Genomic DNA, 143,824 nt, shown 5'->3' on the forward strand with positions numbered 1-143,824 from the left:
TATCACTAGCACATATATCACTAGCACATGCATCACTAGCACATGTATTACTAGCACATGCATCAATAGTACATGTATCACTAGCACATGCATCACTAGCACATACATCACCAGCACATACATCAGTAGCACATGCATCCTTAGCACATACATCACTAGCACATACATCACTAGCACATACATTACTAGCACATGCATTACTAGCACATGCATCACTACCACATACATCACAACCACATACATTACTAGCACATACATCACTAGCACATACATTACTAGCACATACATCACTGGCACATGCATTAAGAACATAAGAACATAAGAAAGTTTACAAACGAGAGGAGGCCATTCAGCCCATCTTGCTTGTTTGGTTGTTAGTATCTTATTGATCCCAGAATCTCATCAAGCAACTTCTTGAAGGATCCCAGGGTGTCAGCTTCAACAACATTACTGGGGAGTTGGTTCCAGACCCTCACAATTCTCTGTGTTAAAAAGTGCCTCCTATTTTCTGTTCTGAATGCCCCTTCATCTAATCTCCATTTATGACCCCTGGTACTTCTGTCTTTTTTCAAGTCAAAGAAGTCCCCCGGGTTGACATTGTCTATACCTTTTAGGATTTTGAATGTTTGAATCAGATCGCCGCGTAGTCTTCTTTGTTCAAGACTGAATAGATTCAATTCTTTTAGCCTGTCTGCATACGACATGCCTTTTAAACCCGGGATAATTCTGGTTGCTCTTCTTTGCACTCTTTCTAGAGCAGCAATATCCTTTTTGTAACGAGGTGACCAGAACTGAACACAGTATTCTAGGTGAGGTCTTACTAATTCATTGTAACATTACTTCCCTTGATTTAAATTCAACACTTCTCACAATATATCCGAGCATCTTGTTAGCCTTTTTTATAGCTTCCCCACATTGTCTAGATGAAGACATTTCTGAGTCAACATAAACGCCTAGGTCTTTTTCATAGTTCCCTTCTTCAATTTCACTGTCTCCCATATGATATTTATAATGCACATTTTTATTGCCCGCATGCAATACTTTACACTTTTCTCTATCAAATTTCATTTGCCATGTGTCTGCCCAATTTTGAATGCCGTCTAGATCATTTTGAATGACCTTTGCTGCTGCAACAGTGTTTGCCACTCCTCCTATTTTTGTGTCGCCTGCAAATTTAACGAGTTTGTTTACTATACCAGAGTCTAAATCATTAATGTAGATTAGGAATAGCAGAGGACCTAATACTGATCCCTGTGGTACACCACTGGTTACCTCACTGCATTTCGAGGTTTCTCCTCTAATCAGTACTTTCTGTTTTCTACCTGTTAACCACTCCCTAATCCATGTGCATGCATTTCCTTGAATCCCTACTGCGTTCAGTTTGAGAATTAATCTTTTATGCGGGACTTTGTCAAAAGCTTTCTGGAAATCTAAATAGACCATGTCGTATGCTTTGCAGTTATCCATTTTCAATGTTGCATCCTCAAAAAAGTCAAGTAGGTTAGTTAGACATGATCTCCCTTTCCTAAAACCATGCTGGCTGTCTCCCAGGATATTGTTACCATATAGGTAATTTTCCATTTTGGATCTTATTATAGTTTCCATAAGTTTCCATACAATAGAAGTCAGGCTTATTGGTCTGTAGTTACCTGGTTCGGTTTTGTCTCCCTTTTTATGGATCGGTATTACGTTTGCTATTTTCCAGTCTGTCGGTACAACCCCTGTGTCAAGAGACTGTTGCATGATCTTGGTTAGCGGTTTGTAAATAACTTCTTTCATTTCTTTGAGTACTATTGGGAGGATCTCATCCGGCCCAGGGGATTTGTTTATTTTAAGAGCTCCTAGTCCCTTTAACACTTCTGCCTCTGTTATGCTAAAGTTATTTAAAATTGGATAGGAACAGGTCGACATGTGGGGCATGTTGTCTGTGTCCTCCTTTGTAAAAACCTGTGAAAAGTAATCATTTAATATATTTGCTATTTTTTTTCTTCATCTATGATTTTGCCATTTGTGTCTCTTAGACATTTAACCTCCTCTTTGAATGTTCTCTTGCTGTTGGAAAAACATTTTGGAATTGGTTTTAGCCCCCTTAGCAATATTGATTTCTAACTCTCTCTTGGCCTTTCTAACTTCCTTTTTGACTTGTGTTTGCAGTTCCAAGGACTCTTTCTGTGTGCTTTGTTTTTGGTCCCTTTTAAACGCTCTGTAAAGTGTCTTTTTTTGCTGAATATTTTTTTTAATTGATCTATTAAACCATTTTGGCCATTTTGTTTTAGATTTAGATTTAGATTTGTCTACTTTTGGGATGTAATTGTTTTGCGCCTCTAGTTAGGGTTGGACGATAATGACATTTTCAGTTATCAATTATCGGCTGTAAATTATCACGATAATCATGATTATCGGCTGAAAAAATAACATGTAAAATGTCTTGGAATTTATCAAATTTAAAGCTATATATACTTGAGCAATATGACAACTGCCTCTATGAGTTTAGAAGCATTTTTCAAAAAGACCAGCATCTTTAATAAAAGTTATGAAACAATGGTTGGTTACAAAAAAGCACAAATAATATAACCAAATGTTTGTTTGGTAGCTTTTCAACTTTTGAAATATAAGCTACTTAAAATTAAAAAAAGTGTTTAAAAAAAAACAAACAAATTATAAATTGCGATTCAAAAATATCAGTTGCTTACGTTGCGGGGTCACTATCAATCCACATCCACTGAACAGCCTTTCAGACGAAACGCTCGTGGCTGGCAAACAGATACTTGCAAGCTAACATGGAAAGATGTGGAAATGACTGGGCATGCATCTACCACCAGTTTAGTGCATCAACCTCGATAGCACTTTCAGGTAAGCTGAGATAACCGAGAATCTCACGCTGAACAGCTTCTGACACAGACAGGTTTCTTGCAAGTACTTAAGGTTTTCTCGTCTTGATTTTGACTGCCTGTTTCAAAAGTGAGGTTAAGCCTTCCTTGGTTTTCCTTTTTCTTGAGGTAAGCAAAGTGTGCACAGATCACGTGTTGCGCCTCACGCAGACAGTTAAGTCCTGTCTTACTGCTTCAATGCAGAGTTACTGTTACACACAAGCATATCATAGTGGGTAACGGACGATAAAATGATTATCGATAATTATTTTTCAAAGCAATACAATTATCGATGCAAAAACATTATCGATAATATCACGATAATCGATTATTGTTGCAACCCTACCTCTAGTACTACATTTTTAAAGAACAGCCATCCTTTTTCTGTGGATGTTTTCTCTATTTTACTCCAATCTGCTTCAGGTAGTCTCTGTTTCATACCTTCATAGTTTGCTTTTCTAAAATTGTAAACCTTAGCTTTAGTCATTACTTTTGGGGTTTTAAAAATCACTTCAAATGAGACCATGTTGTGGTCTGAGTTTGCCAATGGCTCTCTGGGTCACCGGGTCGTCTCCTGTTAGTTCTAGGAGCCTGTCCACATTCTCAGTGATGTGCTTGACAGAGGCTCTGGAAGGCAGCACACTGTTGTAGTAAGGGGGTCCAAACTGCAAACTGAACTTGCTGTGTTTCTCAATATGGAGTCCCCAACAATCATGACCTCCTTCTTTTTTGCTGCCTGGCCAGCACTGTTTATAGGGTCCTGGATGTTGTTCCCTTCATTCTCTTGATGTTGGTTTTGGTCATCTAAATGTTGAAGTGGCTCAAATTTGTTGGATGTTTGGATTTCTGGTGGTTGTGTTTGACGAAGTTTCTTTTTTTTCCCTGCTTCTGCCTATCTGAACCCAGCTGTTTCGACTCTCTTCCATCTCCCTGGTGGCTTTCAGTCTGCTAGGGGTGCAGACTTCCATGAATTGTGGGTGTGCCAGCTCCTCAAGCTCCTGTTGCTGTCTCATTTCCTGCATCTCCATTTCTAGCACACTTACTCGTCCTGGATCGAGCTGCACTTTACACACACTTGGTTGAGCTAGGTTGGGTTTTCTCGGATTTCCCACATCATGCAGTTTTCACAGTTTACTGGCTTGAAGACCATGTTAATTGTATTTATTTATTTATTTATTTATTGGAAGCTTAGTTAGCTTCTGCAGCTGTCAACCTTTCAAACTGCTTCTAACTGCTCTGTATTTTTCCACGACTGTACTTCTCCCACGCTGTCGCATCCACACGCTGTTGCAGGAAGAACTGCCTTGCTTTGTTGTGTTCTGTTTGCTGCTGGCTCCGCCCCTCTCCCATTGAGGCAGCACCTTTACATTGTACACTGTACACTGCACTGCTTGCTTCTTGTATCTTACTTGGGTTTTATCCCTGCGAGACATGCAAGGCCAGTCTGCCTGTGGAAGACAAGCACAGCAGATGCTCTTCCTGCATGGGGCCGGAGCATGCCAAGGAGGCACTGGTGAACCGCAGTTTCTGGGAGTTTTGTGCACCATTCTCTAAGCGCAGGCTTGAGAAATGTCTCTCCTGCAGTGCTACAGAGCGTTCTGCATCCCTCAGTCCTGCACAACGCTCTTCCTCATCACCCTGTTAGAGAGGTGGCTGCGTTTTCGCCCCATAGCATTGTGCCAAGGGAGACCAGATGACATAACCGGGAAAGTAGCCCACGCAGGAAACCATCTTCAGTCTTTCTCATCCACCTCTGCCTCGCCTTCTCCTCCCCCGAGGAAGAATAAGAAGAAGAGTCACCATTCCAAGCGATCGGCAGACTCGGTGCAGATGGGGAAAATCTGGGCAGCTGTTTCCCAACAAGGTACGGTGCTTGCAGAGTTAGAACATAAGAAAGTTTACAGACGAGAGGAGGCCATTCAGCCCATCTTGCTCGTCTGGTTGTTAGTAGCTTATTGATCCCAGAATCTCATCAAGCAGCTTCTTGAAGGATCCCAGGATGTCAGCTTCAACAATATTACTGGGGAGTTCCATACCCTCACAATTCTCTGTGTAAAAAGTGCCTCCTATTTTCTGTTCTGAATGCCCCTTTATCTAATCTTCATTTGTGACCCCTGGTCTTTGTTTCTTTTTTCAGGTCAAAAAAGTCCCCTGGGTCGACATTGTCTATACCTTTTAGAATTTTGAATGCTTGAATCAGATTACTGCGTAGTCTTCTTTGTTCAGGATTAAATAGATTCAATTCTTTTAGCCTGTCTGCATACGACATGCCTTTTAAACCCGGGATAATTCTGGTTGCTCTTCTTTGCACTCTTTCTAGAGCACTGTGTGAACGTTCTGCGCCGCCTGCCCCCTTTGGGTCCCAGGGGGCTACAAGCACAGATTGGCCACAGAAGAACATACTGTCCATCGCCACCTCTGAGGAGGGGGGCGAACAGTTCCGTTGGATGACGTGGAATCTGACAGTACTTCCCTGACAGTTATGCTTTCCCTATCGGCAGAGCTTCTACCGCTGATCAAGAAGGCCACTGCAATCTTGCAAGTGCGCTGGCAGTCAATTTTTGAGGACGATCCTACCGTATCCCCCCCCCCGTTCACTCAGATTTTCTTTTTGAGATCCAGTCATCCTGGAGTCATCTGGCTACAGCTCCTGCTCTTCCCTGGTTGATGGACATCCTTTATCAGGTGCATGATGCAGAGAAGCTGGGCCTGACCCATTTTCCGCCGATGGAGGCTTCAATTTCCATCTTTTCCACGCACCTAATTTAGCACTCCTGTCCAAGGATGCTGCTTGCCCTAACGAGCAGTGCCGGGTCTCGGAGGTGATACGCAAGCGTGCCTATGCAGCCAATGCGTTCGTCACATGGCTAGGCAATTGTAATAGCATTATGGTTGCCTACCAGTCCCATTTGCGGAGGTCCCTTTCTGAGAGTCAAAGGCCCTCTCCACAACAGCTGGATGAGCTGCGCCTGTTAATAAGAACCTACTTCGGGCAGGCTGTAGGGAGGAACCTGGCTGCGCTGGTAGCTGCATGCAGGCAGCTTGGCTTTCCCTGAATTTACCTGACAAAGCACCGCTGTTGGATGCCCCAATTACACAAAGCACCCGCGGTGGATGAGATGCTGCAGCGCGTAGGTTCGCCTGCTGCCTAAATGACCATCTCCAGTGCGCAAACCAGCGGCAAACCGGAGGTGATGTTCGGAACCGGCCTGCAGCTGCTCGCCCAGAGGCTTTAATAAGTTCCACTGCCCAGCGCAGCGACAGGAGCCTCAGGCCAAGCCACAAGCTGAGCAGCAGCCCTAGAAGTTTTCAGGGGGCCATTTGGAGTACTGGCGTCAGTGCACCGCGGACATCTAGGGTGACTTCCATTCAAACCAGCTACTCACTGCAGTTCAAGAACAGTCCCCCTCCCTTTCGGGGCATGACTCCAACATCAGTCACAGACCCACAGGACGCTACAATGGTGTCTCAGGAGGTAGCAGCTCTGTGTATTCGTATGGTACACTCCCTCCAGTTGGAGGACGGGTTCTATCCAGGTACTTCCTAGTGCCCAAATGGGATGGTGGCCTCAGACCAATCCTCGACCTCAGACAAGTCAACCTTATCTGAGCTGAAGGAGGTTCCAAATGTTGATGATGCAACAGTTGTTGCAGTCAATCAGGCCAGGTGACTGGTTAACCAAGGTGGACCTCAAGAACACCTGTTTCCACATCCCCATAAAACCAGTGCACAGGAAGTACCTACGGGTCGCCTTTCAGGGAACAGCGTCCCTTTCTTGCCATTTTGGCTTCTCCCTAACTCTCCATGACTTCTCTAGAAGTGCTTGGAAGCTATCCTGGCCCATTGAGACTCAAAGGCATCAGTGCTCAGTTATCTGGACAACTGGCTCATTTTTGCCCAGTCTCCAGCTCAGGCAGAGGCCCACACGGAACTTGTCACCGGCCATCTTTGCCGGTTGGGCCTTATGGTGAATCAGGCGAAGAGCCAGCTCACGCCTTCTCAGACAGCCTGCTATCTAGGAGTGTGCTTGGACTCCAGGTCCATGCTGTCCACTCTGTTGGACGGCAGTGCAGAGAATCAGAGAATAGCCACCTGTTTAGAGCTCTTTCAGCTCAACAGAGCGCTCATGGTAGTGACGTTCCAGAGACTTGTGGGCTTGATGGCAGCAGCTTCTCAGACCTTTACATTGGGACTCCTGCACATGCGCCCTTCTGCAGGCCTGGTTCACAGCAGGGTTTTTTAGGTTGTTCGAGGGAGACGCGTGCTTGTCTGTACGGACAACACAACAGTGGTGGCGTACATAAACCACCATGGCGGACTCAGATCTCCCAGGCTCCTTCGCGTGCGCCACAGGCTTTTGCTGTGGAAAAAACCTCCTCTCACTGCGGGTGACAAACTGGGCAGCGGACCTCCTCTCTAGGTCAGTTCCCAGCACCTCAGAGTGAAGGCTCTACCCCTAGGTGGTGAGCCTCATTTGGTAGAGGTTCGGGACAGCAGAGATGGCTTTGGTATACTCACCCATTAGGTAATGGTTACAATTAGTACTTGATAGGGAACGTTAGGTTATTACCATAACTCTGGTTCCGTCAAATAGGAGAGTAACCATTAACCTGCAAGGTCTCTGTGTCCATGATTGCAGTTAAACCATTTTTTTTTGTATTTATTACTAAATAAATATCAAATAATTTGAGGTATTGACTTGATTTCAAATCCTGAGCAAGAAACAAACTTTAGATTTTAAAATAAAAAATGATAGCCTTTTTTTTAACATAAACAATATGTAAATCTACTGTATTTAAGAAAGTAACTACTGAATGTAATTTAATATATTATTACTACTATGAAGATTATGATAAATGTGATTGTGTTATTTATGTAAGCATGATATGACCTTGGTTGGTGTAATGATATATAGAGGGAGAGAGATTTGAAGCCTCTAGCTGCATGCTGCATACAATCTTAATGTGACGCTCTACAAGGGAATCTTCATTTATTCAGAGGTGTAGAAAATTGTTTGGAATGCAAGCTTTTTTATTTGACTTTTTCTTGCTTTCTTTTTTCTTTCTCATGTGTTCCCTCTTTTCTTCCTTTGTTCTTTTTGTCTTTCTCACTCTGTTCTAAAATGTATTAGGTTCATTGGGGTGAAATGTCAATCTTTGAATGTGAATGCACTACCCTCTGTATGTATTGTTTTCAGGCATTTCAACCTTGCAATAAAATGTTTTAAAACTTGAGCACTATGGAAAAGCTGCTCCTGACCGCTTTGTGAAAGCTCTGAATGGCTGTAGCACTCTGTAGCATGTTGTTGGCATGAGTGTTTTATAATTATATAATGTCCTGCTGATAGTCACAGTTTTTAAATAAAGCTTTTTTTCCCTTAAATCTGATTGTTTGACCATGTATTCTTTTATGTATTTGTTTGTTTGTTTTCTCTTCTGAAATATCAGAGTAAATATCCCATATATAATATAAGCATAGCAAAATGTAATAAAGCACAGTGAAACCATAGGGAAGCGTTGTAAACTCCAGGGAGGTATTAGGGTTGCCATCCCGCCGGTTTCTTACCGGACTGTCCGGTATTTTTATGTACTTTGACCCCTGTCCGTTTTTTTTTTGGAAGATGTCCGGTAATTCTAAGCATTCTAATCTACTGGATATGTTATTAAAAAAATGTATTACAATAAACAATTTAATATAACATGTTGTGCTTGTATGAGTGAAATTCAAATACTGTAACACAGCGGTGTGTAAATGCACCAGAAAGAATTGAGATAACAACGTAAGCCACCAAAACGCTGCGCCGTGATGTTTTTCATGTGTGCTCACCGCTGTGTGTTATCTGGTGTGAGCATGCGCGCTGCTGTTAAGTTTGACAGTCCTTTGAATGAAGAAGCGCGAAACTATTAAGTAGCATACTGTAACGCTAAGCACGAAACTATTAAGTAGAAACGTTAGTCACAATGGCAGAGACAAATGAAGTAGACAATAGGAGGGGATGGGGCGTCCAGTATTTTCGTATCTCAAAGGTGCCAACACTAGGAGGTATGGTAAAGCATGTTTAAAATAAAAAAAAAAAAAAAAAAAAAACATGGCACACCATGGCAATAAACTATGGTACATGCATTGTATAACCATGGGAAATCATGTGAATATTTCTGTGCGGACTTCCCATGGTAAACTTTTATAAGGGATAGTTACTAGTACTGTATTATAGTGTATGGTAAATTATAGTCACAATTTGTATTAAATTATTTGCAACGGTATCAAATAGCAAGAATGAACGAACAGTCTGTATTGTTCAGAGTACAGTCTTGTTATTATTATTGTATTATTTGTGTGTGTGTGCGTGTGTCCTGTCCTGTCTTTCCCGCCGTTTGTGTGTCACCCTGCATTGCGTTTTGTGTTTAGGCAGGGGGGGGGGGTGTCACATGCACAGTGCAGCTGTATGTAGATGGCGTCTATGTTTGCAGTTCTGTGGTTTGTGTTCAGTTCTGCCGGTCAGCTGTTTGAGCGGTACCGAGGCTCTGAGCGATTGGTCAGTGTATGTAAATGTGCACCTTGTGTGTGAGTGTGTGTGAGCCAATATAGAGCTCTATTAACAACTGTCTGCGAGCAGCTCGAGGCAGCGCTGTGATGTCCTGACATTGAATGAATAAACAAATGAATGAGATCGTGCTGCGGTCGTCTGGCTCTGGTTTGTTCCCCTGAAACACTACATTATTAGTTTTTACTGTTAAATTTTGTTATCCCTGCACCACGAAAACTAAATAACTTAATACGCAGGACAAAACTAACTAAAACAAATTTTATTATCACATTTAAATTGCATCTTTAAATTATGTTAGTGGAAAAAAAATCCTGTAAAATATCCGTATAGCAAAAAGCAGAAGCAGTCGTTAGATAGTATTCGCTGTATATTCACTTATAGACACTCGATTGAGACCGAGGCCTCATAAGATTTATACGGCGAGGTTGTGAAACTCTTGGATGGAGTCGCCAGCGTGTGATAACCTGATAGACCAGAAAGAAACAATGGCGAATGTATGGCTGTAGTTTCGCATTCTAATTTCACACAGAAGACACTACAGCACCACGTTCTTTTTTAAATGATAGTCTGGCTATATTACTTTGCCAAAACGGGTATGTATTACAATTGTGTGAATTTGTCGCGAATATAGTTTCGATTTTGATGACACACTTTCGTCGGGGAATCTTTGCTTTGTTTTATAAACTCTCCTATTGGTCAATAAAGGAGTCGATCAAGCCTCTGCCCCCCCCCCCCCCCCCCCCCCCCCCCCTATACGTTCCTTGGTTACACACGCAACGACTCAACCTGTGCCTGGACTCTAATTGGTTGATAGTAATGAACACCATAGCGTCACACATTTGCTTAATATTCATGAGGCAAATCCGTGAAACTTTTTATTGTATTTTTAAAGACGATCGCACTTGCCAATCACGCCCATTTTCCACGAAGGCCACTCGCATTGGCGGGGGTTACAGCCTCGTGCGCGGTTCTGTTCTCCCATTGGTCAGCGCTGAGGCTTTTCCTCGCCGCTTCAACTATCCTAGGACATTTCTCGGCCTCCCCTTTTCCGCTTCTGCGCAGTTCTCCTAGACTTGTTCCGCTCGTCTCTCCGCAAGTACAGTCACAATGTCGGAATTTAACGCGGTGCCGACCGGGCCCGGAGTTCCAGCCTCTACCCAGCAACCGCCCGGAGCAGGCGGCCCTGGGATCAGGAAAGACGCTTTCGCCGACGCGGTGCAGAGGGCCCGGCAGGTAAAAACAAACAAACAAACAAACAAGCAAAATATCAAGCGAACGGTGCAGGACAGAGCGTGAATGAAGAGAAGGGGATGAAGCGGCATGTATGCGAGAGTGTGGGCCCGCCTGTTTGTCTCTATGTATGTGCGATTTTAAAAGAAATAATGCGGTTGGTTAAGTATTTGGGGGTAACGATATATGCGATTTCCTTGTGAAGGGCTCCGGTCGTGTTTTCTAATTCAGGGCTCGTGTGCGCGGGTTCCCGCGGTTAGTTTGTGTGTGGCAGCAGGTTGACTGGGGTGCAGGCCGCTAGGTCGGTACATTGCATTGCAAACTGGGTTCGGCAGAGAATGGTACATTAACCAGTACTCAACCCGGAATGGGGTTCCCGACCGTGCTCCTGTACCAGGAGTAACACGTGGCTGTGCAGGGCTAAAATACTGTCTGTTTGATATTGGGTGTATTTTTTAAACAAAATACTTTTAAAATGAATATATAATCAATGTAGGAGTCTTTTGTAAATGTACTGTAGTGAGCATGGCGTCTGTTTTCTATTTATATAGCTGTTTAGTGTTCTTCGATAGTTTACCGATTCAAAACTTGCAGGTACTCTACAATTCCGTATAACACGCTTGGTCTTGAAGGGGCACGGTAGACTCGCACACATATCTCATCCGTTACCTTTTATTATATTAATATAAAGAGAAAAAATGCGGAAAATAATACATATAACTACGTGCACCCAAACAAAAAAACTAAAAAAACAAAAACAAAACTATACTACGGGATATCTTTGGCAAATCACATTTTTAAAAGTTTTTTTTTCCCCTTAAACAGAACTAAACGTCATGTTACTCTGTCATTCTCCTTACAAACAATTTACAATTACTAACACCATTTATTTGTCCATGCACAACTTCAGTCTACGCCAGTCATATGGGACTTACACCTAACGCGTAAACTGAACCTCAAAATCTAACCCCTGAACCTAACTGTCCCTATTAAACTAGCTGACCCTATCAAATTTTGACTTCATTGAGGGTTAATGCGTGTGACACATCAGATTTCATTTTGGCCTGTTCCAACCCTTGTATGTTTTTCAGGGAACACACAAGAGACAACATCAAAAACACATATCTGAAAGGACTTGTGTTTTAAAATAAGCAGGCTTCCATTTAGATATGCAGTAGTTGGTTTTGTTGGTACACAGTCTTTTTCATTTAAAGTAGGAGGATAGAAATCTTAAGTAGAAGGTATGGGGGTGTCCCCAGGTGCTCCCAGCGTGGGTGCAGGAGGGCAGTGAATTTCAGAGTTTTGCAGGGGTCTAAATATGTGCCTTATTAAGGACCCCAAATTCAAAATAAGTATAACTTTGTTAAAATTTTATGATTTTAGGCACCCAGATTTAAAGATTTAATGAGCAAGTAAGTTACTTATGTGTCTTATGAAAAGTAATTACACAATTTATATTATCATTTTTAAACCACAAACATGTCTTTTTATACACAAAAACAAGACCAATTTGAGGTTTCTAAAAATATTCATGGAACCAATTAGTCCTAAATATAAGAACATAAGAAAGTTTACAAACGAGAGGAGGCCATTCAGCCCATCTTGCTTGTTTGGTTGTTAGTAGCTTTTGATCCCAGAATCTCATCGAGCAGCGTCTTGAAGGATCCCGGGGGGTGTCAGCTTCAACAACATTACTGGGGAGTTGGTTCCAGACCCTCACAATTCTCTGTGTAAAAAAAAAAGTGCCTCCTATTTTCTGTTCTGAATGCCCCTTTATCTAATCTTCATTTATGACCCCTGGTACTTTTTTCTTTTTTCAAGTCAAAGAAGTCCCCCGGGTTGACATTGTCTATACCTTTTAGGATTTTGAATGTTTGAATCAGATCGCTGCGTAGTCTTCTTTGTTCAAGACTGAACAGATTCAGTTCTTTTAGCCTGTCTGCATACAACATGCCTTTTAAACCCGGGATAATTCTGATTGCTCTTCTTTGCACTCTTTCTACAGCAGCAATATCCTTTTTGTAACGAGGTGACCAGAACTGAACACAATATTCTAGGTGAAGTCTTACTAATGCATTGTAGAGTTTTAACATTACTTCCCTTGATTTAAATTCAACACTTCTCACAATATATCCGAGCATCTTGTTAGCCTTTTTTATGGCTTCCCCACATTGTCTAGATGAAGACATTTCTGAGTCAACATAAACTCCTAGGTCTTTTTCATAGATTCCTTCTTCAATTTCAGTATCTCTCATATGATATTTATAATGCACATTTTTATTGCCCGCATGCAATACTTTACACTTTTCTCTATTAAATTTCATTTTGTCATGTGTCTGCCCAATTTTGAATGCGGTCTAGATCATTTTGAATGACCTTTGCTGCTTCAACAGTGTTTGCCACTCCTCCTATTTTTGTGTCGTCTGCAAATTTAACAAGTTTGCTTGCTATACCAGAGTCTAAATCATTAATGTAGATTAGGAATAGCAGAGGACCTAATACTGATCCCTGTGGTACACCACTGGTTACCTCACTCCATTTCGAGATTTCTCCTCTAATCAGTACTTTGTTTTCTACCTGTTAACCACTCCCTAATCCATGTGCATGCATTTCCTTGAATCCCTACTGCGTTCAGTTTGAGAATTAATCTTTTATGCGGGACTTTGTCAAAAGCTTTCTGGAAATCTAAATAGACCATGTCGTATGCTTTGCAGTTATCCATTTTCAATGTTGCATCCTCAAAAAAGTCAAGTAGGTTAGTTAGACACGATCTCCCTTTCCTAAAACCATGCTGGCTGTCTCCCAGGATATTGTTACCATATAGGTAATTTTCCATTTTGGATCTTATTATAGTTTCCATAAGTTTACATATAATAGAAGTCAGGCTTACTGGTCTGTAGTTACCTGGTTCGGTTTTGTCTCCCTTTTTGTGGATCGGTATTACGTTTGCTATTTTCCAGTCTGTCAGTACAACCCCTGTGTCAAGAGACTGTTAGATAGATTGATTTATACAAGTGGTATTTCTAGTATTCTAATTTTTTTATGTATATTTCACCCAATAATTAAAAACTTATTGTTTTTTTTTCATTTAAATTATTTAAATTTCTACCTCATAACTGACATTCTAAGTAACATTTTCATAAGTTTTTTTTCCTGAAGAAAAAATAAATCCTAAGCAAACAGTACTTAGACAGATGTGGAGTGTTTTGCAAATAGAAAACAACTATAGCATTTGTTTCATATTTCTTTAAATTCTCCTTTTAATTACAATGTTGGTTATGAGTGTGGGGTGTCACTTATAAAGCTCTGTGTTGGTTTATGAGTTTCTTTCTCAGCATTTAATCTTATAACTAAATCCTTGGGTGCAATTCATTATAACATCAGAAAGAAAGGGTTACAGACTGCACTTCCTTCTATATCCAGTTGACACGGTACCCTTTGAGTCCTTTTATTTAAATACGTTTAAAAACTATATACAGTGCCGTCGCTAGTTCATGCAGCAAGACAATGATCCGAAACACACAAGCAAGTCTACATCAGAATTTGTATTTCTTATCTTTTCCTCAAGGAACTTTGCTTTTTCTGTGGCTTTTTCTGGTCTTTCTTCTTTGGAAGTATTCTCTTCTATCTGTCTTCCCTTCCCAAGACTTTCTAGAGGTGCACAGTGATTCATGCGTTTGGACCTGGCCTGCTCCAGATACAGAGGGCCTTTCTGCACAGTTATTACCCTGATTTACAGGATGTGGTGGTGTTGATTGTGGAGTGACAGTGGTCAGTTCTTTTTTTATTTTTATTAAAAGCCTTTTTCCAATTCTTTCTTCTACCGCTCTGTACTGTATCAGACACTTATTGGTATGTATTTCTTTTTACTTTCCCTTTCCTTTGCTAGGTACTTACTTTGTCTCAAGATCATTTTTTCTTTGCCTGTGTCTTCTAAACTTCTCACAAATACACAGCTCAGCCTTGCTATATACAAATACATCTTATTAATATCTTAACTATCAGCTCTGAGAGAAAATCTGGATCCGGGAGAGAATATAAAACTGATTGTAACCCTGACTATCTATATAATGAGATTTTAGTGTTATTAATGTGCGACACCCCCAAAATGATTTGAAGTATACAAGTAAATATAAAAATCATAACTGACTAACTTCTCATAACCAATGTTTTTTTTGTTTTTGAAGTGTCAGTTATGAGAAATTTCACTTTTGTCAATTTACAACACAGGGCAGCCATTGTTTTCTGATTTCAGTGTAATAACAATGAGGAAAGTAAATTTACAATAAATACATGTACGTTTCATAAATTATTTCCATGTTTTGCTAGAGGTGTTGGTTATGAGCTACACAACTGTGCCAGGCTGCACTAGTGAGTTAAACAGTAATATTTTAAAAATAATGAAGAGCATATTTACCTCTTTCTCCAGTCCTTCCCTTCAGAAACCCTTGACCTTTCACATTGTTTGAAAGACTTTTATTGATACGTTATCATTTCTACACAGTCAGTGGGTGTCGGTTATGATATTTTGTGTGCAAAACTCTGGGACATGCATAGAATGGAGTATAAATACAAAATGACATAGCTTTTCTCATATTTAACATATGTTTTAGAAACAACTTAAATGCTTATTTCAGATTCTTGTATAAAAACATAACATTATAATTACATGTATAACATTTCACTCTGAAACTTAAAAATCAAACTCTTTGACGGGTCGGTTAGGAGATTCAAAATATGAAAGTACAAAAAAAGGCAAAAACATTTTTTAAATATTAAGTTATTGTGCAGAGTAGATTAATTTTACCTTTCTAAAAATATCATTTTCAATAGGAAATTAATTTGTCTTGAGAAATGTCAGCCGGACATCAAGTTACATAGTTATTAGAAAATTCCCCTAATTATTTTATTTATTTATTTCTGTATTCCATTGCTAGCAAGCAGGGAATAGACACTGTACTAAAGGCTTCAGAACACTGCCTGGCCCACTTGCTGCTATGGCTAATTTCACTGACGTTACTAGTTTTTGTATTAACATGCCATGTATTTTTGTCTCCTTTTGAGAAAGCATTTTATTTCATATAAATAGCTATGTTTTTCTTTTTTGTTTGACCTGTTTTAATGTGTTGCTCTCCTTTTAATGTTTCCTTATCATAATCTGGTGTGTGTATATATACACACACAATACTGTGCAAAAGTTTTAGGCAGGTGTGAAAAAATGCTGTAAAGTAAGAATGCTTTCAAAAATAGACATGTTAATAGATTATATTTATCAATTAACAAAGTGAGTGAACAGAAGAAAAATCTAAATCAAATCAATATTTGGTGTGACCACCATTTGCCTTCAAAACAGCATCAATTCTTCTAGGTACACTTGCACACAGTTTTTGAAGGAACTCGGCAGGTAGGATGGCCCAAACATCTTGGAGAACTAACCACAGTTCTTCTGTGGATTTAGGTAGCCTCATTTGCTTCTCTCTCTTCATGTAATCCCAGACAGACTCGATGTTGAGATCAAGGCTCTGTGGGGGCCATACCATCACTTCCAGGACTCCTTGTTCTTTACGCTGAAGATAGTTCTTAATGACTTTCGCTGTATGTTTGGGGTCGTTGTCATGCTGCAGAATAAATTTGGGGCCAATCAGATGCCTTCCTGATGGTATTGCATGATGGATAAGTATCTGCCTGTACTTCTCAGCATTGGAGACCATTCATTCTGACCAAATCCCCAACTCCATTTGCAGAAATGCAGACCCAAACTTGCAAGGAACCTCCACCATGCTTCACTGTTGCCTGCAGACACTCATTCGTGTACCGCTCTCCAGCCCTTCGGCGAACAAACGCCTTCTGCTACAGCCAAATATTTCAAATTTTGACTCATCAGTCTAGAGCACCTGCTGCCATTTTTCTGCACCCCAGTTCCTGTGTTTTCGTGCATAGTTGAGTCGCTTGGCCTTGTTTCCACGTCGGAGGTATGGCTTTTTGGCCGCAAGTCTTCCATGAAGGCCACTTCTGACCAGACTTCTCCGGACAGTAGATGGGTGTACCAGGGTCCCACTGTTTTCTGCCAATTCTGAGCTGATGGCACTGCTGGACATCTTCCGATTGCAAAGGGAAGTAAGCATGATGTGTCTTTTTTGTTTTGAAGGCAAAGGGTGGTCACACCAAATATGGATTTGATTTAGATTTTTCTTCTGTTCACTCACTTTGCATTTTGTTAATTGATAAATATAATCTATTAACATGTCTATCTTTTGAAAGCATTCTTACTTTATAGCATTTTTCACACCTGCCTAAAACTTTTGCACAGTACTGTTACACACACACACAAAGGGAAGTGTCATTTGTGAGGGAGGATGGGCTATAAGAATTTTGAAGTGTATCTCGACTTTATTTTGCGGAAAGCTATTTAGTGTAGATGACAAAACATACTGCGTTTTTACATTTCTTACAAGTTTTATTTTATATTTGCTCACCTTTCAGTGACCCTAATGTTTTTATTTGGTTGAATGATCCTTAAACTTTGATTTGGTTGAATGTTTACTTTCTTTAAATAAATGTTAATCCTGATGAAAATTGCTTCAATACTAATCTTATCATTAATTTTAATATAATTTAAATTATATCTAACCACATTTAAACAGCACTGTATAGAATAGTATACACAATAAAATGATACTCAACCTTAACTTGAAATACAAATCGTGATAAATTATTATAATCTGAGTTAGTGAAGTATCAAACGTACATTTAAAAAAAGAAAAAAACAACACAACTTAATTTGATATTTAGATTTTTCTAAAGAAACACATGAACAAAGTTTGTACTTCAATAGTGATCAAACACATTGCTTAGTATTCTCTTTTCTTTCTCAGAAATGTGGTAAAGAGATTTGGTTAATTAAGTTAAATCTGATATCCCAGAAACTCTAGCTGACATACAGTTTTGACTTTAAACTCAAATAAGTGCTATACTACTTGGTGGTAAATATATAATTGATTTTCAAATTAATCTGTATAGACCTGAAGCAGAGATGAGTTTTTCATGAGCATCGTGATCGTGTAGCGTGATACATGTCGTATTGCGACCTTGGTGTATCGTCTCCCCCCTAGTATATACATTTTGTGTGTAAACAGACAATAATGTTACTGAACCACAGTTTTACAGCAGCTGATTATGCAACAAAAGATCTGACCAGTACATCTTGTAGCTCATATAGGGATATTTTTTGTTTAATAAAGACTGAGAGCATGCAAATAAAATAAAGTCCGATTCATTAATTGCGCAATGCGAATATCATTTCCTGAATTAATTGCATATGCTAGGTTTCAGATCGATGTTTTAAGTCAGTGAATAAAACAATGCTATAACACTTGCTGTATTAGTACACTTTACCATTTTCACACAGAAATGCAGCTACTGTGCCCTCGCTGAAAAGTTAACGAGTGTGTAAAATACCCTTTCACACAGCACTGTGGCACTGCCACTTAAATTGAATGTTTGGTTCTACATGGTACAATAAACGTACCATGTGTTGCGCCTTAATTGGGCAGCACGGAAGCCTGGCCAGGTTCCAAATACATCGCGGTTCTTATTCGCTGGAAGCGGCAGCGTTGTTAATGGAAAGATTGTTTTAGACAAGTATAAATAGTACCTTTGTTACGCCATAGGGGGGAGCTGCTTACCTGCCTTTTGAGTTCCTGCCGTCTCCTTAGTTCCTGTTTAGAGACTCTTCCTTGTTTTTGAAAAGTCCGCTGCGTTCTTTTTCCCGGGGTGGTTTGCCATGGTAGAGCGATCCTGTTTACCTTCGACTGTCGTTCTTGTTGGAAGTTGATTTGTTTTTTTATCAGCAAGTGCTTTGTTCCAGTTTCAGGCTGTTTAGCCGGTGTTGTTCACCTCTGCTGCCCACGATCGCTAAAGCCTGGAGCCGGCTTGTAATGCGCCACGTTGCTGACGGTGTGGGTTTTTTCAAGTGCATGTTCATAGTTTTTGTTGATTTACTGGTCATCATCTTCTGAGAGGATCTTCAAGCAAGCGGGTACCCAGGAGTTTGGTGAGATCGTTGTTTTTTTTTATTTTTGTTGCGGGACTGTTTTGTTTTTTTGTTTTATTTTGTTACTTTGTTCTCGCAGTGGATATTTTGCTGGCTTGTTTGTTTTGTTTTTTTGCTCGGAACTTCTTTTCCATCTTGTTTTGTTGAACAGTTTCAATTATTTTAGCCAATAAATGTTTAAGGTTATCCCGTGTTTCTATAGTGTATTTATTGGGGGATCTTCCCCTTGTTAATAATTTGGGTATATTTGATACAGGGAGGTAATCCCGCCGTTGGGATTAGTTTTGTGCTAAGAGCGAGACGTTGCAGCACGAAATTGCACAATCTATGCTGGTGTAATACCGTCATAACCCTTTCACACAGCCAAAGAGATTGCGCGAGTACAACTTTCAAACCTGTCAATCAACAGATTGTTCACTGACAAGACCTAACACATGCCCGCAGTGCTTACTTTGTAAAGAAAGAGGTGCCCGGACGCAAGCAATGACAATAATACCGACCCTAAGAAGAGCATATTCAAAATTATAACACGTTTATTTGAAAGAGTATTGTACGTACTTGTGTTAAATGTTTACACTCACTTATTCTACATTACAAATAAGTGTCCAGAAGGACGATATTGACAAACGCACCCCAACACGAACATTGGTTTGACCCACTGTTTGCACTATCAGCGATGTGTAAGCAACATCAGCTGCTGGTAGATTACAAAAACAATTCATTAAACTTAGGCTAGGTATTTGTTAGTATGTATAACTTAGTATGTTTTACTCTCTATTAATTAAATTGTATTCATTGAAAAAGGCAAAAGAACCAGATTGTTATTTTTTTGTTTGGGTTTAATATAATATAGCAGGCTAATGTTCCTATTGAAGTATGCAACAATATAGTGTAAGAAGTTGCTTGTATCGTTCGTGACGTTCTTCAAACCAAGTATGCTTATTTGTGTATAAAAAACGAGAATAGAGTTGCAGCCAGTGTCATCTTACTTAAAGACACTCAAGCTGAAATCGTAATTTAAAGTAGGCTACAAACGTGGCAGCGGACTGTCTCTCTAACGTGCACGAAAGAACTTGCAGACTCCATGCAACTGTGTTGAGATTTTAAAAAAGGCATTTTATGAGATTTTTTAACTATAGGTACCGGCACTAGTCAGGCACAAATTAAGTACTACGCTATAGTGACGTGGCATGTTGCCTTTGAAACCACACGCACTATAGCGCTTCCGTGGCGGTACAGCCTTTCACACACGCAGTTATGACGGTTCAGAGCCGTCTCCAACACCTCGAGAGGTGGTTCAGAGACGGCATAAAATAGGACGGTTCTGTGGCGGTATAAGCAATTCACACAGACCTATTTTGATTTTGATAAGTGTTATACAATTTCATAACTGCTGTACATTTACTGACAGGTATACGATTGTACAGTTTGGCCTTCATCATCAACATCGCTTGTGAGCTTGAAACTGATTGGTCCATTGCGATTTACGGTGTTCATTGAAACATGAGCCCGGAAACGAAATGCCCTCAGAGAAGGAATGTTGGAAATTGCTGTTTTACTGGAAGAAATTAAACATTTAGAATACTATTCAATGGCACATACGAGCACTGTAAAAAAAAATTTTAAATAACTATTTTGCGGCTCATCTGGCAAAGTAGATGGCATTAGCTGCCGAATGGAAATGAAAAGGCTGGACACAGTACTATATTTTCAACAGAAGTAGTACTTTAATTCAGAACGATATGATTCTGAAAATATCACTTGCCAAAAAAGACAACTGGACATATAACTCTAATACAGTACATACTTTTAAATCCGGTACGTATTGTAGCAGTATGTAAAATTCCCTGTTAACGACCCAAAAGCAAAATGAAATCAAAATGTTACCCATAAACAGAACTGCGTACAACATAAAAGGTAATGCAATTTAGCAAAGGCTCCAGAATTAAAACCGTGCCCAAAGTCAGCATTCAAAATTGCAGAATGTAGTGCTTGATAGGCCCGAATGTCAGTTCACTTGCAAATGAAAATGCACAAAAACAATTAAAGATCACAGATAAAAATAAATAAATAAGTACATCACAGTATCTAAAACTGTTTAAAGGTTAAGTGTTACATTACCTTAGCTTGTCTTGTTCGCTTTGTTTTGGCTGCATTTTTGTCTGGTGAACCTGGAGATAGCGCTGTGTAACTGCACAATAAAAAATACGTTTTGGTTTGCCGAGAAAAAAAAATGCGGGCTGTGATGGATAAATAAATTGTAACATTGAAGAGATGGGCGTCATCAGAAAACTGGCTAGAGTCAGAAATCGCGTGTGATGTGTAAGTATATATGTGTGTGTGTATATGGGGGTTGATTTTATTAATACAAGGCCAGTAAAACGTGACTGACGTGCATCTGGGTAACGGATATCCAGAGTGCTGACTGTACTATTTCAGCACCATTTGGTTCGCGGCCTATAGTGGCTACTATATCCGACGTTCACCACCGGAACTGAAAGGTAATATGCAGTAATATTTAGAACTACATTTAATAAATACGTTTCTGTGTAACTCACTATTTCTTAATGACATATTAAAGCTCAGTGATAAAATCTGGCAGAATTTTCAATGTTTGTGTGCGAGTTAAGTGTACAGTAACAGTCTTGCAGTTAACGCATGGGCAAGTAATGGTGTTTTTTTTTCTTCTTTGGTGTAAAGTTACTTATGCTATTGTTTATACTAAATTTAGAAACACCCCGGTATCTTTTAAACATTGCGTCTAAGTTATATGCAGCTTGTAGTATTAGTAATGACGTGATAACGCAGTCTTATTCTAACATTAGGTCAGTGTGAAATGATTTTGTTATCTGAATTGTTTTTGTTCCTGTTTTATGGGACGATTTGTTTGTGGAACAGGATGGGGGGGGGGGGGGGGCGGGGGGAGCAAACTAACTGGACTCCTAACAAAGTATGTGTTCTTTGAGCATGCGGAACCCTTATAGTTGGTATGAATGGTAAGAATGTTTAGATCTTATAGAAACTGTTTACTATCATGGTGTGAGCGCCGATGTCTTTTGTGATGTCTTGCAGATAGCAGCCAAGATCGGAGGCGACACCGGGACACCGCCGATTAATAACAGTGCGACGCTGCCGGAGTTCCCTTTTCCGGGGCAGAAACGACAGCTGGAGGACGCAGGTAACAGACCGGGGTTCGATTAGAAACCAGTAACCGAGCTGACGAGACGACTTCTTTAAAAGAGCAATAGAAAAAGAAAGCGAATAGTAGCAAAGCTGTTTGAACCATGCTGAACGAGACGCAGCTTCAGCAGGTCTGTGCTCATTGAACACATTTCGAGTTTAAATGCATGTTTATACCGAGAACCAGCATGGGACAAATCACGCTGGTGGTCATTTGGTCTAGCTTTCAAAACCTGGTGGCCAACATTATCAAACGGGGACAATATGAGGAGACATGTATATGCTGCACACACATTGCTTTTGCATTGTTTTCATGTAATGGGTGTTTTTTTATTATCTTTAAATTGTGGGAGGGGAACTATATACAATCGATGTGCCAGAGAACTAACTCCATAAAAATGGCAGTGAGTGAAGTATATACATAAAATGTAGGGCTGTAAATCTATGTTTAATTGACTACATGTTTAAACCCATTGTTAATCCGTCGTTTAAACGGCCATAAATTTAATGTTTCGCTCATTTCATATTTTTATATTTTACTTCCAATATTTTGTCATTTTAACCTTGGTTTGTTATTCAAAGCGTGTCCCATATAGATCCACTTAGACAAACTGGTAAACATAAAAGCACAAAGGAGGACTGTAAATTAACACTAAAATGTAATCTATTTTAATAGTATAAACAGTCGATTTTACAACGTACCATTTCTCCAGAAGCTCCATAAAAAGTGTGTATTCAACACCGAAAAAATATTAAAAAGCAACTATTTAAATTAAACTTAAAACAGTGACAAGACTACATTTTTAGTTTCATTCACTTGTATATTGTTGGCAGGAAACAAAACATGTCCAGAAACAAAAACCTTTATTTTTTCATTAAAAATCGAAGCTGTTGTCTGATACAATACTAGTTCCCAGCGTCTCCTCCCCTTCCCAACGGCGCTTGCACATTCACGTGGAAAAATAAAGACTTCATTTCACAGCGTTCCTCTTTCCCGGCTTCTTGGTTCAGCTTGCTTAATTAAATAATTAAAATCTGTTCTGTAATTGCAGATGTCCTGTTGAGCACACACAATAAAAATAAGGACAAACAAAAAGGTGTACACACTTTGTAAGACATTTTATTCGCCGTTATTTTTATAAATAAATAAATAGTAGCTACATGTTTCTTTTCCAATGTGTTAGTGTTTTACTGTGGCGTGAATGGAGCCGTGAGGTGCCTTTATCACACAGGCTATTCACTTTACTGAAATAATGTACAGTACTAAGACTAGGGCCCTATGGAATTAGTGTTATTTTGCTCTTATTCCCATTTTTTTCCCTGATTTTTTTCCATTTTTACAGTTTAAAAAAAATGTAATTAGGTTAATTTAAATGAACTTCTGCACACCACAGGCAAGGTGAACAACACAAAACCGTAAACCTACAGGCTTCTACTTTTTCCATTTGGTTTGCGTTCGTCTTCATTGGATTAAGTATTGTTTTATCTAATTGTATTGAAAAATAGTATTAACTTTAAAAACAGGTTGTAATTTTTTTTTTTTTATGCAGTGTGGGGCGCTCCAAAGCAAACAGATAGGCGTGTTTCATAACTTTTGTTTTGAACTTGATCAATTCTATATTACTGCTATGCCCATGGTTTCACTACCATAAATCTTCTGTGTAAACACAGAGGATCGTATTGTTCAAAGTGACTGCTGTAATAGCAGTCTGTGTGAGGAGTACTTTTTGTGTTGTAATACAGACCTTAAAAAATAGTCTGCAACGTTGTTTAATTGTCTAAGTCCTTAAAAAGGTTTCCATTTATTTTCCATGATTGCATTTACTTAATGCACTCGAACGGTGGATTAATTATTTTCACTGATTTCAGCCCTTCTCGTTGTTTATCCCTTACAGAATACCTCGCCTCATATAACCCAGCTACAGAAACCGCCCCCACCCGCCATCCGTTCCCCCACTTTTGAAACCAAAGTTACGCCGCTGCCTGTACTGACCATTAGTTTCACATTTTCCCTTCAAATATGTAAATCTCAAGCTTAATGCTCTACTGCCAAATGCATTTTTTCGTACAGCACTTAATTCTACGATAATATTCTTTTGATTCTGTGATTCCGTCCGTGCTCTCGTTAACACAGACTCCATAGAGCCCTATAAGACCTGAAAAAAGGCAATGCGATGGAGATACACAACAACGCAGGAAGCTGGTTTGCCCATAATTTATGCAAGACTTATTTAGAGTGAACATGTGGAGGAACAGGTCTGGTTTCCTTAAAGGGGAAAACCATAGAAACGGAAACCATATCTTTGCGGAAAATATGCAAAAATAATTTGATAATATATTTTACTGTTAAGTTGCGTTTAAATGTATAATACAAATTTTAAACAAATATTTAATCCACATTAAACGTTTAAACCCTTACAGCGCTAATAAAATCCCAGGAAATAGAACTATATGACTCAAATGCCAGGGAAGATAACTATAACATTTCCAAGGATGTGGACACATTTCTTCATTTTTCAGTTACTGTCATAGACAAGCTGGCTAACATACTAACACCATTAGCTCCTCCTCCTCATCTTTTACATTATTATTATTATTATTATTATTATTATTATTATTATTATTATTATTATTATTATGATTGATTTCTTAGCATTTTCATGGAGTTGGCTAGATAAATGCAAATAGATTTGACTGCTTCAGTTTCTTTGGCATTTTATTTAGGATAAGTAAGAGAGATTTGTTGATCAACCGAGCAAGTCAGGGAAACTAACGCTCCTGCACTCCTGCAAAACAGAGAATTTAAAAGCTGTGTAGTTATTGTAAACCCCCTGTCTGTGGCATAAGGCAGCATAGAGACCTCAACAGTCATTTCATCCCTTGTTGGGGTGAGGGGAATCTACTTGCTTTTAAAGTTTGTTTCTTAGTTTTCAAGTTGGCAATAGCCGTCTCTTCCGAACTGCGGCCAACTCAGAATTCTGAGTGATAATTCCCACTGTTCTATCCTAACTTGACTGGCTGGTGCGTGTTACTATGGAAACAAATAAGGGGGCTGGTTCCATGAAAACTTTGGCTCTGTGAGATCAACAGGGCGGTGCAGATTCTGGTAACTAGGCGACCTGATTTGAACCATCCTGCTGAGAACTATTTGTAGCTGTCGGGTGGGTGCTTGAGTTATCACTACTTCATACAGTGGTGAGGGCATAGAATGGGCTACCAAGGGTTACCTAGCCACATAATTTAAGACCCAACTTAACAAAGATCAATCAGCCGCTCGGATTGTTATGTTTGTTATGAAAATCTGTTATTTGCCTGTTTTGTTCCCTCACCCTTACCAAGCTGGGTGCAAATTCAGATCAGTCTACAAGGCGTTCAGAAGTTGTAGGGGTTGCAAGCTTTCATACAAACAAGAAAACCTATTAACAATGTGTCATGCATGCTGCACACACAAGTATAATTTTCTATTAAATTTGTAGAGATAGTATTTACATTTAATAGTCTCATCATTGTAGATACAAGCTATTCACAAAACACTTTCCAGATTGAAAACAAAGCTTAGTCTGGTTTCACCCTGCCCCCAATTATCACTTGTCTTGGACCAACTACTGTTACACTAGTGCTGATTGAAGGTCTGTGTAACTGTCGTGGCAGGAGGATTGACTCGCACGCCTCAGTCATGTGGACAGACTCCACAATTGAAGCATTTAATCTACCCACTTGAAGTAGTGCAAGTTCCCCACTATCAACCAACAGCTTCCCCTCGGGGCTCCTGTACTGAAAATGTAGTTAGTATGACTTCATCACACTGTCAACTTGCCGTGCCCTGCGCCAGCCAGGCTTCGTCTTGGCTCACTTAATACAAGATCTTTGACAAACAAGTCTGTTATTTAACGATTTTATTCTTGAAACTAATTTAGACATTTTTTACTTTAGTTGATGTTTTTGAAGCAAGACAAATGCATCCCTGGTAGAGGCCTGTTCAGGTTTTTCCTTCGCTTCTTAAGGGACAAGGTGGTGGTATGGCAACCATTTCTGGTAAAGAATTACATTTTTTGTAATGAAAAAGAGGTTTATACATCATTTGAAATCCTGTATTTTATGTTTATGGCCAAACTCCTATTTTGGCTGCTGTTATTTATCGTCCCTTGTAGAGTCAACTCTTCAATCTGAATTCAGTTTTTATCAACAGTTATTGTTGAACATGATGGGATCTTACTTTTTTAGGTGATTAATGTACATGTTGATGTTGCTAGAGATCCTCTTGGTAGAGATTTTCTGGCATTGCTTGAGTACTTGGATTATTCTACATGTTACTGGTCCTACTTATATTCATGGCCATACATTAGACTTGTGTATCCATGGTCTAATTATTCACAATCTGTCCATCATTCTGCAGTTGTCTTTTGAAATGTTATTACCCGACCTATGAAACAGCCAACATGCTGTATTAAAACTAGATCTCTAAATGTGTCAACTTTTAAAAAGCTCCTGGAAGCTTTGTCTATTTTAGATTGTGCTCACTCTGGCACGGTGGGGGAGTTGGTAGATGACTAATGCCACTCTGAACCTTGGATACTATTGCACCCTGTAAAGTGAAGAAACTGTCTAAACTATAACGCAGATGAGAGCTACAGGACTTCAGGAACATTATCTAACTTGGAAAGATACTCTTTGAAAATACAGGGCTGCCTTGTCTCTAGCTAGATCGGTCTATTCTGATCGTATTGACAAAAATAAGAATAACACAATATTTCTCAGTCCATAACAAGCACCACAGGCCCAACTGGGACGGTAACATTTTTTAACTGTGTAATGTATATAGTATAGTGCACATGGCTTCCCTTTCATTTAACTGTGTAATGTATATAGTAGAGTGCGCATGGCTTCCCTTTCATTTAACTGTGTAATGTATATAGTAGAGTGCACATGGCTTCCCTTTCATTTTTTAACTGTGTAATGTATATAGTATAGTGCACATGGCTTCCCTTTCATTTAACTGTGTAATGTATATAGTATAGTGCACATGGCTTCCCTTTCATTTAACTGTGTAATGTATATAGTAGAGTGCACATGGCTTCCCTTTCATTTTTTAACTGTGTAATGTATATAGTAGAGTGCACATGGCTTCCCTTTCATTTTTTAACTGTGTAATGTATATAGTAGAGTGCACATGGCTTCCCTTTCATTTAACTGTGTAATGTATATAGTATAGTGCACATGGCTTCCCTTTCATTTTTTAACTGTGTAATGTATATAGTAGAGTGCACATGGCTTCCCTTTCATTTTTTAACTGTGTAATGTATATAGTATAGTGCACATGGCTTCCCTTTCATTTAACTGTGTAATGTATATAGTATAGTGCACATGGCTTCCCTTTCATTTAACTGTGTAATGTATATAGTATAGTGCACATGGCTTCCCTTTCATTTAACTGTGTAATGTATATAGTATAGTGCACATGGCTTCCCTTTCATTTAACTGTGTAATGTATATAGTAGAGTGCACATGGCTTCCCTTTCATTTTTTAACTGTGTAATGTATATAGTAGAGTGCACATGGCTTCCCTTTCATGAATGCAGAAAAGTGGGTCAGCCAAAAAGCTTTCCCACCACACATCGTATTTGAAGTGCTGTTGGTAATACTTGTTACCTCGACATGACAATGTTTTTGTTTTTTACAACTAAGCAACCAACTGCACCAATAAGCCAAAAGTAAATGTTTAAATCATTAAGAAAGAAATTCTGAAAATAAATTAAGACAAATATAGAGTAGAGTGGAAGAAAGACTTAATCTGGCTTCATGATGACAGTGAAACAAATGTCAGTTACTCAGACTTGCAGATAAAATGGCAACTTTTTTGTTGGGAATTCAGTCTCACAGTAATAGTTTGCAAGATAGCAGGTGTTTGTTGCTGTGACTGCAGTGAAAAAAGATGCACCGATGGATACCCAGATATGCCACGTGGAAGCTGGACGACGGGATCAAATAACATTTTGATTTGGGATACAATGTGTTCAGGTCAGAAATGCCATTCACAATCTTTACAGGACTCGTTCGTATCAGCAGTATGATTGGTGCTGACATGGGAGAGGCTACAAGCGACAACGATCTGAGAACGATGTACACATACATTTTCAAATCTTGAATACGGTATTTTCATTTTCTGACAAGCACACAAATGTGTGCATGTTAAATGGCTGAAATACTACAATACCATATTTAAAGGCTTTGCTTAGCTGCTTTTTTTATTTAAAGACGTGGGCTCTCTGGTTCCCGTACACATTACCAAACATACGGAAATGAAAAACCATCATGAAAGGATATGCATGCGAGCGAAAGTGTTGGATCCCCCCGCCCCCCCCCCCCCCCCCCTCTCAGGACAGAGTGTTTGTTTGTGTTCACAATGCAGTTTGCAAGTGCACTTGGCTCGTTTTATATGGGGTGTGAACCGGATGTTTACAATATCCTGCAAGGCATATTGAAAGATGGCAGATATTGATGTATTGCTCCAGTTTTAGATTCTTACATATTGCTGTGGAAGAAAGCACTGGTGGAGCACTTAACTAATTTTTAATGAAATACATTTCTTGAATGCCTACAGTAGGAGAATGCAGTTTACACAATTCTGCACGGTTCTCCTAATGTCTGCGTTTAAACAAAGTAAAATATTCAGTCTTTTCTCATATTACTATTTTGAGTTTTGCAAGATTTTGGTGTCTGACCAAATTTCTACCAGAGCTTGTTTCTTGCGCTGTCCATGTAGTTTAGTATTACCAGATTTCCACAGTGAAAAACAGCGTTTGTTTTTTCTTTAATTTACTGAAGCTGTAGCAACTCTGAAGCCAAAAATAACATTAAATAAAATAACATAATAGTTTAAAAATTAAACATTGAGTGAATTTATTGGAGATATATTGTCATCTAGTCAAAACATGTTAAACTGTCAGACATCAGAAATCAGATGAGCAACTGTATACCAAATTGACATGCCAGCTGACAAAAACAATGATGCAAAAATTCTTGGTCTGTTTGAATCTAATCAAACCTTGGAGCGTTTTTTATTGACATGTGAACAATAACTGGGTGTCAGTCAAGTACAAAACCCACAACGTGTACATTAGATCCCATTCCTACTACAAAAGTATATCCAAAAATAAATAACAGCGTTTTAAATATTAACAGCTCTCTTTCATCGGGTATTGTTCCTAATTCTTTGAAGACAGCAGTAATAAAACCTTGCTCAAGAAGCCCACACTCGATCCCAGTGTGCTTAACTACAGACCTGTATCAAATCTTCCTTTTTATCCGAGGTGTTAGAGTGGTGGTGGAGCAACGTAACAGATTTATTGCTGCACAGAACATTGCTGAGAAATTTGTCTTGTGTTAGGCCGTATCATAGCACTGAGACAGTGTTGAGGTCCTCTGACGTGGGCATGCCTTCGGTTCCAGTTTTACTGGATTTAAGTGCAGCTTTTGACACCATTGATCACTCTGTTTTAATTGATCATCTTAAATATGGTGGTACTGTCTGGTACTATCTCTAACGTTTGTTTGTTTGTTTGTTTGTTTGTTTGTTTGTTTGTTGATTGAGGAGGGGAGACCTCTATCAAATGTTACATGTGGGGCTCCTCAGGGTTCGATTCTTGGCCCAGTTCTGCCAGGGTGATGTGTGTCTCTTTTTTTTTTTTTTTTTTTACTATTTAGCATTATTTGACTCATTTTAAATACATAACTGTTTTATGGGTATTAAAATTTAATGATTTTTTTTGTGTAAAGTGATTTCTGGCGGCCCTTGTTAAATCGTTTTGAATGACCTTTGCTGCTGCAACAGTTTGCCACTCCTCCTATTTGTGTTGTCTGTAAATGTAACAAGTTTGCTTACTATACCAGAATCTAAATCATTAATGTAGGTTAGGAATAGCAGAGGATCTAATACTGATCCCTATGGTACACCACTGGTTACCTCGCTCCATTTTGAGGTTTCTCCTCTAATCAGTACTTTGTTTTCTACATGTTAACCACTCCCTAATCCATGTGCATGCATTTCCTTGAATCCCAACTGCAGTTCAGTTTGAGAATTAATCTTTTATATGGGACTTTGTCAAAAGCTTTCTGGAAATCTAAATAAACCATGTCATATGCTTTGCAATTATCCATTGTCAATGTTGCATCCTCAAAAAAGTCCAGCAGGTTAGTTAGACACGATCTCCCTTTCCTAAAACCATGCTGACTGTCTCCCAGGATATTGTTACCATATAGGTAATTTTCCATTTTAGATCATATTATAGTTTCCATAAGTATACATATAATAGAAGTCAAGCTTACTGGTCTGTAGTTACCTGGTTCGGTTTTGTCTCCCTTTTTATGGATCGGTATTACGTTTGCAATTCTCCAGTCTGTCGTTACAACCCATGTGTCAAGAGACTGTTACATGATCTTGGTCAGCGGTTTGCAAATAATTACTTTCATTTCTCTGAGTACTATTGGGAGGATCTCATCCGGCCCAGGGGATTTGTTTATTTTAAGAGCTCCTTGTCCTTTTATGCTGTTTTCTTGTTAGTTTCGCACTTTGTAAAAGCAAGTTGCCAATAAAAGGAGGAATATCACTAAGAGGAATATCTTGGTCACACAGGTGGAAAACATCTAATTGAACTAATGTGTTTTCTTTAATATTTTACAGAACAGCCAGACAGTAAGAAACTAGCTTCTCAGAATGACCGTAAGTAATAAGCAAGTCTTTCACTAATCTTCACTCTGGGGGACTGATTTATAACAAAGTAAAATAAGTGGTTAATGAAATTCATTCAAATGTTAAATGAGATCAATATTCTACAAATACAGTGCGCTCTCCTTCCTTCACTATACTAGCATTACTACGGTTAGGGCTTGTTTACAGTAAAATGTAAAATAACTACTTTTATTCAAGAATGCAATTTTAGTATTTCTAAATTCAGCATTAATATTTAAAGATGAAGTACTGTGCTTTACTGTGCATGGGCCCTACACCAATTCACTATTCAGTATTTCATGGTTCTTTTGGATGTTTAAGTTAGACAGCAGAACAGGAAATTGCTGACTAATGGCCATTGCACACTGGATCCGATAACGCATCCAAATTTAATGTGCGTCTAAACAGAAGAAAACGATCCTGTGCATTCCCTACTGTACCTTGCACAATGAGTCCGGAATTGTAAAAAAATGATCCTGTGCATTCCCTACTGTACCTTGCACAATGAGTCCGGAATTGTAAAAAAATGATCCTGTGCATTCCCTACTGTACCTTGCACAATGAGTCCGGAATTGTAAAAAAAAATGATCCTGTGCATTCCCTACTGTACCTTGCACAATGAGTCCGGAATTGTAAAAAAAAATGATCCTGTGCATTCCCTACTGTACCTTGCACAATGAGTCTGGAATTGTGTAAAAATGATCCTGTGCATTCCCTACTGTACCTTGCACAATGAGTCCGGAATTGTGTAAAAATGATCCTGTGCATTCCCTACTGTACCTTGCACAATGAGTCCGGAATTGTGTAAAAACGATCCTGTGCATTCCCTACTGTACCTTGCACAATGAGTCCGGAATTGTCGTATGACAGTGATGCGTCAATGTTGGAATCGAAGCAAGTTTGATTTGACGTGCGTTAAAAATTACATTGACCAATGAAGCGACTGGGAAGACACTTGGGTTCTTGCAGTACCCTGAACAAAATGGAAAATCTAATTACTTTGATAAATGCAACAGATTACAAAGAACACATATAGTAAGACATTGCCGTGGACTTGGGCATGAATCGTATGTACTATATAATATGAAAACGTGGATTTTGTATAGTAAGTCATTGCAAGCATATACTTTTTTTATTTCTATTGTAGTCGAGGAAGTAAAGAAACAATGGTCTAACCTGGAGACGCATCAGAGAAAGAAGCGAGACAGTGTCCAGTGTGCAAAGGCATTTTATACTGTACGAGTGTTTGTATGTGTGCATTCCTCCCGAGATTTGGCGTATTGGACCTTTCTGCATATGCACCCTCTTGTGGATAGCAGCTGCCACTGCACCTACAGATTGGCATACATTTAGAAAAAACACTTCCCCGCTTGACTTCAGATTTTAAACTGACTCATGTAGCTATAATATAATTATTTCAGTTAGCTTCTCTTTACTTTAATAAAGTGTGATTTTCAACCTGCTGATTGCATGACAGCAACCCTTTTTTAAATGCATTTTGGGTCGAGTGCTCATTGTGGTCAGATCTTGAGTTTTGTTTTCTGATTTTCAGCAGTCGGAGCACAGCTTGCTGCTATCCACCAGCAAAGGTAACAGTAGAAATCCTAGTTTATTTGAAATTTAATTCAAATCAGCTGTTTATAGTAAAACAATTTCATGATTAAAAAAAGAGGTGAAACTGGTCCCTCATTTATAGCCACGTTCCAAATGAAAATTTGACTTGCTGTATTAACTCTATGGAATATATATATATATATATATATATATATATATATATATATATATAGTGTGTGTACAGTGTTGAAATACTAAACTCTTAATCAATTCAGTGAGGAACTATTCTACTAGAAATCTCTCGGTGTCTACAGTGTAAATTCAATCACACATTTTGACTTAGTCTTTCTGTGTTTTAAATGGCACTCCAGACATTAGGAATTAAACGAGTTCTAGTCAAAACGATTGTCATAGAAATGTGATAAGTTAGTTTTCATTGTGTGTACTGCACATCCAGCCTCTCTCTCTCTCTCTCTCTCTCTCTCTCTCTCTCAGGACGACTATAACCGAGGAGTACCGGGTGCCTGACGGCATGGTGGGACTCAGTAAGTAGTGTGTCTGATGCACAAGTTCCATTTATAATGTTGAGAAGGGGGGCTGCTGAAATAGTTACATTACAGATTTAAAATGCATATAGAAAGTAGTATTTAAAATAATTGTTTAATATTTATCTTTCAGTAATCGGACGGGGGGGTGAACAGATCAATAAAATACAGCAAGACTCGGGGTGCAAGGTACAAATAGCACCAGGTAAGCTACTGAGCCCCCCCCAAAACAATCCTGATATTACAAAGATTTTCATTGGAGAGTTTTATATTTTAAATGTTAAACGCTTTATTTGTTTAATTCCCCCCCCCCAGACAGCGGTGGTCTACCAGATAGAAGTGTTTCTTTGACAGGGTCTCAAGACTCTATCCAGTAAGTAAAGCTTCTTTCTCTTTATACAAGCTTATAATTGACTGACCTAAACATTTAGCTTCCCTAAACACCTGTCACTCTTAAGTACAACATTTGAAATTGTGCCTCGGATGTATTGGATGAAGCTGACACCCCGGGATCCTTCAAGAAGCTGCTTGATGAGATTCTGGGATCAATAAGCTACTAACAACCAAACGAGAAAGATGGGCTGAATGGCCTCCTCTCGTTTGTAAACTTTCTTATGTTCTTATCCCGTGAAATCCTTTTCATTTTGTTGGCCTTTAACCTACATGTTTGTAGAAGACTCGTTGCTAATTCTCCCCCTCAGAAAAGCGAAGGGGCTCCTGGACGAAATTGTCTCTCGTGGCCGAGGCGGTCCCCCCGGCCCCTTCCATGACTCCACGAACGGGCAGAACGGCTCGGTGCAGGAGCTCATGATCCCTGCGGGCAAGGCGGGGCTCGTCATCGGCAAGGGGGGCGAGACCATCAAGCAGCTGCAGGTGAGACATCACACTGCTCCCCAAAACAAATACAACTAAAGTATACTGTAGCAACCCTCCGACATCCCCAAACGAAACACACTCTGCCTCAAGCAGGTGGGAGACATGGCTACTCCAGAGTCTAAGAAAACAACAAACTACACACCCGAGCAGCTGTTCATCCAAACATAACAAACAGCTGCAGGTGAGAGAGCATGACAGGACTGTGTGCTCCCCCCTCCCCCTGAAAACTAAACTCTGCACTGCAGCAACCCTCTTAATTACCTTGGGTTTATTTAGTTCTTTCTTGTTTCTCCAGGAGCGTGCGGGTGTGAAGATGATTCTGATTCAGGACGGCTCTCAGTCTGCGAACATGGACAAGCCCCTGCGCATCATTGGAGACCCCTACAAAGTGCAGGTCAGCTCAGAGACCCCACTTAAGATGTGTTGTCTATAGAAGTCTTTGACCAGCAAGCTTAAGTTATAAGAAGTGTGTAGTGTGGCTGTGTACTAACCCTGCTGTTTCTTTCACCGTCTCTCTGTCTGTGCTCAGCAAGCTCGTGAAATGGTGATGGAGATTCTGCGGGAGAGAGACCACGGTGGCTTTGGGGAGAGGAGCGAGTACGGCTCCCGAATGGGAGCGGGGTCCGGAGGAGGGGGTTCTGGGTCTGGAGGAGGGGGCATAGAGGTAAGGGTCCCCGTTGATTCCCCCCCCCCCCTTCAATGAGCAAGCTGTGTGTCTGTGCTGAGTTGACTGACCTCAGTTTTATTTCTGCTGGTTTGTGTATCGAGTGGATGGAAATAAGTAATTGCATAGTAGTTTGAACCATTTCTTGTTTTACTAGGAGTCACCTATACACTGTGGCTAATTAAACTTGTAATAAAACATTGAATAGGTCGAACTATTATGCAATAGGAGTCTTGTTTCCATCGTTGCATTGGCTGGAATGTCCCCTGTACTCTCCATTTTTTGTGTATTTGTGTCTTTGTGCTGAGTTGACTGTCCCCAGTCTGTTTCTCTGTGTGTATCGGTGTCTCTGTGCTGAGTTGACTGTCCCCAGTCTGTTTCTCTGTGTGTATCAGTGTCGTTGTGCTGAGTTGACTGTCCCCAGTCTGTTTCTCTGTGTATCAGTGTCGTTGTGCTGAGTTGACTGTCCCCAGTCGTTCTCTCTGCAGATCCCTGTGCCTCGGCACTCTGTGGGAGTGGTGATTGGTCGAAGCGGCGAAATGATCAAAAAGATCCAGAACGATGCCGGAGTTCGAATACAGTTCAAACCGGGTCAGTGAAGGGAGAGGGGGCAAAGTGAGATGAGCATGGGCAGGCTCAAAAGATGGAAAACTAACACTTCATGGAGGGCACTAAGACTCCTCTTGCACAGCAGTTTCGCCCATTTCAGATTTTAGCTTGATTAGCCACAAGCTCAGGGTGTCTGATTTTAAACTCTTAGTTAAACTAGGAATGGATCAAACCGCTATGCAATGGGAGTCTTATTTCATCTATGGTGTAGGGGAAGTAAAACTGATAAACAATAGTATTGATGTCAAATATGTTTGTTTGGTATAGCTGAGAATAGAATAAGTTAAATGGACAAAGTCACGACACTCTGGGCTCCAGTGATTGAGAACTGCGCCCCGGACAATGCATTCACTTTAGTTTTGTAGATTCCAAAACGCACCCTTGTAATGATGTCATATATGAACTCTTTCCTATACCTATGTATTCATGGCAGATTCCCAACCCTAACAAACATTACTTTTTAATCTGTTATCTCTGATATTCACCCATCCAAGCAAGCGGAGGCGGAGTCTCTCCTTGCATTCCTGAGCTCCAAATACCACACCCAGCTTCTCAGTTAATTTGTTACAGAAAATAACATTATAAAATAATTCTAATACAAAAACTATGAGGCATCATGGGGATTTCAATACCAGGGAGGGGGGGTTGCTTTGGAATAACCTTCAAGTGTTTAGTGGCGTGTGGCCTCCTGTCTGACCCTTGTCTGTTTCTCGTTTTCAGATGATGGCACGGGCCCCGACAAGGTGGCGCACATCATGGGCCCCCCAGAGCGCTGCGAGCATGCGGCAAGCATCATCAATGAGCTGCTGCAGAGCATTCGGGTGAGAGCAACGACACTGAAACCAAAACCACAAACGACACTGCCCTACTGCACCCAGTCCAGGGGTGCGTTTAATAGGCAGAGCGTTACGTGGCGCTTTCTATTAAACGACCTGCACGCCGAGAGCGCTTCCGAACAGTAGTGAGTCGAGTAGTAACATACAAAAAATGCATAGCTCGCTTAAAGCAACTATTAATAACAGCGATTTCTTGCCTGCAATTGTGAAATGGCTCGCTCCTAACAGACAGTTCAATAACTGCTGTTACGGGGCGCCACGAGAGAGCGCTCTGCTATTGAATGCAGTCCTGGGCTCACAACTCCCCTCAATGAAGTCTATTATTGAAATGAATAGGAGCCAGAAGTTTGAGCAGGGTTAGAAACTCATAGTAGCCCTGCTGCTGCACCTAGTCCTGGGCTTTAGAACTCTCCTTCCGTTTTATATTATTGAAATGACCAGGCGTTTCAACAATTAGGTCGCTGTTAAATCTACTCTGAATTAACTGGTTCTCATCACAGCATGAATAAATCTCACCGAGTCTGTTGGGTTATTAATAGGAGTTGCTCATGCAGCTGTAAGGGAGGAACAATTTATTCAACACCAAACCCCTGATCATTTCAATAATACTTAATTGAGTTCTGAAAACCAGGATCGGGAGCAACATGGTGGAGGACAGGAGTTGCAGTCAATACGTTCATCATTGAATTCAGACCTCGTTGGATCTTTACCATTGTCATGATTTTTCTCTCTCTCTCTCTCTCTCTCTCTCAGAGTGGTCCTCCAGGCCCCCCAGGTCCTGGGATGCCCCCTGGGGGTCGTGGACGGGGGCGGAGTCAAGGGAATTGGGGTCCCCCTGGGGGGGAGGTCACCTTCTCCATCCCTAGCCACAAGTGTGGGCTCGTCATTGGCAGAGGTGTGGATGGGGGAGGCGGGGTAGAGTGGATCAATTTTAAACTGATAGCCTTTAGCAACTCCTGTTTTGAAGACATTTAAGAACATAAGGAAGTTTACAAATAAGAGGAGGTCATTCAGCCCATCTTGCTCGTTTTGGTTATTAGGAGCTTGTTGATCCCAGAATCTCATCAAGCAGCTTCTTGAAGGATCCCAGGGTGTCTGCTTCAACAACATTACTGGGGAGTTGTTTCCAGACCCTCACAATTCCCTGTGTAAAAAAGTGCCTCCTATTTTCTGTTCTGAATGCCCCTTTATCTAATCTCCATTTGTGACCCCTGGTCCTTGTTTCTTTTTTCAGGTCAAAGTCGTCCCCTGGGTCGACATTGTCTATACCTTTTTTAGGATTTTGAATGTTTGAATCAGATAACCGCGTAGTCTTCTTTGTTCAAGACGGAATAGATTCAATTCTTTTAGCCTGTCTGCATACGACATGCCTTTTAAACCCGGGATAATTCTGGTTGCTCTTCTTTGCACTCTTTCTAGAGCAGCAATATCCTTTTTTGTAACGAGGTGACCAGAACTGAACACAGTATTCTAGGTGAGGTTTTACTAATGCATTGTAAAGTTTTAATATTACTTCCCTTGATTTAAATTCAACACTTCTCACAATATATCCGAGCATCTTTTCTGCCATGTGTCTGCCCAGTTCTGAATGCTGTCTAGATAATTGAGTGACCTTTGCTGCTGCAGCAGTGTTTGCCACTCCTCCTATATGTGTCGTCTGCAAATTTAACAAGTTTGCTTACTATACCAGAATCTAAATCATTAATGTAGATTAGGAATAGCAGAGGACCTAATACTGATCCCTTTGTTTCTCCTCTAATCAGTACTTTCTGTTTTCTACATGTTAACCACTCCTTAATCCATGTGCATGCATTTCCTTGAATGTAAACTTATGGAAAATGACCTATATGGTAACAGTATCCTGGGAGACAGTCAGCATGGTTTTAGGAAAGGGAGATCGTGTCTAACTAACCTGCTTGATTTTTTTGAGGATGCAACATCGACAATGGATAATTGCAAAGCATACGACATGGTTTATTTAGATTTCCAGAAAGCTTTTGACAAAGTCCTGCATAAAAGATTAATTCTCAAACTGAACGCAGTAGGGATTCAAGGAAATGCATGCACATGGATTAGGGAGTGGTTAACAGGTAGAAAACAGAAAGTACTGATTAGAGGAGAAACCTTGAAATGGAGCGAGGTAACCAGTGGTGTACCACAGGGATCAGTATTAGGTCCTCTGCTATTCCTAAACTACATTAATGATTTAGATTCTGGTATAGTAAGCAAACTTGTTAAATTTGCAGACGACACAAATAGGAGGAGTGGCAAACACTGTTGCAGCAGCAAAGGTCATTCAAAATGATCTAGACAGCATTCAGAACTGGGCAGACACATGGCAAATTACATTTAATAAGAGAAGTGTAAGGTACTGCACGCAGGCAATAAAAATGTGCATTATAAATATCATATGGGAGATACTGAAATTGAAGACAGAATCTATGAAAGACCTATGAGTTTATGTTGACTCAGAAATGTCTTCATCTAGACAATGGGGGGAAGCTATAAAAAAGGCCAACAAGATGCTTGGATCTGTTGTGAGAAGTGTTGAATTTAAATCAAGGGAAGTAATGTTAAAATTTTACAATGCATTAGTAAAACCTCACCTAGAATATTGTTTTCAGTTCTGGTCACCTCGTTACAAAAAGGATATTGCTGCTGTAGAAAGAGTGCAAAGAAGAGCAACCAGAATTATCCCGGGTTTAAAAGGCATGTCGTATGCAGACAGGCTAAAAGAATTGAATCTATTCAGTCTTGAACAAAGAAGACTAAGCAGCGATCTGATTCAAACATTCAAAATCCTAAAAGGTATAGACAATGTCGACCCCGGGGACTTTTTTTAACTGAAAAAAGAAACAAGGACCAGGGGTCACAAATGGAGATTAGATTAAGTGCACTCAGAACAGAAAATAGGAGACACTTTTTTTTTACACAGAGAATTGAGGGTCTGCAACCAACTCCCCAGTAATGTTGTTGAAGCTGACACCCTGGGATCCTTCAAGAAGCTGCTTGATGAGATTCTGGGACCAATAAGCTACTAACAACCAAACGAGCAAGATGGGCTGAATGGCCTCCCCTCGTTTGTAAACTTTGTTCTTATTTCATGTTAAAATACAGGCCCCAAGTAGCGTAATTATTTGCAGAGTAGTAGTGTCAAAGCGCAATGGAAGGAACATTTGGAATGACTCGATTTCAGATACTATAGTGTATCTAAAGGGTTAGGCTAATATTGTCTGATTTTTTTTTTTATGCTTTTTGCTTTTATTTGCGCCCTGCAGTTTCATGGTACTTGAAACTGTAGTGACCGACTGCTGTGTCAAAGGAAAACGGTGTGCCACTGAGATGTCCTGCAGTGTTGATACCAAGCTTTTTCTATTGTGTCCTCCAGTTTTAAACAATCAATCATTGTCTAATCCTAAACCATTTTTAAACATACCAGATATAGTGTAGCTTTTTTAAATTTATTTATTTTTTAATCTGAAATGCTTAAACTGTTTCTTTTGGGACCAGTTAGGAGTAAATAGTCTGTTTGTTTGTTTTCCAAATATTTTTTTTAATTGCCTACCTACCCTAACCACACATTTTATTTTGCATAATAGATTTTACTGTAGACGTTACAGTAAGTAATATAGCTGGGTATCGTACAATTTATTTTTTCCCCCCACCTGTTTGTTTCATGATAGTGTGTGTGTGTGTGCCACCCCTCCGCCTCCCCTATTCAAGAATTCTGAAGTCGCCACTGGAGCTGCAGCATGCTGTTTCCCACATTACTGTACACAATTAAAGGTGCAATCACCAATTCCACACACATTTTCAGCCAGTTTTCTATTGCAGGTACCTCGATGCCAAAAGTCAGTTCTTGTTGATATTGCAGTGCTGAAATAAAACTCCATTGCACTAATGGAGTACTTTGTCAGGCTACAAGCAGACCACTACTAGTCTAGCACATGCTTAAACCATCCAGAATTGCTCCAGAATGCACCATTTGAATCCCTTTTTTCAAAAATGTCCCAGTGGGATGAGGGGACCCCCGTCCTCCACACTTCTCCATCAGCACTACGTGCCACAATGAGATCGCTGCCACCCTACTACCTTGTAAATCCCACATAATTTAACCTTAATCCCTAGTGGTGACGTTAATCCTTGTTGAATTTCAGGCGGGGAGAATGTGAAAGCCATTAACCAGGAGACGGGTGCGTTCGTGGAGATCTCCAGACAGCCCCCGCCCAACGGGGACCCCAACTTCAAATTGTTCATCATCCGGGGTTCCCCCCAGCAGATTGACCACGCCAAGCAGCTCATAGAGGAGAAGATCGAGGTACTGGAAATTATCCTGTACCTGCACAGGGCTTCCACTATGTTCACTTTACTAAAAGTTCAAATAGAGTTCAAATAGATTTTGAAAGTGAATGTAAGTTTAAGCCGTCTCGCTGACCTGATCACTGGTTCCGACATGTGGTTCTGTTTGTCTTCCAGGCTCCTCTGTGTCCAGTTGGCCCTGGTCTGGGTGGTCCAGGCCCTTCAGGTCCAATGGGCCCCTACAACCCAGGCCCGTACAACCAGGGGCCTCCTGGTGCACCCCCACAGTAAGTCTGAATAAGTTTTGGTTAAACTTTTTGCAGTCATGAACATGATTTACCGGTGTGTAACTTTGAGGTTTGGCAGTACCTGTCTAATTAAATAGATAAGGCAGGGGTGCCCAAAGTTTACAGAGCAGAGAGCCGCATAGCAAGGTTACTGTGGGGCACAATGTGACCAAATAGCATGGATTGCAAATTGAAGTGCATTTACTTCTGTTGCTAGCCATTTCAATATTTCAATTTTTAAATAAATTACAAACTTGCATGCACATGGATTTAGGAGTGGTTAACATGTAGAAAACAAAGTACTGTTTTAGAGGATAAACAAAGGGATCAGTACTAGGTCCTCTGCTATTCCTAAACTACATTAATGATTTAGATTCTGGTATAGTAAGCAAACTTGTTAAATTTGCAGACAACACAAATAGGAGGAGTGGCAAACACTGCTGCAGCAGCAAAGGTCATTCAATTATCTAGACAGCATTCAGAACTGGGCAGACACATGGCAGAAAAGATGCTCTGATATATTGAGAAGTGTTGAATTTAAATCAAGGGGAAGTAATGTTAAAACTTTACAATGCATTAGTAAGACCTCATCTAGAATATTGTGTTTAGTTCTGGTCACCTCGTTACAAAAAAGGATATTGCTGCTCTAGAAAGAGTGCAAAGAAGAGCAACCAGAATTATCCCGGGTTTAAAAGGCATGTTGTATGCAGACAGGCTAAAATAATTGAATCTTCAGTCTTGAACAAAGTAGACTACACGGCGATCTGAATCAAACATTCAAAATCCTAAAAGGTATAGACAATGTCGACCCAGGGGACGACTTTGACCTGAAAAAAGAAATAAGGACCAGAGGTCACAAATGGAGATTAGACAGAGAATTGAGGGTCTGGAACCAACTCTCAGTAATGTTGTTGAAGCGACACCCTGGGATCCTTCAAGAAGCTACTTGATGAGATTCTGGGATCAATAAGCTACTAACAACCAAACGAGCAAGATGGGCTGAATGGCCTCCTCTCATTTGTAAACTTTCTTATGTTCTTATTTGGCATTTACTTCCTCTTTCAATAATATAAAAACATTAACCCAAGACATTAACATGTATTCCTGTTGCCAATGACAATAACACCTCAATTCAATAAATTAAAAGAATCAGATTTTACTATATTACTGTTGTCAATGTAATGCATTTATTAACTATGCAAATGACTAACAATAACCCGCCATTTCAATAAATTGTAAAATTAAATCGGCATTTATTCATGTTGTCCGTGGCTAACAAGCTATTCAATAAATTGTGAAGAATCATTACCATCTCTGCGCACGGTATGTGGGGTCGACTAAAATCAGTTTTTTATGTTCCTTTTTATTATTTATTATTTATTTGTTTATTTAGCAGACGCCTTTATCCAAGGCGACTTACAGAAAAATTAGACTAGTCTTCCAGGCCTGGAAAACACATGGAATGAGAAAAAAATAAAACGTCTGGAAAAAGATTACAGATGCCTTAGTAAACTCAAACGAATAAGCAGTTGCATCAATTCAAAACGTGTTTGGGCATACTGTAGCTTGTATTGGCGCGCGGGCAGCAACATTAGAGTCCAGGGAAGGTCAGTTCAGTGCAGACTGAAAGCATCAATAACTGCGCCGCTTGACCGCGCTCTCGGTTCAACTCGTTGAGGACAGACACTGCGATGTGGCGAGACAATTTGTTCGCTAACATTATGCATTGAGACTGGTTATGTTAGTTGCAACTGGTTTGTTGTATGTTATAATCTAGTTGGAATCAAATTTAGTAACGATAGCAAGCTACCGAGCTAGTCAACTCGTTGTTAGAGAGAGATGGTGCGTGAGTGTGATCCTGATGCTGTGGTAATCTTTTCTCAGAAACGTAGGCTACTGGTAGCTAGCTAATTGTTGTTGGGGGAAACAATATGCAACATGAAAGTAGCTGTTGTGCAGTGCTTCCTCATTGACTGATTCATGTTCACTTCAGGTAATGCATTGAGAATGAGAGCGGACTACGTGTATCAACATGTGTGAATTTCCTAATTGCTTATGCCTCGAAAGTATAGAAAATGGTTATTCCCCACAAACTTTGCTTTTGTGACCAGGACAGTGATATTTTGAAATTTACCTATTTTCCAGAACATTCCAGATAGATTCAGTGCTGAGTAAACTTGGAGTAACTTCTAGAACTTTCCAGTAATATAAATAGTAGTATAAATACAGGGGCCTTAAGCCCACCAGTTCAGTTTAGTTCCAGCTGCCTAAGTGGATACATATCTGTATTCTTCTGAGGTGGCATCAAGGTCATAGGAGACTTCAAAATGGTGGCATTCCTGATGGGTCTCCAAGGCGGTTTTACCAAGTTTCCCTGCTATCTTTGCCTTTGGGACAGCAAGGACACCAAGGCGCACTACCAAAGGCGGAACTGGCCACAGCGGACAGAGTTCTCTTTGGGGAGGAACAACATCAAGTGGGAGCCACTGGTGGACCCCCGGAAGGTGCTGATGCCACCACCTGCACATCAAATTGGGCCTCAGAGCTCTAGATAAGGAGTCGGCAGCCTTCAAGTACCTTCAAGACTTCTTCCCTAAGCTGTCTGAGGCAAAGGTCAAAGCCGGTGTCTTCGTCGGACCACAGATAAAGAAGATCCTGGAGTGCAATGAATTCCCCAAGAAGCTCACTAGTAAGGAGAAAGCGGCTTGGAACAGCTTTGTCGCAGTGGTTCGGGGTTTTCTGGGCAATCACAAGGCTGAAAACTATGTGGAGCTGGTTGAGACTCTGGTGAAGATCTATGGTACAATGGGCTGTAGGATGTCCCTCAAAGTCCATATCCTTGATGCTCATCTTGATAAATTCAAGGAGAACATGGGAGCGTACTCGGAGGAGCAAGGCGAGCGCTTCCACCAGGATATACTGGACTTTGAACGGCGCTACCAAAGACAGTATAACGAGAACATGATGGGAGACTACATTTGGGGGCTGATTTGTGAAAGTGATTTACAGTATAATCGTAAATCTCGAAAAACTACTCGCTTCTAAATCTTTTGTAGTCATTTTTGTATTACTTTAGTATATAAAAACATGTTAATTTGGATTCATGTTGTTTTTTTCTGACTTTGTGAACGAAAAGACACAAATTCGCCCGTTTTCTCATTGGAAATAGGTAAATTTCAAAATATCACTGTCCTGGTCACAAAAGCAAAGTTTGTGGGGAATAATAGCCATTTTCTATACTTTTGAGGCATAAGCAATTAGGAAATAACACTTACTACCCAGGAATAAAAATTGTGTTACATAGTGTTATCAACAGCATTGAAGTAATGCAGAGAAGTCGTCAGGTGACAGCTCTGGACCAGAATCTTGCACAGTTAAGAGAAAGTGAAACAATTGAAGTAAAGAGACTAAAACGTGTTTTTTTGTTTTTGACAGAGAAATAGCTGTGTAAATTGTTATATTGAGTGACTGAAAGTAAATAAAGTATTCCATATCTGTCCTAAAGTACTTATGTTGGTGGTTTCATTTCAGTTTAAGTTATGACATTGGATATGCTTTTCATGTGTCTACTATTCTCCACTTCTTGTTCTGGAGAGGTGCAGTGTGTGCAAGAGTTTGTTTCATGACAAAGGTCGTCTGCTGATTTAATTGATCAGGTGTGTTATAGAGGGCAGGCTGTATAGAGAGCCTGCACACACTGCAGCTCTTCAAGACATGAAGTGAAGAATACTAACCTAATGAAAAGTCTGGGTGGAAGATATTAAAGTAGCCTAATAAAGAAACAAGATGATCAATATTGAAGTTTAAAAACACAAGCCTATTGGTAAATCTTTAGATATTAAAGTAGTAAAGAAAAGGGAGGGTCAATGTTACTGTTTGAAAGTGGATTCATTGATAGGTTTAGAGATTGATTAGCACCAACTTGGTGCTGGTGTGTGTAGGGACAGTCCATAGCCTGGAGCTGTTTCCCTAGTTGCCCTGTAGGCAAGCACCAGGGTCTTGAATCTGATGCACCCTGCCACCGGAGGCCAGTGGAGAGTGCAGAGGAGAGGTGTGACATGACAGTGTTTTTACACACGAGGTACCTACTGAGGCTGTGTGGCAGCCAGTCATTGATAGTAATTGCGTGTTTCGCCACTCGGTGAGTAATGTCTCCCTATTTATCGTAAAATGTCCTGGAAAATGATTTCTTAGTGGGAACCCTGTATGTTTCTGTGCTTCTCTTCCTTTTTTTTAAAAAATTCTGTTGCTGTTCTTTCCCCTACCAGCGGAGGACCCCCTCCCCCTCACCAGTACCCTCCCCAGGGATGGGGCAACACCTACCAGCAGTGGCAGGCCCCCGGACCCCATGACCCAAGTAAGCCTATTTTTATTTATTTAATTTTTGTGAATTTTTCTGAGCATGTCTGTGCAGGTACATGTGTAAGACTCCCACTGCATCATTCCAGGTTTTTGTAGGTGTTTTACCTGCACACAAGCTGCTTGGGTTGTGTAAGATGAAGCTGGAATGCCTCATATTGGTATGCAATGGGAGGATGTACATCATACGTTGTCTAATTTCCCTTATAAAAGTTTACTATGGTATGTTTGCAGTTTTCCTATTGGTATATTATGCACCTACCATAGTTTATCTTGGTTTGCCATGTTTAATATTTTACCATACCTCTGTGCTTTACAATGCTTGCATAGATATGCTTTCACTGGGCTTGTTACAATTTGCTGTGCTTTTACTGTGGAGAAGCTGTTTTTATAAGGGTTGCTGAGCTGTATCTGGGAGGCATTGACATCCAAGCAAAAGAGGGCATAAAAACAAACAGCTGTACATTTTAAAGTAACGCTGTACCAAGCAGAAGTAAAAGCTTCTTATTTTTTAAGTTGTAATATGGGATGAATTCTACTGTTTGCTAGCTCATTTAAAAATGAAAGACTATTTGTTTGCTCTTTAAACCCATGTGTGAAATAGTCACTTGCTGGTTCTTTCAAAAAAAGACATACTTTTTTGGCAGCTGATACATTTCAAACCGCAGTGTTTGTTCGAACCAGCAGCAGTGTATATAACCACTGCTTCTGCTTGATTGATCAACCTCAATAGGGCTGAATTTTAAGAATTAATAAAATAAATTGAAGGACTATACTTTGAACTAAAGGTCTTTTCTCAGTGTCTCCAGTGCTAGGTGTGGTAGTATATAGATAAGTATATAATGCCATGCATAGCCCTAAGTCTGCACTTCATGGCTTCAAACATGACAACATTGTAGGAGGAAATGTAGTCCCATCATTTAAGTCTGTGAAAAGACTTAATTTCCCAGAAATCCTCAACAAACGGGGGGAGATTGATAGTCATCATGTAACGGAGGCAGCTGTGCGTACTTTACTGGGAGGAGGTCGGTATAGGCAGACCTGTGTGGCTGTACTGCTTTTGAATCATTCAATAGTTTAGCTACCACTCCAAGGAGGAGTTAGTTTGCCTTTTAAGTATCAAACCTTAATCCTTTGTGTTCCTTTGTTGGACCTGGTCCAACATTGCAAAAATCCTGTTCTAGTCTGTCGGACTCAGTCAGACATGGCAAAAAAACCTGTTTTAAGGTCATGTGTCGGCTCTGAGCTGAGAGCTGAGTCGTCTCCCAATTGTCAAAGAAAGTGATTACGATGAGCCAGATGTGGAGGGGGGTGGAGATGCGCAGATAGTTTTGTGATAGATAGGCGTCTGCTTTGAAACGTATCATACACTGTATACTTACAGATAAATTTGTGAATAGCATGTACATAGTTATATTTGTTCTGTAATTTGTTGTTGGGTCAAATTTGTGCTTTTTTGTTGTATTGTGCAGTCCTTATAGTTATAAAATACATTGTTGGTTATTTTGTTCACTTGTTTTCTTTGTTAGGGGTGTTTAGAGCAAATTACTCCAGTTCCAAACTTAGTCACTAACTCAACAAAACCTATTTTTTTTTTTTTTAATGTTCCCTGCTATACAGTTTGTGGTGAAAAAATGTGTATAATTCTTTCCTTTTGGAGTATCACTTTGATTTATATAGTGATTTGAAACATGTTTTGTCAATGTCACTTTTAATTCAATTTGAACAGCACATGGTCTAAAGTGTTAATTTTGTTCCCCAAAATTAATTAAATAAGACCTGACTTGCCTGACTCAGTAATTGCACTGCAAAGGGTTTAGGCACAATGTGCAGTGCTTGACAAATCGGCATACGGGTGGGCATCTCCCCATTTTTAAACACGCAGGAGTACTGTTGCAGTGTGTTGTGTCCACCACCATCGGCATCAGGAACCCAAAAATATAAGACAGTCGCCCAGACCTGAAGACTTTGGTTATGTAAAGATAATTTAGTTGTGTGTGTGTTCAGGACCCCTCTACATTGTAGATTTTAGCACTTCTTTTGAAGTGGGTAAATACTTTCTAGTCTACTGGTTTTAATGGTATGTTTTGTTTGTAGGTAAGGCGGCGGCAGCAGCAGACCCCAACGCAGCCTGGGCTGCTTACTACGCCCAGTACTACCAGCAGAGTGGCGCCCCAGTGCCAGGGCAGCCCGCCAGCACTCCCAGTGGAGCTACTGGTGAGCAGCCACCTGTTAGTCAGAACGCCACAGGACAACCAGATTACACCAAGGCATGGGAGGAGTACTACAAGAAACTAGGTACAGATCTGACTGCACTGTACACTGCACAGCCCACTACACTGTGCCCTCTGCACTATATAATGAACTAGGTACAGAAAGACCTGACATGCTTTCTAACCTGTATAGTTTACACTGAGATTTGTATTGATTGTGACCAAATTCATGAAACAGTGTTGGTACAAACAAAGGAAATTAATTTAGTTGCTAACATCTTGAGGTTTTTATTTAGTAAGAAACAGACATGACTGTCATACAGACCACACCGAAATACATTCTTCATCTTAAGACTTTGTTTGTAATATTCAGTCTTTTTAAATTTACATTTGTATTTTGAATGTTTAACTTTCCACTTACACTATCCAGTTAGTGGTTTACAGCAGATGGATAAATAAAAAATGTAATCATAAATGTAAAGTTATCCTTTATAGTTCAACATTAAATAAAATACTATAGCAAGATTTTGATTTGTTCACAATTTCAGCATTTTTCTACCGTAGATATGATACGACTAAACCTGATTATTGATTTGTGTGGCGTGTGTGTTTTTTTTTTTGTTTTTTTTTTGCTTCCAGCTCAGGCGTCTGGCACAGCAGCAGCAACGCCCCAAGCAGCCGCAGGTCAGACTGACTACAGCGCTGCCTGGGCAGAGTACTACAGACAGCAGGCAGCTTACTATGGGCAGCCAGGGGCCCCCGTGCCGGGACAACAGCAGCCTTCCTCACAGCAGGGGCAGCAGGTACAGAGACCCTACCCCCCCTATCCAATACCTCCTTACCCCCTAACTCTCATAGCAGGGGCAGCAGGTAAAGGATCCCTATTGAGGGATGGAAATAAGACTATATTGTATTTCACCAATTCCAAGTTAATATACCAGCATGATTAGCCCCAGTCTATTGGTAACACACCAATAGTAAAACCAGGAATGGATCAAACTTCTATGCAATGGGAGTCTATTTCCATCCATTGTACCCCTCTATGGCCCTCACAGCAGAAGCTGCTAACTTGGCATGGTGTTATATGGATTGTGAACAAGACCTCCAAATGTTTGCTTTACATTTGGGGCGGTTCTTGTGAACAGAAGGATGGCGTCACAGGTCTAATAATAATGAGCACCAGGGCACAGCACTTTATAACCACGAAGCTCAATTTAATCATTTCTTTTTTTCATTCTGTTTTGTCTTTTCAGGCCCAGTGAAGAGGGGAGGGGGATACACAATTTGAAAAGTGAACTCTTACGTCCTGTGAAAACAAACATTCAGTTCAGTCCTCCTGGGTTTTCTTTTCTCCTTTTTTTTTTTTTTTTTTTAATAAACATTGGGATTGCCTGGCTGTAGGATCTCTCCTCTCCTTGCCCCTCTAGTCAAGAAATCTGCAAAGTTTTATCTACAATGATCTATCAATGACACAAAATCACGGCTTTTGAATGAACAAACATTTTCTGGCTGGTACAAGACTTGCAGAAAACTACAACTTCTGTCCATTTGTAAACTTCAGGGTAGCACAAAAAAGAACATTGTATTGGGCTCTAATCTACTTTTTGTTTTTAATTGTTTTGTTTTTTTAATTGTAGGAAATGCGTTTTTTTTTTCTGACCCAAGATGAACATTCCCTTTTTTTTGGTAAAGTTGTCTTATTTTTATTTCACAACTGCTCTGAAGAAATTAAGTGTTTTTTTTAAGCTGGGCTGTTAGTGAGTGGGTTTGTCTGTTTCAGCACGAGACACACAATGAGTTGTACGCTTGGTTTTTACTTTTTAATGCTAGTTTTTAAAACTTCACAATAAACAATATCAAAATGGCTGCTCGTCACAGGTTCATTTTAGGCTGTGAGTTTGTTAGATGTTTTAATCTTTTAAAATGCCTTTTCAATCTGAGACAGACTTGCAGCAGCAGGCGGTTATGGCTGGTTGATCATTGAGAACTGAAGAAAACGCTCGTTGCTAGACTGGTTACTATTTTATTTATTTATTTATTTATTTATTTATTTATTTTAATTTAGTCGTTGCCAATTTTATTTGTATTTTCTCCCAATTTGGACTGGCCAATTATTTTTAGGCTCAGCTCACCGCAACCACCCCTGCACTGAATCGGGAGGGCGAGGGCGAAGACGAACACACGCTGTCCTCCGAAGCGTGTGCCTTCCTCGGTCGGCAAAGGAATAGCCTGGATTTGAACTTGCGACGTCCAGACTATAGGGTACATCCTGCACTCCACACGGAGCGCCTTTATTATTATTATTATTATTATTTATTTCTTAGCAGACGCCCTTATCCAGGGCGACTTACAATTGTTACAAGATATCACATTATACATTATTTCACATTATACAGATATCACATTATTTTTACATACAATTACCCATTCATATAGTTGGGTTTTTACTGGAGCAATCTAGGTAAAGTACCTTGTCCCCCACTGGGGATTGAACCCACAACCCTCCGGTCAAGAGTGCAGAGCCCTAACCACTACTCCACACTGCTGCCCCATCCTTTACTGGATGCGCTACTCGGGAGCCCCTTAGACTGGTTACAGTTCTAACCTAAATGAATGTCTACAGCAGAGCGTGGCAGGCTAGGCTAGAATCATGTGAGAGGTCATCGTACTGTGTGCTTTTAACCCTTTTTGCCCTCTCCTATAATTCTCAAAATGCACCGGCATTGTCATCCTGCCTAGATTTGTAATTATCATTATTGTTATTATTGTTATTAATAATATATATACAGTGCCTTGCAAAAGTATTCAGACCCCTGACCAATTCTCTCATATTACTGAATTACAAATAATACATTGAAATTTCATTCTGTTTGATGTTTTATTTTAAAACACTGAAACTCAAAATCAATTATTGTAAGGTGACATTGGTTTTATGTTGGGAAATATTTAAGAAAAATAAACTGAAATACCTTGCTTGCATAAGTATTCAACCCCTGTGCTGTGTAAGCTCCCAGTTTACACCGATGAAAGAAATTGCCCAAACGAGGACACAATTACCTTACCATTGGCCTCCACCTGTGAACCATTAAAGTCGCTGTCACATTTTCTGGATAAAAACCCCACTGTTGAAGGATCATTGGTCAGGCTGTGAATCTGAAGGAAAATGAAGACCAAAGAGCATTCTACAGAAGTTAGAGATAAAGTAATACAAATGCATAGATTAGGGTACAAAATAATATTCAAGTGTTTGGATATCCCAGTGAGCACAGTTGGATCAACAATCAGGAAGTGGAAGCTGCATCACACCACCCAGGCACTGCCAAGGAAAGGCTGTCCCTCAAAACTCAGCGCTCAAACAAGGAGGAGACTTGTGAGAGAAGCCACAGAGAGGCCAACAATCGCTTTGAAGGAGCTACAGAGTTGGCTGGGAGTGGAGTAATGGTGCACCAGTCAACCATATCAAGAGCTCTACATAACAGTGGCCTCTATGGGAGAGTGGCAAGAAAGAAGCTGTTACTCAAAGTACTATCTGAAAGCAAGTCTGGAGTTTGCCAGAAAGCAAACTGATCAAATGCAAACTGAAGAGTGATTGAGGTCTGGAGACTGGGCAGGCCAGGTCATTAGATTGAGTTGTCCTTCACTTTCCTTCTTCACCAGATAGTTCTTGCACAACTCTGAGGTGTGTTTCGGGTCATTATCTTGCTGAAGAATGAAGGACTGTCCAACTAGCCGTAATCCTGATGGAATGGCATGCCTCTGAAGTATGCTATGATAGCCATGCTGGTTGAGATTGCCATGGACTTGGTAAAGATCACCAACTCACCAGCAAAGCAACCCCAGACCCCGACACTGCCTCCTCCATGCTGGACAGTGGGAACCACACATGCACAGCTCATGCGCTCTCCCTCTCTGCGTCTTACAAATACTCGGCGGTTGGACCCAAAAATATTTCAAATTTTGACTCATTGGTCCATAAGACCGACTTCCACTCCTCAAATGTCCAGTTTCTGTGTTTTTTGGCCCAGGCAAGTCTCTTCCTCTTATTCTGCACTCTTAACAATGGTTTCTTTGCAGCAATTCTTCCAGTTAGGCCAGCTTCATGCAATCTCCTCTGAACAGTTGATGTTGAAACATCTGTACTAGTAGCATTTAGCTGAGCTTGTATTTCAGGGGCAGTTAATCACCGGTTTTGCAGACTTGTGACTCGAATGAACTTGTTCTCTGATTCTAAGGTCACCCCTGGCCTGCCTGACCTTGTTCAGTCCTCATGAGTGCCAGTTTCTTCAAATCGTTTGATGGTCTTGGCCACAGCAGTTACAGACACTTGCAAAGTTCTTGCGATTTGTCTTAAAGATTGACCTTCATTACTTAAAGTAATTACAGACTTTTTTCTTTGCTTAGCTGAGTGTATTTTGCCATTTTCTGCTCCCTTACATTCAGGAATGACAAACTTGTGCCTATGCTACCTATATTTATAGTAATCATGGACTCTCACCTGTTAACAATAATTGGTGACAAAAGGTTAATTAGGTAACATGCTAGTTAACTCGGAGAACATCTAACAAAGACACTTTTATACTTAGGCCAGTGTTCAACACCGTGTTATACACATTTCAGACTTTTAACTGACTTGGGCTTCAGACTGAAATCCCCTTGCCTTGGGTGACCATTTCATTGAAATTGACAAGATTTACATTTATTTAACAATTTTGAATGCAATTCACTTATGATTATCAGCTTATAAGTACACGTATCATATAATGAAATATTAAGTGTTTATAGAGGAGTTTATACAGTTAAAAGCATAGATAACACTATGTAACACAATTTTTGTTCCTGGGTAGTAAGTGTTATTTCCTAATTGCTTATGCCTCAAAAGTATAGAAAATGGCTATTCCCCACAAACTTTGCTTTTGTGACCTGGACAGTGATATTTTGAAATGTACCTATTTCCAATGAGAAAACGGGCAAATTTGTGTCTTTTTGTTCAGTCAGAAAAAAACAACATATGAATCCAAATTAACATGTATTTATACTAAAGTAATACAAAAATGACTACAAAAGATTTAGAAGCGAGTAGTTTTTTGAGATTTACAATTATACTGTAAATCACTTTCACGAATCAGCCCCCAAATGTAGTCTCCCATCATGTTCTCGTTATACTGTCCTTCATTGACAGCTCATCCAGGAGCCTCAAAGCCGTGCTGCTCCATAATGGTAACAAGTACCCGTCTCTTCCCCTGGCTCACTCGGTGCACCTCAAAGAGGTTTCAAGCAGGTGTACTCAACTTTTGACTGGTGTGTGTGTGTAATATATATATATATATATATATATAACCATGAAAACATTTTTTTTTTTTTTATACTAGTATTGTACATTGTGTTAAACAGCAATGTTATTTCTCAGAATTAGCTCTTTGTGATCTTTTCAAATTGTGTGTGTTGGTGGTTTATATCTCAGCTTGGTACAGTGGCCAGTTTCCTAAAACACCTTGAGCTTAATTTCCACACTTCGTTTTTCACTTGTTCCTTGAGTTAGGATGCTGCACAGAGCAGCTCAACACATTACTGCCCTTGTTTAAGGGGAAATGGATCTTGTACATGTTATACTTCAATTTTAGGGCATTTATGTAGGTTTTTTTTTTTTTAGCATGTGGGCAGTACACCTATCCCACACTTTGGGCTCATTTTAGACCACCAGAACAAATTTAGTTCAAGTCCTAAACTTAATAAAATATAAGTGAAATGTGAAACCAATCATTAATCTTGGACCACCTTACCTAAAGTAACATTACAGTCCAAGATTAGTATTGAGGGAAAATACTTTTAACATGTGCTTTTATATATTTTTTTACACAGACCCTGATTAGCACTAATCTGGGACAACCTAACCTTGCCTTCAGGAAGCTTTATCAAAGGCTGATTTGTTTGTAAACAGTAGTGTGTGTTGTAATGAACTTTATGGGTAGTAAAAAGATTACAATGTAGAGATGCCGCTGCTTAAATCCGGGAGCATTTGTGTTAACGTGAAGCGCCTGTAATAAGCGATGGATGTAACCTGACTTTAAAAACGTCTGCCTCCCGATCACCAGTAAACAAAACAAACCAGTGTGTATGTGGTCCGTTTCAGGCAGAGCATCGTGGTCGCCCAAGGTGACAAAGCTGAGAGAATTTTCTCTGACATCCCGTCTGGTGTTGTCGGTGTCAGTTTGTTGCATTTCCGTCGGCACTCTCCACAACCACAGAAAACCCAGCTTTCTTGAAGCATTGGTGGATTGATTGTTTGCTGGTGCGCAGCATCTAACTTTTTTTTTTTTCACACTGAACTGCGCTCAGTTCTGCATTAGTCAAGTTCAAGAACTCTCTCTGACCATTCAAACTGTTAACCCGACTGCGTACAGGGATTAAATAGCCAAGGGATTTAATCGCTCAGTAATGAGGTGCAAACAGCTGATTGATCAATCTCTCACAGCATTTACTACGGTATAAGCAGTGCCTTTTGTTTAAATCTATGATTGGCACATAATGAGATCCAGACAGCTGAGTGTGCGCAAAACATCCTGAGTGCTTAACACGCTATAAACGATGCCTTTGTTATTGAAATCAATGGGAATGGCAAGCGCAGTTTGCCTGATTTTTATAAATGGCTGCTCACAATAACCCTGGACAGTACCTGTGTTGGATACTGTATTGAGTATAACTTGGAGTGACTGTTCAGTTGTAAATTGAGTACAATACCTTACTGCTTCCCACATCATTGGGTAGTTCAACTTTCTAGTTACAGGTATTTCCTCCAGTGTTGGTCTGTGTTTTTAAAGTACATGAGTGATATTCCAGAGGTGTTCATTTTATTTATTTCTTCTTGCAGGTTTTTGTGTTTTTTCAGAGATTTATTTCATTTCTGGCTTTTAAACAGTGTGACATTAATTTAGAAATGCTAGAAAATTCAATGACAAATGTTTCAACTAGAAGTCTTTTTTTTTATTGTTTATTTTTAGTGTTTCTGAATTCGGCACTGTTGTGTGATGGAAGTTAAACCTGAATTGAGTTGCACTTAAAAGGGTGAAATTCTGCCGGGACTTAATATGTTGGTACTGGGTACCAGGATTATTTCATCTGTTTTTCATGCAACACAGATTTGTACTTTCCGATATCTTTTATAAATGTTGAAAACGCCGATACAAATTCAACATTTAAAATTGGTCTATAAATCTGTTTTGTACACTTGCCGAGAAAACATTTAGCTTACACGTTAAATCTGGGTTTCTAACAAAGATTTTTACACTTGGCGAATCAACATTTCTAACAAATCAGTGAAAAAAATACATGTCATTTTTTTTTTTTTTTACATTTAGTAATTCAACATTTACCTAACGCATAAATCTGAAAAAACATTATCATTCAGTAATTCAATCTGAAAAAATAAATCCTGAGTTTTCACAAATTTTGCCAGCTAAATCCGACGCTAACATACAAACGAGCCCCCACCCATTGCAGAGTTTGATTTGCCTTGTTTGCTGCACAGCTGCCCTGCATACACTGCCAACTTCTACAGATTTCAAAACTTAATGTGTAACATTTGAGTCATTTTACCATTAGTGCCTTTTGCACCTTGTGAAGACATTTAATTTTTTTTTATTATTTGTTTTTATTAGAAAACATTTAGAACATATCAAACATTTTTACTGAGCTTCACAGCAGTAAGCCTGTGAATAACAAGCCATAAACCCCGGTCTAAAGTATATTGTGCGTCAGCTATATTAGACAAATAAGTAACAATTTGACAATGTTTGACATGTACCTGAATGTAGTTCTTGAAACTAAAAAAGTGAGTTCTTGAACAGTTATTTTAGTTCAAATAATATTGCAGAATCTACTAACTGCACTTTGAAGCACTTACATTTATATAGAAAAGGGTTATGTATATTTCCACAAAATATTTAGGATGGATAATTTTCTTCCCTTTTTGTCAATAAACAAAGCAAGTTATGTTATAAAACATAAAATAAGGTATTGGGAGTAATAATTTGCAAGTAACATAGTTGACCGAAGTAACATAGTTGACGGGGCAATCCGTGCAGTGGCTATTCTGTTCATTTCTAACATGTGTTCACATGTATAAAAGCTGTCGTAATCACAAATTTCATTGTGATCCAACCGTTAAACACTTTATGCCTTCCGATAAGTTGCAGTTAAAAATTGACATTTGTTTCAAACTGAATCAGAGAAATTAAGTTATTTGACTTTGCAACTGCTATACAATAAAGATGCTACAGTACAATTAACATAATGTGTGTTTTTAATTGGTGAATTGTAATCTTTTTACAGCATATTTAACATGTACATCACAATTGGGAGAGACCTGTGCTTTAATCTGATGTTTTATTTTGATGTAGAACAAGAACTTTTACAATGTTAACAATGCACACAACAGCATTGTAACACACCCTCACAATGTACCATCCCCCCAAGCGAAATTACTTAGACTTCTTTTCTACCTCCTGTTTTAAGTAAGCAAAGCCATACTTTCTCATGCTAAGCAAGTGAGCAAAATATGGCCTTGGGATGCAAAAGGCACTCTAATGGTAGAATGACCCTCATGTATTTAGCTAAATCTGGCCTTTTTTGGTTAAATCTAGGGAAAAAAATAGGCGATTTTACATTAAAATACCTGTTGAAATACTAGCTTACAAAAAATAAATATGTAAGCGGCTGCGAGTGCAGTGTTGGTGTCCTAGACCAGAATAATTACCATCTTACCCTCGTCCTTCAGCGGTAGAGATCTGTTCGTGAGATATAGTATATTTTGAGCAGTAGAGAAGGAAGTTTCCCTTGTCCTCAATTCTTGTCACACTGGCCACACAGTCTTCTCTCCACAGGTTGTCATGTCTGTTGGTGTCGGTCTGCTTCTATTTCCAGGTTGTGGTCACTGGCTCGGTATTTGGTCATTGTTTGGCTTTTGACCTTTCCTAGACAGTGCCCTGTATTGTTTGTTGCTCTGTGTAGTCCAGCGTGCCACAAACCTGTTTTTTTAGATTCCTTGCTGATTGCACTGATCAGCCCTTCTGGGAGTTTGTGTTATTGCTGCTCCAGTTTGTTATGTCTGTCCTGCAATGCTCTGAAGTCTTTCAGGAGGTGATTCACTGTGTCAAATTGCTCCTGGCTACTGACAGCTGTAAGAACAATTCTATAATTGATAGTTGAGTTTTATCTAGGCTGATTTTAGATTGGTTATAAAAAAATATGTAATTGATGTGTTACATGATCAAGGATTTACTATGAACACAAAGATAATTTAATCAATAGTATTTTAATAAGCACACAAATATTAAACAAATCACAAATGTCAGAAATTCAATCGCTCTAAGTTTTCTAAGCATAAAACACAAGTCAAACCTCTCTCACTGGTTAAAGCCGTTAGCAGGCCTGTGAAATATGACACAGCTTACACACACACAGCAGCAGCGCACAGGCTGTGACATAAGAACATAAAGGTTACAAACGAGAGGAGGCTATTTGGCCTATCTTGCTTGCTTGTTTGGTTGTTGGTAGCTTATTGATCCCAGAAACTCATCAAGCTACTTCTTGAAGGATCCGAGGGTGTCAGCTTCAGCAACATTTACTGGGGAGTTGGTTCCAGACCCTCACAATTCTCTGTGTAAAAAAGTGCCTCCTATTTTCTGTTCTGAATGCCCCTTTATCTAATCTCCATTTGTGACCCCTTTTTGTAGCGAAGTGACAAGAACTGAACACAATATTATAGATTAGGTCTGACTAATGCATTGTAAGGTTTTAACGTTACTTCCCTTGATTTAAATCCAACACTTTTCACTATGTATGAGCATTTTGTTTGCTCCTTTTTTATATAGCTTCCCCACATTGCCTAGATGAAAACATCTGAGTCAACACAAACCAGCATTTACATAGATTACTTTTTCAATTTCAGTATCTTCCTGTGATGGAAATATGAGTTCTGGTTGTAGATCTCCCTCTTGACCTGTGAGGGTACTAAAGTAGCAAAAGGGAAAGGCTTTGAGCAGGTTGTCTTGACAGTTCATTCCCTGGGTCGGGAAGTCAGTCAGCCTGGAAAAAGACGAGACTCCAGTAGGGAATATATTGACCTGGAAGGTAAATGAGGTAATAGAATCAGCTGCAATAGTTTACCAAGGGGCCATGCAGAATCACATAAAAGGGGTCAGAGAATTGTAAATCTTTTCCTTCGCTTTTGGTTTCAAAATAGACCCGGAAGGACCTGTGCACTGTGTATTAAGTATTGTGAGTGTTTGTTTAGTTTGTCTTGGATAATTTGTTACTTGTGTGTTTATTGACGGCTAACATGTTCTGGAGCTGTCGCTAAGAGCCGGAACAGCACTGCACTATTTGTCACTCTTTTAAACTATCTCACACCACGAGTACTGCAGCACGCACCCAGGACTGGTGACCGTGGTTGTATATTGTGGGAGAGATACTGTGTTTATTGTTTAGGGCTGCAATCCCTGTTACTGTTATCTGTTTTACGCATCACTGGTATAACCAGAGTTTATTATTTGGTCACCAGACCTGGATTATAACAAAAATAAAAAGTATATTTTTCCATACCGGATTACAAAACTCTGTCTGTTTATTCCTGCACTGCATCATCTCTGCACCTGTACATCATCAGCAACCACTTTACCACACTCCCATATGTTATTTATAATGGACATTTTTATTGCCTGCGTGCAGTACCTTACACTTTCCTCTATTAAATGTTGTTTGCCATGTGTCTGCCCAGTTCTGAATGCTGTCTAGATCATTTTGAATGACCTTTTCTGCTGCAACAGTGTTTGCCACTCCTATTTTTGTGTAGTCTGCAAATTTAACAGGTTTGCTTACTATACCTGAATCTAAATCATTAATGTAGATTACAATAGCAGAGGACTGATCCCTGTGATACTGCACTGGTTACCTCGCTCCATTTTGAGATTTCTCCTCTAATCAGTCCTTTGTTTTCTACCTGTTAACCACTCCCTAATTCATGTGCATGAATTTCCTTGAATCCCTGCTGTGTTCAGTTTGAGGATTAATCTTTTATGCAGGATTTTGTCAAAAGCCTTCTGGAAATCTAAAAAAAACAACAAATGTTTTGCAATTATCTATTGTTGATGTTGCATCCTCAAAAAAATCAAGCAGGTTTAGACATGATCTCCCTTTCCTAAAACCATGCTGACTGTCTCTCAGGATACTTAGCAGAGTGGTCCATTATGGCAAAGGAATATTGCAGCTACCAGTCTCCGCTCTAACCGAGCAGTTTAAGTGCGCCAAGGCCAGATTGGAAATGTCATTAGTAGAGTCACGCGGCAAATGCGTAAGGGAGGCAGCACCTGTGTTGAAAACTGGAAGAAAGTGAGCGGCAAAGAAAGCTGTGGAAGATGCAAAGGCTGCCCTTCGAATTGGTGATATCATGGGGCAAGTTCAGCATGGAAGAGGGGGTCTTGGACTTAGTTCAGCTCCTCCTACATGGCTCAAAGGAGGAAGCTGGTAGTCAACAAGGTGCAACAGCAGGAGGAGAGGATGAGGTGTATAAAGGCCATTTCCCAGGCCATGCAGGGAGAATGGATGAGATGGGAGAGTGTGGAACAACTCAAGATTGGCTGGCAAGACCTATGGTCAATGGAACAGAGCAGGATCAGTTTCCTCATCAGGTCAACATAAGATGTTCTCCCATCACCACAGAACCTAAATCTCTGGGTAGGAGAGGATCCCTCATGTCCTTTGTGTTCATCACCTGCAACATTAAGGCACATTTTGACAGGATGTAAGGTGGCTCTTAGCCAAGGACGGTTTACTTGGCGCCATGACCAGGTGCTGCGATGTTTGGCCTTAGCATTGGAAGACAAGCGTAACAAGACCAATAAGTTGCCACCTGTTCCATCAAAACATTACACACAAAAGACAACATTCCTCCGCCCAGGAGAGCAACCACCAAGAAAAGGTGTTAAAACCAATCCTCGTCCAGGACAACTGGAAGCTGTTAGAGACTGGAAAATGATGGCAGATGTTGGTCAATGGCTTATTTTTCTACCTGAGATTGCCACCACTAACCTTCGACCAGATATTGTCTTGTGGTCTGGATCAGCACGCCTTGTTCACCTGGTAGAGTTAACAGTGCCATGGGAGGATGCTGTAAATGAGGCGTATGAGAGGAAGAAACTGCGGTATGCTCAACTAGCCACTGAGGCGGGACAGCGAGGATGGAGAGTCCAGGTTTACCCAGTGGAGGTGGGTTGTCGAGGATTTGTGGCACACTACAACCCGGTTTCTCAGAGACGGCGGATTCAGTGGCCAAGAGTTGCGTTGCACAGTGACGAACTTATCTGAAGCAGCAGAGAGGAGCAGCAACTGGCTGTGGTTGAGACGGAAAGATTCTGGTTGGGGATCTCAAGCACAATAGAAAGAAAGAAACACTGATGTACAGGTAAGTAAGCTGGGTTGAGTCGAGTGGGGGACGTAGGGGGGTGATGCTGGGATGCCAGAATCACCGTTGAGCCCTCTTGAGGTGTCGTGGGCTAGTCGACAAAACACTGAGGATGGAAGGTGCCCACTTGAAGACCCTCCTTAGCTCAGTCCAGACGGTTGTCATGCTGATGCGCTGGGGAGGCCGCACTGTGGTTGATTCCCGGAGCCAGCATCGCAGCCGTTGTGTGTGCTGATGCAGCAGGGGGGCAAAATAAGCTGATCACACTTCAGCCATTAACACCAGACAGAAGGATATCGACAGAAGGAAACGTAAATGGATGGAGACACATATGGATCACATTAGTTTACTGTAAAGCTACGTCTTAGTTGGTGCTTATCTTGGCGAGAGCCAAGTTCATATCAGCATGAAGTTTTAACATCTACTCTCGTATAACGGAATTCATAATTGCCATATAGGTAATTTTCCATTTTGGATCTTATTATAGTTTACATATAATAGAAGTCAGGCTTATTAGTCTATAGTTACCTGGTTCGGTTTTATCTCCCTTTTTGTGGATCAGTATTACTTTTGCAATTTTCCAGTGTGTCTGTACAACCTCTGTGGCAAGAGACTGTTGCATGATCTTTGTTAGCGGTTTGCACAGGGCAACCCGGGACTGCAGCTGCAACCATTTCACTTTCGAAGCGCTGTGACCGTAGAAACCGTCAGGCTCCTTTCACACGCTTTTATTGGCTCTTGTGAATGGTTGGAATTTGCATAAGATTCATTCTCAAACTGAACGCAGTAGTTATTCAAGGAAATGCATGCACATGAATTAGGGAGGGGTTAGCATGTAGAAAACAGAAAGTACGGATTAGAGGAGAAACCTCAAAATGGAGTGAAGTAACCAGTGTTGTACCACAGAGATCAGTATTAGGTCCTCTGCTATTCCTAATCTACATTAATGATTTAGATTCTGGTATAGTAAGCAAACTTGTTAAAATTGCAGACGACACAAAAATAGGAGGAGTGGCAAACGCTGTTGCAGCAGCAAAGGTCATTCAAAATAACCTAGACAGCATTCAGAACTGGACAGACGCATGGCAAATGACATTTAATAGAGAAAAGTGTAAAGTACTGCACGCAGGCAATAAAAATGTGCATTATAAATATCATATGGGAGATCGTGAAATAGAAGAAGGAATCTATGAAAAAGACCTAGGGGTTTATGTTGACTCAGAAATGTCTTCATCTGGACAATGTGGGGAAGCTATGAAAAAGGCCAACAAGATGCTCAGATATATTGTGAGAAGTGTTGAATTTAAATTAAAGGAAGTAATGTTAAAACTTTACATTGCATTAGTAAGACCTCATCTAGCATATTGGGTTCAGTTCTGGTCATAAAGGGGCATTCAGAACAGAAAATAGGAGGCACTTTTTACACAGAGAATTGTGAGGGTCTGGAACCAACTCCCCAGTAATGTTGTTGAAGCTGACACCCTGGGATCATTCAAGAAGGTGCTTGATGAGATTCTGGGAGCAATAAGCAACTAACAAATAAATTAGCAAGATGGGCTGAATGGCCTCCTCTCGTTTGTAAACTTTCTTATGTTCTTATCTCCCAAGTGCCCACTGTTCTCAAATCATTGCTTTCACTCCCCACAACTGGAAAGCTACTCGTTTGCAGGTAGTCTCCCGCGCAGCGCAAGCACAGTGAGCGACCCGGGGACTACAGATGCTACCATTTCAATGTTGAAGTGCTCTGACTGTAGAAGCTTATAGGCTGCTTTGATTGGTGGCAATTTTCATATCTCCCAGGTCCCCGCTGTTCTCGAGCCATTGCTTTCACTCCCCACAACTGGAAAGCTACATGTTTGCAGGTAGTCTCCAGGGTAGCACAAGCACAGTGGTGCTGTACTGGGGAGCTCCACACAGGGTGACCTGGGGACTGCAGATGCTCTCATTTCACAGTTGAAGTACTATGACAGTAGAGTAATTTCATGCGGTTTGATTGGATGTGAATAGTGACAATTTGCATATAACCCAGATGCCCGCTGTTCTCGAGCCATTGCTTCCACTCCCCACAAATAGAAAACTACTCGATTGCAGGTAATCTCCTGCACAGTGGACGAGCCGGGGACTGCAGATGCTACCATTTCTACGTTGAAGTGCTGTGACGGTAGAAACCGCCAGGCTCTTTTAACACGCTTTGATTAGCTGTGAATACTGGCAATTTGAATATCGCCCAGGTCCCCGCTGTTCTCAAGCCATTACTTTCACTCCCCACAACTAGAAAGCTACTCGTTTGCAGCTAGTCTCCCGCAAAAGCAGAAGCATAGTGGTGTTGCAACGGAGTGCCCCCCCCCCAGTGGACAATCTGGGTAACGCAGATGCTATCTTTTCACAGTTGAAGCGCTATGATCCTAGAAGCCAGCAGGCACTTTTCACGTGCTGTGAATGGTGACAATTTGCATATTTCCCAGGTGCCGGCTGTTCTTGTGCCTTTGCTTTCACTCCCCACAACTAGAAAGCTACTCGTTTGCAAGTTGTCTCCCGCACATCAAAAGCATAGTGGTGCTGCACCGGAGTGCCCCCCAGTGGACGACCCGGGTATTACAGATGCTATCATTTCACAGTTGAAGCGTAATGACCCTAGAGGCCACAAGGCTCTTTTCACTCGCTGTGATTGGCTTTGAAAGGTGTCGATTTGCATATTTCCCAAGTGCCCGCTCTTCTCAAGGCATTGCTTTCACTCCCCACAACAAGAAAGCTACTTGGTTGTAGGTAGTCTCCTGCACAGACCAAGGATAGTGGTTCTGCACCGTAGTGCCCCCTAGTGGGCAACCTGGGGATTGCAAATGCTGTCATTTCACAGTTGAAGCACTGTGATCGTAGAAACTGCCAGGCTCTTTTCACGCGCTTTGATTGGCTGTGAATGGTGGCAATTTCGATTTCTCCCAGGTGTGCCCACTCTTCTCAAGCCACTGCTTTCACTCACCACAACTTGGAAGCTACTCGCTTGCAGATAGTCTACTGCACGGCGCAAACGCATTGGTGCTGCACTGCAGCGCCCCCTGGTGGTGGACACGGGGAATGCAGGTGCTATCATTTCACTGCTGAAGTGCTGTGATCGTAGAAGCCGCCAGGCTCTTTTCACGCACTTTGATTGGCTGTGAAAGGTGGCAGTTTGCATCTCTCCCAGGTGTTCCAGCTCTTCACCAGCCACTACTTTCACTCACCATAACTAGAAAGCTACTCGCTTGCAGGTAGTCAGCCGCACAGTGCAAGGGCACTGGTGCTGCACCGGACCGCCCCTTGGTGGTGTACCTGGGGTCTGCAGGTGTTATCATTTCACAGCTGAAGCGTTGTGATCGTTGAAGCCGCCAGGCTTTTTTCATGTGCTTTGATTGGCTGAGAATGGTGGCAATTTGCATATCTCCCTGCTGGGCCCGCTCTTCTCCAGCCACTGCTTTCACTCACCACAACTAGAAAGCTACTCGCTTGCAGATAGTCTACCGCACGGCGCAAGCGCAGTGGTGCTGCACCGGAGCGCACCCTGGTGCTGGACCCGGGGTCTGCAGGTGCTATCTTATCACAGCTGAAGCACTGTGATCGTAGAAGCTGTCAGGCTCTATTCACGCGCTTTGATTGGCTGTGAATGGTGGTGCTTTGCATATTTACCAGGAGTGCCCGCTCTTCTCCAGCCACTGCTTTCACTCACCACAACTAGAAAGCTAGTTGCTTGCAGGTACTCAGCCGCTCTGCGCAAGCGCAGTGGTACTGCATTGAAGCGCTTCCTGGTGGTGGACCCGGGGACTGCAGGTGTTATCATTTCACAGCTGAAGCGCTGTGATCGTAGAAGCTGTCAGGCTCCATTCACGTGCTTTGATTGGCTGTGAATTGTGGCGCTTTGCATATCTCCCAGGTGTGCCCGCTGTTCACCAGCCACTGCTTTCAGTCAAGGCAACTAGAAAGTTACTCGCTTGCAGGTACTCAGCCGCATAGCGCAAGCGCAGTGGTGCTGCACCGCAGCGCCCCCTGGTGGTGGACCCGGGGTCTGCAGTTGCTATCAATTCACAGCTGAAGCGCTGTGATCCTAGAAGCCGCCAGGCTTTTTTCACGTGCTTTGATTGGCTGTGAATGGTGGCAATTTGCATATCTCCCAGGACTGCCCGCTCTTCTCCAGCCACTGCTTTCAGTCACCACAACTAGAAAGCTACTCGCTTGCAGGTACTCAGCCGCATAGCGCAAGCGCAGTGGTGCTGCACCGCAGCGCCCCCTGGTGGTGGACCCGGGGTCTGCAGTTGCTATCAATTCACAGCTGAAGCGCTGTGATCCTAGAAGCCGCCAGGCTTTTTTCACGTGCTTTGATTGGCTGTGAATGGTGGCAATTTGCATATCTCCCAGGACTGCCCGCTCTTCTCCAGCCACTGCTTTCAGTCACCACAACTAGAAAGCTACTCGCTTGCAGGTACTCAGCCGCACAGCGCAAGCGCAGTGGTGCTGCACCGGAGCGCCCCCTGGTGGTGGACCTGGGGGCTGCAGGTGCTATCATATCACAGCTGAAGCACTGTGATCGTAGAAGCTGTCAGGTTCTATTCACGCGCTTTGCATATCTCCCAGGAGTGCCCGCTCTTCTCCAGCCACTGCTTTCACTCACCACAACTAGAAAGCTACTCGGTTGTAGGTAGTCAGCCGCACAGCCCAAGGATAGTGGTTCTGCACTGTAGTGTTCCTTAGTGGGCAACCTGGGGAGTGCAGATGCTATCATTTCAGAGTTGAAGCGCTGTGATTGTAGAAACTGCCAGGCTCTTTTCACGCACTTTGATTGGTTGTGAATGGTGGCAATTTCATATTTCTTAGGTGTGCCCGCTCTTCTCACAACTAGAAATCTATTCGCACTGCCCAAACAAAGTGGTGATGCACCGGAGTGCCCCCCAGTGGATGACCCAGGTATTGCAAATGCTATCATTTCACAGTTGAAGTGCTATGACCGTAGAGGCCGCCAGGCTCAAAAAACATGCTTTGTTTGGCTGTGAATGCTGTCAATTTGCATTTCTCCCAGGTGTGCCCACTCTTCTCCAGCCACTGCTTTCACTCACCACAACTTGGAAGCTACTCGCTTGCAGGTAGTCAGCCGCACAGCGCAAACGCATTGGTGCTGCACTGCAGCGCCCCCTGGTGGTGGACCCGGGGGATGCAGGTGCTATCATTTCACAGCTGAAGTGCTCTTTTCACGCACTTTGATTGGCTGTGAATGGTGGCAGTTTGCATCTCTCCCAGGTGTGCCCGCTCTTCACCAGCCACTGCTTTCAGTCACCAGAACTAGAAAGCTACTTGCTTGCAGGTACTCAGTCGCACAACGCAAGCGCAGTGGTGTTGCACCGGAGCTCCCCCTGGTGGTACACCCGGGGTCTGCAGGTGCTATCATTGACAGCTGAAGCGCTGTGAACGAAGATGATGTCAGGCTCTATTCACGCGCTTTGATTGGCTGTGAATGGTGGCAATTTGCATATTTCCCAGGTGTGCCTGCTTTTCACCAGCCACTGCTTTCACTCACCACAACTAGAAAGCTACTCGCTTGCAGGTAGTCAGCCGCACTGGTGCTGCACCGGAGCTCCCCCTGGTGGTGGACCCGGGGTCTGCAGGTGCTATCATTGACAGCTGAAGCACTGTGATCGTAGAAGCTGTCAGGCTCTATTCCACTGCTTTGATTGGCTGTGAATGGTGGCAATTTGCATATCTCCCAGGTGTGCGCACTCTTCACCAGCCACTGCTTTCAGTCACCACAACTAGAAAGCTACTCGCTTGCAGATAGTCAGCCTCACAGGCAAAGTGCAGTGGTGCTGTTCCGGAGCTCCCCCTGGTGGTGGACGCGGGGTCTGCAGGTGCTATCATTGACAGCTGAAGCACTGTAATCGTAGAAGCTGTCAGGCTGTATTCACCCGCTTTGATTGGCTGTGAATGGATGCAATTTGCATATCTCCCAGGTGTGCCCGTTCTTTACCAGCCACTGCTTTCACCACAACTAGAAATCTGCTCGCTTCAAGGTAGTGAGCCGCACAGTGCAAGTGCGGTGGTGCTGCACCCGAGTTCCCCCTGGTGGTGGAACCAGGGTCTGCAGGTGCTATCATTGACAGCTAAAGCGCTGTGATCGTAGAAGCTGTCAAACTCTATTCTCCCGCTTTGATTGGCTGTGAATGGTGGCAATTTGCATATCTCCCAGGTGTGCCCGTTCTTCACCAGCCATTGCTTTCAGTCACCACAACTAGAAAACTACTCGCATGCAGGTAGTCAGCCGCACAGCTTAAGTGCAGTGGTGCTGCACCGGAGCTCCCCCTGGTGGTGGACCCGGGGTCTGCAGGTGCTATCATTGACAGCTGAAGTGCTGTAATCGTAGAAGCTGTCAGACTCTATTGCCCTGCTTTGATTGGCTGTGAATGGTGGCAATTTGCATATCTCACAGGTGTGCCTGCTCTTCACCAGCCACTGCTTTCACTCACCACAACTAGAAAGCTACTTGCTTGCAGGTACTCAGTCGCACAGCGCAAGCGCAGTGGTGTTGCACCGGAGCTCCCCCTGGTGGTGCACCCGGGGTCTGCAGGTGCTATCATTGACAGCTGAAGCGCTGTGAACGAAGAAGCTGGCAGGCTCTATTCACGTGCTTTGATTGGCTGTGAATGGTGGCAATTTGCATATCTCCCAGGTGTGCCCGCTTTTCACCAGCCACTGCTTTCACTCACCACAACTAGAAAGCTACTCGCTTGCAGGTAGTCAGCCGCACTAGTGCTGCACCGGAGCTCCCCCTGGTGGTGGACCCGGGGTCTGCAGGTGCTATCATTGACAGATGAAGCTGTCAGGCTCTATTCACGTGCTTTGATTGGCTGTAAATGGTGGCAATTTGCATATCTCCCAGGTGTGCCCGCTCTTCACCAGCCATTGCTTTCAGTCACCACAACTAGAAAACTACTCGCATGCAGGTAGTCAGCCGCACAGCTCAAGTGCAATGGTGCTGCACCGGAGCTCCCCCTGATGGTGGACCCGGGGTCTGCAGGTGCTATCATTGACAGCTGAATTGCTGTAATTGTAGAAGCTGTCAGGCTGTGAATGGATGCAATTTGCATATCTCCCAGGTGTGCCTGTTCTTCACCAGCCACTGCTTTCACCACAACTAGAAATATACTCGCTTGCAGGTAGTGAGCAGCACAGCGCAAGTGCGGTGGTGCTGCACCGGAGCTCCCCCTGGTGGTGGACCTGGGGTCTGCAGGTGCTATCATTGACAGCTGAAGCACTGTAATCGTAGAAGCTGTCAAACTCTATTCACCCGCTTTGATTGGCTGTGAATGGTGGCAATTTGCATATCTCCTAGGTGTGCCCGCTCTTCACCAGCCATTGCTTTCAGTCACCACAACTAGAAAACTACTCGCTTGCAGGTACTCAGCTGCACAGCGCAAGCACAGTTGTGCTGCACCGGAGCTCCCCCTGGTGGTGGACCCGGGGTCTGCAGGTGCTATCATTCACAGCTGATGCGCTGTGATCGTAGAAGCTGTCAGACTTTATTGCCCTGCTTTGATTGGCTGTGAATGGTGGCAATTTGCATATCTCCCAGCTGGGCCCGTTCTTCACCAGCCACTGCTTTCAGTCACCAGAACTAGAAAGCTACTTGCTTGCAGGTACTCAGTCGCACAATGCAAGCGCAGTGGTGCTGCACCGGAGCTCCCCCTGGTGGTGCTCCCGGGGTCTGCAGGTGCTATCATTGACAGCTGAAGCACTGTAATCACCCGCTTTGATTGGCTGTGAATGGATGCAATTTGCATATCTCCCAGGTGTGCCCGTTCTTCACCAGCCACTGCTTTCACCACAACTAGAAATCTACTCGCTTGCAGGTAGTGAGCCGCACAGCGCAAGTGCGGTGGTGCTGCACCCGAGCTCCCCCTGGTGGTGGACCTGGGGTCTGCAGGTGCTATCATTGACAGCTGAAGCACTGTGATCGTAGAAGCTGTCAAGCTCTAGTCATGAGCTTTCATTGATTGTCTGAGAATGGTGGCAATTTGCATATCTCCCAGGTGTGCCCTCTCTTCACCAGCCATTGCTTTCCATCACCACAACTAGAAAGCTACTCGCTTGCAGATTGTCAGAAGCACAGCGTAAGTGCAGTGGTGTTGCACCGGAGCTCCCCCTGGTGCTGGACCCGGGGTCTGCAGGTGCTATCATTGACAGCTGAAGCGCTGTGATCGTAGAAGCTGTCAAACTCTATTCCCCTGCTTTGATTGGCTGTGAATGGTGGCAATTTGCATATCTCCCAGGTGTGCCCACTCTTCACCAGCCACTGCTTTCAGTCACCACAACTAGAAAACTACTCGCATGCAGGTAGTCAGCCGCACAGCTCAAGTGCAGTGGTGCTGCACCGGAGCTCCCCCTGATGGTGGACCCGGGGTCTGCAGGTGCTATCATTGACAGCTGAATTGCTGTAATTGTAGAAGCTGTCAGGCTGTGAATGGATGCAATTTGCATATCTCCCAGGTGTGCCTGTTCTTCACCAGCCACTGCTTTCACCACAACTAGAAATATACTCGCTTGCAGGTAGTGAGCAGCACAGCGCAAGTGCGGTGGTGCTGCACCGGAGCTCCCCCTGGTGGTGGACCTGGGGTCTGCAGGTGCTATCATTGACAGCTGAAGCACTGTAATCGTAGAAGCTGTCAAACTCTATTCACCCGCTTTGATTGGCTGTGAATGGTGGCAATTTGCATATCTCCTAGGTGTGCCCGCTCTTCACCAGCCATTGCTTTCAGTCACCACAACTAGAAAACTACTCGCTTGCAGGTACTCAGCTGCACAGCGCAAGCACAGTGGTGCTGCACCGGAGCTCCCCCTGGTGGTGGACCCGGGGTCTGCAGGTGCTATCATTCACAGCTGATGCGCTGTGATCGTAGAAGCTGTCAGACTTTATTGCCCTGCTTTGATTGGCTGTGAATGGTGGCAATTTGCATATCTCCCAGCTGGGCCCGTTCTTCACCAGCCACTGCTTTCAGTCACCAGAACTAGAAAGCTACTTGCTTGCAGGTACTCAGTCGCACAATGCAAGCGCAGTGGTGCTGCACCGGAGCTCCCCCTGGTGGTGCTCCCGGGGTCTGCAGGTGCTATCATTGACAGCTGAAGCACTGTAATCACCCGCTTTGATTGGCTGTGAATGGATGCAATTTGCATATCTCCCAGGTGTGCCCGTTCTTCACCAGCCACTGCTTTCACCACAACTAGAAATCTACTCGCTTGCAGGTAGTGAGCCGCACAGCGCAAGTGCGGTGGTGCTGCACCCGAGCTCCCCCTGGTGGTGGACCTGGGGTCTGCAGGTGCTATCATTGACAGCTGAAGCGCTGTGATCGTAGAAGCTGTCAGGCTCTATTCATGAGCTTTGATTGGCTGTGAATGGTGGCAATTTGCATATCTCCCAGGTGTGCCCTCTCTTCACCAGCCATTGCTTTCCATCACCACAACTAGAAAGCTACTCGCTTGCAGATTGTCAGAAGCACAGCGTAAGTGCAGTGGTGTTGCACCGGAGCTCCCCCTGGTGCTGGACCCGGGGTCTGCAGGTGCTATCATTGACAGCTGAAGCGCTGTGATCGTAGAAGCTGTCAAACTCTATTCCCCTGCATTGATTGGCTGTGAATGGTGGCAATTTGCATATCTCCCAGGTGTGCCCACTCTTCACCAGCCACTGCTTTCAGTCACCACAACTAGAAAACTACTCGCATGCAGGTAGTCAGCCGCACAGCTCAAGTGCAGTGGTGCTGCACCGGAGCTCCCCCTGATGGTGGACCCGGGGTCTGCAGGTGCTATCATTGACAGCTGAATTGCTGTAATTGTAGAAGCTGTCAGGCTGTGAATGGATGCAATTTGCATATCTCCCAGGTGTGCCTGTTCTTCACCAGCCACTGCTTTCACCACAACTAGAAATATACTCGCTTGCAGGTAGTGAGCAGCACAGCGCAAGTGCGGTGGTGCTGCACCGGAGCTCCCCCTGGTGGTGGACCTGGGGTCTGCAGGTGCTATCATTGACAGCTGAAGCACTGTAATCGTAGAAGCTGTCAAACTCTATTCACCAGCTTTGATTGGCTGTGAATGGTGGCAATTTGCATATCTCCTAGGTGTGCCCGCTCTTCACCAGCCATTGCTTTCAGTCACCACAACTAGAAAACTACTCGCTTGCAGGTACTCAGCTGCACAGCGCAAGCACAGTGGTGCTGCACCGGAGCTCCCCCTGGTGGTGGACCCGGGGTCTGCAGGTGCTATCATTCACAGCTGATGCGCTGTGATCGTAGAAGCTGTCAGGCTCTATTGCCCCGCTGTGAATGGTGGCAATTTGCATTTCTCCCAGGTGTGCCTGCTCTTCACCAGCCACTGCTTTCACTCACCACAATTAGAAAGCTACTCGCTTGCAGTTACTCAGCCGCACAGCGCAAGCACAGTGGTGTTGCACTGGAGCTCCCCCTGGTGGTGGACCCGGGGTCTGCAGGTGCTATCATTGACAGCGGAAGCACTGTGATCGTAGAAGCTGTCAAACTCTATTCTCCCGCTTTGATTGGCTGTGAATGGTGGCAATTTGCATATCTCCCAGGTGTGCCCGCTCTTCACCAGCCATTGCTTTCAGTCACCACAACTAGAAAACTACTCGCTTGCAGGTTGTCAGCCGCACAGCTCAAGTGCAGTGATGCTGCACCAGAGCTCCCCCTGGTGGTGTACCCGGGGTCTGCAGGTGCTATCATTGACAGCTGAAGCGCTGTAATCGTAGGAGCTGTCAGGCTCTATTCCCCCCGCTTTGATTGGCTGTGAATGGTGGCAATTTGGATTTCCCCCAGGTGTGCACGCTGTTCACCAGCCACTGCTTCAGTTACCACAACTAGAAAGCTACTCGCTAGAAGGTACTCAGCCGCACAGTGCAAGTGCGGTGGTGCTGCACCGGAGCTCCCCCTGTTGATGGACCCGGGGTCTGCAGGTGCTATCATTGACAGCTGAAGCGCTGTTATTGTAGAAGCTGTCAGGCTCTATTCACGAGCTTTGATTGGCTGTGAATGGAGGCAATTTGCATATCTCCCAGGTGTGCCCACTTTTCACCAGCCACTGCTTTCATACACCACAACTAGAAAGCTACTCGCTTGCAGGTAGTCAGCCGCACAGCGCAAGTGCAGTGGTGCTGCACCGGAGCTCCCCCTGGTGGTGGACCTGGGGTCTGCAGGTGCTATCATTGACAGCTGAAGCGCTATGATCGTAGAAGCTGTCAGGCTCTATTCCCCTGCTTTGATTGGCTGTGAATGGTGGCAATTTGCATATCTCCCAGGTGTGCCTGCTCTTCACCAGCCATTGCTTTCACTCACCACAACTAGATAGCTACTCGCTTGCAGGTAGTCAGCCGCATTGCGCAAGTGCGGTGGTGCTGCACCGGAGCTCCCCCTGGTGGTGGACCCGGGGTCTGCAGGTGCTATCATTGACAGCTGAAGCTCTGTGATTGTAGAAGCTGTCAGGCTCTATTCACGTGCTTTGATTGGCTGTGAATGGTGTCAATTTGCATATCTCCCAGGTGTGCCCGCTCTTCACCAGCCACTGCTTTCACTCACCACAACTAGATAGCTACTCGCTTGCAGGTAGTCAGCCGCATTGCGCAAGTGCGGTGGTGCTGCACCGGAGCTCCCCCTGGTGGTGGACCCGGGGTCTGCAGGTTCTATCATTGATAGCTGAAGCTGTCAGGCTCTAGTTACATGCTTTGATTGGCTGTGAATGGTGGCAATTTGCATTTCTCCCAGGTGTGCCCGCTCTTCACCAGCCACTGCTTTCAGTCACCACAACTAGAAAGCTACTCGCTTGAGGTACTCAGCCGCACAGCGCAAGTGCAGTGCTGCTGCACTGTAGCTCCCCCTGGTGGTGGACCCGGGGTCTGCAGGTGCTATCATTGACAGCTGAAGCACTGTAATCACCCGCTTTGATTGGCTGTGAATGGATGCAATTTGCATATCTCCCAGGTGTGCCCGTTCTTCACCAGCCACTGCTTTCACCACAACTAGAAATCTACTCGCTTGCAGGTAGTGAGCCGCACAGTGCAAGTGCGGTGGTGCTGCACCCGAGCTCCCCCTGGTGGTGGACCTGGGGACTGCAGGTGCTATCATTGACAGCTGAAGCGCTGTGATCGTAGAAGCTGTCAGGCTCTATTCATGAGCTTTGATTGGCTGTGAATGGTGGCAATTTGCATATCTCCCAGGTGTGCCCTCTCTTCACCAGCCATTGCTTTCCATCACCACAACTAGAAAGCTACTCGCTTGCAGAATGTCAGAAGCACAGCGTAAGTGCAGTGGTGTTGCACCGGAGCTCCCCCTGGTGCTGGACCCGGGGTCTGCAGGTGCTATCATTGACAGCTGAAGCTCTGTGATCGTAGAAGCTGTCAGGCTCTATTCCCCTGCTTTGATTGGCTGTGAATGGTGGCAATTTGCATATCTCCAAGGTGTGCCCGCTCTTCACCAGCCACTGCTTTCAGTCACCACAACTAGAAAGCTACTCGCTTGCAGATAGTCAGCCGCACAGGCAAAGTGCAGTGGTGCTGTTCCGGAGCTCCCCCTGGTGGTGGACCCGGGGTCTGCAGGTGCTATCATTGACAGCTGAAGCGTTGTGATCGTAGAAGCTGTCAGGCTCTATTCCCCCGCTGTGAATGGTGGCAATTTGCATTTCTCCCAGGTGTGCCTGCTCTTCACCAGCCACTGCTTTCACTCACCACAATTAGAAAGCTACTCGCTTGCAGTTACTCAGCCGCACAGCGCAAGCACAGTGGTGCTGCACTGGAGCTCCCCCTGGTGGTGGACCCGGGGTCTGCAGGTGCTATCATTGACAGCGGAAGCACTGTGATCGTAGAAGCTGTCAAACTCTATTCTCCCGCTTTGATTGGCTGTGAATGGTGGCAATTTGCATATCTCCCAGGTGTGCCCGCTCTTCACCAGCCATTGCTTTCAGTCACCACAACTAGAAAACTACTCGCTTGCAGGTTGTCAGCCGCACAGCTCAAGTGCAGTGATGCTGCACCAGAGCTCCCCCTGGTGGTGTACCCGGGGTTTGCAGGTGCTATCATTGACAGCTGAAGCGCTGTAATCGTAGAAGCTGTCAGGCTCTATTCCCCCCGCTTTGATTGGCTGTGAATGGTGGCAATTTGGATATTCCCCAGGTGTGCACGCTGTTCACCAGCCACTGCTTCAGTTACCACAACTAGAAAGCTACTCGCTAGCAGGTACTCAGCCGCACAGCGCAAGTGCGGTGGTGCTGCACCGGAGCTCCCCCTGTTGATGGACCCGGGGTCTGCAGGTGCTATCATTGACAGCTGATGCGCTGTGATCGTAGAAGCTGTCAGGATCTATTCCCCCGCTTTGATTGGCTCGGAATGGTGGCAATTTGCATCTTGCCCAGGAGTGCGCGCTCTTCACCAGCCACTGCTTTCAGTCACCACAACTAGAACGCTACTCGCTTGCAGGTAGTCAGCCGCACAGCGCAAGTGCAGTCGTGCTGCACCGGAGCTCCGCCTGGTCGTGGACCCGGGGGTCTGCAGGTGCTATCATTGACAGCTGAAGCGCTGTGATCGTAGAAGCTGTCAGGCTCTATTCACGTGCTTTGATTGGCTGTGAATGGATGCAATTTGCATATCTCCCAGGTGTGCCCGCTCTTCACCAGCCACTGCTTTCACTCACCACAACTAGAAAACTACTCGCTTGCAGGTAGTCAGCCGCACAGCGCAAGTGCAGTGGTGCTGCACCGGAGCTCCCGCTGGTGGTGTATCCGGGATCTGCAGGTGCTATCATTGACAGCTGATGCGCTGTGATCGTAGAAGCTGTCAGGATTTATTCCCCTGCTTCGATTGGCTGTGAATGGTGGCAATTTGCATATCACCCAGGTGTGCCTGCTCTTCACCAGCCACTGCTTTCACTCACCACAACTAGATAGCTACTCGCTTGCAGGTAGTCAGCCGCATTGCGCAAGTGCGGTGGTGCTGCACCGGAGCTCCCCCTGGTGGTGGACCCGGGGTCTGCAGGTGCTATCATTGATAGCTGAAGCTCTGTGATTGTAGAAGCTGTCAGGCTCTATTCACGTGCTTTGATTGGCTGTGAATGGTGTCAATTTGCATATCTCCCAGGTGTGCCCGCTCTTCACCAGCCACTGCTTTCACTCACCACAACTAGATAGCTACTCGCTTGCAGGTAGTCAGCCGCATTGCGCAAGTGCGGTGGTGCTGCACCGGAGCTCCCCCTGGTGGTGGACCCGGGGTCTGCAGGTTCTATCATTGATAGCTGAAGCTGTCAGGCTCTAGTTACATGCTTTGATTGGCTGTGAATGGTGGCAATTTGCATTTCTCCCAGGTGTGCCCGCTCTTCACCAGCCACTGCTTTCAGTCACCACAACTAGAAAGCTACTCGCTTGAGGTACTCAGCCGCACAGCGCAAGTGCAGTGCTGCTGCACCGTAGCTCCCCCTGGTGGTGGACCCGGGGTCTGCAGGTGCTATCATTGATAGCTGAAGCCGTCAGGCTCCATTCACGCGCTTTGATTGTCTGTGAATGGTGGCAATTTGCATATCTCCCAGGTGTGCCCGCTCTTCACCAGCCACTGCTTTCAGTCACCACAACTAGAAAGCTACTCGCTTGCAGGTAGTCAGCCGCACAGCGCAAGTGCAGTGCTGCTGCACTGGAGCTCCCCCTGGTGGTGGACCCGGGGTCTGCATGTGTTATCATTGATAGCTGAAGCTGCCAGGCTCTATTCACGTGCTTTGATTGGCTGTGAATGGTGGCAATTTGCATATCTCCCAGGTGTGCCCGCTTTTCACCAGCCACTGCTTTCACTCACCACAACTAGAAAGCTACTCGCTTGCAGGTAGTCAGCCGCACAGCGCAAGTGCAGTGGTGCTGCACCGGAGCTCCCCCTGGTGGTGGACCCGGGGTCTGCAGGTGCTATCATTGACAGCTGAAGCACTGTAATTGTAGAAGCTGTCAGGCTCTATTCCCCTGCTTTGATTGGCTGTGAATGGTGGCAATTTGCATATCTCCCAGGTGTGCCCGCTCTTCACCAGCCACTGCTTTCAGTCACCACAACTAGAAAGCTACTCGCTTCCAGGTAGTCAGCCGCACAGCTGCAAGTGCAGTGGTGCTGCACCGGAGCGCCCCCTGGTGGTGGACCCGGGGTCTGCAGGTGCTGTCATTGATAGCTGAAGCTGTCAGGCTCTATTCACGCGCTTTGATTGGCTGTGAATGGTGGCAATTTGCATATCTCCCAGGTGTGCCCGTTCTTCACCAGCCACTGCTTTCAGTCACCACAACTAGAAAGCTACTCGCTTCCAGGTAGTCAGCCGCACAGCTGCAAGTGCAGTGGTGCTGCACCGGCGCTCCCCCTGGTGGTGGACCCGGGGTCTGCAGGTGCTATCATTGATAGCTGAAGTTGTCAGGCGCTATTTACGTGCTTTGATTGGCTGTGAATGGTGGCAGTTTGCATATCTCCCAGGTGTGCCCGCTCTTCACCAGCCACTGCTTTCAGTCACCACAAATAGAAAGCTACTCACTTGCAGGTAGTCAGCTGCACCGTAGCTCCCCCTGGTGGTGGACCCGGGGTCTGCAGGTGCTATCAGTGATAGCTGAAGCTGTCAGTCTCTATTCACGTGCTTTGATTGGCTGTGAATGGTGGCAATTTACATATCTCCCAGGTGTGCCCGCTCTTCACCAGCCACTGCTTTCAGTCACCACAACTAGAAAGCTACTCTCTTGCAGGTATGCAGCCGCACAGCTGCACAACTGCACCGGAGCTCCCCCTGGTGGTGGACCCGGGGTCTGTAGGTGCTATCATTGATAGCTGAAGTTGTGAGGTGCTATTCACGTGCTTTGATTGGCTGTGAATGGTGGCAATTTGCATAACTCCCAGGTGTGCCCGCTCTTCACCAGCCACTGCTTTCAATCACCACAACTAGAAAGCTACTCGCTTGCAGGTAGTCAGCCGCACAGCGGAAGTGCAGTGGTGCTGCACCGGAGCTCCTCCTGGTGGTGGACCCGGGGTCTGCAGGTGCTATCATTGATAGCTGAAGCTGTCAGGCTCTATCCACGTGCTTTGATTGGCTGTGAAAGGTGGCAATGCGGAAGTGCAGTGGTGCTGCACCGGAGCTCCCCCTGGTGGTGGACCCGGGGTCTGCAGGTGCTATCATTGATAGCTGAAGCTGTCAGGCTCTATCCACGTGCTTTGATTGGCTGTCAATGGTGGCAATTTGCATATCTCCCAGGTGTGCCCGTTCTTCACCAGCCACTGCTTTCGGTCACCACAAATAGAAAGCTACTCGCTTGCAGGTAGTCAGCTGCACCGGAGCTCCCCCTGGTGGTGGACCCGGGGTCTGCAGGTGCTATCATTGATAGCTGAAGCTGTCAGTCTCTATTCACGTGCTTTGATTGGCTGTGAATGGTGGCAATTTGCATATCTCCCAGGTGTGCCCGCTCTTCACCAGCCACTGCTTTCAGTCACCACAACTAGAAAGCTACTCGCTTGCAGGTACTCAGCCGCACAGCTGCACCGCAGCTCCCCCTGGTGGTGGACCTGGGGTCTGCAGGTGTTATCATTGATCGATGAAGCTGTCAGGCTCTATTCAAGAGCTTTGATTGGTTGTGAACGGTGGCATTTGCATATCTCCCAGGTGTGCCCGCTCTTCAACAGCCACTGCTTTCACTCACCACAACTAGAAAGCTACTCGCTTGCAGGTACTCAGCCGCACAGCTGCACCGCAGCTCCCCCTGGTGGTGGACCTGGGGTCTGCAGGTGTTATCATTGATAGATGAAGCTGTCAGGCTCTATTCAAGAGCTTTGATTGGTTGTGAATGGTGGCATTTGCATATCTACCAGGTGTGCCCGCTCTTCAACAGCCACTGCTTTCACTCACCACAACTAGAAAGCTACTCGCTTGCAGGTAGTCAGCCGCACAGCGCAAGTGCAGTGGTGCTGCACCGGAGCTCCCCCTGGTGGTGGACCCGGGGTCTGCAGGTGCTATCATTGACAGCTGAAGCGCTGTAATCGTAGAAACTGTCAGGCTCTATTCCCCCGCTTTGATTGGCTGTGAATGGTGGCAATTTGCATATCTCCCAGGTGTGCCCGCTCTTTGCCAGCCACTGCTTTCAGACACCACAACTAGAAAGCTACTCGCTTGCAGGTAGTCAGCCGCACAGCGCAAGTGCAGTGGTGCTGCACCGGAGCGCCCCCTGGTGGTGGACCCGGGGTCGGCAGGTGCTATCATTGATAGCTGAAGTTGTCAGGCGCTATTCACGTGCTTTGATTGGCTGTGAATGGTGGCAATTTGCATATCTCCCAGGTGTGCCCGCTCTTTTTCAGCCACTGCTTTCACTCACCACAACTAGAAAGCTACTCGCTTGCAGGTAGTCAGCCGCACAGCGCAAGTGCTGTGGTGCTGCACCGGAGATCCCCCTGGTGGTGTACCATGGGTCTGCAGGTGCTATCATTGACAGCTGAAGCACTGTAATCGTAGAAGCTGTGAGGCTCTATTCCCCTGCTTTGATTGGCTGTGAATGGGGGCAATTTGCATATCTCCCAGGTGTGCCCGCTCTTCACCAGCCACTGCTTTCAGACACCACAACTAGAAAGCTACTCGCTTGCAGGTAGTCAGCCGCACAGCGCAAGTGCAGTGGTGCTCCTCCGGAGCTCCCCCTGGTGGTGGACCCGGGGTCTGCAGGTGCTATCATTGATAGCTGAAGTTGTCAGGCGCTATTCACGTGCTTTGATTGGCTGTGAATGGTGGCAATTTGCATATCTCCCAGGTGTGCCCGCTCTTTACCAGCCACTGCTTTCACTCACCACAACTAGAAAGCTACTCGCTTGCAGGTAGTCAGCCGCACTGCGCAAGTGCGGTGGTGCAGCACAGGAGCGCCCCCTGGTGGTGGACCCGGGGTCTGCAGGTGCTATCATTGATAGCTGAAGCTGTCAGGCTCTATTCACGTGCTTTGATTGGCTGTGAATGGTGGCAATTTGCATATCTCCCAGGTGTGCCCGCTCTTCACCAGCCACTGCTTTCAGTCACCACAACTAGAAAGCTACTCGCTTGCAGGTAGTCAGCCGCACGGCTGCACCAGAGCTCCCCCTGGTGGTGGACCCGGGGTCTGCAGGTGCTATCATTGATAGCTGAAGTTGTCAGGTGCTATTCACGTGCTTTGATTGGCTGTGAATGGTGGCAATTTGTATATCTCCCAGGTCTGCCTGCTCTTTACCAGCCACTGCTTTCGCTCACCACAACTAGAAAGCTACTCGCTTGCAGGTAGTCAGCCGCACAGTGCAAGTGCAGTGGTGCTGCATCAGAGCTCCCCCTGGTGGTGGACCTGGGGTCTGCAGGTGCTATCATTGACAGCTGTAGCGCTGTGATCGTAGAAGCTGTCATGCTCTATTCATGTGCTTTGATTGGCTGTGAATGGTGGCAATTTGCATATCTCCCAGGTGTGCCCGCTCTTCACCAGCCACTGCTTTCAGTCACCACAACTAGAAAGCTATTCGCTTGGAGGTAGTCAGCCGCACAGCTGCACCGGAGCTCCCCCTGGTGGTGGACCCGGGGTCTGCAGGTGCTATCATTGATAGCTGAAGCTGTCAGTCTCTATTCACGTGCTTTGATTGGCTGTGAATGGTGGCAATTTGCATATCTCCCAGGTGTGCCCGCTCTTCACCAGCCACTGCTTTCAGTCACCACAACTAGAAAGCTATTCGCTTGGAGGTAGTCAGCCGCACAGCTGCACAGGAGCTCCCCCTGGTTGTGGACCCGGGGTCTGCAGGTGCTATCATTGATAGCTGAAGCTGTCTGTCTCTATTCACGTGCTTTGATTGGCTGTGAATGGTGGCAATTTGCATATCTCCCAGGTGTGCCCGCTCTTCACCAGCCACTACTTTCAGTCACCACAACTAGAAAGCTACTCGCTTGCAGGTAGTCAGCCGCACAGCGCAAGTGCTGTGGTGCTGCACCGGAGCTCCCCCTGGTGGTGGAACCGGGGTCTGCAGGTGCTATCATTGACAGCTGAAGCACTGTAATCATAGAAGCTGTCAGGCTCTATTCATGTGCTTTGATTGGCTGTGAATGGTGGCAATTTGCATATCTCCCAGGTGTGCCTGCTTTTCACCAGCCACTGCTTTCAGTCACCACAACTAGAAAGCTACTCGCTTGCAGGTAGTCAGCCGCACAGCTGCACCGGAGCTCCCCCTGGTGGTGGACCCGGGGTCTCCAGGTGCTATCATTGACAGCTGAAGCTGTCTGTCTCTATTCACGTGCTTTGATTGGCTGTGAATGGTGGCAATTGCATATCTCCCAGGTGTGCCCACTCTTCACCAGCCACTACTTTCAGTCACCACAACTAGACAGCTACTCGCTTGCAGGTAGTCAGCCGCACAGCGCAAGTGCTGTGGTGCTGCACCGGAGCTCCCCCTGGTGGTGTAACCGGGGTCTGCAGGTGCTATCATTGACAGCTGAAGCTGTCTGTCTCTATTCACGTGCTTTGATTGGCTGTGAATGGTGGCAATTTGCATATCTCCCAGGTGTGCCCACTCTTCACCAGCCACTGCTTTCAGTCACCACAACTAGAAAGCTACTCGCTTGCAGGTAGTCAGCCGCACAGCGGAAGTGCAGTGGTGCTGCACCGGACCTCCCCCTGGTGGTGGACCCGGGGTCTGCAGGTGCTATCATTGATAGCTGAAGCTGTCAGGCTCTATTCCCCTGCTTTGATTGGCTGTGAATGGGGGCAATTTGCATATCTCCCAGGTGTGCCCGCTCTACACCAGCCACTGCTTTCAGACACCACAACTAGAAAGCTACTCGCTTGCAGGTAGTCAGCCGCACAGCGCAAGTGCAGTGGTGCTGCACCGGAGCTCCCCCTGGTGGTGGACCCGGGGTCTGCAGGTGCTATCATTGATAGCTGAAGTTGTCAGGCGCTATTCACGTGCTTTGATTGGCTGTGAATGGGGGCAATTTGCATATCTCCCAGGTGTGCCTGCTCTTTACCAGCCACTGCTTTCACTCACCACAACTAGAAAGCTACTCGCTTGCAGGTAGTCAGCCGCACTGCGCAAGTGCGGTGGTGCAGCACAGGAGCGCCCCCTGGTGGTGGACCCGGGGTCTGCAGGTGCTATCATTGATAGCTGAAGTTGTCAGGTGCTATTCACGTGCTTTGATTGGCTGTGAATGGTGGCAATTTGTATATCTCCCAGGTCTGCCTGCTCTTTACCAGCCACTGCTTTCGCTCACCACAACTAGAAAGCTACTCGCTTGCAGGTAGTCAGCCGCACAGTGCAAGTGCAGTGGTGCTGCATCAGAGCTCCCCCTGGTGGTGGACCCGTGGTCTGCAGGTGCTATCATTGACAGCTGTAGCGCTGTGATCGTAGAAGCTGTCAGGCTCTATTCATGTGCTTTGATTGGCTGTGAATGGTGGCAATTTGCATATCTCCCAGGTGTGCCTGCTTTTCACCAGCCACTGCTTTCAGTCACCACAACTAGAAAGCTACTCGCTTGCAGGTAGTCAGCCGCACAGCTGCACCGGAGCTCCCCCTGGTGGTGGACCCGGGGTCTGCAGGTGCTATCATTGATAGCTGAAGCTGTCAGTCTCTATTCACGTGCTTTGATTGGCTGTGAATGGTGGCAATTTGCATATCTCCCAGGTGTGCCCGCTCTTCACCAGCCACTACTTTCAGTCACCACAACTAGAAAGCTATTCGCTTGGAGGTAGTCAGCCGCACAGCTGCACAGCTGCACCGGAGCTCCCCCTGGTGGTGGACCCGGGGTCTGCAGGTGCTATCATTGACAGCTGAAGCTGTCTGTCTCTATTCACGTGCTTTGATTGGCTGTGAATGGTGGCAATTTGCATATCTCCCAGGTGTGCCCGCTCTTCACCAGCCACTACTTTCAGTCACCACAACTAGAAAGCTACTCGCTTGCAGGTAGTCAGCCGCACACCGCAAGTGCAGTGGGGCTGCACCGGAGCTCCCCCTGGTGGTGGACCCGGGGTCTGCAGGTGCTATCATTGATAACTGAAGCTGTCAGGCTCTATTCACGCGCTTTGATTGGCTGTGAATGGTGGGAATTTGCATATCTCCCAGGTGTGCCCACTCTTCACCAGCCACTGCTTTCAGTCACCACAACTAGAAAGCTACTCGCTTGCAGGTAGTCAGCCGCACAGCTGCAAGTGTAGTGGTGCTGCACCGGAGCTCCCCCTGGTGGTGGACCCGGGGTCTGCAGGTGCTATTATTGATAGCAGAAGCTGTCAGGCTCTATTCACGCTCTTTGATTAGCTGTGAATTGTGGCAATTTTCATATCTCCCAGGTGTGCCCTCTCTTCACCAGCCACTGCTTTCTCTCACCACAATTAGAAAGCTATTCGCTTGCAGGTAGTCAGCCGCACGGCTGCACCGGAGCTCCCCCTGGTGGTGGACCCGGGGTCTGCAGGTGCTATCATTTATAGCTGAAGCTGTCAGGCTCTATTCACGCGCTTTGATTGGCTGTGAATGGTGGGAATTTGTATATCTCCCATGTGTGGCCGCTCTTCACCAGCCAGTGCTTTCAGTCACCACAACTAGAAAGCTACTCGCTTGCAGGTAGTCAGCCGCACAGCTCAAGTGCAGTGGTGCTGCACCGGAGCTCCCCCTGGTGGTGGACCCGGGGTCTGCAGGTCCTATCATTGATAGCTGAAGCTGTTAGTCTCTATTCATGTGCTTTGATTGGCTGTGAATGGTGGCAATTTGCATATCTCCCAGGTGTGCCCGCTCTTCACCAGCCACTGCTTTCAGTCACCACAACTAGAAAGCTACACACTTGCAGGTAGTCAGCCGCACGGCTGCAAGTGCAGTGGTGCTGCACCGGAGCGCCCCCTGGTGGTGGACCTGGGGTCTGCAGTTGCTAGCATTGATAGCTGAAGCTCTCAGTCTCTATTCATGTGCTTTGATTGGCTGTGAATGGAGGCAATTTGCATATCTCCCAGGTGTGCCCACTCTTCACCAGCCACTGCTTTCAGTCACCACAACTAGAAAGTTACTCGCTTGCAGGTAGTCAGCCGCACAGCTGCATCGGAGCTCCCCCTGGTGGTGGACCCGGGGTCTGCAGGTGCTATCAATGACAGCTGAAGCTGTTAGTCTCTATTCACGTGCTTTGATTGGCTGTGAATGGTGGCAATTTGCATATCTCCCAGGTGTGCCTGCTCTTCACCAGCCACTGCTTTCAGTCACTACAACTAGAAAGCTACTCGCTTGCAGGTAGTCAGCCGCCCGGCTGCACTGGAGCTCCCCCTGGTGGAGGACCTGGGGTCTGCAGGTGCTATTATTGATAGCTGAAGCTGTCGGGCTCTATTCACGCGCTTTGATTTACTGTGAATGGTGGCAATTTGCATATCTCCCAGGTGTGCCCGCTCTTCACCAGCCACTGCTTTCAGTCACCACAACTAGAAAGCTACTCGCTTGCAGGTAGTCAGCCGCACAGCGCAAGTGGTGGACCCGGGGTCTGCAGGTGCTATCATTGATAGCTGAAGCTGTCAGGCTCTATTCACGCGCTTTGATTGGCTGTGAATGGTGGCAATTTGCATATCTCCCAGGTGTGCCTGCTCTTCACAAGCCACTGCTTTCAGTCACCACAACTAGAAAGCTACGCGCTTGCAGGTTGTAAGCCGCACGGCTGCACTGGAGCTCCCCCTGGTGGTGGACCCGGGGTTTGCAGGTGCTATCATTGATAGCTGAAGCTGTCAGGCTCTATTCACGCGCTTTGATTTACTGTGAATGGTGGCAATTTGCATATCTCCCAGGTGTGCCCGCTCTTCACCAGCCACTGCTTTCAGTCACCACAACTAGAAAGCTACTCGCGTGCAGGTAGTCAGCTGCAAGTGCAGTGGTGCTGCGCCGGAGCTCACCCTGGTGGTGGACCCGGGGTCTGCAGGTGCTATCATTGATAGCTGAAACTGGCAGTCTCTATTCACGTGCTTTGATAGGCTGTGAATGGTGGCAATTTGCATATCTCCCAGGTGTGCCCGCTCTTCACCAGCTACTGCTTTCAGTCACCACAACTAGAAAGCTACTCGCTTGCAGGTAGTCAGCCGCACGGCTGCACCGGAGCTCCCCCTGGTGGTGGACCCGGGGTCTGCAGGTGCTATCATTGATAGCTGAAGCTGTCAGGCTCTATTCACACGCTTTGATTGGCTGTGAATGGTGGCAATTTGCATATCTCCCAGGTGTACACGCTCTTCACCAGCCACTGCTTTCAGTCACCATAACTAGAAAGCTACTCGCTTGCAGGTATTCAGCCGCACAGCGCAAGTGCAGTGGTGCTGCACCGGAGCTCCCCCTGGTGGTGGACCCGGGGTCTGCCGGTGCTATCATTGATAGCTGAAGCTGTCAGTCTCTATTCATGTGCTTTGATTGGCTGTGAATGGAGGCAATTTGCATATCTCCCAGGTGTGCCCACTCTTCACCAGCCACTGCTTTCAGTCACCACAACTAGAAAGTGACTCGCTTGCAGGTAGTCAGCCGCACAGCTGCACCGGAGCTCCCCCTGGTGGTGGACCCGGGGTCTGCAGGTGCTATCATTGACAGCTGAAGCTGTTAGTCTCTATTCACGTGCTTTGATTGGCTGTGAATGGTGGCAATTTGCATATCTCCCAGGTGTGCCCGCTCTTCACCAGCCACTGCTTTCAGTCACCACAACTAGAAAGCTACTCGCTTGCAGGTAGTCAGCCGCACGGCTGCACTGAAGCTCCCCCTGGTGGAGGACCCGGGGTCTGCAGGTGCTATCATTGATAGCTGAAGCTGTCGGGCTCTATTCACGTGCTTTGATTTACTTTGAATGGTGGCAATTTGCATATCTCCCAGGTGTGCCCGCTCTTCACCAGCCACTGCTTTCAGTCACCACAACTAGAAAGCTACTCGCTTGCAGGTAGTCAGACGCACAGCTGCACCGGAGCTCCCCCTGGTGGTGGACCCGGGGTCTGCAGGTGCTATCAGTGATAGCTGAAGCTGTCTGGCTCTATTCACACGCTTTGATTTACTGTGAATGGTGGCAATTTGCATATCTCCCAGGTGTGCCCGCTCTTCACCAGCCACTGCTTTCAGTCACCACAACTAGAAAGCTACTCGCTTGCAGGTAGTCAGCCGCACAGCTGCAAGTGCAGTGGTGCTGCACCGGAGCTCCCCCTGGTGGTGGACCCGGGATCTGCAGGTGCTATCATTGATAGCTGAAGCTGTCAGGCTCTATTCACGCGCTTTGATTTACTGTGAATGGTGGCAATTTGCATATCTCCCAGGTGTGCCCGCTGTTCACCAGCCACTGCTTTCAGTCACCACAACTAGAAAGCTACTCGCGTGCAGGTAGTCAGCCGCACAGCTGCAAGTGCAGTGGTGCTGCGCCGGAGCTCACCCTGGTGGTGGACCCGGGGTCTGCAGGTGCTATCATTGATAGCTGAAACTGGCAGTCTCTATTCACGTGTTTTGATAGGCTGTGAATGGTGGCAATTTGCATATCTCCCAGGTGTGCCCGCTCTTCACCAGCCACTGCTTTCAGTCACCACAACTAGAAAGCTACTCGCTTGCAGGTAGTCAGCCGCACGGCTGCAAGTGTAGTGGTGCTGCACCGGAGCTCCCCCTGGTGGTGGACCCGGGGTCTGCAGGTGCTATCGTTGATAGCTGAAGCTGTCAGGCTCTATTCACGCGCTTTGATTTACTGTGAATGGTGGCAATTTGCATATCTCCCAGGTGTGCCCGCTGTTCACCAGCCACTGCTTTCAGTCACCACAACTAGAAAGCTACTCGCGTGCAGGTAGTCAGCCGCACAGCTGCAAGTGCAGTGGTGCTGCGCCGGAGCTCACCCTGGTGGTGGACCCGGGGTCTGCAGGTGCTATCATTGATAGCTGAAACTGGCAGTCTCTATTCACGTGTTTTGATAGGCTGTGAATGGTGGCAATTTGCATATCTCCCAGGTGTGCCCGCTCTTCACCAGCCACTGCTTTCAGTCACCACAACTAGAAAGCTACTCGCTTGCAGGTAGTCAGCCGCACGGCTGCAAGTGTAGTGGTGCTGCACCGGAGCTCCCCCTGGTGGTGGACCCGGGGTCTGCAGGTGCTATCGTTGATAGCTGAAGCTGTCAGGCTCTATTCACGCGCTTTGATTGGCTGTGAATGGTGGCAATTTGCATATCTCCCAGGTGTTCCCGCTCTTCACCAGCCACTGCTTTCAGTCACCACAACTAGAAAGCTATTCGCTTGCAGGTAGTCAGCCGCACGGCTGCAAGTGCAGTGGTGCTGCACCGGAGCTCCCCCTGGTGGTGGACCCGGGGTCTGCAGGTGCTATCATTGATAGCTGAAGCTGTCAGGCTCTATTCACGCGCTTTGATTGGCTGTGAATGGTGGCAATTTGCATATCTCCCAGGTGTGCCCGCTCTTCACCAGCCACTGCTTTCAGTCACCACAACTAGAAAGCTACTCGCTTGCAGGTAGTCAGCCGCACGGCTGCACCGGAGCTCCCCCTGGTGGTGGATCCGGGGTCTGCAGGTGCTATCATTGATAGTTGAAGCTGTCAGGCTCTATTCACGCGCTTTGATTTACTGTGATTGGTGGCAGTTTGCGTATCTCCCAGGTGTGCCCGCTCTTCGGCAGCCACTGCGTTCAGTCACCACAACTAGAAAGCTACTCGCTTGCAGGTAGTCAGCCGCACGGCTGCACCGGAGCTCCCCCTGGTGGTGGACCCGGGGTCTGCAGGTGCTATCATTGATAGCTGAAGCTGTCAGGCTCTATTCACATGCTTTGATTGGCTGTGAATGGTGGCAATTTGCATATCTCCCAGGTGTACACGCTCTTCACCAGCCACTGCTTTCAGTCACCATAACTAGAAAGCTACTCGCTTGCAGGTATTCAGCCGCACAGCGCAAGTGCAGTGGTGCTGCACCGGAGCTCCCCCTGGTGGTGGACCCGGGGTCTGCAGGTGCTATCATTGATAGCTGAAGCTGTCAGTCTCTATTAACGTGCTTTGATTGGCTGTGAATGGTGGCAATTTGCATATCTCCCAGGTGTGCCCGCTCTTCACCAGCCACTGCTTTCAGTCACCACAACTAGAAAGCTACTCGCTTGCAGGTAGTCAGCCGCACGGCTGCACCGGAGCTCCCCCTGGTGGTGCACCCGGGGTCTGCAGGTGCTATCATTGATAGCTGAAGCTGTCAGGCTCTATTCACGCGCTTTGATTTACTGTGAATGGTGGCAGTTTGCATATCTCTCAGGTGTGCCCGCTCTTCGCCAGCCACTGCTTTCAGTCACCACAACTAGAAAGCTACTCGCTTGCAGGTAGTCAGCCGCACAGCGCAAGTGCAGTGGTGCGGCACCGGAGCTCCCCCTGGTGGTGGACCCGGGGTCTGCAGGTGCTATCATTGATAGCTGAAGCTGTCAGGCTCATTCACGCGCTTTGATTGGCTGTGAATGGTGGCAATTTGCATATCTCCCAGGTGTGCCTGCTTTTCACCAGCCACTGCTTTCAGTCACCACAACTAGAAAGCTACTCGCTTGCAGGTAGTCAGACGCACAGCTGCACCGGAGCTCCCCCTGGTGGTGGACCCGGGGTCTGCAGGTGCTATCAGTGATAGCTGAAGCTGTCTGGCTCTATTCACACGCTTTGATTTACTGTGAATGGTGGCAATTTGCATATCTCCCAGGTGTGCCCGCTCTTCACCAGCCACTGCTTTCAGTCACCACAACTAGAAAGCTACTCGCTTGCAGGTAGTCAGCCGCACAGCTGCAAGTGCAGTGGTGCTGCACCGGAGCTCCCCCTGGTGGTGGACCCGGGATCTGCAGGTGCTATCATTGATAGCTGAAGCTGTCAGGCTCTATTCACGCGCTTTGATTTACTGTGAATGGTGGCAATTTGCATATCTCCCAGGTGTGCCCGCTGTTCACCAGCCACTGCTTTCAGTCACCACAACTAGAAAGCTACTCGCGTGCAGGTAGTCAGCCGCACAGCTGCAAGTGCAGTGGTGCTGCGCCGGAGCTCACCCTGGTGGTGGACCCGGGGTCTGCAGGTGCTATCATTGATAGCTGAAACTGGCAGTCTCTATTCACGTGTTTTGATAGGCTGTGAATGGTGGCAATTTGCATATCTCCCAGGTGTGCCCGCTCTTCACCAGCCACTGCTTTCAGTCACCACAACTAGAAAGCTACTCGCTTGCAGGTAGTCAGACGCACGGCTGCAACTGTAGTGGTGCTGCACCGGAGCTCCCCCTGGTGGTGGACCCGGGGTCTGCAGGTGCTATCGTTGATAGCTGAAGCTGTCAGGCTCTATTCACGCGCTTTGATTGGCTGTGAATGGTGGCAATTTGCATATCTCCCAGGTGTGCCCGCTCTTCACCAGCCACTGCTTTCAGTCACCACAACTAGAAAGCTATTCGCTTGCAGGTAGTCAGCCGCACGGCTGCAAGTGCAGTGGTGCTGCACCGGAGCTCCCCCTGGTGGTGGACCCGGGGTCTGCAGGTGCTATCATTGATAGCTGAAGCTGTCAGGCTCTATTCACGCGCTTTGATTGGCTGTGAATGGTGGCAATTTGCATATCTCCCAGGTGTGCCCGCTCTTCACCAGCCACTGCTTTCAGTCACCACAACTAGAAAGCTACTCGCTTGCAGGTAGTCAGCCGCACAGCGCAAGTGCAGTGGTGCTGCACCGGAGCTCCCCCTGGTGGTGGACCCGGGGTCTGCAGGTGCTATCATTGATAGCTGAAGCTGTCAGTCTCTATTAACGTGCTTTGATTGGCTGTGAATGGTGGCAATTTGCATATCTCCCAGGTGTGCCCGCTCTTCACCAGCCACTGCTTTCAGTCACCACAACTAGAAAGCTACTCGCTTGCAGGTAGTCAGCCGCACGGCTGCACCGGAGCTCCCCCTGGTGGTGGATCCGGGGTCTGCAGGTGCTATCATTGATAGTTGAAGCTGTCAGGCTCTATTCACGCGCTTTGATTTACTGTGATTGGTGGCAGTTTGCGTATCTCCCAGGTGTGCCCGCTCTTCGCCAGCCACTGCTTTCAGTCACCACAACTAGAAAGCTACTCGCTTGCAGGTAGTCAGCCGCACGGCTGCACCGGAGCTCCCCCTGGTGGTGGACCCGGGGTCTGCAGGTGCTATCATTGATAGCTGAAGCTGTCAGGCTCTATTCACATGCTTTGATTGGCTGTGAATGGTGGCAATTTGCATATCTCCCAGGTGTACACGCTCTTCACCAGCCACTGCTTTCAGTCACCATAACTAGAAAGCTACTCGCTTGCAGGTATTCAGCCGCACAGCGCAAGTGCAGTGGTGCTGCACCGGAGCTCCCCCTGGTGGTGGACCCGGGGTCTGCAGGTGCTATCATTGATAGCTGAAGCTGTCAGTCTCTATTAACGTGCTTTGATTGGCTGTGAATGGTGGCAATTTGCATATCTCCCAGGTGTGCCCGCTCTTCACCAGCCACTGCTTTCAGTCACCACAACTAGAAAGCTACTCGCTTGCAGGTAGTCAGCCGCACGGCTGCACCGGAGCTCCCCCTGGTGGTGCACCCGGGGTCTGCAGGTGCTATCATTGATAGCTGAAGCTGTCAGGCTCTATTCACGCGCTTTGATTTACTGTGAATGGTGGCAGTTTGCATATCTCTCAGGTGTGCCCGCTCTTCGCCAGCCACTGCTTTCAGTCACCACAACTAGAAAGCTACTCGCTTGCAGGTAGTCAGCCGCACAGCGCAAGTGCAGTGGTGCGGCACCGGAGCTCCCCCTGGTGGTGGACCCGGGGTCTGCAGGTGCTATCATTGATAGCTGAAGCTGTCAGGCTCATTCACGCGCTTTGATTGGCTGTGAATGGTGGCAATTTGCATATCTCCCAGGTGTGCCTGCTTTTCACCAGCCACTGCTTTCAGTCACCACAACTAGAAAGCTACTCGCTTGCAGGTAGTCAGCCGCACAGCTGCAAGTGCAGTGGTGCTGCACCGGAGCTCCCCCTGGTGGTGGACCCGGGGTCTGCAGTTGCTATCATTGATAGCTGAAGCTGTCAGGCTCTATTCACACGTTTTGATTGGCTGTGAATGGTGGGAATTTGCATATCTCCCAGGTGTGCCCGCTCTTCACCAGCCACTGTTTTCAGTCACCACAACTAGAAAGCTACTCGCTTGCAGGTAGTCAGCCGCACAGCTGCAAGTGCAGTGGTGCTACACCGGAGCTCCCCCTGGTGGTGGACCCGGGGTCTGCAGTTGCTATCATTGATAGCTGAAGCTGTCAGGCTCTATTCATGCGCTTTGATTGGCTGTGAATGGTGGGGATTTGCATATCTCCCAGGTGTGCCCGCTCTTCACCAGCCACTGCTTTCAGTCACCACAAATAGAAAGCTACTCGCTTGCAGGTAGTCAGCCGCACAGCTGCAAGTGCAGTGGTGCTGCACCGGAGCTCCCCCTGGTGGTGGACCCGGGGTCTGCAGTTGCTATCATTGATTGCTGACGCTGTCAGGCTCTATTCACGCGCTTTGATTGGCTGTGAATGGTGGGAATTTGCATATCTCCCAGGTGTGCCTGCTCTTCACCAGCCACTGCTTTCAGTCACCACAACTAGAAAGCTACTCGCTTGCAGGTAGTCAGCCGCACTGCGCAAGTGCAGTGGTGCTGCACCGGACCTCCCCCTGGTGGTGGACCTGGTGTCTGCAGTTGCTATCATTGATAGCTGAAGCTGTCAGGCTCTATTCACGCGCTTTGATTGGCTGTGTATGGTGGGAATTTGCGTATCTCCCAGGTGTGCCCGCTCTTCACCAGCCACTGCTTTCAGTCACCACAACTAGAAAGCTACTCGCTTGCAGGTAGTCAGCCGCACAGCGCGAGTTCTGTGGTGCTGCACCGGAGCTCCCCCTGGTGGTGGACCCGGGGTCTGCAGGTGCTATCATTGATAGCTGAAGCTGTCAGGCTCTATTCACATGCTTTGATTGGCTGTGAATGGTGGCAATTTGCAAGTCTCCCAGGTGTGCCCGCTCTTCACCAGCCACTGCTTTCAGTCACCACAACTAGAAAGATACTCGCTTGCAGGTAGTCAGCCGCACAGCTGCAAGTGCAGTGGTGCTGCACCGGAGCTCCCCCTGGTGGTGGACCCGGGGTCTGCAGGTGCTATCATTGATAGCTGAAGCTGTCAGTCTCTATTCACATGCTTTGATTGGCTGTGAATGATGGCAATTTGCATATCTCCCAGGTGTGCCCGCTCTTCACCAGCCACTGCTTTCAGTCACCACAACTAGAAAGCTACTCGCTTGCAGGTAGTCAGCCGCACGGCTGCAAGTGCAGTGGTGCTGCACCGGAGCTCCCCCTGGTGGTGGACCTGGGGTCTGCAGGTGCTATCATTGATAGCTGAAGCTGTCTAGCTCTATTCACGCGCTTTGATTTACTGTGAATGGTGGCAGTTTGCATATCTCCCAGGTGTGCCCGCTCTTCGCCAGCCACTGCTTTCAGTCACCACAACTAGAAAGCTACTCGCTTGCAGGTAGTCAGCCGCACGGCTGCACCGGAGCTCCCCCTGGTGGTGGACCCGGGGTCTGCAGGTGCTATCATTGATAGCTGAAGCTGTCAGGCTCTATTCAAACGCTTTGATTGGCTGTGAATGGTGGCAATTTGCATATCTCCCAGGTGTGCCCGCTCTTCACCAGCCACTGCTTTCAGTCACCACAACTAGAAAGCTACTCGCTTGCAGGTAGTCAGCCGCACGGCTGCACCGGAGCTCCCCCTGGTGGTGGACCCGGGGTCTGCAGGTGCTATCATTGATAGCTGAAGCTGTCAGGCTCTATTCACATGCTTTGATTGGCTGTGAATGGTGGCAATTTGCATATCTCCCAGGTGTACACGCTCTTCACCAGCCACTGCTTTCAGTCACCATAACTAGAAAGCTACTCGCTTGCAGGTATTCAGCCGCACAGCGCAAGTGCAGTGGTGCTGCACCGGAGCTCCCCCTGGTGGTGGACCCGGGGTCTGCAGGTGCTATCATTGATAGCTGAAGCTGTCAGTCTCTATTAACGTGCTTTGATTGGCTGTGAATGGTGGCAATTTGCATATCTCCCAGGTGTGCCCGCTCTTCACCAGCCACTGCTTTCAGTCACCACAACTAGAAAGCTACTCGCTTGCAGGTAGTCAGCCGCACGGCTGCACCGGAGCTCCCCCTGGTGGTGCACCCGGGGTCTGCAGGTGCTATCATTGATAGCTGAAGCTGTCAGGCTCTATTCACGCGCTTTGATTTACTGTGAATGGTGGCAGTTTGCATATCTCTCAGGTGTGCCCGCTCTTCGTCAGCCACTGCTTTCAGTCACCACAACTAGAAAGCTACTCGCTTGCAGGTAGTCAGCCGCACAGCGCAAGTGCAGTGGTGCGGCACCGGAGCTCCCCCTGGTGGTGGACCCGGGGTCTGCAGGTGCTATCATTGATAGCTGAAGCTGTCAGGCTCATTCACGCGCTTTGATTGGCTGTGAATGGTTGCAATTTGCATATCTCCCAGGTGTGCCTGCTTTTCACCAGCCACTGCTTTCAGTCACCACAACTAGAAAGCTACTCGCTTGCAGGTAGTCAGCCGCACAGCTGCAAGTGCAGTGGTGCTGCACCGGAGCTCCCCCTGGTGGTGGACCCGGGGTCTGCAGTTGCTATCATTGATAGCTGAAGCTGTCAGGCTCTATTCACACGTTTTGATTGGCTGTGAATGGTGGGAATTTGCATATCTCCCAGGTGTGCCCGCTCTTCACCAGCCACTGTTTTCAGTCACCACAACTAGAAAGCTACTCGCTTGCAGGTAGTCAGCCGCACAGCTGCAAGTGCAGTGGTGCTACACCGGAGCTCCCCCTGGTGGTGGACCCGGGGTCTGCAGTTGCTATCATTGATAGCTGAAGCTGTCAGGCTCTATTCATGCGCTTTGATTGGCTGTGAATGGTGGGGATTTGCATATCTCCCAGGTGTGCCCGCTCTTCACCAGCCACTGCTTTCAGTCACCACAAATAGAAAGCTACTCGCTTGCAGGTAGTCAGCCGCACAGCTGCAAGTGCAGTGGTGCTGCACCGGAGCTCCCCCTGGTGGTGGACCCGGGGTCTGCAGTTGCTATCATTGATTGCTGACGCTGTCAGGCTCTATTCACGCGCTTTGATTGGCTGTGAATGGTGGGAATTTGCATATCTCCCAGGTGTGCCTGCTCTTCACCAGCCACTGCTTTCAGTCACCACAACTAGAAAGCTACTCGCTTGCAGGTAGTCAGCCGCACTGCGCAAGTGCAGTGGTGCTGCACCGGACCTCCCCCTGGTGGTGGACCTGGTGTCTGCAGTTGCTATCATTGATAGCTGAAGCTGTCAGGCTCTATTCACGCGCTTTGATTGGCTGTGTATGGTGGGAATTTGCGTATCTCCCAGGTGTGCCCGCTCTTCACCAGCCACTGCTTTCAGTCACCACAACTAGAAAGCTACTCGCTTGCAGGTAGTCAGCCGCACAGCGCGAGTTCTGTGGTGCTGCACCGGAGCTCCCCCTGGTGGTGGACCCGGGGTCTGCAGGTGCTATCATTGATAGCTGAAGCTGTCAGGCTCTATTCACATGCTTTGATTGGCTGTGAATGGTGGCAATTTGCAAGTCTCCCAGGTGTGCCCGCTCTTCACCAGCCACTGCTTTCAGTCACCACAACTAGAAAGATACTCGCTTGCAGGTAGTCAGCCGCACAGCTGCAAGTGCAGTGGTGCTGCACCGGAGCTCCCCCTGGTGGTGGACCCGGGGTCTGCAGGTGCTATCATTGATAGCTGAAGCTGTCAGTCTCTATTCACATGCTTTGATTGGCTGTGAATGATGGCAATTTGCATATCTCCCAGGTGTGCCCGCTCTTCACCAGCCACTGCTTTCAGTCACCACAACTAGAAAGCTACTCGCTTGCAGGTAGTCAGCCGCACGGCTGCAAGTGCAGTGGTGCTGCACCGGAGCTCCCCCTGGTGGTGGACCTGGGGTCTGCAGGTGCTATCATTGATAGCTGAAGCTGTCTAGCTCTATTCACGCGCTTTGATTTACTGTGAATGGTGGCAGTTTGCATATCTCCCAGGTGTGCCCGCTCTTCGCCAGCCACTGCTTTCAGTCACCACAACTAGAAAGCTACTCGCTTGCAGGTAGTCAGCCGCACGGCTGCACCGGAGCTCCCCCTGGTGGTGGACCCGGGGTCTGCAGGTGCTATCATTGATAGCTGAAGCTGTCAGGCTCTATTCAAACGCTTTGATTGGCTGTGAATGGTGGCAATTTGCATATCTCCCAGGTGTGCCCGCTCTTCACCAGCCACTGCTTTCAGTCACCACAACTAGAAAGCTACTCGCTTGCAGGTAGTCAGCCGCACGGCTGCACCGGAGCTCCCCCTGGTGGTGGACCCAGGGTCTGCAGGTGCTATCATTGATAGCTGAAGCTGTCAGGCTCTATTCACGCGCTTTGATTTACTGTGAATGGTGGCAGTTTGCATATCTCCCAGGTGTGCCCGCTCTTCGCCAGCCACTGCTTTCAGTCACCACAACTAGAAAGCTACTCGCTTGCAGGTAGTCAGCCGCACGGCTGCACCGGAGCTCCCCCTGGTGGTGGACCCGGGGTCTGCAGGTGCTATCATTGATAGCTGAAGCTGTCAGGCTCTATTCACACGCTTTGATTGGCTGTGAATGGTGGCAATTTGCATATCTCCCAGGTGTACACGCTCTTCACCAGCCACTGCTTTCAGTCACCATAACTAGAAAGCTACTCGCTTGCAGGTAGTCAGCCGCACAGCGCAAGTGCAGTGGTGCTGCACCGGAGCTCCCCCTGGTGATGGACCCGGGGTCTGCAGGTGCTATCATTGATAGCTGAAGCTGTCAAGCTCTATTCACTTGCTTTGATTGGCTGTGAATGGAGGCCATTTGCATATCTCCCAGGTGTGCCCGCTCTTCACCAGCCACTGCTTTCACTCACCACAACTAGAAAGCTACTCGCTTGCAGGTAGTCAGCCGCACAGCTGCAAGTGCAGTGGTGCTGCACCGGAGCTCCACCTGGTGGTGGACCCGGGGTCTGCAGTTGCTATCATTGATAGCTGAAGCTGTCAGGATATATTCACGTGCTTTGATTGGCTGTGAATGGTTGGAAATTTGCATATCTCCCAGGTGTGCCTGCTCTTCACCAGCCACTGCTTTCAGTCACCACAATTAGAAAGCTACTCGCTTGCAGGTAGTCAGCCGCACAGCTGCAAGTGCAGTGGTGCTGCACCGGAGCTCCCCCTGGTGGTGGACCCGGGGTCTGCAGTTGCTATCATTGATAGCTGAAGCTGTCAGGCTCTATTCACGTGCTTTGATTGGCTGTGAATGGTGGGAATTTGCATATTTCCCAGGTGTGCCCGCTCTTCACCAGCCACTGCTTTCAGTCACCACAACTAGAAAGCTACTCGCTTGCAGGTAGTCAGCCGCACAGCGCAAGTGCAGTGGTGCTGCACCGGAGCTCCCCTTGGTGGTGGACCCGGGGTCTGCAGGTGCTATCATTGATAGCTGAAGCTGTCAGGCTCTATTCACGTGCTTTGATTGGCTGTGAATGGTGGCAATTTGCATATCTCCCAGGTGTGCCCGCTCTTCACCAGCCACTGCTTTCAGTCACCACAACTAGAAAGATACTCGCTTGCAGGTAGTCAGCCGCACAGCTGCAAGTGCAGTGGTGCTGCACCGAAGCTCACCCTGGTGGTGGACCCGGGGTCTGCAGGTGCTATCATTGATAGCTGAAGCTGTCAGTCTCTATTCACGTGCTTTGATTGGCTGTGAATGGTGGCAATTTGCATATCTCCCAGGTGTGCCCGCCCTTCACCAGCCACTGCTTTCAGTCACCACAACTAGAAAGTGACTCGCTTGCAGGTAGTCAGCCGCACAGCTGCACCGGAGCTCCCCCTGGTGGTGGACCCGGGGTCTGCAGGTGCTATCATTGACAGCTGAAGCTGTTAGTCTCTATTCACGTGCTTTGATTGGCTGTGAATGGTGGCAATTTGCATATCTCCCAGGTGTGCCCGCTCTTCACCAGCCACTGCTTTCAGTCACCACAACTAGAAAGCTACTCGCTTGCAGGTAGTCAGCCGCACGGCTGCACTGAAGCTCCCCCTGGTGGAGGACCCGGGGTCTGCAGGTGCTATCATTGATAGCTGAAGCTGTCGGGCTCTATTCACGTGCTTTGATTTACTTTGAATGGTGGCAATTTGCATATCTCCCAGGTGTGCCCGCTCTTCACCAGCCACTGCTTTCAGTCACCACAACTAGAAAGCTACTCGCTTGCAGGTAGTCAGACGCACAGCTGCACCGGAGCTCCCCCTGGTGGTGGACCCGGGGTCTGCAGGTGCTATCAGTGATAGCTGAAGCTGTCTGGCTCTATTCACACGCTTTGATTTACTGTGAATGGTGGCAATTTGCATATCTCCCAGGTGTGCCCGCTCTTCACCAGCCACTGCTTTCAGTCACCACAACTAGAAAGCTACTCGCTTGCAGGTAGTCAGCCGCACAGCTGCAAGTGCAGTGGTGCTGCACCGGAGCTCCCCCTGGTGGTGGACCCGGGATCTGCAGGTGCTATCATTGATAGCTGAAGCTGTCAGGCTCTATTCACGCGCTTTGATTTACTGTGAATGGTGGCAATTTGCATATCTCCCAGGTGTGCCCGCTGTTCACCAGCCACTGCTTTCAGTCACCACAACTAGAAAGCTACTCGCGTGCAGGTAGTCAGCCGCACAGCTGCAAGTGCAGTGGTGCTGCGCCGGAGCTCACCCTGGTGGTGGACCCGGGGTCTGCAGGTGCTATCATTGATAGCTGAAACTGGCAGTCTCTATTCACGTGTTTTGATAGGCTGTGAATGGTGGCAATTTGCATATCTCCCAGGTGTGCCCGCTCTTCACCAGCCACTGCTTTCAGTCACCACAACTAGAAAGCTACTCGCTTGCAGGTAGTCAGCCGCACGGCTGCAAGTGTAGTGGTGCTGCACCGGAGCTCCCCCTGGTGGTGGACCCGGGGTCTGCAGGTGCTATCGTTGATAGCTGAAGCTGTCAGGCTCTATTCACGCGCTTTGATTTACTGTGAATGGTGGCAATTTGCATATCTCCCAGGTGTGCCCGCTGTTCACCAGCCACTGCTTTCAGTCACCACAACTAGAAAGCTACTCGCGTGCAGGTAGTCAGCCGCACAGCTGCAAGTGCAGTGGTGCTGCGCCGGAGCTCACCCTGGTGGTGGACCCGGGGTCTGCAGGTGCTATCATTGATAGCTGAAACTGGCAGTCTCTATTCACGTGTTTTGATAGGCTGTGAATGGTGGCAATTTGCATATCTCCCAGGTGTGCCCGCTCTTCACCAGCCACTGCTTTCAGTCACCACAACTAGAAAGCTACTCGCTTGCAGGTAGTCAGCCGCACGGCTGCAAGTGTAGTGGTGCTGCACCGGAGCTCCCCCTGGTGGTGGACCCGGGGTCTGCAGGTGCTATCGTTGATAGCTGAAGCTGTCAGGCTCTATTCACGCGCTTTGATTGGCTGTGAATGGTGGCAATTTGCATATCTCCCAGGTGTTCCCGCTCTTCACCAGCCACTGCTTTCAGTCACCACAACTAGAAAGCTATTCGCTTGCAGGTAGTCAGCCGCACGGCTGCAAGTGCAGTGGTGCTGCACCGGAGCTCCCCCTGGTGGTGGACCCGGGGTCTGCAGGTGCTATCATTGATAGCTGAAGCTGTCAGGCTCTATTCACGCGCTTTGATTGGCTGTGAATGGTGGCAATTTGCATATCTCCCAGGTGTGCCCGCTCTTCACCAGCCACTGCTTTCAGTCACCACAACTAGAAAGCTACTCGCTTGCAGGTAGTCAGCCGCACGGCTGCACCGGAGCTCCCCCTGGTGGTGGATCCGGGGTCTGCAGGTGCTATCATTGATAGTTGAAGCTGTCAGGCTCTATTCACGCGCTTTGATTTACTGTGATTGGTGGCAGTTTGCGTATCTCCCAGGTGTGCCCGCTCTTCGGCAGCCACTGCGTTCAGTCACCACAACTAGAAAGCTACTCGCTTGCAGGTAGTCAGCCGCACGGCTGCACCGGAGCTCCCCCTGGTGGTGGACCCGGGGTCTGCAGGTGCTATCATTGATAGCTGAAGCTGTCAGGCTCTATTCACATGCTTTGATTGGCTGTGAATGGTGGCAATTTGCATATCTCCCAGGTGTACACGCTCTTCACCAGCCACTGCTTTCAGTCACCATAACTAGAAAGCTACTCGCTTGCAGGTATTCAGCCGCACAGCGCAAGTGCAGTGGTGCTGCACCGGAGCTCCCCCTGGTGGTGGACCCGGGGTCTGCAGGTGCTATCATTGATAGCTGAAGCTGTCAGTCTCTATTAACGTGCTTTGATTGGCTGTGAATGGTGGCAATTTGCATATCTCCCAGGTGTGCCCGCTCTTCACCAGCCACTGCTTTCAGTCACCACAACTAGAAAGCTACTCGCTTGCAGGTAGTCAGCCGCACGGCTGCACCGGAGCTCCCCCTGGTGGTGCACCCGGGGTCTGCAGGTGCTATCATTGATAGCTGAAGCTGTCAGGCTCTATTCACGCGCTTTGATTTACTGTGAATGGTGGCAGTTTGCATATCTCTCAGGTGTGCCCGCTCTTCGCCAGCCACTGCTTTCAGTCACCACAACTAGAAAGCTACTCGCTTGCAGGTAGTCAGCCGCACAGCGCAAGTGCAGTGGTGCGGCACCGGAGCTCCCCCTGGTGGTGGACCCGGGGTCTGCAGGTGCTATCATTGATAGCTGAAGCTGTCAGGCTCATTCACGCGCTTTGATTGGCTGTGAATGGTGGCAATTTGCATATCTCCCAGGTGTGCCTGCTTTTCACCAGCCACTGCTTTCAGTCACCACAACTAGAAAGCTACTCGCTTGCAGGTAGTCAGCCGCACAGCTGCAAGTGCAGTGGTGCTGCACCGGAGCTCCCCCTGGTGGTGGACCCGGGGTCTGCAGTTGCTATCATTGATAGCTGAAGCTGTCAGGCTCTATTCACACGTTTTGATTGGCTGTGAATGGTGGGAATTTGCATATCTCCCAGGTGTGCCCGCTCTTCACCAGCCACTGTTTTCAGTCACCACAACTAGAAAGCTACTCGCTTGCAGGTAGTCAGCCGCACAGCTGCAAGTGCAGTGGTGCTACACCGGAGCTCCCCCTGGTGGTGGACCCGGGGTCTGCAGTTGCTATCATTGATAGCTGAAGCTGTCAGGCTCTATTCATGCGCTTTGATTGGCTGTGAATGGTGGGGATTTGCATATCTCCCAGGTGTGCCCGCTCTTCACCAGCCACTGCTTTCAGTCACCACAAATAGAAAGCTACTCGCTTGCAGGTAGTCAGCCGCACAGCTGCAAGTGCAGTGGTGCTGCACCGGAGCTCCCCCTGGTGGTGGACCCGGGGTCTGCAGTTGCTATCATTGATTGCTGACGCTGTCAGGCTCTATTCACGCGCTTTGATTGGCTGTGAATGGTGGGAATTTGCATATCTCCCAGGTGTGCCTGCTCTTCACCAGCCACTGCTTTCAGTCACCACAACTAGAAAGCTACTCGCTTGCAGGTAGTCAGCCGCACTGCGCAAGTGCAGTGGTGCTGCACCGGACCTCCCCCTGGTGGTGGACCTGGTGTCTGCAGTTGCTATCATTGATAGCTGAAGCTGTCAGGCTCTATTCACGCGCTTTGATTGGCTGTGTATGGTGGGAATTTGCGTATCTCCCAGGTGTGCCCGCTCTTCACCAGCCACTGCTTTCAGTCACCACAACTAGAAAGCTACTCGCTTGCAGGTAGTCAGCCGCACAGCGCGAGTTCTGTGGTGCTGCACCGGAGCTCCCCCTGGTGGTGGACCCGGGGTCTGCAGGTGCTATCATTGATAGCTGAAGCTGTCAGGCTCTATTCACATGCTTTGATTGGCTGTGAATGGTGGCAATTTGCAAGTCTCCCAGGTGTGCCCGCTCTTCACCAGCCACTGCTTTCAGTCACCACAACTAGAAAGATACTCGCTTGCAGGTAGTCAGCCGCACAGCTGCAAGTGCAGTGGTGCTGCACCGGAGCTCCCCCTGGTGGTGGACCCGGGGTCTGCAGGTGCTATCATTGATAGCTGAAGCTGTCAGTCTCTATTCACATGCTTTGATTGGCTGTGAATGATGGCAATTTGCATATCTCCCAGGTGTGCCCGCTCTTCACCAGCCACTGCTTTCAGTCACCACAACTAGAAAGCTACTCGCTTGCAGGTAGTCAGCCGCACGGCTGCAAGTGCAGTGGTGCTGCACCGGAGCTCCCCCTGGTGGTGGACCTGGGGTCTGCAGGTGCTATCATTGATAGCTGAAGCTGTCAGTCTCTATTCACGCGCTTTGATTTACTGTGAATGGTGGCAGTTTGCATATCTCCCAGGTGTGCCCGCTCTTCGCCAGCCACTGCTTTCAGTCACCACAACTAGAAAGCTACTCGCTTGCAGGTAGTCAGCCGCACGGCTGCACCGGAGCTCCCCCTGGTGGTGGACCCGGGGTCTGCAGGTGCTATCATTGATAGCTGAAGCTGTCAGGCTCTATTCAAACGCTTTGATTGGCTGTGAATGGTGGCAATTTGCATATCTCCCAGGTGTGCCCGCTCTTCACCAGCCACTGCTTTCAGTCACCACAACTAGAAAGCTACTCGCTTGCAGGTAGTCAGCCGCACGGCTGCACCGGAGCTCCCCCTGGTGGTGGACCCAGGGTCTGCAGGTGCTATCATTGATAGCTGAAGCTGTCAGGCTCTATTCACGCGCTTTGATTTACTGTGAATGGTGGCAGTTTGCATATCTCCCAGGTGTGCCCGCTCTTCGCCAGCCACTGCTTTCAGTCACCACAACTAGAAAGCTACTCGCTTGCAGGTAGTCAGCCGCACGGCTGCACCGGAGCTCCCCCTGGTGGTGGACCCGGGGTCTGCAGGTGCTATCATTGATAGCTGAAGCTGTCAGGCTCTATTCACACGCTTTGATTGGCTGTGAATGGTGGCAATTTGCATATCTCCCAGGTGTACACGCTCTTCACCAGCCACTGCTTTCAGTCACCATAACTAGAAAGCTACTCGCTTGCAGGTAGTCAGCCGCACAGCGCAAGTGCAGTGGTGCTGCACCGGAGCTCCCCCTGGTGATGGACCCGGGGTCTGCAGGTGCTATCATTGATAGCTGAAGCTGTCAAGCTCTATTCACTTGCTTTGATTGGCTGTGAATGGAGGCCATTTGCATATCTCCCAGGTGTGCCCGCTCTTCACCAGCCACTGCTTTCACTCACCACAACTAGAAAGCTACTCGCTTGCAGGTAGTCAGCCGCACAGCTGCAAGTGCAGTGGTGCTGCACCGGAGCTCCACCTGGTGGTGGACCCGGGGTCTGCAGTTGCTATCATTGATAGCTGAAGCTGTCAGGATATATTCACGTGCTTTGATTGGCTGTGAATGGTTGGAAATTTGCATATCTCCCAGGTGTGCCTGCTCTTCACCAGCCACTGCTTTCAGTCACCACAATTAGAAAGCTACTCGCATGCAGGTAGTCAGCCGCACAGCTGCAAGTGCAGTGGTGCTGCACCGGAGCTCCCCCTGGTGGTGGACCCGGGGTCTGCAGTTGCTATCATTGATAGCTGAAGCTGTCAGGCTCTATTCACGTGCTTTGATTGGCTGTGAATGGTGGGAATTTGCATATTTCCCAGGTGTGCCCGCTCTTCACCAGCCACTGCTTTCAGTCACCACAACTAGAAAGCTACTCGCTTGCAGGTAGTCAGCCGCACAGCGCAAGTGCAGTGGTGCTGCACCGGAGCTCCCCTTGGTGGTGGACCCGGGGTCTGCAGGTGCTATCATTGATAGCTGAAGCTGTCAGGCTCTATTCACGTGCTTTGATTGGCTGTGAATGGTGGCAATTTGCATATCTCCCAGGTGTGCCCGCTCTTCACCAGCCACTGCTTTCAGTCACCACAACTAGAAAGATACTCGCTTGCAGGTAGTCAGCCGCACAGCTGCAAGTGCAGTGGTGCTGCACCGAAGCTCACCCTGGTGGTGGACCCGGGGTCTGCAGGTGCTATCATTGATAGCTGAAGCTGTCAGTCTCTATTCACGTGCTTTGATTGGCTGTGAATGGTGGCAATTTGCATATCTCCCAGGTGTGCCCGCCCTTCACCAGCCACTGCTTTCAGTCACCACAACTAGAAAGCTACTCGCTTGCAGGTAGTCAGCCGCACAGCGCAAGTGCAGTGGTGCTGCACCAGAGCTCCCCCTGGTGGTGGACCCGGGGTCTGCAGGTGCTATCATTGATAGCTGAAGCTGTCAGTCTCTATTAACGTGCTTTGATTGGCTGTGAATGGTGGCAATTTGCATATCTCCCAGGTGTGCCCGCTCTTCACCAGCCACTGCTTTCAGTCACCACAACTAGAAAGCTACTCGCTTGCAGGTAGTCAGCCGCACGGCTGCACCGGAGCTCCCCCTGGTGGTGGATCCGGGGTCTGCAGGTGCTATCATTGATAGTTGAAGCTGTCAGGCTCTATTCACGCGCTTTGATTTACTGTGATTGGTGGCAGTTTGCGTATCTCCCAGGTGTGCCCGCTCTTCGCCAGCCACTGCTTTCAGTCACCACAACTAGAAAGCTACTCGCTTGCAGGTAGTCAGCCGCACGGCTGCACCGGAGCTCCCCCTGGTGGTGGACCCGGGGTCTGCAGGTGCTATCATTGATAGCTGAAGCTGTCAGGCTCTATTCACATGCTTTGATTGGCTGTGAATGGTGGCAATTTGCATATCTCCCAGGTGTACACGCTCTTCACCAGCCACTGCTTTCAGTCACCATAACTAGAAAGCTACTCGCTTGCAGGTATTCAGCCGCACAGCGCAAGTGCAGTGGTGCTGCACCGGAGCTCCCCCTGGTGGTGGACCCGGGGTCTGCAGGTGCTATCATTGATAGCTGAAGCTGTCAGTCTCTATTAACGTGCTTTGATTGGCTGTGAATGGTGGCAATTTGCATATCTCCCAGGTGTGCCCGCTCTTCACCAGCCACTGCTTTCAGTCACCACAACTAGAAAGCTACTCGCTTGCAGGTAGTCAGCCGCACGGCTGCACCGGAGCTCCCCCTGGTGGTGCACCCGGGGTCTGCAGGTGCTATCATTGATAGCTGAAGCTGTCAGGCTCTATTCACGCGCTTTGATTTACTGTGAATGGTGGCAGTTTGCATATCTCTCAGGTGTGCCCGCTCTTCGCCAGCCACTGCTTTCAGTCACCACAACTAGAAAGCTACTCGCTTGCAGGTAGTCAGCCGCACCGCGCAAGTGCAGTGGTGCGGCACCGGAGCTCCCCCTGGTGGTGGACCCGGGGTCTGCAGGTGCTATCATTGATAGCTGAAGCTGTCAGGCTCATTCACGCGCTTTGATTGGCTGTGAATGGTGGCAATTTGCATATCTCCCAGGTGTGCCTGCTTTTCACCAGCCACTGCTTTCAGTCACCACAACTAGAAAGCTACTCGCTTGCAGGTAGTCAGCCGCACAGCTGCAAGTGCAGTGGTGCTGCACCGGAGCTCCCCCTGGTGGTGGACCCGTGGTCTGCAGTTGCTATCATTGATAGCTGAAGCTGTCAGGCTCTATTCACACGTTTTGATTGGCTGTGAATGGTGGGAATTTGCATATCTCCCAGGTGTGCCCGCTCTTCACCAGCCACTGTTTTCAGTCACCACAACTAGAAAGCTACTCGCTTGCAGGTAGTCAGCCGCACAGCTGCAAGTGCAGTGGTGCTACACCGGAGCTCCCCCTGGTGGTGGACCCGGGGTCTGCAGTTGCTATCATTGATAGCTGAAGCTGTCAGGCTCTATTCATGCGCTTTGATTGGCTGTGAATGGTGGGGATTTGCATATCTCCCAGGTGTGCCCGCTCTTCACCAGCCACTGCTTTCAGTCACCACAAATAGAAAGCTACTCGCTTGCAGGTAGTCAGCCGCACAGCTGCAAGTGCAGTGGTGCTGCACCGGAGCTCCCCCTGGTGGTGGACCCGGGGTCTGCAGTTGCTATCATTGATTGCTGACGCTGTCAGGCTCTATTCACGCGCTTTGATTGGCTGTGAATGGTGGGAATTTGCATATCTCCCAGGTGTGCCTGCTCTTCACCAGCCACTGCTTTCAGTCACCACAACTAGAAAGCTACTCGCTTGCAGGTAGTCAGCCGCACTGCGCAAGTGCAGTGGTGCTGCACCGGACCTCCCCCTGGTGGTGGACCTGGTGTCTGCAGTTGCTATCATTGATAGCTGAAGCTGTCAGGCTCTATTCACGCGCTTTGATTGGCTGTGTATGGTGGGAATTTGCGTATCTCCCAGGTGTGCCCGCTCTTCACCAGCCACTGCTTTCAGTCACCACAACTAGAAAGCTACTCGCTTGCAGGTAGTCAGCCGCACAGCGCGAGTTCTGTGGTGCTGCACCGGAGCTCCCCCTGGTGGTGGACCCGGGGTCTGCAGGTGCTATCATTGATAGCTGAAGCTGTCAGGCTCTATTCACATGCTTTGATTGGCTGTGAATGGTGGCAATTTGCAAGTCTCCCAGGTGTGCCCGCTCTTCACCAGCCACTGCTTTCAGTCACCACAACTAGAAAGATACTCGCTTGCAGGTAGTCAGCCGCACAGCTGCAAGTGCAGTGGTGCTGCACCGGAGCTCCCCCTGGTGGTGGACCCGGGGTCTGCAGGTGCTATCATTGATAGCTGAAGCTGTCAGTCTCTATTCACGTGCTTTGATTGGCTGTGAATGATGGCAATTTGCATATCTCCCAGGTGTGCCCGCTCTTCACCAGCCACTGCTTTCAGTCACCACAACTAGAAAGCTACTCGCTTGCAGGTAGTCAGCCGCACGGCTGCAAGTGCAGTGATGCTGCACCGGAGCTCCCCCTGGTGGTGGACCTGGGGTCTGCAGGTGCTATCATTGATAGCTGAAGCTGTCTAGCTCTATTCACGCGCTTTGATTTACTGTGAATGGTGGCAGTTTGCATATCTCCCAGGTGTGCCCGCTCTTCGCCAGCCACTGCTTTCAGTCACCACAACTAGAAAGCTACTCGCTTGCAGGTAGTCAGCCGCACGGCTGCACCGGAGCTCCCCCTGGTGGTGGACCCGGGGTCTGCAGGTGCTATCATTGATAGCTGAAGCTGTCAGGCTCTATTCAAACGCTTTGATTGGCTGTGAATGGTGGCAATTTGCATATCTCCCAGGTGTGCCCGCTCTTCACCAGCCACTGCTTTCAGTCACCACAACTAGAAAGCTACTCGCTTGCAGGTAGTCAGCCGCACGGCTGCACCGGAGCTCCCCCTGGTGGTGGACCCAGGGTCTGCAGGTGCTATCATTGATAGCTGAAGCTGTCAGGCTCTATTCACGCGCTTTGATTTACTGTGAATGGTGGCAGTTTGCATATCTCCCAGGTGTGCCCGCTCTTCGCCAGCCACTGCTTTCAGTCACCACAACTAGAAAGCTACTCGCTTGCAGGTAGTCAGCCGCACGGCTGCACCGGAGCTCCCCCTGGTGGTGGACCCGGGGTCTGCAGGTGCTATCATTGATAGCTGAAGCTGTCAGGCTCTATTCACACGCTTTGATTGGCTGTGAATGGTGGCAATTTGCATATCTCCCAGGTGTACACGCTCTTCACCAGCCACTGCTTTCAGTCACCATAACTAGAAAGCTACTCGCTTGCAGGTAGTCAGCCGCACAGCGCAAGTGCAGTGGTGCTGCACCGGAGCTCCCCCTGGTGATGGACCCGGGGTCTGCAGGTGCTATCATTGATAGCTGAAGCTGTCAAGCTCTATTCACTTGCTTTGATTGGCTGTGAATGGAGGCCATTTGCATATCTCCCAGGTGTGCCCGCTCTTCACCAGCCACTGCTTTCACTCACCACAACTAGAAAGCTACTCGCTTGCAGGTAGTCAGCCGCACAGCTGCAAGTGCAGTGGTGCTGCACCGGAGCTCCACCTGGTGGTGGACCCGGGGTCTGCAGTTGCTATCATTGATAGCTGAAGCTGTCAGGATATATTCACGTGCTTTGATTGGCTGTGAATGGTTGGAAATTTGCATATCTCCCAGGTGTGCCTGCTCTTCACCAGCCACTGCTTTCAGTCACCACAATTAGAAAGCTACTCGCTTGCAGGTAGTCAGCCGCACAGCTGCAAGTGCAGTGGTGCTGCACCGGAGCTCCCCCTGGTGGTGGACCCGGGGTCTGCAGTTGCTATCATTGATAGCTGAAGCTGTCAGGCTCTATTCACGTGCTTTGATTGGCTGTGAATGGTGGGAATTTGCATATTTCCCAGGTGTGCCCGCTCTTCACCAGCCACTGCTTTCAGTCACCACAACTAGAAAGCTACTCGCTTGCAGGTAGTCAGCCGCACAGCGCAAGTGCAGTGGTGCTGCACCGGAGCTCCCCTTGGTGGTGGACCCGGGGTCTGCAGGTGCTATCATTGATAGCTGAAGCTGTCAGGCTCTATTCACGTGTTTTGATTGGCTGTGAATGGTGGCAATTTGCATATCTCCCAGGTGTGCCCGCTCTTCACCAGCCACTGCTTTCAGTCACCACAACTAGAAAGATACTCGCTTGCAGGTAGTCAGCCGCACAGCTGCAAGTGCAGTGGTGCTGCACCGAAGCTCACCCTGGTGGTGGACCCGGGGTCTGCAGGTGCTATCATTGATAGCTGAAGCTGTCAGTCTCTATTCACGTGCTTTGATTGGCTGTGAATGGTGGCAATTTGCATATCTCCCAGGTGTGCCCGCCCTTCACCAGCCACTGCTTTCAGTCACCACAACTAGAAAGCTACTCGCTTGCAGGTAGTCAGCCGCACAGCGCAAGTGCAGTGGTGCTGCACCAGAGCTCCCCCTGGTGGTGGACCCGGGGTCTGCAGGTGCTATCATTGATAGCTGAAGCTGTCAGTCTCTATTAACGTGCTTTGATTGGCTGTGAATGGTGGCAATTTGCATATCTCCCAGGTGTGCCCGCTTTTCACCAGCCACTGCTTTCACTCACCATAACTAGAAAGCTACTTGCTTGCAGGTAGTCAGCCGCACAGCTGCAATTGCAGTGGTGCTTCACCGGAGCTCCCCCTGGTGGTGGACCCGGGGTTTGCTGGTGCTATCATTGATAGCTGAAGTTGTCAGTCTCTATTAACGTCCTTTGATTGGCTGTGAATGGTGGCAATTTGCATATCTCCCAGGTGTGCCCGCTCTTCACCAGCTACTGCTTTCAGTCACCACAACTAGAAAGCTACTCGCTTGCAGGTAGTCAGCCGTACTGCGCAAGTCCAGTGGTGCTGCACTGGAGCTCCCCCTGGTGGTGGACCCGGGGTCTGCAGGTGCTATCATTGATAGCTGAAGCTGTCAGGCTCTATTCACGCGCTTTGAGTGACTGTGAATGGTGGCAATTTGCATATCTCCCAGGTGTACCCGCCCTTCACCAGCCACTGTTTTCAGTCACCACAACTAGAAAGCTACTCGCTTGCAGGTAGTCAGCCGCACTGCGCAAGTCCAGTGGTGCTGCACTGGAGCTCCCCCTGGTGGTGGACCCGGGGTCTGCAGTTGCTATCATTGATAGCTGAAGCTGTCAGGCTCTATTCACGCGCTTTGAGTGACTGTGTATGGTGGGAATTTGCATATCTCCCAGGTGTGCCCACTCTTCACCAGCCACTGCTTTCAGTCACCACAACTAGAAAGCTACTCGCTTGCAGGTAGTCAGCCGCACAGCTGCAAGTTCAGTGGTGCTGCACCGGAGCTCCACCTGGTGGTGGACCCGGGGTCTGCAGGTGCTATCATTGATAGCTGAAGCTGTCAGTCTCTATCCACGTGCTTTGATTGGCTGTGAATGGAGGCAATTTGCATATCTCCCAGGTGTGCCCGCTCTTCACCAGCCACTGCTTTCACTCACCACAACTAGAAAGCTACTCGCTTGCAGGTAGTCAGCCGCACAGCTGCAAGTGCAGTGGTGCTGCACCGGAGCTCCCCCTGGTGGTGGACCCGGGGTCTGCAGTTGCTATCATTGATAGCTAAAGTTGTCAGGCTCTTTTCACGTGCTTTGATTGGCTGTGAATGGTTGGAAATTTGCATATCTCCCAGGTGTACCTGCTCTTCACCAGCCACTGCTTTCAGTCACCACAACTAGAAAGCTACTCGCTTGCAGGTAGTCAGCCGCACAGCTGCAAGTTCAGTGGTGCTGCACCGGAGCTCCCCCTGGTGGTGGACCCGGGGTCTGCAGTTGCTATCATTGATAGCTGAAGCTGTCAGGCTTTTTTCACGTGCTTTGATTTACTGTGAATGGTGGCAATTTGCATATCTCCCAGGTGTGCCCGCTGTTCACCAGCCACTGCTTTCAGTCACCACAACTAGATAGCTACTCGCGTGCAGGTAGTCAGCCGCACAGCTGCAAGTGCAGTGGTGCTGCGCCGGAGCTCACCCTGGTGGTGGACCCGGGGTCTGCAGGTGCTATCATTGATAGCTGAAACTGGCAGTCTCTATTCACGTGTTTTGATAGGCTGTGAATGGTGGCAATTTGCATATCTCCCAGGTGTGCCCGCTCTTCACCAGCCACTGCTTTCAGTCACCACAACTAGAAAGCTACTCGCTTGCAGGTAGTCAGCCGCACGGCTGCAAGTGTAGTGGTGCTGCACCGGAGCTCCCCCTGGTGGTGGACCCGGGGTCTGCAGGTGCTATCGTTGATAGTTGAAGCTGTCAGGCTCTATTCACGCGCTTTGATTGGCTGTGAATGGTGGCAATTTGCATATCTCCCAGGTGTGCCCGCTCTTCACCAGCCACTGCTTTCAGTCACCACAACTAGAAAGCTACTCGCTTGCAGGTAGTCAGCCGCACGGCTGCAAGTGCAGTGGTGCTGCACTGGAGCTCCCCCTGGTGGTGGACCCGGGGTCTGCAGGTGCTATCATTGATAGCTGAAGCTGTCAGGCTCTATTCACGCGCTTTGATTGACTGTGAATGGTGGCAATTTGCATATCTCCCAGGTGTGCCCGCTCTTCACCAGCCACTGCTTTCAGTCACCACAACTAGAAAGCTACTCGCTTGCAGGTAGTCAGCCGCACAGCGCAAGTGCAGTGGTGCTGCACCGGAGCTCCCCCTGGTGGTGGACCCGGGGTCTGCAGGTGCTATCATTGATAGCTGAAGCTGTCAGTCTCTATTAACGTGCTTTGATTGGCTGTGAATGGTGGCAATTTGCATATCTCCCAGGTGTGCCCACTCTTCACCAGCCACTGCTTTCAGTCACCACAACTAGAAAGCTACTCGCTTGCAGGTAGTCAGCCGCACGGCTGCACCGGAGCTCCCCCTGGTGGTGGACCCGGGGTCTGCAGGTGCTATCATTGATAGTTGAAGCTGTCAGGCTCTATTCACGCGCTTTGATTTACTGTGATTGGTGGCAGTTTGCGTATCTCCCAGGTGTGCCCGCTCTTCGCCAGCCACTGCTTTCAGTCACCACAACTAGAAAGCTACTCGCTTGCAGGTAGTCAGCCGCACGGCTGCACCGGAGCTCCCCCTGGTGGTGGACCCGGGGTCTGCAGGTGCTATCATTGATAGCTGAAGCTGTCAGGCTCTATTCACATGCTTTGATTGGCTGTGAATGGTGGCAATTTGCATATCTCCCAGGTGTACACGCTCTTCACCAGCCACTGCTTTCAGTCACCATAACTAGAAAGCTACTCGCTTGCAGGTATTCAGCCGCACAGCGCAAGTGCAGTGGTGCTGCACCGGAGCTCCCCCTGGTGGTGGACCCGGGGTCTGCAGGTGCTATCATTGATAGCTGAAGCTGTCAGTCTCTATTAACGTGCTTTGATTGGCTGTGAATGGTGGCAATTTGCATATCTCCCAGGTGTGCCCGCTCTTCACCAGCCACTGCTTTCAGTCACCACAACTAGAAAGCTACTCGCTTGCAGGTAGTCAGCCGCACGGCTGCAAGTGCAGTGTTGCTGCACCGGAGCTCCCCCTGGTGGTGGACCTGGGGTCTGCAGGTGCTATCATTGATAGCTGAAGCTGTCAGGCTCATTCACGTGCTTTGATTGGCTGTGAATGGTGGCAATTTGCATATCTCCCAGGTGTGCCTGCTTTTCACCAGCCACTGCTTTCAGTCACCACAACTAGAAAGCTACTCGCTTGCAGGTAGTCAGCCGCACAGCTGCAAGTGCAGTGGTGCTGCACCGGAGCTCCCCCTGGTGGTGGACCCGGGGTCTGCAGTTGCTATCATTGATAGCTGAAGCTGTCAGGCTCTATTCACGCGCTTTGATTGGCTGTGAATGGTGGGAATTTGCATATCTCCCAGGTGTGCCCGCTCTTCACCAGCCACTGTTTTCAGTCACCACAACTAGAAAGCTACTCGCTTGCAGGTAGTCAGCCGCACAGCTGCAAGTGCAGTGGTGCTACACCGGAGCTCCCCCTGGAGGTGGACCCGGGGTCTGCAGTTGCTATCATTGATAGCTGAAGCTGTCAGGCTCTATTCATGCGCTTTGATTGGCTGTGAATGGTGGGGATTTGCATATCTCCCAGGTGTGCCCGCTCTTCACCAGCCACTGCTTTCAGTCACCACAACTAGAAAGCTACTCGCTTGCAGGTAGTCAGCCGCACTGCGCAAGTGCAGTGGTGCTGCACCGGAGCTCCCCCTGGTGGTGGACCCGGGGTCTGCAGGTGCTATCATTGATAGCTGAAGCTGTCAGTCTCTATTCACATGCTTTGATTGGCTGTGAATGATGGCAATTTGCATATCTCCCAGGTGTGCCCGCTCTTCACCAGCCACTGCTTTCAGTCACCACAACTAGAAAGCTACTCGCTTGCAGGTAGTCAGCCGCACAGCTTCAAGTGCAGTGGTGCTGCTCCGGAGCTCCCCCTGGTGGTGGACCCGGGGTCTGCAGGTGCTATCATTGATAGCTGAAGCTGTCAGGCTCTATTCTCGCGCTGTGAATGGTGGCAATTTGCATATCTCCCAGGTGTGCCCGCTCTTCACCAGCCACTGCTTTCAGTCACCACAACTAGAAAGATACTCGCTTGCAGGTAGTCAGCCGCACAGCGCAAGTGCAGTGGTGCTGCACCGGAGCTCCCCCTGGTGGTGGACCCGGGGTCTGCAGGTGCTATCATTGATAGTTGAAGCTGTCAGGCTCTATTCACGCGCTTTGATTTACTGTGATTGGTGGCAGTTTGCGTATCTCCCAGGTGTGCCCGCTCTTCGCCAGCCACTGCTTTCAGTCACCACAACTAGAAAGCTACTCGCTTGCAGGTAGTCAGCCGCACGGCTGCACCGGAGCTCCCCCTGGTGGTGGACCCGGGGTCTGCAGGTGCTATCATTGATAGCTGAAGCTGTCAGGCTCTATTCACATGCTTTGATTGGCTGTGAATGGTGGCAATTTGCATATCTCCCAGGTGTACACGCTCTTCACCAGCCACTGCTTTCAGTCACCATAACTAGAAAGCTACTCGCTTGCAGGTATTCAGCCGCACAGCGCAAGTGCAGTGGTGCTGCACCGGAGCTCCCCCTGGTGGTGGACCCGGGGTCTGCAGGTGCTATCATTGATAGCTGAAGCTGTCAGTCTCTATTAACGTGCTTTGATTGGCTGTGAATGGTGGCAATTTGCATATCTCCCAGGTGTGCCCGCTCTTCACCAGCCACTGCTTTCAGTCACCACAACTAGAAAGCTACTCGCTTGCAGGTAGTCAGCCGCACGGCTGCACTGGAGCTCCCCCTGGTGGTTGACCCGGGGTCTGCAGGTGCTATCATTGATAGCTGAAGCTGTCAGGCTCATTCACGCGCTTTGATTGGCTGTGAATGGTGGCAATTTGCATATCTCCCAGGTGTGCCTGCTTTTCACCAGCCACTGCTTTCAGTCACCACAACTAGAAAGCTACTCGCTTGCAGGTAGTCAGCCGCACAGCTGCAAGTGCAGTGGTGCTGCACCGGAGCTCCCCCTGGTGGTGGACCCGGGGTCTGCAGTTGCTGTCATTGATAGCTGAAGCTGTCAGGCTCTATTCACGCGCTTTGATTGGCTGTGAATGGTGGGAATTTGCATATCTCCCAGGTGTGCCCACTCTTCACCAGCCACTGTTTTCAGTCACCACAACTAGAAAGCTACTCGCTTGCAGGTAGTCAGCCGCACAGCTGCAAGTGCAGTGGTGCTACACCGGAGCTCCCCCTGGTGGTGGACCCGGGGTCTGCAGTTGCTATCATTGATAGCTGAAGCTGTCAGGCTCTATTCATGCGCTTTGATTGGCTGTGAATGGTGGCAATTTGCATATCTCCCAGGTGTGCCCGCTCTTCACCAGCCACTGCTTTCAGTCACCACAACTAGAAAGCTACTCGCTTGCAGGTAGTCAGCCGCACAGCTTCAAGTGCAGTGGTGCTGCTCCGGAGCTCCCCCTGGTGGTGGACCCGGGGTCTGCAGGTGCAATCATTGATAGCTGAAGCTGTCAGTCTCTATTAACGTGCTTTGATTGGCTGTGAATGGTGGCAATTTGCATATCTCCCAGGTGTACCCGCTCTTCACCAGCCACTGCTTTCAGTCACCATAACTAGAAAGCTACTCGCTTGCAGGTAGTCAGCCGCACAGCGCAAGTGCAGTGGTGCTGCACCGGAGCTCCCCCTGGTGGTGGACCCGTGGTCTGCAGGTGCTATCATTGATAGCTGAAGTTGTCAGTCTCTGTTAACGTGCTTTGATTGGCTGTGAATGGTGGCAATTTGCATATCTCCCAGGTGTGCCCGCTCTTCACCAGCCACTGCTTTCAGTCACCACAACTAGAAAGCTACTCGCTTGCAGGTAGTCAGCCGCACGGCTGCAAGTGCAGTGGTGCTGCACCGGAGCTCCCCCTGGTGGTGGACCTGGGGTCTGCAGGGGCTATCATTGATAGCTGAAGCTGTCAGGCTCTATTCACGCGCTTTGATTTACTGTGAATGGTGGCAGTTTGCATATCTCCCAGGTGTGCCCGCTCTTCGCCAGCCACTGCTTTCAGTCACCACAACTAGAAAGCTACTCGCTTGCAGGTAGTCAGCCGCACGGCTGCACCGGAGCTCCCCCTGGTGGTGGACCCGGGGTCTGCAGGTGCTATCATTGATAGCTGAAGCTGTCAGGCTCTATTCAAACGCTTTGATTGGCTGTGAATGGTGGCAGTTTGCATATCTCCCAGGTGTACACGCTATTCACCAGCCACTGCTTTCAGTCACCATAACTAGAAAGCTACTCGCTTGCAGGTAGTCAGCCGCACAGCGCAAGTGCAGTGGTGCTGCACCGGAGCTCCCCCTGGTGGTGGACCCGGGGTCTGCAGGTGCTATCATTGATAGCTGAAGCTGTCAGGCTCTATTCACGTGCTTTGATTGGCTGTGAATGGTGACAATTTGCATATCTCCCAGGTGTGCCTGCTCTTCACCAGCCACTGCTTTCAGTCACCACAACTAGAAAGCTACTCGCTTGCAGGTAGTCAGCCGCACGGCTGCACCGGAGCTCCCCCTGGTGGTGGACCCAGGGTCTGCAGGTGCTATCATTGATAGCTGAAGCTGTCAGGCTCTATTCACGCGCTTTGATTTACTGTGAATGGTGGCAGTTTGCATATCTCCCAGGTGTGCCCGCTCTTCGCCAGCCACTGCTTTCAGTCACCACAACTAGAAAGCTACTCGCTTGCAGGTAGTCAGCCGCACGGCTGCACCGGAGCTCCCCCTGGTGGTGGACCCGGGGTCTGCAGGTGCTATCATTGATAGCTGAAGCTGTCAGGCTCTATTCACACGCTTTGATTGGCTGTGAATGGTGGTAATTTGCATATCTCCCAGGTGTACACGCTCTTCACCAGCCACTGCTTTCAGTCACCATAACTAGAAAGCTACTCGCTTGCAGGTAGTCAGCCGCACAGCGCAAGTGCAGTGGTGCTGCACCGGAGCTCCCCCTGGTGATGGACCCGGGGTCTGCAGGTGCTATCATTGATAGCTGAAGCTGTCAGGCTCTATTCACTTGCTTTGATTGGCTGTGAATGGTGGCAATTTGCATATCTCCCAGGTGTGCCTGTTTTTCACCAGCCACTGCTTTCAGTCACCACAACTAGAAAGCTACTCGCTTGCAGGTAGTCAGCCGCACAGCTGCAAGTGCAGTGGTGCTGCACCGGAGCTCCCCCTGGTGGTGGACCCGGGGTCTGCAGTTGCTATCATTGATAGCTGAAGCTGTCAGGCTCTATTCACGCGCTTTGATTGGCTGTGAATGGTGGGAATTTGCATTTCTCCCAGGTGTGCCCGCTCTTCACCAGCCACTGTTTTCAGTCACCACAACTAGAAAGCTAGTCGCTTGCAGGTAGTCAGCCGCACAGCTGCAAGTGCAGTGGTGCTACACCGGAGCTCCCCCTGGTGGTGGACCCGGGGTCTGCAGTTGCTATCATTGATAGCTGAAGCTGTCAGGCTCTATTCATGTGCTTTGATTGGCTGTGAATGGTGGGGATTTGCATATCTCCCAGGTGTGCCTGCTCTTCACCAGCCACTGCTTTTAGTCACCACAACTAGAAAGCTACTCGCTTGCAGGTAGTCAGCCGCACAGCTGCAAGGGCAGTGGTGCTGCACCGGAGCTCCCCCTGGTGGTGGACCCGGGGATATGCAGTTGCTATCATTGATTGCTGAAGCTGTCAGGCTCTATTCACGCGCTTTGATTGGCTGTGAATGGTGGGAATTTGCATATCTCCCAGGTGTGCCTGCTCTTCACCAGCCACTGCTTTCAGTCACCACAACTAGAAAGCTACTCGCTTGCAGGTAGTCAGCCGCACTGCGCAAGTGCAGTGGTGCTGCACTGGAGCTCCCCCTTGTGGTGGACCTGGGGTCTGCAGTTGCTATCATTGATAGCTGAAGCTGTCAGGCTCTATTCATGCGCTTTGATTGGCTGTGTATGGTGGGAATTTGCGTATCTCCCAGGTGTGCCCGCTCTTCACCAGCCACTGCTTTCAGTCACCACAACTAGAAAGCTACTCGCTTGCAGGTAGTCAGCCGCACAGCACGAGTGCAGTGGTGCTGCACCGGAGCTCCCCCTGGTGGTGGACCCGGGGTCTGCAGGTGCTATCATTGATAGCTGAAGCTGTCAGGCTCTATTCACATGCTTTGATTGGCTGTGAATGGTGGCAATTTGCATATCTCCCAGGTGTGCCCGCTCTTCACCAGCCACTGCTTTCAGTCACCACAACTAGAAAGATACTCGCTTGCAGGTAGTCAGCCGCACAGCTGCATGTGCAGTGGTGCTGCACCGGAGCTCCCCCTGGTGGTGGACCCGGGGTCTGCAGGTGCTATCATTGATAGCTGAAGCTGTCAGTCTCTATTCACGTGCTTTGATTGGCTGTGAATGATGGCAATTTGCATATCTCCCAGGTGTGTCTTCTCTTCACCAGCCACTGCTTTCAGTCACCACAACTAGAAAGCTACTCGCTTGCAGGTAGTCAGCCGCACAGCTGCAAGTGCAGTGGTGCTGCTCCGGCGCTCCCCCTGGTGGTGGACCCGGGGTCTGCAGGTGCTATCATTGATAGCTGAAGCTGTCAGTCTCTATTAACGTGCTTTGATTGGCTGTGAATGGTTGGAAATTTGCATATCTCCCAGGTGTGCCTGCTCTTCACCAGCCACTGCTTTCAGTCACCACAATTAGAAAGCTACTCGCTTGCAGGTAGTCAGCCGCACAGCTGCAAGTGCAGTGGTGCTGCACTGGAGCTCCCCCTGGTGGTGGACCCGGGGTCTGCAGTTGCTATCATTGATAGCTGAAGCTGTCAGGCTCTATTCACGTGCTTTGATTGGCTGTGAATGGTGGGAATTTGCATATCTCCCAGGTGTGCCCGCTCTTCACCAGCCACTGCTTTCAGTCACCACAACTAGAAAGATACTCGCTTGCAGGTAGTCAGCCGCACAGCTGCAAGTGCAGTGGTGCTGCACCGAAGCTCACCCTGGAGGTGGACCCGGGGTCTGCAGGTGCTATCATTGATAGCTGAAGCTGACAGTCTCTATTCACGTGCTTTGATTGGCTGTGAATGGTGGCAATCTGCATATCTCCCAGGTGTGCCCGCCCTTCACCAGCCACTGCTTTTAGTCACCACAACTAGAAAGCTACTCGCTTGCAGGTAGTCAGCCGCACAGCGCAAGTGCAGTGGTGCTGCACCAGAGCTCCCCCTGGTGGTGGACCCGGGGTCTGCAGGTGCTATCATTGATAGCTGAAGCTGTCAGTCTCTATTAACGTGCTTTGATTGGCTGTGAATGGAGGCAATTTGCATATCTCCCAGGTGTGCCCGCTCTTCACCAGCCACTGCTTTCACTCACCACAACTAGAAAGCTACTCGTTTGCAGGTAGTCAGCCGCATAGCTGCAAGTGCAGTGGTGCTGCACCGGAGCTCCCCCTGGTGGTGGACCCGGGTTCTGCAGTTGCTATCATTGATAGCTGAAGCTGTCAGGCTCTATTCACGTGCTTTGATTGGCTGTGTATGGTGGGAATTTGCATATCTCCCAGGTGTGCCCGCTCTTCACCAGCCACTGCTATCAGTCACCACAACTAGAAAGCTACTCGCTTGCAGGTAGTCAGCCGCACAGCGGAAGTGCAGTGGTGCTGCACCGGAGCTCCCCCTGGTTGTGGACCCGGGGTCTGCAGGTGCTATCATTGATAGCTGAAGCTGTCAGTCTCTATTAACGTCCTTTGATTGGCTGTGAATGGTGGCAATTTGCATATCTCCCAGGTGTGCCCGCTCTTCACCAGCCACTGCTTTCAGTCACCACAACTAGAAAGCTACTCGCTTGCAGGTAGTCAGCCGTACTGCGCAAGTCCAGTGGTGCTGCACTGGAGCTCCCCCTGGTGGTGGACCCGAGGTCTGCAGTTGCTATCATTGATAGCTGAAGCTGTCAGGCTCTATTCACGCGCTTTGAGTGACTGTGAATGGTGGCAATTTGCATATCTCCCAGGTGTACCCGCCCTTCACCAGCCACTGTTTTCAGTCACCACAACTAGAAAGCTACTCGCTTGCAGGTAGTCAGCCGCACTGCGCAAGTCCAGTGGTGCTGCACTGGAGCTCCCCCTGGTGGTGGACCCGGGGTCTGCAGTTGCTATCATTGATAGCTGAAGCTGTCAGGCTCTATTCACGCGCTTTGAGTGACTGTGTATGGTGGGAATTTGCATATCTCCCAGGTGTGCCCGCTCTTCACCAGCCACTGCTTTCAGTCACCACAACTAGAAAGCTACTCGCTTGCAGGTAGTCAGCCGCACAGCTGCAAGTGCAGTGGTGCTGCACCGGAGCTCCACCTGGTGGTGGACCCGGGGTCTGCAGGTGCTATCATTGATAGCTGAAGCTGTCAGTCTCTATCCACGTGCTTTGATTGGCTGTGAATGGAGGCAATTTGCATATCTCCCAGGTGTGCCCGCTCTTCACCAGCCACTGCTTTCACTCACCACAACTAGAAAGCTACTCGCTTGCAGGTAGTCAGCCGCACAGCTGCAAGTGCAGTGGTGCTGCACCGGAGCTCCCCCTGGTGGAGGACCCGGGGTCTGCAGTTGCTATCATTGATAGCTGAAGTTGTCAGGCTCTATTCACGTGCTTTGATTGGCTGTGAATGGTTGGAAATTTGCATATCTCCCAGGTGTGCCTGCTCTTCACCAGCCACTGCTTTCAGTCACCACAACTAGAAAGCTACTCGCTTGCAGGTAGTCAGCCGCACAGCTGCAAGTTCAGTGGTGCTGCACCGGAGCTCCCCCTGGTGGTGGACCCGGGGTCTGCAGTTGCTATCATTGATAGCTGAAGCTGTCAGGCTTTATTCACGTGCTTTGATTGGCTGTGAATGGTGGCAGTTTGCATATCTCCCAGGTGTGCCCGCTCTTCACCAGCCACTGTTTTCAGTCACCACAACTAGAAAGCTACTCGCTTGCAGGTAGTCAGCCGCGCAGCGCAAGTGCCGTGGTGCTGCACCAGAGCTCCCCCTGGTGGTGGACCCGGGGTCTGCAGGTGCTATCATTGATAGCTGAAGCTGTCAGGCTCTATTCACGTGCTTTGATTGGCTGTGAATGGTGGGAATTTGCATATCTCCCAGGTGTGCCCGCTCTTCACCAGCCACTGTTTTCAGTCACCACAACTAGAAAGCTACTCGCTTGCAGGTAGTCAGCCGCACAGCTGCAAGTGCAGTGGTGCTACACCGGAGCTCCTCCTGATGTTGGACCCGGGGTCTGCAGTTGCTATCATTGATAGCTGAAGCTGTCAGGATATATTCACGTGCTTTGATTGGCTGTGAATGGTGGCAATTTGCATATCTCCCAGGTGTGCCCGCTCTTCACCAGCCACTGCTTTCAGTCACCACAACTAGAAAGCTACTCGCTTGCAGGTAGTCAGCCGCACAGCGCAAGTGCAGTGGTGCTGCACCAGAGCTCCCCCTGGTGGTGGACCCGGGGTCTGCAGGTGCTATCATTGATAGCTGAAGCTGTCAGTCTCTATTCACGTGCTTTGATTGGCTGTGAATGGTGGCAATTTGCATATCTCCCAGGTGTGCCCGCCCTTCACCAGCCACTGCATTCAGTCACCACAACTAGAAAGCTACTCGCTTGCAGGTAGTCAGCCGCACAGCGCAAGTGCAGTGGTGCTGCACCAGAGCTCTCCCTGGTGGTGGACCCGGGGTCTGCAGGTGCTATCATTGATAGCTGAAGCTGTCAGTCTCTATTAACGTGCTTTGATTGGCTGTGAATGGAGGCAATTTGCATATATCCCAGGTTTACCGCTCTTCACCAGCCACTGCTTTCACTCACCACAACTAGAAAGCTACTCGCTTGCAGGTAGTCAGCCGCATAGCTGCAAGTGCAGTGGTGCTGCACCGGAGCTCCCCCTGGTGGTGGACCCGGGATCTGCAGTTGCTATCATTGATAGCTGAAGCTGTCAGGCTCTATTCACGCGCTTTGATTGGCAGTGTATGGTGGGAATTTGCATATCTCCCAGGTGTGCCCGCTATTCACCAGCCACTGCTTTCAGTCACCACAACTAGAAAGCTACTCGCTTGCAGTTAGTCAGCCGCACAGCGCAAGTGCAGTGGTGCTGCACCGGAGCTCCCCCTGGTTGTGGACCCGGGGTCTGCAGGTGCTATCATTGATAGCTGAAGCTGTCAGTCTCTATTAACGTCCTTTGATTGGCTGTGAATGGTGGCAATTTGCATATTTCCCAGGTGTGCCCGCTCTTCACCAGCCACTGCTTTCAGTCACCACAACTAGAAAGCTACTCGCTTGCAGGTAGTCAGCCGCACAGCTGCAAGTGCAGTGGTGCTGCACCAGAGCTCCCCCTGGTGGTGGACCCGGGGTCTGCAGTTGCTATCATTGATAGCTGAAGCTGTCAGGCTCTATTCACGTGCTTTGATTTGCTGTGAATGGTGGGAATTTGCATATCTCCCTGGTGTGCCCGCTCTTCACCAGCCACTGCTTTCAGTCACCACAACTAGAAAGCTACTCGCTTGCAGGTAGTCAGCCGCACAGCTGCAAGTGCAGTGGTGCTGCACCGGAGCTCCCCCTGGTGGTGGACCCAGGGTCTGCAGTTGCTATCATTGATTGCTGAAGCTGACAGGCTCTATTCACACGCTTTGATTGGCTGTGAATGGTGGGAATTTGCATAGCTCCCAGGTGTGCCCGCTCTTCACCAGCCACTGCTTTCAGTCACCACAACTAGAAAGCTAGTCGCTTGCAGGTAGTCAGCCGCACAGCTGCAAGTGCAGTGGTGCTGCACCGGAGCTCCCCCTGGTGGTGGACCCGGGGTCTGCAGGTGCTATCATTGATAGCTGAAGCTGTCAGTCTCTATTAACGTGCTTTGATTGGCTGTGAATGGAGGCAATTTGCATATCTCCCAGGTGTGCCCGCTTTTCACCAGCCACTGCTTTCACTCACCACAACTAGAAAGCTACTCGCTTGCAGGTAGTCAGCCGCACAGCTGCAAGTGCAGTGGTGCTGCACCGGAGCTCCCCCTGGTGGTGGACCCGGGGTCTGCAGGTGCTATCATTGATAGCTGAAGCTGTCAGGCTCTATTCACGCGCTTTGATTGGCTGTGAATGGTGAGAATTTGCATAGCTCCCAGGTGTGCCCGCTCTTCACCAGCCACTGCTTTCAGTCACCACAACTAGAAAGCTAGTCGCTTGCAGGTAGTCAGCCGCACAGCTGCAAGTGCAGTGGTGCTGTACCGGAGCTCCCCCTGGTGGTGGACCCGGGGTCTGCAGGTGCTATCATTGATAGCTGAAGCTGTCAGGCTCTATTCACGCGCTTTGATTGGCTGTGAATGGTGGCAATTTGCATATCTCCCAGGTGTGCCCGCTATTCTCCAGCCACTGCTTTCAGTCACCACAACTAGAAAGCTACTCGCTTGCAGGTAGTCAGCCGCACAGCTGCAAGTGCAGTGGTGCTGCACCGGAGCTCCCCCTGGTGGTGGACCCGGGGTCTGCAGTTACTATCATTGATAGCTGAAGTTGTCAGGCTCTATTCACGTGCTTTGATTGGCTGTGAATGGTGGGAATTTGCATATCTCCCTGGTGTGCCCGCTATTCACCAGCCACTGCTTTCAGTCACCACAACTAGAAAGCTACTCGCTTGCAGGTAGTCAGCCGCACAGCTGCAAGTGCAGTGGTGCTGCACCGGAGCTCCCCCTGGTGGTGGACCCGGGGTCTGCAGTTGCTATCATTGATAGCTGAAGTTGTCAGGCTCTATTCACGTGCTTTGATTGGCTGTGAATGGTTGGAAATTTGCATATCTCCCAGGTGTGCCTGCTCTTCACCAGCCACTGCTTTCAGTCACCACAACTAGAAAGCTACTCGCTTGCAGGTAGTCAGCCGCACAGCTGCAAGTTCAGTGGTGCTGCACCGGAGCTCCCCCTGGTGGTGGACCCGGGGTCTGCAGTTGCTATCATTGATAGCTGAAGCTGTCAGGCTTTATTCACGTGCTTTGATTGGCTGTGAATGGTGGGAATTTGCATATCTCCCAGGTGTGCCCGCTCTTCACTAGCCACTGCTTTCAGTCACCACAACTAGAAAGCTACTCGCTTGCAGGTAGTCAGCCGCACAGCGCAAGTGCAGTGGTGCTGCACCGGAGCTCCCCCTGGTGGTGGACCCGGGGTCTGCAGGTGCTATCATTGATAGCTGAAGCTGTCAGGCTCTATTCACGTGCTTTGATTGGCTGTGAATGGTGGGAATTTGCATATCTCCCAGGTGTGCCCGCTCTTCACCAGCCACTGTTTTCAGTCACCACAACTAGAAAGCTACTCGCTTGCAGGTAGTAAGCCGCACAGCTGCAAGTGCAGTGGTGCTACACCGGAGCTCCCCCTGGTGGTGGACCCGGGGTCTGCAGTTGCTATCATTGATAGCTGAAGCTGTCAGGATATATTCACGTGCTTTGATTGGCTGTGAATGGTGGCAATTTGCATATCTCCCAGGTGTGCCCGCTCTTCACCAGCCACTGTTTTCAGTCACCACAACTAGAAAGCTACTCGCTTGCAGGTAGTCAGCCGCACAGCTGCAAGTGCAGTGGTGCTGCACCGAAGCTCACCCTGGTGGTGGACCCGGGGTCTGCAGGTGCTATCATTGATAGCTGAAGCTGTCAGTCTCTATTCACGTGCTTTGATTGGCTGTGAATGGTGGCAATTTGCATATCTCCCAGGTGTGCCCGCCCTTCACCAGCCACTGCATTCAGTCACCACAACTAGAAAGCTACTCGCTTGCAGGTAGTCAGCCGCACAGCGCAAGTGCAGTGGTGCTGCACCAGAGCTCCCCCTGGTGGTGGACCCGGGGTCTGCAGGTGCTATCATTGATAGCTGAAGCTGTCAGTCTCTATTAACGTGCTTTGATTGGCTGTGAATGGAGGCAATTTGCATATCTCCCAGGTGTGCCCGCTCTTCACCAGCCACTGCTTTCACTCACCACAACTAGAAAGCTACTCGCTTGCAGGTAGTCAGCCGCATAGCTGCAAGTGCAGTGGTGCTGCACCGGAGCTCCCCCTGGTGGTGGACCCGGGATCTGCAGTTGCTATCATTGATAGCTGAAGCTGTCAGGCTCTATTCACGCGCTTTGATTGGCTGTGTATGGTGGGAATTTGCATATCTCCCAGGTGTGCCCGCTCTTCACCAGCCACTGCTTTCAGTCACCACAACTAGAAAGCTACTCGCTTGCAGGTAGTCAGCCGCACAGCGCAAGTGCAGTGGTGCTGCACCGGAGCTCCCCCTGGTGGTGGACCCGGGGTCTGCAGGTGCTATCATTGATAGCTGAAGCTGTCAGTCTCTATTAACGTGCTTTGATTGGCTGTGAATGGAGGCAATTTGCATATCTCCCAGGTGTGCCCGCTCTTCACCAGCCACTGCTTTCACTCACCACAACTAGAAAGCTACTCGCTTGCAGGTAGTCAGCCGCACAGCTGCAAGTGCAGTGGTGCTGCACTAAAGCTCCCCCTGGTGGTGGACCCGGGGTCTGCAGTTGCTATCATTGATAGCTGAAGCTGTCAGGCTCTATTCACGCGCTTTGATTGGCTGTGAACGGTGAGAATTTGCATAGCTCCCAGGTGTGCCCGCTCTTCACCAGCCACTGCTTTCAGTCACCACAACTAGAAAGCTACTCGCTTGCAGGTAGTCAGCCGCACAGCGCAAGTGCAGTGGTGCTGCATCGGAGCTCCCCCTGGTGGTGGACCCGGGGTCTGCAGGTGCTATCATTGATAGCTGAAGCTGTCAGTCTCTATTAACGTGCTTTGATTGGCTGTGAATGGAGGCAATTTGCATATCTCCCAGGTGTGCCCGCTCTTCACCAGCCACTGCTTTCACTCACCACAACTAGAAAGCTACTCGCTTGCAGGTAGTCAGCCGCACAGCTGCAAGTGCAGTGGTGCTGCACCGGAGCTCCCCCTGGTGGTGGACCCGGGGTCTGCAGTTGCTATCATTGATAGCTGAAGCTGTCAGGCTCTATTCACGCGCTTTGATTGGCTGTGAATGGTGGGAAATTTGCGTATCTCCCAGGTGTGCCTGCTCTTCACCAGCCACTGCTTTCAGTCAGCACAACTAGAAAGCTACTCGCTTGCAGGTAGTCAGCCGCACTGCGCAAGTGCAGTGGTGCTGCACCGTAGCTCCCCCTGGTGGTGGACCCGGGGTCTGCAGGTGCTATCATTGATAGCTGAAGCTGTCAGGCTCTATTCACGTGCTTTGATTGGCTGTGAATGGTGGCAATTTGCATATCTCCCAGGTGTGCCTGCTCTTCACCAGCCACTGCTTTCAGTCACCACAACTAGAAAGATACTCGCTTGCAGGTAGTCAGCCGCACAGCTGCAAGTGCAGTGGTGCTGCACCGGAGCTCCCCCTGGTGGTGGACCCGGGGTCTGCAGTTGCTATCATTGATAGCTGAAGTTGTCAGGCTCTATTCACGTGCTTTGATTGGCTGTGAATGGTTGGAAATTTGCATATCTCCCAGGTGTGCCCGCTCTTCACCAGCCACTGCTTTCAGTCACCACAACTAGAAAGCTACTCGCTTGCAGGTAGTCAGCCGCACAGCTGCAAGTTCAGTGGTGCTGCACCGGAGCTCCCCCTGGTGGTGGACCCGGGGTCTGCAGTTGCTATCATTGATAGCTGAAGCTGTCAGGCTTTATTCACGTGCTTTGATTGGCTGTGAATGGTGGGAATTTGCATATCTCCCAGGTGTGCCCGCTCTTCACCAGCCACTGCTTTCAGTCACCACAACTAGAAAGCTACTCGCTTGCAGGTAGTCAGCCGCACAGCGCAAGTGCAGTGGTGCTGCACCGGAGCTCCCCCTGGTGGTGGACCCGGGGTCTGCAGGTGCTATCATTGATAGCTGAAGCTGTCAGGCTCTATTCACGTGCTTTGATTGGCTGTGAATGGTGGGAATTTGCATATCTCCCAGGTGTGCCCGCTCTTCACCAGCCACTGTTTTCAGTCACCACAACTAGAAAGCTACTCGCTTGCAGGTAGTAAGCCGCACAGCTGCAAGTGCAGTGGTGCTACACCGGAGCTCCCCCTGGTGGTGGACCCGGGGTCTGCAGTTGCTATCATTGATAGCTGAAGCTGTCAGGATATATTCACGTGCTAAGATTGGCTGTGAATGGTGGCAATTTGCATATCTCCCAGGTGTGCCCGCTCTTCACCAGCCACTGTTTTCAGTCACCACAACTAGAAAGCTACTCGCTTGCAGGTAGTCAGCCGCACAGCTGCAAGTGCAGTGGTGCTGCACCGAAGCTCACCCTGGTGGTGGACCCGGGGTCTGCAGGTGCTATCATTGATAGCTGAAGCTGTCAGTCTCTATTCACGTGCTTTGATTGGCTGTGAATGGTGGCAATTTGCATATCTCCCAGGTGTGCCCGCCCTTCACCAGCCACTGCATTCAGTCACCACAACTAGAAAGCTACTCGCTTGCAGGTAGTCAGCCGCACAGCGCAAGTGCAGTGGTGCTGCACCAGAGCTCCCCCTGGTGGTGGACCCGGGGTCTGCAGGTGCTATCATTGATAGCTGAAGCTGTCAGTCTCTATTAACGTGCTTTGATTGGCTGTGAATGGAGGCAATTTGCATATCTCCCAGGTGTGCCCGCTCTTCACCAGCCACTGCTTTCACTCACCACAACTAGAAAGCTACTCGCTTGCAGGTAGTCAGCCGCATAGCTGCAAGTGCAGTGGTGCTGCACCGGAGCTCCCCCTGGTGGTGGACCCGGGATCTGCAGTTGCTATCATTGATAGCTGAAGCTGTCAGGCTCTATTCACGCGCTTTGATTGGCTGTGTATGGTGGGAATTTGCATATCTCCCAGGTGTGCCCGCTCTTCACCAGCCACTGCTTTCAGTCACCACAACTAGAAAGCTACTCGCTTGCAGGTAGTCAGCCGCACAGCGCAAGTGCAGTGGTGCTGCACCGGAGCTCCCCCTGGTGGTGGACCCGGGGTCTGCAGGTGCTATCATTGATAGCTGAAGCTGTCAGTCTCTATTAACGTGCTTTGATTGGCTGTGAATGGAGGCAATTTGCATATCTCCCAGGTGTGCCCGCTCTTCACCAGCCACTGCTTTCACTCACCACAACTAGAAAGCTACTCGCTTGCAGGTAGTCAGCCGCACAGCTGCAAGTGCAGTGGTGCTGCACTAAAGCTCCCCCTGGTGGTGGACCCGGGGTCTGCAGTTGCTATCATTGATAGCTGAAGCTGTCAGGCTCTATTCACGCGCTTTGATTGGCTGTGAACGGTGAGAATTTGCATAGCTCCCAGGTGTGCCCGCTCTTCACCAGCCACTGCTTTCAGTCACCACAACTAGAAAGCTACTCGCTTGCAGGTAGTCAGCCGCACAGCGCAAGTGCAGTGGTGCTGCATCGGAGCTCCCCCTGGTGGTGGACCCGGGGTCTGCAGGTGCTATCATTGATAGCTGAAGCTGTCAGTCTCTATTAACGTGCTTTGATTGGCTGTGAATGGAGGCAATTTGCATATCTCCCAGGTGTGCCCGCTCTTCACCAGCCACTGCTTTCACTCACCACAACTAGAAAGCTACTCGCTTGCAGGTAGTCAGCCGCACAGCTGCAAGTGCAGTGGTGCTGCACCGGAGCTCCCCCTGGTGGTGGACCCGGGGTCTGCAGTTGCTATCATTGATAGCTGAAGCTGTCAGGCTCTATTCACGCGCTTTGATTGGCTGTGAATGGTGGGAAATTTGCGTATCTCCCAGGTGTGCCTGCTCTTCACCAGCCACTGCTTTCAGTCAGCACAACTAGAAAGCTACTCGCTTGCAGGTAGTCAGCCGCACTGCGCAAGTGCAGTGGTGCTGCACCGTAGCTCCCCCTGGTGGTGGACCCGGGGTCTGCAGGTGCTATCATTGATAGCTGAAGCTGTCAGGCTCTATTCACGTGCTTTGATTGGCTGTGAATGGTGGCAATTTGCATATCTCCCAGGTGTGCCTGCTCTTCACCAGCCACTGCTTTCAGTCACCACAACTAGAAAGATACTCGCTTGCAGGTAGTCAGCCGCACAGCTGCAAGTGCAGTGGTGCTGCACCGGAGCTCCCCCTGGTGGTGGACCCGGGGTCTGCAGTTGCTATCATTGATAGCTGAAGTTGTCAGGCTCTATTCACGTGCTTTGATTGGCTGTGAATGGTTGGAAATTTGCATATCTCCCAGGTGTGCCCGCTCTTCACCAGCCACTGCTTTCAGTCACCACAACTAGAAAGCTACTCGCTTGCAGGTAGTCAGCCGCACAGCTGCAAGTTCAGTGGTGCTGCACCGGAGCTCCCCCTGGTGGTGGACCCGGGGTCTGCAGTTGCTATCATTGATAGCTGAAGCTGTCAGGCTTTATTCACGTGCTTTGATTGGCTGTGAATGGTGGGAATTTGCATATCTCCCAGGTGTGCCCGCTCTTCACCAGCCACTGCTTTCAGTCACCACAACTAGAAAGCTACTCGCTTGCAGGTAGTCAGCCGCACAGCGCAAGTGCAGTGGTGCTGCACCGGAGCTCCCCCTGGTGGTGGACCCGGGGTCTGCAGGTGCTATCATTGATAGCTGAAGCTGTCAGGCTCTATTCACGTGCTTTGATTGGCTGTGAATGGTGGGAATTTGCATATCTCCCAGGTGTGCCCGCTCTTCACCAGCCACTGCTTTCAGTCACCACAACTAGAAAGCTACTCGCTTGCAGGTAGTCAGCCGCACAGCTGCAAGTGCAGTGGTGCTGCACCGGAGCTCCCCCTGGTGGTGGACCCGAGGTCTGCAGGTGCTATCATTGATAGCTGAAGCTGTCAGTCCCTATTCACGTGCTTTGATTGGCTGTGAATGGTGGCAATTTGCATATCTCCCAGGTGGGCCCGCTGTTCACCAGCCACTGCTTTCAGTCACCACAACTAGAAAGCTACTCGCTTGCAGGTAGTCAGCCGCACAGCTGCAAGTGCAGTGGTGCTGCACCGGAGCTCCCCCTGGTGGTGGACCCGAGGTCTGCAGGTGCTATCATTGATAGCTGAAGCTGTCAGGCTCTATTCACGCGCTTTGATTGGCTGTGAATGGTGGCAATTTGCATATCTCCCAGGTGTGCACGCGCTTCACCAGCCACTGCTTTCAGTCACCACAACTAGAAAGCTACTCGCTTGCAGGTAGTCAGCCGCACAGCGCAAGTGCAGTGGTGCTGCACCGGAGCTCCCCCTGGTGGTGGACCCGGGGTCTGCAGGTGCTATCATTGATAGCTGAAGCTGTCAGGCTCTATTCACGCGCTTTGATTGGCTGTGAATGGTGGCAATTTGCATATCTCCCAGGTGTGCCTGCTCGTCACCAGCCACTGCTTTCAGTCACCACAACTAGAAAGCTACTCGCTTGCAGGTAGTCAGCCGCACAGCTGCAAGTGCAGTGGTACTGCACCTTAGCGCCCCCTGGTGGTGGACCCGGGGTCTGCAGGTGCTATCATTGATAGCTGAAGCTGTCAGTCTCTATTCACGTGCTTTGATTGGCTGTGAATGGTGGCAATTTGCATAGGTGGGCCCGCTGTTCACCAGCCACTGCTTTCAGTCACCACAACTAGAAAGCTACTCATTTGCAGGTAGTCAGCCGCACAGCGCAAGTGCAGTGGTGCTGCACCGGAGCTCCCCCTGGTGGTGGACCCGGGGTCTGCTGGTGCTATCATTGATAGCTGAAGCTGTCAGGCTCTATTCACGCGCTTTGATTGGCTGTGAATGGTGGCAATTTGCATATCTCCCAGGTGTGCCCGCTTTTCACCAGCCACTGCTTTCAGTCACCACAACTAGAAAGCTACTCGCTTGCAGGTAGTCAGCCGCACAGCTGCAAGTGCAATGGTGCTGCACCGGAGCTCCACCTGGTGGTGGACACGGGGTCTGCAGGTGCTATCATTGATAGCTGAAGCTGTCAGTCTCTATTAACGTGCTTTGATTGGCTGTGAATGGTGGCAATTTGCATATCTCCCAGGTGTACCGCTCTTCACCAGCCACTGCTTTCAGTCACCACAACTAGAAAGTTACTCGCTTGCAGGTAGTCAGCCGCACTGCGCAAGTGCTGTGGTGCTGCACCGGAGCTCCCCCTGGTGGTGGACCCGGGGTCTGCAGTTGCTATCATTGATAGCTGAAGCTGTCAGGCTCTATACACGCGCTTTGATTGGCTGTGTATGGTGGGAATTTGCATATCTCCCAGGTGTGCCCGCTCTTCACCAGCCATTGCTTTCAGTCACCACAACTAGAAAGCTACTCGCTTGCAGGTAGTCAGCCGCAGAGCGCAAGTGCAGTGGTGCTGCACCGGAGCTCCCCCTGGTGGTGGTATCATTGATAGCTGAAGCTGTCAGGCTCTATTCACGTGCTTTGATTGGCTGTGAATGGTGGGAATTTGCATATCTCCCAGGTGTGCCCGCTCTTCACCAGCCACTGCTTTCAGTCACCACAACTAGAAAGCTACTCGCTTGCAGGTAGTCAGCCGCACAGCTGCAAGTGCAGTGGTGCTGCACTGGAGCTCCCCCTGGTGGTGGACCCGAGGTCTGCAGGTGCTATCATTGATAGCTGAAGCTGTCAGGCTCTATTCACGCGCTTTGATTGGCTGTGAATGGTGGCAATTTGCATATCTCCCAGGTGTGCCCGCTCTTCACCAGCCACTGCTTTCAGTCACCACAACTAGAAAGCTACTCGCTTGCAGGTAGTCAGCCGCACAGCTGCAAGTGCAGTGGTGCTGCACCGGAGCTCCCCCTGGTGGTGGACCCGGGGTCTGCAGGTGCTATCATTGATAGCTGAAGCTGTCAGTCTCTATTCACGTGCTTTGATTGGCTGTGAATGGTAGCAATTTGCATATCTCCCAGGTGTGCCCGCTCTTCACCAGCCACTGCTGTCAGTCACCACAACTAGAAAGCTACTCGCTTGCAGGTAGTCAGCCGCACAACTGCAAGTGCAGTGGTGCTGCACCGGAGCTCCCCCTGGTGGTGGACCCGGGGTCTGCAGTTGCTATCATTGATAGCTGAAGCTGTCAGGCGCTATTCACGCGCTTTGATTGGCTGTGAATGGTGGGAATTTGCATATCTCCCAGGTGTGCACGCTTTTCACCAGCCACTGCTTTCAGTCACCACAACTAGAAAGCTACTCGCTTGCAGGTAGTCAGCCGCACAGCGCAAGTGCAGTGGTGCTGCATCGGAGCTCCCCCTGGTGGTGGACCCGGGGTCTGCAGGTGCTATCATTGATAGCTGAAGCTGTCAGGCTCTATTCACGTGCTTTGATTGGCTGTGAATGGTGGCAATTTGCTTATCTCCCAGGTGTGCCCGCTCTTCACCAGCCACTGCTTTCAGTCACCACAACTAGAAAGATACTCGATTGCAGGTAGTCAGCCAGACAGCTGCAAGAGCAGTGGTGCTGCACCGGAGCTCCCCCTGGTGGTGGAACCGGGGTCTGCAGTTGCTATCATTGATAGCTGAAGCTGTCAGGCTCTATTCACGCGCTTTGATTGGCTGTGTATGGTGAGAATTTTCATATCTCCCAGGTGTGCCCGCTCTTCACCAGCCACTGCTTTCAGTCACCACAACTAGAAAGCTACTCGCTTGCAGGTAGTCAGCCGGACAGCTGCACCGGAGCTCCCCCTGGTGGTGGACCCGGGGTCTGCAGGTGCGATCATTGCTAGCTGAAGCTGTCAGTCTCTATTAACGTGCTTTCATTGGCTGTGAATGGTGGCAATTTGCATATCTCCCAGTTGTGCCCGCTCTTCACCAGCCACTGCTATCAGTCACCACAACTAGAAAGCTACTCGCTTGCAGGTAGTCAGCCGCACAGCTGCAAGTGCTGTGGTGCTGCACCGGAGCTCCCCCTGGTGGTGAACCTGGGGTCTGCAGTTGCTATCATTGATGGATGAAGCTGTCAGGCTCTATTCACGTGCTTTGATTGGCTGTAAATGGTGGCAATTTGCATATCTCCCAGGTGTGCCCGCTCTTCACCAGCCACTGCTTTCAGTCACCACAACTAGAAAGCTACTCGCTTGCAGGTAGTCAGCCGCACAGCTGCAAGTGCAGTGGTGCTGCACCGGAGGTCCCCCTGGTGGTGAACCCGGGGTCTGCAGTTGCTATCATTGATTGCTGAAGCTGTCAGGCTCTATTCACGCGCTTTGATTGGCTGTGAATGGTGGGAATTTGCATATCTCCCAGGTGTGCCAGCTCTACACCAGCCACTGCTTTCAGTCACCACAACTAGAAAGCTACTCGCTTGCAGGTAGTCAGCCGCACAGCTGCAAGTGCAGTGGTGCTGCACCGGAGCTCCCCCTGGTGGTGGACCCGGGGTCTGCAGGTGCTATCATTGATAGCTGAAGCTGTCAGGCTCTATTCACGTGCTTTGTTTGGCTGTGTATGGTGTCCATTTGCATATCTCCCAGGTGTGCCCGCTCTTCACCAGCCACTGCTTTCAGTCACCACAACTAGAAAGCTACTCGCTTGCAGGTAGTCAGCCGCACAGCGCAAGTGCAGTGGTGCTGCACCGGAGCTCCCCCTGGTGGTGGACCCGGGGTCTGCAGGTGCTATCATTGATAGCTGAAGCTGTCAGGCTCTATTCACGCGCTTTGATTGGCTGTGAATGGTGGCAATTTGCATATCTCCCAGGTGTGCCCGCTCTTCACCAGCCACTGCTTTCAGTCACCACAACTAGAAAGCTACTCGCTTGCAGGTAGTCAGCCGTACAGCTGCAAGTGCAGTGGTGCTGCACCGGAGCTCCCCCTGGTGGTGGACCCGGGGTCTGCAGGTGCTATCATTGATAGCTGAAGCTGTCAGGCTCTATTCACGTGCTTTGATTGGCTGTGAATGGTGGCAATTTGCATATCTCCCAGGTGTGCCCGCTTTTCACCAGCCACTGCTTTCAGTCACCACAACTAGAAAGATACTCGCTTGCAGGTAGTCAGCCGCACAGCTGCAAGTGCACTGGTGCTGCACCGGAGCTCCCCCTGGTGGTGGACCCGGGGTCTGCAGTTGCTATCGTTGATAGCTGAAGCTGTCAGGCTCTATTCACGTGCTTTGATTGGCTGTGAATGGTGGGAATTTGCATATCTCCCAGGTGTGCCCAGTCTTCACCAGCCACTGATTTCAGTCACCACAACTAGAAAGCTACTCGCTTGCAGGTAGTCAGCCGCACAGCTGCAAGTGCAGTGGTGCTGCACCGGAGCTCCCCCTGGTGGTGGACCCGAGGTCTGCAGGTGCTATCATTGATAGCTGAAGCTGTCAGGCTCTATTCACGTGCTTTGATTGGCTGTGAATGGTGGCAATTTGCATATCTCCCAGGTGTACCCGATTTTCACCAGCCACTGCTTTCAGTCACCACAACTAGAAAGCTACTCGCTTGCAGGTAGTCAGCCGCACTGCGCAAGTGCAGTGGTGCTGCACCGGAGCTCCCCCTGGTGGTGGACCCGGGGTCTGCATGTGCTATCATTGATAGCTGAAGCTGTCAGGCTCTATTCACGCGCTTTGATTGGCTGTGTATGGTGGGAATTTGCATATCTCCCAGGTGTGCCCGCTCTTCACCAGCCATTGCTTTCAGTCACCACAACTAGAAAGCTACTCGCTTGCAGGTAGTCAGCCGCACAGCTGCAAGTGCAGTGGTGCTGCACCGGAGCTCCCCTTGGTGGTGGACCCGAGGTCTGCAGGTGCTATCATTGATAGCTGAAGCTGTCAGGCTCTATTCACGCGCTTTGATTGGCTGTGAATGGTGGCAATTTGCATATCTCCCAGGTGTGCCCCATCTTCACCAGCCACTGCTTTCAGTCACCACAACTAGAAAGCTACTCGCTTGCAGGTAGTCAGCCGCACAGCTGCAAGTGCAGTGGTACTGCACCGGAGCGCCCCCTGGTGGTGGACCCGGGGTCTGCAGGTGCTATCATTGATAGCTGAAGCTGTCAGTCCCTATTCACGTGCTTTGATTGGCTGTGAGTGGTGGCAATTTGCATATCTCCCAGGTGGGCCCGCTGTTCACCAGCCACTGCTTTCAGTCACCACAACTAGAAAGCTACTCGCTTGCAGGTAGTCAGCCGCACAGCTGCAAGTGCAGTGGTGCTGCACCGGAGCTCCTCCTGCTGGTGGACCCGGGGTCTGCAGGTGCTATCATTGATAGCTGAAGCTGTCAGGCTCTATTCACGTGCTTTGATTGGCTGTGAATGGTGGCAATTTGCATATCTCCCAGGTGTTCCCGATCTTCACCAGCCACTGCATTCAGTCACCACAACTAGAAAGCTACTCGCTTGCAGGTAGTCAGCCGCACTGCGCAAGTGCAGTGGTGCTGCACCGGAGCTCCCCCTGGTGGTGGACCCGGGGTCTGCAGGTGCTATCATTGATAGCTGAAGCTGTCAGGCTCTATTCACGCGCTTTGATTGGCTGTGTATGGTGGGAATTTGCATATCTCCCAGGTGTGCCCGCTCTTCACCAGCCATTGCTTTCAGTCACCACAACTAGAAAGCTACTCGCTTGCAGGTAGTCAGCCGCAGAGCGCAAGTGCAGTGGTGCTGCACCGGAGCTCCCCCTGGTGGTGGACCCGGGGTCTGCAGGTGCTATCATTGATAGCGGAAGTTGTCAGGCGCTATTAACGCGCTTTGATTGGCTGTGAATGGTGGCAATTTGCATATCTCCCAGGTGTACCTGCTCTTCACCAGCCACTGCTTTCAGTCACCACAACTAGAAAGCTACTCGCTTGCAGGTAGTCAGCCGCACAGCTGCAAGTGCACTGGTGCTGAACCGGAGCTCCCCTTGGTGGTGGACCCGAGGTCTGCAGGTGCTATCATTGATAGCTGAAGCTGTCAGGCTCTATTCACGCGCTTTGATTGGCTGTGAATGGTGGCAATTTGCATATCTCCCAGGTGTGCCCGCTCTTCACCAGCCACTGCTTTCAGTCACCACAACTAGAAAGCTACTCGCTTGCAGGTAGTCAGCCGCACAGCTGCAAGTGCAGTGGTACTGCACCGGAGCGCCCCCTGGTGGTGGACCCGGGGTCTGCAGGTGCTATCATTGATAGCTGAAGCTGTCAGTCCCTATTCACGTGCTTTGATTGGCTGTGAATGGTGGCAATTTGCATATCTCCCAGGTGGGCCCGCTGTTCACCAGCCACTGCTTTCAGTCACCACAACTAGAAAGCTACTCGCTTGCAGGTAGTCAGCCGCACAGCTGCAAGTGCAGTGGTGCTGCACCGGAGCTCCTCCTGCTGGTGGACCCGGGGTCTGCAGGTGCTATCATTGATAGCTGAAGCTGTCAGGCTCTATTCACGTGTTTTGATTGGCTGTGAATGGTGGCAATTTGCATATCTCCCAGGTGTACCCGATCTTCACCAGCCACTGCTTTCAGTCACCACAACTAGAAAGCTACTCGCTTGCAGGTAGTCAGCCGCACTGCGCAAGTGCAGTGGTGCTGCACCGGAGCTCCCCCTGGTGGTGGACCCGGGGTCTGCAGGTGCTATCATTGATAGCTGAAGCTGTCAGGCTCTATTCACGCGCTTTGATTGGCTGTGTATGGTGGGAATTTGCATATCTCCCAGGTGTGCCCGCTCTTCACCAGCCATTGCTTTCAGTCACCACAACTAGAAAGCTACTCGCTTGCAGGTAGTCAGCCGCAGAGCGCAAGTGCAGTGGTGCTGCACCGGAGCTCCCCCTGGTGGTGGACCCGGGGTCTGCAGGTGCTATCATTGATAGCGGAAGTTGTCAGGCGCTATTAACGCGCTTTGATTGGCTGTGAATGGTGGCAATTTGCATATCTCCCAGGTGTACCCGCTTTTCACCAGCCACTGCTTTCAGTCACCACAACTAGAAAGCTACTCGCTTGCAGGTAGTCAGCCGCACAGCGCAAGTGCAGTGGTGCTGCACCGGAGCTCCCCCTGGTGGTGGACCCGGGGTCTGCAGGTGCTATCATTGATAGCTGAAGCTGTCAGGCTCTATTCACGCGCTTTGATTGGCTGTGAATGGTGGCAATTTGCATATCTCCCAGGTGTGCCTGCTCGTCACCAGCCACTGCTTTCAGTCACCACAACTAGAAAGCTACTCGCTTGCAGGTAGTCAGCCGCACAGCTGCAAGTGCAGTGGTGCTGCACCGGAGCTCCCCCTGGTGGTGGACCCGAGGTCTGCAGGTGCTATCATTGATAGCTGAAGCTGTCAGGCTCTATTCACGTGCTTTGATTGGCTGTGAATGGTGGCAATTTGCATATCTCCCAGGTGTACCCGATTTTCACCAGCCACTGCTTTCAGTCACCACAACTAGAAAGCTACTCGCTTGCAGGTAGTCAGCCGCACTGCGCAAGTGCAGTGGTGCTGCACCGGAGCTCCCCCTGGTGGTGGACCCGGGGTCTGCATGTGCTATCATTGATAGCTGAAGCTGTCAGGCTCTATTCACGCGCTTTGATTGGCTGTGTATGGTGGGAATTTGCATATCTCCCAGGTGTGCCCGCTCTTCACCAGCCATTGCTTTCAGTCACCACAACTAGAAAGCTACTCGCTTGCAGGTAGTCAGCCGCACAGCTGCAAGTGCAGTGGTGCTGCACCGGAGCTCCCCTTGGTGGTGGACCCGAGGTCTGCAGGTGCTATCATTGATAGCTGAAGCTGTCAGGCTCTATTCACGCGCTTTGATTGGCTGTGAATGGTGGCAATTTGCATATCTCCCAGGTGTGCCCCATCTTCACCAGCCACTGCTTTCAGTCACCACAACTAGAAAGCTACTCGCTTGCAGGTAGTCAGCCGCACAGCTGCAAGTGCAGTGGTACTGCACCGGAGCGCCCCCTGGTGGTGGACCCGGGGTCTGCAGGTGCTATCATTGATAGCTGAAGCTGTCAGTCCCTATTCACGTGCTTTGATTGGCTGTGAGTGGTGGCAATTTGCATATCTCCCAGGTGGGCCCGCTGTTCACCAGCCACTGCTTTCAGTCACCACAACTAGAAAGCTACTCGCTTGCAGGTAGTCAGCCGCACAGCTGCAAGTGCAGTGGTGCTGCACCGGAGCTCCTCCTGCTGGTGGACCCGGGGTCTGCAGGTGCTATCATTGATAGCTGAAGCTGTCAGGCTCTATTCACGTGCTTTGATTGGCTGTGAATGGTGGCAATTTGCATATCTCCCAGGTGTTCCCGATCTTCACCAGCCACTGCATTCAGTCACCACAACTAGAAAGCTACTCGCTTGCAGGTAGTCAGCCGCACTGCGCAAGTGCAGTGGTGCTGCACCGGAGCTCCCCCTGGTGGTGGACCCGGGGTCTGCAGGTGCTATCATTGATAGCTGAAGCTGTCAGGCTCTATTCACGCGCTTTGATTGGCTGTGTATGGTGGGAATTTGCATATCTCCCAGGTGTGCCCGCTCTTCACCAGCCATTGCTTTCAGTCACCACAACTAGAAAGCTACTCGCTTGCAGGTAGTCAGCCGCAGAGCGCAAGTGCAGTGGTGCTGCACCGGAGCTCCCCCTGGTGGTGGACCCGGGGTCTGCAGGTGCTATCATTGATAGCGGAAGTTGTCAGGCGCTATTAACGCGCTTTGATTGGCTGTGAATGGTGGCAATTTGCATATCTCCCAGGTGTACCTGCTCTTCACCAGCCACTGCTTTCAGTCACCACAACTAGAAAGCTACTCGCTTGCAGGTAGTCAGCCGCACAGCTGCAAGTGCACTGGTGCTGAACCGGAGCTCCCCTTGGTGGTGGACCCGAGGTCTGCAGGTGCTATCATTGATAGCTGAAGCTGTCAGGCTCTATTCACGCGCTTTGATTGGCTGTGAATGGTGGCAATTTGCATATCTCCCAGGTGTGCCCGCTCTTCACCAGCCACTGCTTTCAGTCACCACAACTAGAAAGCTACTCGCTTGCAGGTAGTCAGCCGCACAGCTGCAAGTGCAGTGGTACTGCACCGGAGCGCCCCCTGGTGGTGGACCCGGGGTCTGCAGGTGCTATCATTGATAGCTGAAGCTGTCAGTCCCTATTCACGTGCTTTGATTGGCTGTGAATGGTGGCAATTTGCATATCTCCCAGGTGGGCCCGCTGTTCACCAGCCACTGCTTTCAGTCACCACAACTAGAAAGCTACTCGCTTGCAGGTAGTCAGCCGCACAGCTGCAAGTGCAGTGGTGCTGCACCGGAGCTCCTCCTGCTGGTGGACCCGGGGTCTGCAGGTGCTATCATTGATAGCTGAAGCTGTCAGGCTCTATTCACGTGTTTTGATTGGCTGTGAATGGTGGCAATTTGCATATCTCCCAGGTGTACCCGATCTTCACCAGCCACTGCTTTCAGTCACCACAACTAGAAAGCTACTCGCTTGCAGGTAGTCAGCCGCACTGCGCAAGTGCAGTGGTGCTGCACCGGAGCTCCCCCTGGTGGTGGACCCGGGGTCTGCAGGTGCTATCATTGATAGCTGAAGCTGTCAGGCTCTATTCACGCGCTTTGATTGGCTGTGTATGGTGGGAATTTGCATATCTCCCAGGTGTGCCCGCTCTTCACCAGCCATTGCTTTCAGTCACCACAACTAGAAAGCTACTCGCTTGCAGGTAGTCAGCCGCAGAGCGCAAGTGCAGTGGTGCTGCACCGGAGCTCCCCCTGGTGGTGGACCCGGGGTCTGCAGGTGCTATCATTGATAGCGGAAGTTGTCAGGCGCTATTAACGCGCTTTGATTGGCTGTGAATGGTGGCAATTTGCATATCTCCCAGGTGTACCCGCTTTTCACCAGCCACTGCTTTCAGTCACCACAACTAGAAAGCTACTCGCTTGCAGGTAGTCAGCCGCACAGCGCAAGTGCAGTGGTGCTGCACCGGAGCTCCCCCTGGTGGTGGACCCGGGGTCTGCAGGTGCTATCATTGATAGCTGAAGCTGTCAGGCTCTATTCACGCGCTTTGATTGGCTGTGAATGGTGGCAATTTGCATATCTCCCAGGTGTGCCTGCTCGTCACCAGCCACTGCTTTCAGTCACCACAACTAGAAAGCTACTCGCTTGCAGGTAGTCAGCCGCACAGCTGCAAGTGCAGTGGTACTGCACCTTAGCGCCCCCTGGTGGTGGACCCGGGGTCTGCAGGTGCTATCATTGATAGCTGAAGCTGTCAGTCTCTATTCACGTGCTTTGATTGGCTGTGAATGGTGGCAATTTGCATAGGTGGGCCCGCTGTTCACCAGCCACTGCTTTCAGTCACCACAACTAGAAAGCTACTCATTTGCAGGTAGTCAGCCGCACAGCGCAAGTGCAGTGGTGCTGCACCGGAGCTCCCCCTGGTGGTGGACCCGGGGTCTGCAGGTGCTATCATTGATAGCTGAAGCTGTCAGGCTCTATTCACGCGCTTTGATTGGCTGTGAATGGTGGCAATTTGCATATCTCCCAGGTGTGCCCGCTTTTCACCAGCCACTGCTTTCAGTCACCACAACTAGAAAGCTACTCGCTTGCAGGTAGTCAGCCGCACAGAGCAAGTGCAGTGGTGCTGCACCGGAGCTCCCCCTGGTGGTGGACCCGAGGTCTGCAGGTGCTATCATTGATAGCTGAAGCTGTCAGGCTCTATTCATGTGCTTTGATTGGCTGTTAATGGTGGCAATTTGCATATCTCCCAGGTGTGCCCGCTCTTCACCAGCCACTGCTTTCAGTCACCACAACTAGAAAGCTACTCGCTTGCAGGTAATCAGCCGCACAGCTGCAAGTGCAGTGGTGCTGCACCGGAGCTCCCCCTGGTGGTGGACCCGGGGTCTGCAGGTGCTATCATTGATAGCTGAAGCTGTCAGTCTCTATTCACGTGCTTTGATTGGCTGTGAATGGTGGCAATTTGCATATCTCCCAGGTGGGCCCGCTCTTCACCAGCCACTGGTTTCAGTCACCACAACTAGAAAGCTACTCGCTTGCAGGTAGTCAGCCGCACAGCTGCAAGTGCAATGGTGCTGCACCGGAGCTCCACCTGGTGGTGGACACGGGGTCTGCAGGTGCTATCATTGATAGCTGAAGCTGTCAGTCTCTATTAACGTGCTTTGATTGGCTGTGAATGGTGGCAATTTGCATATCTCCCAGGTGTACCGCTCTTCACCAGCCACTGCTTTCAGTCACCACAACTAGAAAGTTACTCGCTTGCAGGTAGTCAGCCGCACTGCGCAAGTGCTGTGGTGCTGCACCGGAGCTCCCCCTGTCGGTGGACCCGGGGTCTGCAGTTGCTATCATTGATAGCTGAAGCTGTCAGGCTCTATACACGCGCTTTGATTGGCTGTGTATGGTGGGAATTTGCATATCTCCCAGGTGTGCCCGCTCTTCACCAGCCATTGCTTTCAGTCACCACAACTAGAAAGCTACTCGCTTGCAGGTAGTCAGCCGCAGAGCGCAAGTGCAGTGGTGCTGCACCGGAGCTCCCCCTGGTGGTGGACCCGGGGTCTGCAGGTGCTATCATTGATAGCTGAAGCTGTCAGGCTCTATTCACGTGCTTTGATTGGCTGTGAATGGTGGGAATTTGCATATCTCCCAGGTGTGCCCGCTCTTCACCAGCCACTGCTTTCAGTCACCACAACTAGAAAGCTACTCGCTTGCAGGTAGTCAGCCGCACAGCTGCAAGTGCAGTGGTGCTGCACCGGAGCTCCCCCTGGTGGTGGACCCGAGGTCTGCAGGTGCTATCATTGATAGCTGAAGCTGTCAGGCTCTATTCACGCGCTTTGATTGGCTGTGAATGGTGGCAATTTGCATATCTCCCAGGTGTGCCCGCTCTTCACCAGCCACTGCTTTCAGTCACCACAACTAGAAAGCTACTCGCTTGCAGGTAGTCAGCCGCACAGCTGCAAGTGCAGTGGTACTGCAACGGAGCGCCCCCTGGTGGTGGACCCGGGGTCTGCAGGTGCTATCATTGATAGCTGAAGCTGTCAGTCTCTATTCACGTGCTTTGATTGGCTGTGAATGGTGGGAATTTGCATATCTCCCAGGTGTGCCCGCTATTCACCAGCCACTGCTTTCAGTCACCACAACTAGAAAGCTACTCGCTTGCAGGTAGTCAGCCGCACAGCTGCAAGTGCAGTGGTGCTGCACCGGAGGTCCCCCTGGTGGTGGACCCGGGGTCTGCAGGTGCTATCATTGATAGCTGAAGCTGTCAGGCTCTATTCACGCGCTTTGATTGGCTGTGAATGGTGGCAATTTGCATATCTCCCAGGTGTGCCTGCTCGTCACCAGCCACTGCTTTCAGTCACCACAACTAGAAAGCTACTCGCTTGCAGGTAGTCAGCCGCACAGCTGCAAGTGCAGTGGTACTGCACCTTAGCGCCCCCTGGTGGTGGACCCGGGGTCTGCAGGTGCTATCATTGATAGCTGAAGCTGTCAGTCTCTATTCACGTGCTTTGATTGGCTGTGAATGGTGGCAATTTGCATAGGTGGGCCCGCTGTTCACCAGCCACTGCTTTCAGTCACCACAACTAGAAAGCTACTCATTTGCAGGTAGTCAGCCGCACAGCGCAAGTGCAGTGGTGCTGCACCGGAGCTCCCCCTGGTGGTGGACCCGGGGTCTGCAGGTGCTATCATTGATAGCTGAAGCTGTCAGGCTCTATTCACGCGCTTTGATTGGCTGTGAATGGTGGCAATTTGCATATCTCCCAGGTGTGCCCGCTCTTCACCAGCCACTGCTTTCAGTCACCACAACTAGAAAGCTACTCGCTTGCAGGTAGTCAGCCGCACAGCTGCAAGTGCAGTGGTACTGCAACGGAGCGCCCCCTGGTGGTGGACCCGGGGTCTGCAGGTGCTATCATTGATAGCTGAAGCTGTCAGTCTCTATTCACGTGCTTTGATTGGCTGTGAATGGTGGGAATTTGCATATCTCCCAGGTGTGCCCGCTATTCACCAGCCACTGCTTTCAGTCACCACAACTAGAAAGCTACTCGCTTGCAGGTAGTCAGCCGCACAGCTGCAAGTGCAGTGGTACTGCACCTTAGCGCCCCCTGGTGGTGGACCCGGGGTCTGCAGGTGCTATCATTGATAGCTGAAGCTGTCAGTCTCTATTCACGTGCTTTGATTGGCTGTGAATGGTGGCAATTTGCATAGGTGGGCCCGCTGTTCACCAGCCACTGCTTTCAGTCACCACAACTAGAAAGCTACTCATTTGCAGGTAGTCAGCCGCACAGCGCAAGTGCAGTGGTGCTGCACCGGAGCTCCCCCTGGTGGTGGACCCGGGGTCTGCAGGTGCTATCATTGATAGCTGAAGCTGTCAGGCTCTATTCACGCGCTTTGATTGGCTGTGAATGGTGGCAATTTGCATATCTCCCAGGTGTGCCCGCTTTTCACCAGCCACTGCTTTCAGTCACCACAACTAGAAAGCTACTCGCTTGCAGGTAGTCAGCCGCACAGAGCAAGTGCAGTGGTGCTGCACCGGAGCTCCCCCTGGTGGTGGACCCGAGGTCTGCAGGTGCTATCATTGATAGCTGAAGCTGTCAGGCTCTATTCACGTGCTTTGATTGGCTGTTAATGGTGGCAATTTGCATATCTCCCAGGTGTGCCCGCTCTTCACCAGCCACTGCTTTCAGTCACCACAACTAGAAAGCTACTCGCTTGCAGGTAATCAGCCGCACAGCTGCAAGTGCAGTGGTGCTGCACCGGAGCTCCCCCTGGTGGTGGACCCGGGGTCTGCAGGTGCTATCATTGATAGCTGAAGCTGTCAGTCTCTATTCACGTGCTTTGATTGGCTGTGAATGGTGGCAATTTGCATATCTCCCAGGTGGGCCCGCTCTTCACCAGTCACTGGTTTCAGTCACCACAACTAGAAAGCTACTCGCTTGCAGGTAGTCAGCCGCACAGCTGCAAGTGCAATGGTGCTGCACCGGAGCTCCACCTGGTGGTGGACACGGGGTCTGCAGGTGCTATCATTGATAGCTGAAGCTGTCAGTCTCTATTAACGTGCTTTGATTGGCTGTGAATGGTGGCAATTTGCATATCTCCCAGGTGTACCGCTCTTCACCAGCCACTGCTTTCAGTCACCACAACTAGAAAGTTACTCGCTTGCAGGTAGTCAGCCGCACTGCGCAAGTGCTGTGGTGCTGCACCGGAGCTCCCCCTGTCGGTGGACCCGGGGTCTGCAGTTGCTATCATTGATAGCTGAAGCTGTCAGGCTCTATACACGCGCTTTGATTGGCTGTGTATGGTGGGAATTTGCATATCTCCCAGGTGTGCCCGCTCTTCACCAGCCATTGCTTTCAGTCACCACAACTAGAAAGCTACTCGCTTGCAGGTAGTCAGCCGCAGAGCGCAAGTGCAGTGGTGCTGCACCGGAGCTCCCCCTGGTGGTGGACCCGGGGTCTGCAGGTGCTATCATTGATAGCTGAAGCTATCAGGCTCTATTCACGTGCTTTGATTGGCTGTGAATGGTGGGAATTTGCATATCTCCCAGGTGTGCCCGCTCTTCACCAGCCACTGCTTTCAGTCACCACAACTAGAAAGCTACTCGCTTGCAGGTAGTCAGCCGCACAGCTGCAAGTGCAGTGGTGCTGCACCGGAGCTCCCCCTGGTGGTGGACCCGAGGTCTGCAGGTGCTATCATTGATAGCTGAAGCTGTCAGGCTCTATTCACGCGCTTTGATTGGCTGTGAATGGTGGCAATTTGCATATCTCCCAGGTGTGCCCGCTCTTCACCAGCCACTGCTTTCAGTCACCACAACTAGAAAGCTACTCGCTTGCAGGTAGTCAGCCGCACAGCTGCAAGTGCAGTGGTACTGCAACGGAGCGCCCCCTGGTGGTGGACCCGGGGTCTGCAGGTGCTATCATTGATAGCTGAAGCTGTCAGTCTCTATTCACGTGCTTTGATTGGCTGTGAATGGTGGGAATTTGCATATCTCCCAGGTGTGCCCGCTATTCACCAGCCACTGCTTTCAGTCACCACAACTAGAAAGCTACTCGCTTGCAGGTAGTCAGCCGCACAGCTGCAAGTGCAGTGGTGCTGCACCGGAGCTCCCCCTGGTGGTGGACCCGGGGTCTGCAGGTGCTATCATTGATAGCTGAAGCTGTCAGTCTCTATTCACGTGCTTTGATTGGCTGTGAATGGTGGCAATTTGCATATCTCCCAGGTGTGCCCGCTCTTCACCAGCCACTGCTTTCAGTCACCACAACTAGAAAGCTACTCGCTTGCAGGTAGTCAGCCGCACAGCTGCAAGTGCAGTGGTGCTGCACCGGAGCTCCCCCTGGTGGTGGACCCGGGGTCTGCAGTTGCTATCATTGATAGCTGAAGCTGTTAGGCTCTATTCACACGCTTTGATTGGCTGTGAATGGTGGGAATTTGCATATCTCCCAGGTGTGCCCGCTCTTCACCAGCCACTGCTTTCAGTCACCACAACTAGAAAGCTACGCGCTTGCAGGTAGTCAGCCGCACAGCTGCAAGTGCAGTGGTGCTGCACCGGAGCTCCCCCTGGTGGTGGACCCGGGGTCTGCAGGTGCTATCATTGATAGTTGAAGCTGTCAGTCTCTATTCACGTGCTTTGATTGGCTGTGAATGGTAGCAATTTGCATATCTCCCAGGTGTGCCCGCTCTTCACCAGCCACTGCTTTCAGTCACCACAACTAGAAAGCTACTCGCTTGCAGGTAGTCAGCCGCACAGCTGCAAGTGCAGTGGTGCTGCACCGGAGCTCCCCCTGGTGGTGGACCCGGGGTCTGCAGTTGCTATCATTGATAGCTGAAGCTGTCAGGCGCTATTCACGCGCTTTGATTGGCTGTGAATGGTGGGAATTTGCATATCTCCCAGGTGTGCACGCTTTTCACCAGCCACTGCTTTCAGTCACCACAACTAGAAAGCTACTCGCTTGCAGGTAGTCAGCCGCACAGCGCAAGTGCAGTGGTGCTGCATCGGAGCTCCCCCTGGTGGTGGACCCGGGGTCTGCAGGTGCTATCATTGATAGCTGAAGCTGTCAGGCTCTATTCACGTGCTTTGATTGGCTGTGAATGGTGGCAATTTGCTTATCTCCCAGGTGTGCCCGCTCTTCCCCAGCCACTGCTTTCAGTCACCACAACTAGAAAGATACTCGATTGCAGGTAGTCAGCCGCACAGTTGCAAGTGCAGTGGTGCTGCACCGGAGCTCCCCCTGGTGGTGGACCCGGGGTCTGCAATTGCTATCATTGATTGCTGAAGCTGTCAGGCTCTATTCACGTGCTTTGATTGGTTGTGAATGGTGGGAATTTGCATATCTTCCTGGTGTGCCCGCTCTTCACCAGCCACTGCTTTCACTCACCACAACTAGAAAGCTACTCGCTTGCAGGTAGTCAGCCGCACAGCTGCAAGTGCAGTGGTGCTGCACCGGAGCTCCCCCTGGTGGTGGACCCGTGGTCTGCAGTTGCTATCATTGTTAGCTGAAACTGTCAGGCTCTATTCACGTGCTTTGATTGGCTGTGATTGGTGACAATTTGCATATCTCCCAGGTGTGCCCGCTCTTCACCAGCCACTGCTTTCAGTCACCACAACTAGAAAGCTACTCGCTTGCAGGTAGTCAGCCGCACTGCGCAAGTGCAGTGGTGCTGCACCGGAGCTCCCCCTGGTGGTGGACCCGCGGTCTGCAGGTGCTATCATTTATAGCTGAAGCTGTCAGGCTCTATTCACGCGCTTTGATTGGCTGTGAATGGTGGCAATTTGCATATCTCCCAGGTGTACCAGCACTTCACCAGCCACTGCTTTCAGTCACCACAACTAGAAAGCTACTCGCTTGCAGGTAGTCAGCCGCACAGCGCAATTGCAGTGGTGCTGCAACGGAGCTCCCCTGGTGGTGGACCCGGGTTCTGCAGGTGCTATCATTGATAGCTGAAGCTTTCAGGCTCTATTCACGCGCTTTGATTGGCTGTGAATGGTGGCACTTTGCATATCTCCCAGGTGTGCCCGCTTTTCACCAGCCACTTTTTTCAGTCACCACAACTAGAAAGCTACTCGCTTGCAGGTAGTCAGCCGCACAGCTGCAAGTGCAGTGGTGCTGCACCGGAGCTCCCCCTGGTGGTGGACCCGGGGTCTGCAGGTGCTATCATTGATAGCTGAAGCTGTCAGTCTCTATTAACGTGCTTTGATTGGCTGTGAATGGTGGCAATTTGCATATCTCCCAGGTGTGCCCGCTCTTCACCAGCCAATGCTTTCAGTCACCACAACTAGAAAGCTACTCGCTTGCAGGTAGTCAGTCGCACAGCGCAAGTGCAGTGGTGCTGCACCGGAGCTCCCCCTGGTGGTGGACCCAGGGTCTGCAATTGCTATCATTGATTGCTGAAGCTGTCAGGCTCTATTCACGTGCTTTGATTGGCTGTGAATGGTGGGAATTTGCATATCTTCCTGGTGTGCCCGCTCTTCACCAGCTACTGCTTTCACTCACCACAACTAGAAAGCTACTCGCTTGCAGGTAGTCAGCCGCACAGCTGCAAGTGCACTGGTGCTGCAACGGAGCTCCCCTGGTGGTGGACCCGGCTTCTGCATGTGCTATCATTGATAGCTGAAGCTTTCAGGCTCTATTCACGCGCTTTGATTGGCTGTGAATGGTGGCACTTTGCATATCTCCCAGGTGTGCCCGCTCTTCACCAGCCATTGCTTTCAGTCACCACAACTAGAAAGCTACTCGCTTGCTGGTAGTCAGCCGCAGAGCGCAAGTGCAGTGGTGCTGCACCGGAGCTCCTCCTGGTGGTGGACCCGGGGTCTGCAGGTGCTATCATTGATAGCTGAAGCTGTCAGGCTCTATTCACGCGCTTTGATTGGCTGTGAATGGTGGCAATTTGCATATCTCCCAGGTGTACCCGCTCTTCACCAGCCACTGCTTTCAGTCACCACAACTAGAAAGCTACTCGCTTGCAGGTAGTCACGGCACAGCGCAAGTGCAGTGGTGCTGCAACGGAGCTCCCCTGGTGGTGGACCCGGGTTCTGCAGGTGCTATCATTGATAGCTGAAGCTTTCAGACTCTATTCACGCGCTTTGATTGGCTGTGAATGGTGGCACTTTGCATATCTCCCAGGTGTGCCCGCTTTTCACAAGCCACTTTTTTCAGTCACCACAACTAGAAAGCTACTCGCTTGCAGGTAGTCAGCCGCACAGCTGCAAGTGCAGTGGTGCTGCACCGGAGCTCCCCCTGGTGGTGGACCCGGGGTCTGCAGGTGCTATCATTGATAGCTGAAGCTGTCAGGCTCTATTCACGTGCTTTGATTGGCTGTGAATGGTGGGAATTTGCATATCTTCCAGGTGTGCCCGCTCTTCACCAGCTACTGCTTTCACTCACCACAACTAGAAAGCTACTCGCTTGCAGGTAGTCAGCCGCACAGCTGCAAGTGCAGTGGTGCTGCAACGGAGCTCCCCTGGTGGTGGACCCGGGGTCTGCAGGTGCTATCATTGATAGCTGAAGCTTTCAGGCTCTATTCACGCGCTTTGATTGGCTGTGAATGGTGGCACTTTGCATATCTCCCAGGTGTGCCCGCTCTTCACCAGCCATTGCTTTCAGTCACCACAACTAGAAAGCTACTCGCTTGCAGGTAGTCAGCCGCAGAGCGCAAGTGCAGTGGTGCTGCACCGGAGTTCCCCCTGGTGGTGGACCCGGGGTTTGTAGGTGCTATCATTGATAGCTGAAGCTGTCAGGCTCTATTCACGTGCTTTGATTGGCTGTGAATGGTGGCAATTTGCATATCTCCCAGGTGGGCCCGCTGTTCACCAGCCACTGCTTTCAGTCACCACAACTAGAAAGCTACTCGCTTGCA

The 143,824-nt window shown here is 48.5% G+C and overlaps 1 protein-coding gene across 3 annotated transcripts; it reads left to right on the plus strand.

Annotated features, from left to right (window-relative positions):
- Window positions 1–10,353: 10,353 nt before the first annotated feature.
- On the plus strand, window positions 10,354–48,714 carry LOC131706585 (far upstream element-binding protein 2-like). 3 transcript variants are annotated; one of them, XM_059007943.1, is made up of 19 exons: window positions 10,354–10,650; window positions 21,773–21,878; window positions 30,561–30,599; window positions 32,164–32,197; window positions 32,658–32,707; window positions 32,841–32,912; window positions 33,023–33,080; window positions 33,409–33,580; window positions 33,879–33,977; window positions 34,113–34,247; window positions 34,721–34,838; window positions 35,577–35,677; window positions 36,446–36,587; window positions 39,850–40,010; window positions 40,169–40,278; window positions 44,547–44,635; window positions 46,735–46,935; window positions 47,490–47,653; window positions 48,104–48,714. In XM_059007943.1, exons 1-19 carry the CDS (start codon window positions 10,525–10,527, stop codon window positions 48,110–48,112), a joined length of 1,986 nt encoding a protein of 661 aa, XP_058863926.1. In that variant the 5' UTR covers window positions 10,354–10,524; the 3' UTR covers window positions 48,113–48,714. The 3 variants fall into 3 exon arrangements, with proteins under 3 accessions (XP_058863926.1, XP_058863925.1, XP_058863927.1); XM_059007942.1 differs by having other exon boundaries at window positions 10,355–10,650; window positions 32,161–32,197; XM_059007944.1 differs by having other exon boundaries at window positions 10,356–10,650; window positions 32,161–32,197; window positions 34,736–34,838.
- The last annotated feature ends 95,110 nt before the right edge of the window (window positions 48,715–143,824 follow it).

Source organism: Acipenser ruthenus, chromosome 36 (genome assembly GCF_902713425.1).
Source record: "Acipenser ruthenus chromosome 36, fAciRut3.2 maternal haplotype, whole genome shotgun sequence".
In the NCBI taxonomy this organism is placed as follows: Eukaryota; Metazoa; Chordata; class Actinopteri; order Acipenseriformes; family Acipenseridae; genus Acipenser; species Acipenser ruthenus.

What these genes read in the sequence shown, in the direction of transcription:
- LOC131706585 (XM_059007942.1), top strand. Translation starts at nt 10,525, where the DNA reads ATGTCGGAATTTAACGCGGTGCCGACCGGGCCCGGAGTTCCAGCCTCT. An exon ending in GCTGCTATCCACCAGCAAAG is followed by an intron (nt 32,198 to 32,657) that starts GTAACAGTAGAA and finishes TCTCTCTCTCAG; the next exon opens with GACGACTATAACCGAGGAGT. An exon ending in CCCCGGACCCCATGACCCAA is followed by an intron (nt 44,636 to 46,734) that starts GTAAGCCTATTT and finishes TTTTGTTTGTAG; the next exon opens with GTAAGGCGGCGGCAGCAGCA.